The 144,179-nt window shown below is 36.3% G+C and overlaps 1 protein-coding gene and 1 non-coding gene across 6 annotated transcripts; one reads left to right on the top strand and one right to left on the bottom strand.

Annotated features, from left to right (window-relative positions):
- The first annotated feature begins 31,057 nt into the window (after nt 1-31,057).
- On the top strand, nt 31,058-131,045 carry LOC131042252 (mediator of RNA polymerase II transcription subunit 31). Of its 5 annotated transcripts, XM_059216949.1 has the most exons (8): nt 31,064-31,429; nt 31,736-31,821; nt 70,746-70,893; nt 71,260-71,357; nt 71,924-72,020; nt 72,219-72,297; nt 96,658-96,699; nt 130,026-131,045. In XM_059216949.1, exons 3-8 carry the CDS (start codon nt 70,847-70,849, stop codon nt 130,263-130,265), a joined length of 603 nt encoding a protein of 200 aa, XP_059072932.1. In that variant the 5' UTR covers nt 31,064-31,429; nt 31,736-31,821; nt 70,746-70,846; the 3' UTR covers nt 130,266-131,045. The 5 variants fall into 5 exon arrangements, with proteins under 5 accessions (XP_059072933.1, XP_057831564.2, XP_057831570.2 ...); XM_059216950.1 differs by lacking the exon at nt 31,736-31,821 and having other exon boundaries at nt 31,058-31,429; nt 71,924-72,002; XM_057975581.2 differs by lacking the exon at nt 31,736-31,821 and having other exon boundaries at nt 31,058-31,429.
- On the bottom strand, nt 130,801-130,902 carry LOC131042272 (U6 spliceosomal RNA). Its single transcript, XR_009105160.2, has one exon. It is a non-coding gene; the product is annotated as a U6 spliceosomal RNA (small nuclear RNA).
- Nucleotides 131,046-144,179: the final 13,134 nt, after the last annotated feature.

Here is a 144,179-nt window from a genome sequence, read left to right as displayed (position 1 = left end):
CGGACATTAATCAGAAAAATTATAGCATGTCATGATCAAATTTGAGAACATTGAGTGAACTGTGGTTTGTTCCAACATGTGTACAAATTCATTCAACATCTATACAAGTACAAAAATAGAGTTTGGAAGGGTAATACAATTGAGGCAGTGATAATCAATGGAATACATTTTATAATTGGTACTTGTGAAGGTCAAAGTTGTCTCCGCGTCTTCGGGTTTATGTAAAGCACCTATTAAAAACAAAAGAAATTGACATTAATATTAACATTTTAAAATACGTCAGTTTAGAGGTACAATTGTTTATAATTAATGGTTGGAAAAACTTGCAACCTTATTCTGTAATATGGAAGGGGAGTAATGTACATTTTCATTTGTACAGAGCGATATTGATGTCATAGAAATTTAATTGTTTTTTCCATGTCGTAACATTTATGTTAGGGCCCTGTGAGAAGAAAGCAAATTAAGATTAAGATTTTCATTTTTATTATTGAAAATATTGATTGTCATTAAGAGGAACCAATTTTCATAATATAGTAGTATTCAAGTAAGTGGAAAATAGATGTACTTCATGAAAGCAAAACTTACGTGAATTGTTCTCGATGGATTGAAGCCTTTCTTCTTCTCTTTTCCTGCTGATGACTTTTCTGCCTTTGTTCAATTTCTCATACCTATCATAGTTGAATGGTTGCATGATCCATAGTCCCTGTAAGCTTTTCACGTGAGAGATTGCCACGAACATCAAACTTGTTCTTTTTGTTGGCCCTATATCGATGGTAGCATTTTGAAGAGCGAGCCCTTGAGATTTGTGCATCATTAGTGCCCATGCCAATCGCAATGGTATTTGAGAAGAACTACCTCTTTCGATTGATGGAATTGGAATTGTGGATGGATGACGATCATCAAATGGCAATCCAGAGTAATTGTCAAATTCAACTAACACATATGATGGTGGTTGAGGTGGTGCACTTCCGGGTTTATAAACAATTTTTCTGATATTTCCTAAAGCTTCGTTGACAAGTCCTGCTTCTATCCATAGATTTGATGTCAACATTACTCTAGCATTTTTGGATAATAATAATTCTTCATCAATTTCATCATCCATTCCACTTTCATTCACAGTAACATTTTGTACTTTTGATGCAATGTTGCGTGCAACTGGATTTTTTAATGATTGTAATTTTTTCTTGTTGTGGTTGTGAATATTGTCGTTTGTTGAAAATAAATGCACACAACTATCAAATTCTTGGTTGTTGTTGTATCAATTGTCGTAGAAGACCTTGTCATTAGTAACATCCAATCATCCAATGTTGGTTTTGCATCTCTTGTGTTCATTAACAGTGGTTGAAAGCATTCTTGGTCATTGTCTTGTCCTTCTTGTCGATAGATATGATCCAAAGTAATAGTAGTTCTAAATTGTTCCCATAAAAGTTTTTCCCATCTTCTACTATCATATGGCGGCCTATCATTCACTGGAGGCAATTGTCCAAGATCGCCAACTAGAATCATAGATATTCCTGAACATTTTTTAGAACTATTAATTATCTTAATTTGTATCTATCATGATATTCATATTTAAATATTTCTATAGTACAATAGTTGAACTAGAATGGAATAATTATAATTTTTTAAACTTTAGTACAAGACATAATTGCGAAATTTTCATTCGCATTTGAAGGAAAAGATTGGCGTAGACGTGCATCTATGTTCTCCAATAACCTTTCGCCAATAAAACTCATTTCATCAATCAAGATATATCTAACATGTGCCATCTCCTCTTGGAAGGTTTTTAGTCTTGTTCCCTGAAGATCTGTAAAATCTCTTATGGGTAATCTTAATCTTGAATGAATGGTCGATGATCCTATATTGAAGGCAACAACTCTAGTTGGTGCAAGCACAAGTAGAGGAGATCGATTTGGCATGGAAGCATTTTTTAGTGCTTCATTTATAGCGCCTATCAAATGTGATTTCCCTGTTCCAGCCGTACCTTGAATTATTATGAATAAAGGAGGCTTTGTTCCATCTATGAGGTAGTGTGAAACGATAATATTGAGTGCCTCTTCCTGTTGATTGTTGAGGTTGTGATAGTTGACAATCTGTGGTATATCATCATGGATGAGAGAACCAATACTTTTGATGGTGGCAATGAAATTCATAGCCTTGTTAGTATTTTCTTCACCTTCATAATCAGTCGACCAATTTGTCTCTTTATTTAAGTCTCTCCTGCCAAGCATTTCTAACTCTGAAGTTTGTATTAATTGGCCATGGTGAAGCCTAGATATTATCTCCCACTTGTTTTTTGTAGTTTTTTCTTGCCTAGTATCATTTTATTCAGTTTCTAAGACTTCAATGTTTTCATCATTCTCGGTTTCTATTCTCTATTGCACATGCCATTGGTTGTAATTGAAGTTATCCCAATTTGTCTATATTGTATCATCGTTATTCCCAATGTCCCTTTCAATGTTGCGAAAAGGTTTGTATAGTAGCAATTCTGAAAAACAAAATGTGATCCATTTCTCTGAGCCATGTGTCGGAATGGACACGAACCTGGGGAATACTCTGACAATACTTGCTCTTTTACACGGATTCCTTTTGTTATCACTTTTTTCTTTTTGGATTGTATATCCATGATCTTGCTACATCAATCAATGATATAGCTTCCATAGAAAATGGCCTGTTACGATATGCATCTATGAATGAGACTGTGTGTTCTTCATCATTGTTTTCAACATCTTCTACCACACTCTTGAAAACTTCAGTGGAGACATTCAAATTAATAAATTTTCTGCTACTTTCTACCAATGGTAATTCCAATAGCATGTGGCTTGTTTCTTGTGCTCCAATGTCTCTCTCAATTATTGTTTCAGTTATTAGCTTTCGATAAGCCTTTGTTGCAGAATCATCTGGGTTTTCAATATTTGCCAACCATAGTAACATCTATTGGTATGTTTCTGAACTTTTCTCCGATTTGGCTGCATACTCTGCAATGTATTTAATTACTACATGTCTAGAGAGAACAAGTTTCCAGTCAATGTTTGCTCTCCAAAGTTGTAATATGTACTTGTTGTGTGTGTTTACTCTATCATCATTTCATGCGGGTTCAAACTTCTTCTCACCTGTCTCTCAATCATTGTACATTTTTTAACCATGCAAATTAATTGGCCACGAAGCGTCGTATCTGTTGGTTAAAATTATAAGATGATTGTATAATTTATCAGTTTAATCTATTATGAAAATTGTTGTTACATTACATTTCTTACAAAAAACATTACCTGCAAACCATTCTTCCTTTTTTCTTACGTAGACATGCTCCTTCTTTGCACATCATATGTCTTTCAACTATGTTGAGTATTTCTTCGTATTCATTGTCAAAATTAGCTTCTACAATCTACCTTGTGTTTTTCAAACATGGATGTAAGGAGAAATCTCTAAATGACTGCAAATAAAATTTGAATTGATTAATTTATGATTTTATAAGGATGTTGATAAGAAGCTTTTTGCAAAGATCAACGAATGGTTGAAAACATACCTGTACATTTCGTTGATGTCTATCTTCTCTAGGGTTCCATGCATGAACAATGTTGTCAAAATATTTTTCTGCTCTTTTTTCATTGTACATCATTCGACCAATCAATATTATCCATGTTTGGTGATCCATGTATCCAGAGAAATCTATGTACATGTGTAGATCCTCTATGTTTCCATTCATATTGATACCAATAATCTCTAACATCAAATCCTTTCTCAAGGATGTCTTTTCTAAAATTAGAGTTTCGTAGATGTATGTATTGTGCAACAATATGCAGGTAATCAATGACATTTTTTTTCACCATAGCTGAGCTTCACGTGGATTTGATGGTGTTGTACCTAGAATTAGTGCATGTAAGTCTGGCAAATACAAATCAGCTACACTTAAAGTGAAAAACATAGTCGGTGTTCTAATTTGATGTAGCATGTCTGTTAGTTCTGCTCAACATTTTGTCCAGTAAGATCTTGTACCTCTTCGACTTGTCCCAAATCGCATCAACCTATCAACCAAATGTGAGTTTGGAATATTCTCCATATGCTCACGTAGCTCCATTATAGTGATTGGCAATTCGCCTAGATTTCTTTTGATGAAAACCGCAATTGACATTTGTTCACGATGCCTCATAATCATATTTGTAATGCAATATTGGAACCTGGGATGCTTCCCAAAACAATCAGCTCTGTATTGAATTAGATGCTTTGCATATTCATGGAGATATACTTGTTTGATCCGAGGCTCCAACCAGTCACATTTCCCGTCGGGAAACAATGTCGAGAATGCCATATCGAGTAGTCCCAATGTAGTATATTCGTTGATTGGAGATCCACCAATTGTTGGCCACTCGATCAATGATGATGGATTTGTGTTTTTATTGTTAATCCATGCACGAATCAACTCCATCTCTCTTTGTGCATTTGGTGGTCTTGATGCCATCGATACCATGTGATCAATAATGTTATCTTCTTTAGTTTCCAAGACCGGTCCGATAAACACAATTTCATTTGTATCAGAATGCAATTCCATGCTCACAGTTTTCAGCTGTTCAGATATATTTTGATTAGCTTTTTTTGATAAATTTTCAAGAGAAAATGTATCAATCGTCGCGTCTGCATAAAACTTGTCATTTCGAATTTTGTACTGCAGTGCTCTATACGCATGCTCCATGTTTACTATAAAATTGTAACTCGTCCCGCGTTGATCTCTCCTTCGTACTATAATTATTGACAAGCTTGTAATACAGTGTGATAATTTGTTGGCTATTTTTTTGTTGTGTTGTGGAAAGCTAATTATGTGTCCTTTATATTTAAACTAACCACCTGTGGCATGCGTGACTTGTATTATTGGATTTACACGTGCGATAAGCATTTCTTCTACTTGCATCAAACATGCTAGTTTGGGTGGTTGGGTTCCTGGATCCATATTATTCATAGCTGAAAATCTGTTTATTCCTCTCTCTTGCTTGCATCTGTTACAAACAGGTCCTTCTAGATTTAGGAAAACTTTCATTCCAATATAAGATTCTTGGCAAATATGACACATTGATGGCGATTGGTAGGCATCTAAATGATTACGAAATGTCATTTGCACCTTTTTAAATTCAGTGCCAAGTAATCCATTCGGATTTGTTGTGTTATCTGTATTGAAATCGATTGGAGATTGGGATTCCCCTTCTCGTAAATTTCCAACGTTTTCTGTGTTATTTTCATTCAACGTTGTTCGAAGAGGTTCCTCCTGAAAACCGATTTCCTGTGGATGTACATCTTGAACTGGTTGTTGACATCTATTGAATTGTAAAATTTCAAATTCACTATGTTGTGTTGGTAATTCTTGTGTTTGTCATAACCCTCTTTTTGGACCTTGATATGACTTATTATTATTATTATTGTTTTGAATTTTGTGATTAATGTTAGTAAATGATAAATAGAATGGGGTTGAAGCTATTTTAAATAAAAATAATAATTAAATAGTGGTGACACACTCTTGAAGTCGTAAATCTATTTGGAAATTTATATTTTCTGATGGAAATTGAATAAGGGTGGAATTATTTTAAAAGAAGAATTAATAAGTGGTGACTCACTCATAAGGAAATAAATTTGAAAATTATTTATTTATTCAACATATTAATCAAGCACATTTCGTAGGAGAAAATGAGAAGATTCTAGAAGCAAATTTTGAATTCAAATTTTAAATGCATGGTCAAATGTAACCGCCACTATGACAAGTTATAAGGAATATATCTTGCATGAGATAATTTCAAATTCAAATTTAATATGCATATAACCCCCACTTTGTCAATAATTAATTTTGCATGGAGTTTATTTTGGAAAAAGAATCTCTAATCAATTAATTCCTTTAGTAGTGGGAAAGTGACTCCCTTTCTATATAATAAATTTCAGTTTTCGAAATAGTAGTTCATGGTTTTTTTGATGAAAAGTATTCTTGAATTCTTCATGTTAGTAATAGTAGGATTTTGTGAATACTTTGTAAGGTAGAAGATAGGATTTTCAAAGCCTGTTGGAGGAGATTTTATCAAGCCACAAGGAAGCGTTGAAAAAGATTAGCTGAGAGATTGAAGTCGATTCCTAAAACAAGTTCTTCATCCAATCCAGGTTTCCCCTTTTCCATTCACTTGTTGTATGTATGAATCTTGTAATTTTCAAAAGAAATTTCTTTTTAATCTCTTTTTTTTTTATTATTATTTGAAATCTTCCTTTTTAAAATAAATTATCTCTCAATTATTTTGATAGACTAATAAGAGAAACCTTTTTTTTCCTATCCTTCTCAATTTTTTTGATCTACATGAAGATTTAATAGTACTTTTTTATTCTAAATATGAAAATCTCATTTAAATCTATATTCTTTCTCAAAGAGAAAATAAATTATCTATTTTTTTTTCAATATAAGTAGATACCCTTGTTTTATTAAAAAAAAAAAATCAGGATAGAAAGAAAAATCATGTGTTTTTTCCTCTGTGTGAAATCTTTCCTCAAAATATACATAAATGCGTATTGTATAATTTATTTTATGAGAAATCTCCCTCTTGTGAAAACTCTACCTCAAAATATTAATTTGCCCCAAATATGTTGTACAATTTATTTCTCTAGAAATTTTTCTCTTTGTGAATCTTTACCTCTTTATTTCAAATGCATATCTATTCACCCCTGTAAATGCTATTGTTTTCCCTTCTGAGTCTCTTTTTCTCTTATGAGTTCATTTATCTCTCAGAATAAATTATCTCTCTGTGCATTTCATTTCTCATAATAAATTGTTTTCTTGTGTTTATTCACCTCCCATAATAATTTACTATAGTCTCTTGTGCTCTTATGAATTTACTTATCTCTTGGGATAAATTATTTCTCTGTGCATTTCATTTATTTGAATAATTTTTAATCCTCTATTTATTCTCCTCCCAGAATAATTTACTCCCTGTATTTTCTTAACTCTCGGCATATTTTATTCTCCTCTATTAAATTACCTCTCAGATTAATTTAAGCTTTGTATTTAAACAGGATGAATTACATAGTAAATTAATTTTATATATATATATATATATATATATATATATAGAGAGAGAGAGAGAGAGAGAGAGAGAGAGAGAGAGAGAGAGAGAGAGAGAGAGAGAGAGAGAGAGAGAGAGAAAGAGAGATGGGTTATTAATATTAATATTATGGGTACTATTAATGACATTTTTAATGAATTTTTTTTTTTTAAAGCAGTTGTTTTTGTTTAAAAATCTTTGCATGGTCCACTACCCCACTACCCCACTCCCCCTCTTAATTCCTCTAACTGCTACATGATGCAAAAGGAACCTTGTTTTTTTGAATTTTACTTTTTGTAATGTGATTTTATTCGATTAATAATTAAAATTTAATAATATAAATTTTTATTATAGTTTGTAATTTTTTTTGGGTTAATAATTGAAATTTAATATTATAAATTTTTATTATAGTGAGTATTGTTAGTTTATAATTTAATTTTGATAATATAAAAATTGATTATGGATTGATAACATTATTTTGTATTTGTTTTATCAAAAATTTTATGCTAATGGCAAACAATTTTAGAGAATTATTTTATCAATTAATTGGTTGTAAATGAGTTCTCTTTAATTTTGATAATCAAAGGGAATTCCATTTACAGTTTTTTTGCTATGCTAAACATTCAGTGACCTATTAACTAACTATTCTTAATTAGTTGATTTAAAGGGGGAATGAGAACTTACAAACTCTTGCAAGTCAAATAATTTTATTCCAAATAGCGATTCACCTAACACCCCCCTTGAATATTCGAAATCCTTACACCTTTTTGTATGCTTCACCTAGTTCTATCATCTCAAACATTTGGGTTCCTTCGCATAGTTCAAATTTTAAGAGGATTTATCTTCCATGTAAATATGTGTAGTCCCTTCTCAGAAATAATTTATATATTTCAAGCAATATGAAATAACTGTTTGTTAGACCTGTAGTTGAGTACTTGTCGATTTCAAAAAATAGGTTTAATAGACTTACTCTTTAAGTAATAATAATCCTCCTAAAAGTTGCCTTGATACTATCACTCTCAAGCAAGTGTTTCTTCCACGGAATTATAATCTTAGTTAAAGCATTAATTCCTTACACTTATTCCATAGTATTGGTTATTTTCAAGTATTATTAGTTAACTTCAAATAAATTTTGGTAGTAAATAGATCCCCTCATGCATTTCAAACAATTAAGTTATTTATTAGACATAAAATAGTTTTTGTATACTTGAAATTAGCATAAGTATTAAAAGTAAAAACGAATCTACCTCTCAAGTAAGATTGTGCTTAGATTCAGAGTTACCCTATTGTGTATTTCAATAAATATGAATTAATGTTAGTTAAGGATTTACTCAATTCTAGGAATTGAATATATTTGATTTCTCTATTTAAATTACTAGATATAGAGTATGTGAGGAATTTGAGGGTAATCGATCTCTAAATAGTCAAAGGCATATAAGACTATTAAAGGGTGAGGTTCCATTAACATTGCAAAGCAACTAGTATAGATGAATTAATTAACATCTAAATTAGAGATAAATTACATATAAGTTAATGATATGATCTATTTGTAAAAACATAATATTACTTAGGATTCAAAGAAGACTTTATTTGAAACCAAATAGTTTTACCAATTCTGAAAACCCTTTAACATAAGACTCGACTTATCTCGTAAATCTCAAATCAAGTAATCATATTCCTTGTATATGTCTAATGAACTTAGTTTTGAAGATGAAATAAAGTTAGAATCAATTGTCCTAGATTATTGGATCCTTATCCTTATCAAGCAAATGAGTTTCAAGAAAACTTATCCTATGACCACTTAGAGAATTAAAATGAAATAAGGAAATTGAAATTTATAAGCATATTATTTGTAGGAAATATCTAAGGATAAAGTTAGCGTTACTTCAAGTGGAAGGAATAGTTAGTTATCTCTTATAATCTTGCAAGGGAATTGATATTAGTTCTAAAGCAACTAGAAGTAGATTGATTGGAATTATTTAAGAGCTTTATTTATAATGGTTAATTGACAAACAATTAGACTCTCTTCTAATCTTATTTTCAAATTTGGTAATTAAAAGTAATGTGGTTATTTTGAAATTCGTTTCCAAAGTCTTGCTATTTAATCAAGAAATTTAATACTTTTCAAGTATTAGGATTCATATTTATGTAAGGTTATCATTTGTAGAAAATAATAAAAGATAAAATTTATGCTACTTCAAATGGAAGAATTGGTTGGTTTATCAATAATGTGGTTATTCTCAAGTTTATTATTAAATTGTTTTTCCCTTCAACGAGTAAATGTTAAATTATTTTCCAAAGTCTTCTATTTAGTCATTTAATTTTCTTTCAAGCAATTTTGTACCTTTCAAGTTTTAGGATTCATACTTAAAGTGTAATGGTCATTTTCATAAGCTATCTCCTATAAGTGTCATAGCTTTCAAGCAATAAGTACTTTCATGTATATAGTTTAAGTTTTAGAATTTTAATTACTATTACTATAGCTTTCTTTCAAGAAAATACTATTTCCAAATACTGGTTGAATCGTTTAGCATGTAATACTTATATCTTAGTTTTTAATTCCTTGCATAGTTTCCTTTTATGAATTCATAGTTAAATTCTTAGATAGACAACTAAACAAGAGGAGTTGAAACCAAAAGCTTAGCAGTGTTCAGTATCTATGGTGCCTCTGGGTCATGCTTACGGGTAATGTCGTTGTGTTGAACTACTGCACTTGTAGTACCCCTCCTTGATTAGACTCTTTTTGGATTTATGTTTGACTTCAGTTGACTATTCCGTGGATACATTATTGTATATTGATTCAGAATTTATGCGATGTTGTTTCATGCTTTTACTGGATATGCGATGTATGCTTTCTTGCAGTATTTCAATACTTACGATTAATGTTATTTTTATGGATTATTGTCATGGACTGACACTTTTACCTTACATATGCGATGTGTTATTTTTATGTTGCATGTTTACAAGTGTATGGGATGCGAGGGGATGATTTTTCTTCACTCACTCCGGTGAGACAGGGAACATCACGATTCTTCTTCATCGGTGTGTGTGCCATGTTTGATTATATATTCGTATATAAGCATGTGTGGTTTGTTGATGCAGGACATTGTAGGTACAAGTACTGGGTAGGTACGGGGTATTGACTCCACTTGGTTTCACAGGTCTGAGCATACCTTATTTGTCCGATGGGAGTGGAGGAGATAGTGGTTGGACCCTAACTTGACCCGTTGTCGCACTCATGTGAGTGTTGTCAGTTGGTCATCTTTCCCGTTTGACTGATATACGAGTCATAGTGTTTTAGTAATTTCGCTTTGTGAGTCATCTTTTGATCATTCCTCGGTTTGTGTGCTTTCGATTATTTAAATGGTTGTTATATTGAGTGAATGGTGCTATTTTTGTGTTGGCGTAATTAGCTATTTAAATATGCCTTAAGTAAATGATTTCAATTAAATAGATAAAGTTGCTAGAATTGAATGTTAAAATGGCTTAATATATATTGTGTTAAATAGTATTAATATATTGGGCAAATTAGTAAGTATATTCCTTTCTATCTAAATTCCAAAAATGTCATGTTGAGTTAAAATCTCTTAGAAATGGTAAATGAGAAAAATAAACAATAAAGCTTTTTCTTCTCTACCTTTCTTTTTGACTTTTGGTATTTAATGGTTAAAAGAAAAAAAAAAAAGATTAATTCATGAGAATAAAGTAAATCAGATTTCCTTATTTGTTTAATAGCTTTATTTTGATTCGTTGGGGAAAAAATTTCAACCTAAAAGTTTAGGTTGAAATATTTTTGTATTTATGCCTGTGAGTTCACGGGAAGGGGAGGATTGTTTTTGGAAGGCAAAATTTGAAATTTGTTTGGAAGAAGGAACTGGTTTGAGAATTTGGTTGTAGGGTTGAAGCTCTTCCACAAATTGCTTCCTAGATAGCTTCACGAGTTGGATAGTCTCTGCTTTTAGTTTCATTAAAAAAAAATCAATTTCTTCCTCTTCTTCCTGTGTGTTGTTTGAAATTTTTGAAAATGGTTGTGGTTGTTTTGGAGTACTTGCCATGAGATTTAATGGAAATTTCAATTCATTATTGATTTAGAATGCTTCTCCAATCTCCTTCTTTGGTTATTTCTTGTTTATATTATAGCTTGAAATAAATTCCTCCATTTATGTCTTATGGATGGAATTGATTTTCTATGTATGTTTTAGTTTTGATTTGTGAAATTTGGGGGGGGTTATGCTGGCAAAATTTTGCCAAAATTACCCTCGTGTTTCCAATTAAAATTTCTTCCTGGGTGTTTCAAAATTTAGAGGAATGAGGGATTTGAGTTAAATTTCATCTTTCTCCCCAAAATTTTATTTGGGATTTGTCAATCTCTTTGGTTTTCAGACAATGCTCTATGAAAGAAATTTTTAAAAAAATTGTGTTATAGTTATAGTTTTAGTTTCTGTTATGGTTATTTTTAATTTTTTTAATTTTTTTACCAGTAAATAATTTTTATGTGGGTTATAGTTTTAATTGAAATTTTTATAAATTAAAAATTGTATTAAAAAAAAGAGGTTTTAAGAAAATATATTTTATTTTATTGATTTGGGTCGCGTGGCGGGGAGCCTGGCTCAACCCGACCATGCTACCCAAGTAGCGAAGCTACTATCACAAGCATGTGATAACAGCATGAAGCTACTACCACATGCTTGTGGTAGCAGGCTTTGCCGGCCTGCTACCACAAGCATGTGATAGTAGCACGAAGCTGCTACCACATGCTTGTGGTAGCAAGCTTTGCTGCCCTGCTACCACAAGCATGTGATAGCAGTGCAGCGTGCTGCTATCACATGCTTGTGATAGTAGGCAACTGTCAGCGGTGGGCCTTGGACCCACCGCCTTACAAATTGATTTTTTTTTTTTTAAATAAATATTATTTTTAATTATTAATAAATTTTAAATTAAAGTTTAAAATACTATTTTAATACTATTTGGTATTAAGTATATTTTTAATTATTAATTTTTTTTAAATTAAAAAAAAAGTTAATTTAATATTATTAATACGTAGTTGTTGTATTAAGTAATATTTCAGACTTTGAGTGTTATTATTAAATTGGAAATTTATTAATTATTAATCGATTATAACGATTATTATATACATATATATGTATTTTGTTGTATATAATAATTGTTATTAATATTTTATTTTTTTTAATAAGTAAATAGCTGCAGAGGGGCAACACCCTTGTATTAATAAAAAATGGGTGAATACAAGGCCTGGTTTAGTGAGAGTGGTAGGGGTAAAGAACCAAGAAGAAAACCCCCTACCCTAGCTCTATTCCTTATACAAAAAGAACCAGCAAGGAGGTTGGATAAGCACAAAACACCAGTTGACAATTGTTGAAGATAGCAGAACCGACCAGAGGCCTTTAAACAAAAAACAATAACCAGAAAACAGAGAAACCAGAGAAAGGTGACAATCGGAATCAATGGGAGTTTTCTGAGTCATCATCCATAGGAGCACGAGCAGCATCCAGGATTATAGGGCATTCAGTGCCACAAGTCGAGTGAGCCGTCGATTCAGCCTTCTCCCTAGGGAGTCGGTAGTCATTAGGGAACCACTCCTCGCCAAGCCCAAACCCCCAGTCATTGGCATCAACCAAATCTCCATTCTCTAGAATACCAAAACCTTTTTCACCTGCTAACCCTTCATCTCGAAGATACTTTTCCCTCCATTCCGACGTGAAGCCATTTTGAATGCCTGCCACCTTATGCAAAAATTCAATATTCCTGGTAATGGCAGGCCAGGTTTCTTGAAGAGCATCAAAGTCCAGAGAGTTCACAATCACAAACTTTCTCACCTCTGCCCCATTGCCCAAGGACATATAATAATTTTGTGAAAGAGTTATTCTTAGGTTGCCATCAATATTGTCCAACGCAACATCAATCTCCCCCAGCAGGCGGTGTTTAAACACCATTTGAGTTAAAAGCTTCGCTCTCTGCTTGCTAGTCCCCATGTATATGACCATTGCAAGGAAAAGGGCCAGAATATCGATATTGGCTCTGTACCTATGATAAGACATAAGGAATTCCTTCCCTAGTATCCTTTTAAGGCTGTGAAGAATGACAGGGTGTCGAGAGTAGACGACCTCCTGCAAACGTTTGTTAGTGATTTTGCCCAGGAAGGCCATCTGTCGACAAGTAGCTTCAAGGAGAATTGGGGATTCCATGGCAGGTCACCGAGTGAAAAATGCAAATGTTTGATGGGAAAATGAGGGCATTCTAGTGTTAAGTAGCAAGTCATCAAACCATGGGATTGGGGCGCCAGGCAAGTAGCTCATGCCTATTGAATACACACACGCGTGAAATGACAGTGTGCAATCAACTTCTGATCCAAAGTTCGTCAACTTAATGTCGACCATCTTTATCCATCAAGTAATTATATGTTGTATCTAGATAGGATCTAGTCATAACTAAATATCAATTAAAAGTAAACACATGTCCAATTGCCACGGGGCGCAAACCAACACAAACCGATAATGACTGTAGAGAGCCACGACTCGGTGGCAAGAAGAAATCTTAACTGGTGAACAAATCAATCGGTCGATCTATCCACCAGAAGCCACGATCATTAGGTTAAGTAAAAAATATAGAGGCAAGCGGGGAGGCAATGCAATCGGTTTGTGCCCCAACCGGTAATTCAATCGGAGAAACTTCTCAACCAGAAGGAGAAATGGAGAATGAAACCGGCAAGTAACTCAACCGGTGAGCACCACCACTAGTGAGATAGTCGGGAGTCCATATTAACCGGTGGAGGAAATACTACAGTACCATCATTGACAGGTTAATCGAAGAAACATATCAGCTGGAAGGAGAAGACAATCAATTGAGACCACAACCGACAGACTCAACTGGAAAGCAGCATTACTTGGCAACATAATCGGACCATATCAATCGGTGGAAGCTCATCTAGGATAATCAAATAAGTCAGAATGACCCAATCAGAGTGCAAAGGGGGGATCACAATCGGCAATCGCCATTTTAGAGAGTCTATCAGCCTCTCTATTGCCTTCCTTATAGATGTGGCTAATCCAAAATTCATCAAAGGTGGCTAGCAACACTAGAATCAGTTGAAGCCACTGGTTAAGGCGCCAACTAGGGGTGTTGTTATAGCGGACCCCATTAACCACACTTAGTGAGTCTCCCTCCAGATGAATTCTCTGCACCCCAAGCTCCATCCCTAGCTGCAATCCTCTTAGAGCCGCTCTAAATTCAGCTTCGTTGTTAGTGGCAACTCCAATCTTTTCAGAGATTTCTTTTATACAGATACCATTAGAGTTCCTTAGTATACACCCAATACCACTTTGACCCGGGTTTCCAGTAGAAGCACCATCAAATTTTACCTTGAACAACCCAGGCTCTGGCACTTCCTACTTAACACCCAATCTTGGATTGACCTAATCCACCAGGGATCCCTTACCAAAAAGCGATGGAATGAGCAGTTTTGGAAGTGCCAGCTTAATCTTCTAATCCCAGTTTGTATATATAGTTTTGTTTAATGATTTGGATTGAGAAGCCTCATTTAGGAGCTCAATCAGATGGTTCTCAATTTTCCCACATAGAGTCATTAAGCTCATCTCTTTACCTTGGAAAATTCTGCGTTTTCTTTCTTTCCAAATTTCCCAAATCAGAAGAGATGGTAGAATATAAAATAAATCAACAAATATAGCCTTTCCTACTAGTTTAGGCCATTGCAGAAACCACTCTTCCAACCCTGATGGAAAGGGGCCAAAGATTCTTAATTTTCCCATGAAATGCCACCAATAGTGATTGGAGAACTTGCAGTGGAGAAGTAGGTGATCCACGGTCTCTTCTTGCTCTTGACATAAAATGCATCTACTGGGTCCATTGATGCCCATTGAAAAGAGTCTTTCTTTAGTTAGAATCTTCTTTTGACAAGCCAGCCGAGCAAATGAACCTGCTTTGGGTAGGAGATGTCGATGCCAAAAAAGATTACTAGGCCAATCTTTTTTGTCTATAGCCGTTTCTTTCAATTTGTAACCAAAACATACCTTGTATTTACCATTAGAGGAACCGCACCACCTGATAATGTCCTTTTCAGGGGAAGGGAAAATAACCCTTTTGCTGAGAATGTCGACAAACAAGTCTTTCTGGTGCTGGTCCAAGTCCAAGGGATCCAAGGAGTTCCATTTCCACTCAGCAATGCCATTTTCTTGGATAGGGTAACCATAATCACAAATATTGTGACCTCAAAGGTGACAAGTTTCTACCATAAAAGGTTGCAGAGAAGGGTTGAGACATAAGGCAGCTTCACCAGCCCAAGAATCAATCCAAAAGGAGGCATCCCTTTCGTTCCTGACATCCCAGGTAACCTGATCACTTATGATTTCCCTGCTTTCCATAATAAAATTCCAGATGGATGAACCTCTGGGGGGTTGTTTATAGTAAGAATCCTTTTTGGCTCCAGGGAGTCCAAATATTTATGTTTTAGAATCCTTGCCCATTTTTGTTTACCACCACTGCAAATTTCCCAAACCAATTTAGCACCCATAGCTAAATTCATAATCAAAATTTGTTGAATGCCAGCACCCCTGCCTTTTTGGGTTGGCAAATCTTTTTCCAAGCTACTAGAGGAAATTTCCCTTCGTCATCCGAGCCATTCCAAAGGAAGTTTCTCATTATAGAGATCAATTCATCTTCAATTGCCATCGGTAATCTCAAACATGCCATGGAAAAAACCGATAGCACAGAGGACCGATTTTATCATAGTGAGTTTCCCAGCAAAGGATAACCACTTGCCTTTCCAATTTGCAAGCTTGGATTTGCACTTATCAATAATATGCTTCCAATAGAAAGTTCTGTTACTGCCAATGAAGAGGGGGGTTCCAAGAAATTTCTCTGGGAAGTTTGCAACTCTGAGATTAAGAATCCTTGATAAGACACCTTGCATGTTAATCAGAGTGTTGACAAAAAACACTTCAAATTTATTCCAATTGATTTTCTGTCTGGAAGCTATACAGTAATCATCAAGACATGATTTAATTGTCCTTGCCTCTCTCCTACAAGCCAAGCCAAACAGAATGGTATCATCGACAAACTACAAGTGAGTCATTTTTTCAACCCCTATTACCACATTGACTCCAAGCCATCGATCATCTTGTTAAAGAGCTCTTATTGATCGACCTAAGGCTTTAGCCATTATGATAAACAAAAATGGTGACATTGGATCACCTTGTCGTATTCCTCTTGACGTGGAAAAGAAGCCATGAGATGAGCCATTAACCAAAATGGAGAATTTGGGGGATGATAAACAACTCGTGACCCATGTGATCCATTCCTTGCAAAAACCAATTTTTTTTAATACATCAATTAAGAAACCCCTGTCCACCATATCATAAGCTTTTAGAATATCCAATTTTAAAATCATGCAGGAATCCTTGGTTTTCCTAGCCGTGTGAAGTGTTTCATGGGCAATGATAATGCCTTCCACAATGGATCTTCTAGGGGCAAATCCACTTTGTTCATCCGATATGATGTGTTTAAGGAGGGGCTTCAATCTATTGGCTATGATCTTTATTACAATCTTATAGACCATGTTGCATAAAGCAATGGGCCTAAAATCACTCATCTGTTGAGGGTTTTTCTTTTTCGGGATTAAAGCCAAAAAGGTGTGATTAATAGCACCTAACATAGTCATTTTATTTCTTGATTCTTCTACTGCTAGGTGTAGATCTTGAGCAATGATATCCCAGAACTGTTGGAAGAAAGCTACAGGGAAGCCATCAGGGCCAGGAGTCTTATCAGGATTCAGCTGGAAGGTGATTTTCCTTACTTCATCAATTGAAATAGGATTAAAGAGAGCTGCATTTTGACTATCAAATATTATGGATGGGATTGAGTTAAGAAGTCTAACTCTTGCTTCATGATCATTTTGGTGACCACCATTTATTAAAGATTCAAAGAATATTACAGCTTCCTACGCAATGTCCTCATAGTTCCTGAATATGTATCCATCAGGTCTCTTAATCTCTGATATTTTGTTTCTATTGTGAATGGCAATGGCCGATCTATGGAAGAATTTGGTATTTATGTCACCTTCCTTAAGCCATAACTCCCTTGATTTTTGTCGTCAATGGATTTCCTCACACTAAAGGATTTCATTTAGATCAGATTTGAGGGATTTTTCTTTGTTAAATAAATCCTCATTCATTCCTGAAGTAATAACAGAATTGGTGATTTCTTCCAACTCAGCCTTAATTCTTAATTTCTCCATATGAATATTCTTGAAATGGTTCATATTCCATTCTTTGATCTTAACCTTAATATACTTGAGCTTCTTATTGAGTATAAATAATCTTGAATTAATTCCTAGAACCAGTTCATTCCACCAAACAGATATAAGATCATGTAGCTCAGGCACTCTGAACCACATTTTCTCAAATCGGAAACGGGTACCTCCCTCTGATTGTCCATTGGTGACCTACAGACAGATCGGGTAGTGATCTGATCCAATAAGTGGGAGAATCGATGACTCTAATACAAGACTATGTCCTAGCCAATCACCAGTAACAAGAAACCAATCTAGCCATTCTGCAATATTAGTAAAACCCGATCTCCTGTTCATCCATGTGAAAATTCCATTTTTAGGAAAAATGTCTATTAGGTGATTCTTCTCAACAAATTCCAAAAAATCCTTATAGGAGGTCCCAATCCTCTGAATGCCCCCACTTTTTTCATTGCCAGAAAGGATCGCATTGAAGTCCCTAGCAACCACGCAACTTCCTTCGATAATACTGCAAAGTCTGATGGCTAAAAGATCCCAGAGAGCACGTTTATCACCAGTAGAAGATGGTCCATAAACATTAAAAATATTGAAATTCTCATTTCGTCCAAGGATAGTTACCAGACAATGTTGCCAATACTTATCTTCCCCAACAAGAGAGATCCTAACATTCATGGGATTCTAGATGATTCCCAAGCCACCAAAGGCTCCATCCGATTGCCTAAACAGACCATTCCACTGTTTCCAAACTCTCATTTTTGCATCAAACTCAACCTTACTCCATTTAGTTTATTGTAAAAGACATATATCTCCTTTGGTGTCATCAATCTAGCACTTAATCAAGCGCCATTTGTTAGGGGCATTGATGCCCCTGACATTCCAAGATAAGAGTTTCATTGTTCCTGGGGAAGGGTGTTTCCCTTCCCTAAATTAAGTTTGGTTTGACCACTAGCTGCACCAGCAATGCTAGCGTTATTTTTTTTGACTTGCGCCCCACATTCCTTTTGGCTCGAAGTTTGGTTTGTCAATGGTTGAATTTGACTTCCCAAAACCTTCTGTGGATTCCTCCAATATAAGATCAGAGTCGGGTTCAAAGTCTTCTTCCCATTATGAGGAGGAAGACTCAATTTCACCATCTTCCAATTCAATACCAAGTGAAGAGAAAATCTTATCTCCCATCTCCCCCAGATTTCTAATAGCGTCCTTTTCCTGAGTGTAAATTTTGTAGTCTTCAATAACCAGTTGACTCCTAATCACAAGAGGAGAGGGTGGTAGCGACTCTGCCAATTTAGTTTCAATATCCGCCTGTAAGGTTTTAGTCTTTTCTAGAAGCATGAGAAGATTTTGCTGGATTTCACTTTGATCAGAGGAGGGAAGAGCTATGTTCAAAGGAGTTGCCTCAGTCAATGGAATATTCTCATTTTCATGAATTTCATTACAAAAATCCGCCCTAGTGTCAGTGGAGATAAGAGGTTCCGGTTGCAGATTTTCTTCAATAGGAAATTGCATGCAGGAATAACTTCGCTGTATCGTAGCCGAAACATCACAACCTAAGCCGGTGTGATCCAAAGAGAAGAATCTAGGGAAAATATGAAACTGATCTTCTTTATCAATCTTTTGGATCCAGAACTTCCCAGCCCCAATAATTTTAACTTCATCGGGGATCTTGGTGATTTGATCTGTGCAAATGCATATTTTGAGGAAGCTTCCCCATGTTTTGTCCTCCAAAATGTCATCAACCAATACAAATGTGCCAAGATCTTTGCATATATCCTTAATGACATCAATATGCCAGTAATATGAGGGACAGTTGTAGAGTCTTAACCATACCTTATTGTCTGGTAATACATGAGTCTGGGGATTGAAATTGGGCTGCCACTCAATGACGCGAACTTCAATTCCATCCAAGATATATGGACCTTTGTTTTTAGCTTGCCATTTCTCCTCGTTACTCATAAATTCGATCATATAGAAGTCATTTGGGAGAATATTGATGTTAATATCCTTTCCCCATTATGCTCTACACCAGGATTCAAAGTTACCCTTAACCCGTTTTCCACCACCCCACTTGATGAAAAAGCAAAATTCAAGCAGATTCAATCTAGAAAAAATTAATTTTGTTTTCATCCAAAAAGATAGTAGGTCTTGAAGTATTTCTTATCGGTTTATGATGACGGGGATGATGAGGGGGAAAGGTTCGTCCTCGGAAATCAGTATATCCCACTCGATCCGAACAAGGGTTCTGATTTTTAGGATGAAAGTTGGATCTCCAAAACTTGGCGTGGTCCGCCCTAGAGTTGTCTTGCCTGAAGTGCCCATTCCACAATTGGAAATTACCATGAGATTTCAAAAGGACCATATTGGGTTTAGATCGTGGATTGCCTTGCTCGATTGCCGCACCAGGGATGCTAGATTCAGGAGAAGGTTGCCAGTTTTGGGGGAACTCGGAAGCAGGATACTTGGCCTTGTGAAACCAACCTTTATTATTCCAGATGAAACCATTTTCCTTCCATTTAAGCGGGTCAATAGGGCACTGGTTACCACTTGAGTATGGATTTCCATAATTCATCCGTAGTCTGGAATATCTGTCTCCATGGAAAATGTCTTTTTGCCCAAAATTAGCCAGTTTCTGAGAGGGTTGAAACCTACCTGCTTCAATGGGAAAGGCAATATTTGCTTCATCGTTCCATGAACCAATCTTTGGGGTGACTTTTTTTTAATTAGGAATCTTCGCAGCCTGCATGCCCAAACTTCGCATATCGACATCCTTTCTCCTGCTGCCGCTATCGCTCCTGCTGCCTTCAAATGCCGCCATTTCGCTATATTTCTTATAATTGTTATTAATTCATTAATAATATAATAAAGTGGTTTTATTTGTTGGGAATAAACGAGTTTTAATTGGGAAATATTTGTCTATTATTTTCATCACAATTTTTACTATTTCAAATTAAACGAATTAAATAGATTATTTTGATTAGTTAGATCCTTAGTCCTATCAGTGCAATGATGACTTGATTTTCTCGTAGTTTCATGAGGTTGATGATTTGTTTAATTTGATCAATGAAAATTGCAAGTTTATATATGATTGTTGTTCTTTTAAAAGATCGACAGTGTTGGGTCTTAGTGATTTTAGCTTTTCTTGCAAGGGGGTTTAATTGGTTGTTATCCCTCGTTTATGTCAGTCATCTTGTTGTGATGTATTTTGGTATTCCTTGACCAAGTAATGTAGTGTGACCTCGTTGTCGTAACCACGTAGTGCTTGATCCTTATGGTTGGTCAGGGGTTAGTATGTCTTTGTTTTGGCCACTTGTATTTGGATAGTGGTGTTATGGCTTTTTGTTTCGCCATAAGGTCCTCATAGAGTGACCATGTTTGTTAGTGTCCTATGAGAGAGTGTCTTTCGAGTGGGGGCCACACCCAAAGTGGTTGGAAGGATAACCCCTCGAAAGTCATTTAATAAGTGATAACCTAATAATTGATTAGGGGGTGGGTAGTTGTAATATTAATTAAGATATTGTACCCCGCACATGGTTGAGTGCTTGAATAAGCTCAAGATGTAGTGGGAAGGCCTGGAATGGCAAACCTACCACCTTGTCTTCACGGAAGGTTGGTAGGGTTCGCATGAGACTTAGATGGAGTTGGGGGTTCAGGAAAGGTTACTAGGATAACCCAGGATGTGGGTTGGGACCTATGGAGACCTACCTAGGGTAACCATCTTAAGCCATGCGATGACACTCTCTCTTTAGGTCACTAGTGTATTGCGAGTTCGAGTCACATGAGTATTGTGGAGTCATTTCATTATGGCATCCTTGTCTTGTTTATGCTTGCTTGAGGGTCCTTTGCTATCTCCTAGCATAGTGGGGTGATTCCATTTTGGGATCACATGGTCAGGTGGTAGTGCCACTTCCCATCGAATATTCTTGTTTGTACCTTCATGCGAGGATTGGCTTCGCAGGTGTACCTGTGGTTCGTGATTCATGTTCTAGCTCATTTTGGAGTTTATTCTTATGAGACCTATGTGGTCATTTGTATCTTTAAATTTATGTAACCTTGTAATTGATATAGATGTTAACTTTAAAAGATATATTGGAAGTCATGTATTTTTATGGTCAATGTAATCCTAAGAGTTGGATGTTATTTATCAACTTTCATTATGATATGTATAAATGCTTTATTTTAAAGGAAAGAATATTGTTATTATTTCAGTCTTTTATTGATGTAATCTGTTATTGAATATGATTAGTATGTTAATTGAGTAATGTTGGATTAATTAGATTAATCGTAATTGTGTAATTTAACTTTTAGTTTTATTCTTCGTTGGTAACCCTTTAGGAATTTTGGAGTAAGTCTTCCGCTTGTGTTATTATTATGCAATGTAGTAATTAATGCACTTAATGTGTTTTATACTTAAAATTTTTTTATTTCACCCATTTGTTGCCTAGTTTTGTGGTATTCCTTTGGGGTTCCTAGTGGGGCATTACAACACTTAATGCCTAATAAAGTTGCAACAACGACGTCTATGGCATCGTCCCTATAAATCGCCGAGGAGAAATAAGGGTCACATGGAAGTTAAACTCCAAGGGGTGGGTAATCCCCCCTTGGATCGATGATATAAAAAGATAAATTAAAAAAATGAATTTACATCTGCTCAGTTAAACTTTAGAAAACCCCATTAGGGTTTGGTGGTGTGTGATATATTGGAATTTATTTATCTTGATGATTTTTTTTTTGAGGATGATAACGGATTAAGGGTGACGTATTTAATAGGAAATGGGACTTAGTTATTTTAGGCCACAAGCAGAAGGCCACCTTGAGCCTTTTTGCTATAGAGCTACCATTGTGGGTAGCAACCACAAATAAACTGTCTGGGACATTGACCCTAGAAAGGGTTGTGTGCCCACCAAACAGTTTACATTAAACCATAGTTAGAAACCATAACTACATACTTTACGCCTTGATCTCGTGCCGAAACGGGTATGTAGGCAGTCTAGGGATGGAGTTGTCCCTTGTACTCAGGCGTTTGGGGATGGGGATTAGGATTTGGTTATGGGTGAGTAGTTGGTTCTTGAAGCTCCTTGGTCTTTTAACCAAATGGTGCAAATACTAATTGAAAAGTTAAAATTAATTCAATGCACACTCAGAAGGAATCTCGTATGGATTCGCTTGACTTCCTGAGGTTGTAGGCTGAATTTCGAGGTGGAACTCAAGTTTGTTTATGCAATTATTTTTATGCTCCTAAGGACTGTGACCTTGATGCACTCCTAGTAGGGGAGTGTAGTCTTTAGAGAGTGGCTCAGGACCCGAATGGTCCCGATGAGTCTAAAGTCTTTGGCCAGAGCATATCCTATTCTTATGAATAGATGCCTACCCCATTCGGGTAGATGGTTATTCTAGATTGGATAGATGAAACCTCTTGTCCCGTATAGACAGATGCCTAACCCGTATGGTTAGATGCCTAGTCCTGTATGGATAGATGCCTAACCCGTATGGTTAGATGCCCATCCCAGTTGGATGGATGCCTATCTCGTTTGGATAGATGTACCTAAGTATGTGATTGAATCAAACATAATTAAGGATAAGTAAGAATAAGAAATCAATATTTATATATCAAAAAAAAAAAATAGTTTAAATTTTGGGTTAAGTTAAGTGGGTTATTACAGTGTTGATAGTTGTAATCTTCTATACACAGATCTAGCTCTTTCTGTTTCATTCCTTCGCCTCTTTTGCTCTTCCTTTTTTGCATCTGACATTTGTTCATTTTTTCTTTTCCTATATTGTCTCTAATATTCTATATGATATTCCTTTCTTTGTTCATCAGATTCAAATAATTTCTTCAATCGACCCATTTCTAAAAATTTGATAAACAAATAAGAAATAAATGAGTCATATACATTGATATAATTAAAATTAATAAAGCTATTTAAATTTTATCAAGTTATCAAATCATTATTAATATTGTTAACCTTTTTCAAGTTTGCAACTTTATTAATATTAATATCAATATATTCATGTTTATTGTAATTTATTTAATTATTGAAATATTATTTGACTATTTAAATTCATTATTTGTAAAATTATATTTAAATATTAGTTGATTATTAAATATAATTGAATTCAATATTTTTGTAATTAATGTTTAATTGAATTTTTCTAATTCAATTTATTTACTCATTGTATAAAAAATTGAATTCAAAATTTTGTAGTTGAATTGAACGAGTTAATGTAATATAGTATATTGTATTATTATATTATACGATTATATCATTATTTTTTTCTTTTTTAAATGTGAGAATTTATTAATTACTTACATTTAGTAATTCACTAAGTTTATTTCAAAATTATATATTTTCATTTTATTAATTTTTTATTAATATTGTATATTGTATATATATTTTTTAAAATAACATTATTTTATTATGTTGTGCAGTTAATGCTATTATTGTATATTGTATACTATATTTGAAAATTTAATATAATATTGTATATTGAAATTGAGTATTATATTATACTTGAATATATTATTCTATTATACTTTTATTTTATGTTGTAATATTGTATGTGGAAGTAATCATTGAAAAAAACGCAAGTACAAAAAGCGAAAGAAAGAAACATTGTGGAAAATTTATTATCCATGTATATCATAGTTCAAAAAAGCATGTACATTTTTTTAAAAAAATGTGGAATTACCTTTCCACATACACGTACATCAAGCCAAACTCAACACACTCAAAACATAAACTAAACTCTAAAGACTTAAAACGCTGAAGACACGCTATACATATCTTATGTACATATTTGTGAGATTTTGCTAAGATCAAGAGCTCAATGAAAAGTACAATAGAGAGACAAAATATAGGATAAGAATAAATTGTATTCTCATCAATAGATAAATGATCAATTGTTCCATTTTTATACAATGTAGATGAGCCTGCTTATATAGGCAAGGCTTATGGATATGTGAGCACACAAACATGACATGTGGCTCAATAAGAAACAAGGGTAGGTAGGAAATAGGTGTGGGTAGGTAGGAGAAACAATATAATAGTCCACATGAGGTGGATCACCCACTGAATGTGGAGTGTAACAACAAGATCAACACCATAAAAGATGAAAATTCTCCTACACACACTATCCCAATGTGGCACAAACACCCAAGTGTCCCGTACCCAAACTACTATGAAATGCATTTCCTAAGTAAACTTAAGTAAGGTGTAATAATATCCAAGATGAATAATTATTTACACCAACACCCCCCCTTAAGTGCAACTTAAGGGAATGCACTTAAGTCTACAATGCAACTAAGCAATGCAAGATGGGTCCCGGCTACGAGGCCATGTTAGGTACCCATGTACAAATGCAAATGCATGCAAACCAATGCAATGAAATCTCTCACAAAGTGGGGAAAGAGAGAAAAACCCAATGGGAAAAAACCCTCCCCCAAAAGAGAGATGAAAAACATACAAGAGAACTCTCGTAGAAGAATGTGAGGAACAAAACCCCATGTGCGGAAAAAGTCCCCCCCATATGAGAGAAGAAGAGAAGCTAGGAAGCCCCCCCTCAATGTGGATTCTACACCAATGATAGAAGCTCGATGTATGAAGAAACTGCTCCACGAATGATGAACAACATTCCTCCCCTTAGGAAGAAACAAAACCAAAGGTGTATCCATGAAGTCTCCCCAATCATGAAGGGAAGATGTATGAAGAAAACTCATGATGAGAGGAATCTCTGAAAACTGCTCAAGTGTCCCCATGTCGATGCTGAAAGATACCCCCTCCAAAGGTGGTAAACTATGCCACACTACTGAAAAAGGCACTCCAAGATCTAGTGGAGATGGATGTAGAACATGTCCCAAAGACTCACATGTCTCCTCAAAAGATAAAGAGACCTCCTCCAAATGTTGTACATAAGTATCCACAATCATGTCAACCTCGAAAGAATGATCATGTAGAGAATGAACAAGAGGGTCAGAGTGTTCCCTCACAACAACCGAAGAAGGATCACCTTCATCAAAGAGAAGATGAATGCCATCAATGATGTCCCCCAGATCTGCAATGTAGGATTCCACAAACAAACCTACAATGTCTGCCAAGTAATCATCCCATGAATTTGAAGCTGGAAGACAATGAACATCCTACTGCACTGAATCACGTGAAGGCAAAACTGTCGCACTATCTACATCATCAGGTGCAATAGGTGATGTGATATTAATACGAGGAGATGAAATACAAGGCTCAAGAATGGGGTCACATGTGAGAATCCCCATGTTCAAGTGTCCAAAGTTCTCCTAAAAAACTGAACCATCACAAGAAGTGTGATCATCATGTGTAGAATCATCAAATGTGAAATCATCATCATCAACAAAATCTGAAAAGGAGTATAACCGAGATGCATGATCAACCACCCTAGTCACAATGATAGCTCTAGTCTCCAAGTCTCTAATGAAAACTGACTCAGGTGTGAACTCCACAACTCTCTTAGTTGCGCCATGTGTGATTTGATAGATGGAAAGGAGATTGTTTGTCAAGTGGGGTACACACAACACATCATTGAAGGAGTTTTCCCTAATGTCAATAGATCCTTTCCCAATCACATCCATGTATGTATGATTGCCCATCAAAATTTGTGGCATGGTGCAAGGCTCAAATGTAGAGAACATAGACTGTGAAGATGCTATATGATGAGAAGTCCCTGAATCTAGAAGCCATCTCTCTGAATCATGACTGATAGTAGCACATAGAGCTTTTCCTTTTCTTGTCCCAAAAGAGTGAGTCTTCCCACTTGTAGAAGCCATGAATGCTTGCTCTTTTCCTTTTGAATGTGAGGAAGTGGAAGTTGATGAATCATCCTTCTTGTAGACATTAGGCAAATCAATGTTATGCTTTTTGATGATGTGTGTGAGCTCATCAATCTTCTTAGAATGGCAACGACGCTCCTCATGACCAAACTTTTTACAATAGGCACAAGTAGGTTTCTCCCTCTTTGGTGAATTATCCCTCTTGGAAGAAAATGTATCTCCTTGTTGTGGAGAGGATGATGCTTTGTCCTTAGGCTTTGATTGCCATTTCTTCTTGTTTGAGTTGTCCTTTCCTTGATTTCCTTTGTTCCATTGATTTACCACTAATGCTTGAGACTTAGAAGCCTTAAGAATGCCCATGCTTATCAACTTAGTTTGTTCCATCATCAACATTTCATTGAAAGCATCAAATGTAGGCATTGTGTAGCTTGAACCTATTGTCATCCTATGGGTTTGGAAACTAGAAACAAATGCTGCATATTCTTGTGGAAGCTTGCCTATCAAGTTGAATATCAATTGAGTATCCTTCTTATCAATGCCACAATCTTTGAGTTGTGCCCTTAACTCATTTGCCTTAGTGACATAATCTTGTATAGTATCAAAGTTCTTGGGATCTAACATGGTGAGATCACTATCAATTTGATATCCCCTAATCTCATCAACTTGATCATACAAGTCTTGAAACTTTTGCCAGGCATCCTTGATTAGAGTACACTTCTCAATATGAAAAATGAGATCCTTTGATACATACTTTCTTAAGGTACCAATTACCATGATATTTTTAGTGAGCCAATCCAAGTGACCAATTGGATCAACCTTAGGATCAGCGGGAGCAACAATAGTTCCATCAATGTAATGAGTGAGTCCTTTTTCCATAAGTTTATTCCATGCATCAATTTTCCAAGTAGCATAATTATGAGGAGTTAAGAGAGGAAACTTAGAAGAACTCATAGCAGCAAAAAGGAAGGAACACAAGAGCACAAAAGCACAAGAGACACCCCCCTAAATGCACTCAATCAAAGTACCCCCCCAAAAATGATGATTTTGGCACTTTATATGTAGTGCGTGTACAATAGGCCACTTGCAAATAATGGCAAGGTGGAATTCTGATTTTGTTTTACAATTACCCCAATAAGCTGAGAACTTCAAAGCAAAAGATCAGAAAGATAGATCTATGCAATACAAATGCCAAATTGGCCAAACAAGACCATATGACGAAAGTACAATTTCTACCCACAATTGCTGCAAACTGATAGCATATTCTGAGAGTAGACAAAAAATAATGCACTTAAAAAAAAAAACAACACCTGAAAAGGAGTTCGTATGAGCCCGAATGGAGACCTGGAAGTTGCAGAAACGGGGATTGGACAGGTACAGTCACCAAAAACTGAAAATTCTGAAACATCTGTCCATCAAAACTAGAAAATAATTCCACCACGTGAAAGTACACGAAATTCTAGCCCATTTCAAAAAAAATTGCACCAAAGGGAGCAAAAATGAGCAAGATATGGCCATTTGAAGTTGAATTGCAAAATAAAAAATCTCAATGAGAGGGGCCTGCAATTTTTTTGAAAAAATGATGATGTCAGCGGACTACAGGGTTAAATTTGATGGTCGTATGACCGTTGCCCAAACTTCATGGTTGACTGGGCGCTGACTTGGCACTGACCATGCAAGTGATTTGTCAGGTGATGTGGCAGCCAACTAGGTTGCTGACGTGGCAGGGTGATTTGGTAGCCAACTGGATTGCTGACATGGCGCTGACTGGGCAGAAGGCACGAATCCCAAAAAATAATTTCCAATTTTTTTTATTTTTATTTTTTTTCAAAAAAAATTTCAAACTGCAAAATAATTTTCAGAAAAAAAAATCCGAAAATTCCGTACCATACCGCCCAAATTGGGCAGAAAATTTCCTCCACACCTAAAAATCGATTTTCGCCAAAACAGGTCAAATTTATACTCAATTTTTATGGAAATGGCCTCCCAGACGCAATAGTGAGGTCGAAAACGCTCTAAGATGCCTCCAAAAAATGCAGTCCCTCAGATCCAAAAATAGAAGTCTTCCACAATGTCTCCAAAAACCAATCAATGAAGCCCCAATGGCTCTAATACCATGTGAGATTTTGCCAAGATCAAGAGCTCAATGAAAAGTACAATAGAGAGACAAAATATAGGATAAGAATAAACTGTATTCTCATCAATAGATAAATGATCAATTGTTCCATTTTTATACAATGTAGATGAGCCTGCTTATATAGGCAAGGCTTATGGATATGTGAGCACACAAACATGACATGTGGCTCAATAAGAAACAAGGGTAGGCAGGAAATAGGTGTGGGTAGGTAGGAGAAACAATATAATAGTCCACATGAGGTGGATCACCCACTGAATGTGGAGTGTAACAACAAGATCAACACCATAAAAGGTGGAAATTCTCCTACACACACTGTCCCAATGTGGCACAAACACCCAAGTGTCTCATACCCAAACTACTACGAAATGCATTTCCTAAGCAAACTTAAGTAAGGTGTAATAATATCCAAGATGAATAATTATTTACACCAACAATATTAACTGAGAGGTTTGAACTTTTTGTATTATCTATCGATTGAGGAAAAAAGCAGAGCCTTCTTTGATTTCCGTGCAATGTTCTCCTTGATATTGCAATTCGTCATGTGCGATTTCTTTGAAAAACTGGTCCAGTGGTTGAACTTTGAAATTAAAAAATTTCACCATTTCCTAAATGTCACGTACTTGCTACATGTCACGATCATTAATTGTTGATATCTCAACTACAATATTGTCTAAATCATCAAGAATGCCATGGATATGATGCTCGATGGACTGGAATGCTCTATGGGATGAATATGTTTGATGTAGTTGATTCAGTTGGGCTAGGAGGAGATTTCACAGATTTCTGAGATTCCGTTTTCTCATTACAAAATTCTTCATCGTAACAATATGCATCCATGTTCTATTAAAAACAGATAAATTCAATAAAAAATAAAACCATTAATTTGAAATATATTTGTAGTGTCAATAAAATTTATTTTGAGCAAATGATAACTATATATCAATTTCAAAGCTATCTATAGATATCCACTTTCAAAAAACAAAACCTTAAAAATAAAGAACAATACCATTATTTCTCTACAATCTAAAATACTAAACAAACATGTAGAAGAATGCAATGCAAATTGCATGTGAGTATTGTATATAGTGGAATCTCTTTTAGTCACCTTTGTGCAGGTACATCATATAATGCAATATTTTTATGGCCTTTTGAGGCTGAAAATTGTATGTGGGACATTACATGCTATCTAAATAGAAAACTGTCAAACATAACAAAGCAAGAAAATAGATTTGACAGAATGGCTAAAAACGATGCCATCTCATGGAATGCATGAGCTACAGGATACACATTATGCTTTGCGAATGTCCATCTATACAGTATTGCAAAGCTCCCATTTTATCATTGGTAGGGAAGATGGTAAAAGCATAAAGGATAAGGGTACCCAGGTTGTAATCAAAACTGCCCTAGTCGACATGTTAAGAAAATATAAGAAAACACAAACATGGTGTGTCCATAAAACCCAATGACTGCAAAATCTTCACAAAACTGAATTCTCTACACACTACAAAAAACTGTATGTGGGACATTACATGCTATCTAAATAGAAAACTGTCAAAACATTATAGAGCAAGAAAACAGATTTGACAGAATGGTTAAAAATGATGTCATCTCATGGAATGCATGAGCTGCAGGATACGCATTATGCTTTGTGAATGTCCATATATACATAATTGCAAAGCTCTCATTTTATCATCGGTAGGGAAGATGGTAAAAACATAAAGGATAAGGGTACTCAGGTTGTAATAAAATCTGCCCTAGTCGACATGTTGAGAAAATGAGAAAGCACAAACATGGCGTGTCCATAAAACCCAAAGACTGCAAAATCTTCACAAAACCAAATTCTCTACTAACTACAAATTGCATTCTACAAAAGACGTGTTTAAAAAACTACATTACATTGGAAGTGGTTGTAAAATATGAATCTTAATTTTTGCCCCACGTCACACAGAGATTAGCATTCACAAACTAAATGATATTGAGAAAAGAAACGACATAGACATGAGGTTTATAGTAATACGCAAAGGTAAGGGCATACCTTTTTAACAAATGTTGATATTCTTGAAATCTTCTTCGCAAGTAAGCTTCAATGACCAAAGTGTGCTTCAATAGTGAAACTGGAAAGAAAACATTATTTGCCGAAACGAAATTAGCTCATAAATCCGAAATAGAGGAAAGCCATTGCAGAACAGGTTTGAAATTCGCAACAAAACTTATAGAGAATAGAATGCAGAGAAATCTAAATTTCTAGCAAGACTAAAATGAACAAAATGCTAAGGAATGCAGTGATAGGAATTTAAGTTGACTAAAATTGCATCTAAAATACCTAGAGTGAAGAGATTCAGCCTCAAGTTCGCAGAGCTGCACACAGTATTGGATATGATGTTTTGAAACGTAAAGTGCAAAATTGTTTGAAACCAATATCATGCAAATTGGAAGCTGAGCATGCAAACTGGAAGCTTCCACCATTATCATAACTGTCTCTCTCTCGTTGCATTACAAAGAAGACACGTGCACAATCATATACAAATGACATCATTGTTGGCAAGAACGGTGGTGATTACAATCTTTGCCTAGATTTAAACAGAGGATGAATAAAACTTTACACGAAATGGCTGCCATTGTAGTCTACACCTCTCGGCGTAACTAGATTAGATTTATTTATTTTATTTAAATTAGATTTTAAAATATAATTTTTTTTTATCATATAATTTAATAAATAATTATAATGAAAAAAATTAATAAAAGTAATTATAAAATTAAATAATGATAGTGAATATTCTAGAAAAAAAACGATGAATCAGCTGACGATAAACTTTCCTTAACCTCTGGAATATGAGAAATCTGGATTTCAAATTTGCAACGGTCCTTGATTTGCAATGAATAGATAGATCAATTCACCAAATTATTCAGCCGACAGGTTTTAACCGGTAGATCTTGCCATTAAACCATCTTTAGGGCACCGGAAACCAACGATTTCGTACAAGGACGAAATAATATTGTATCGGACTCAAGAATCTATTTTCTCTTAGAGCTCGATATGTTTAGATCTAATTTGCATTTATTGTGACAAGATCGTATTAGTTTTCCCGCGAACTCTGCCCATTTTTTTCATCGACATTGCTGACAGCGCGGCACAATTTGTGAAGATTCTTGAGGTAAGTCTCGTGTCATGGTTTATTGATTTTTGTTTGTTTGTTTTGGAATCTATACATAGGCAGATCATTTTTGGTTGTTTTTTATTTATCCTATAACAATTCTGTTGCTATCTGTTAAATGAAGGCATTGGATTGTAGTTTTATCTACAGATGTTTTCACATATGGTAGTATTGTAATTCATAGGGTTAGATACCGTTTTAGTTCATTACGTTTATTTGACAGTTTTAAGTTTTGTTTATTTTGTTTTCCTTATTCTCGAGGTTACTTTTGTTTGATTTGGGGGTTTGGGTTTTTTTTTGGCTTAGTTCAAAAGGATTTTTCACAGCCGCGCGGTAGCATTTCTTTTCTGTTCTCATAGGGTTGGAGTTTCTCTTTGGGCAAAAAATAACAGGTTTGGTTATTGATTATTTTGAAATTTCTTTTTGTTTTAGATAAATTGTAGTTAGACTCTACATATTGCTATAACTTAGAAAGTTTAAAACATCTTGAATAACTTAGGCCAAGTTTGCATTTTATTCGGAGAATCGCCCCCTTGAAGTGGCACCGTGTACATAATATTCAAGCATTCTTTCTCTTTTTTTTGGCATATATTTGTGTATTGCCACTATTCTCTTTGTAGGTTTCTTGCAAGTGGTAGCAGAGCACTTTCCAAGGATGTGTTACCTACGGTAGTATCAAAATAGTGGCTTACTACAACTGCCCACCATATTATTTCACCTTGCTCTTAAGGGATATCGGTTATTAAAAAGTGGTGGAAGAACTGGGGCACTCTAATTTGTTTTGAAAAAAATATTTGCTGCAATAAATTGCCTAGTTTGGATTCCCTATAGCAAAGGTGTTTAGTTATCCTTAGAACAATTGTTAGTTTTGGTTAAACTAGATTCCCCATAAAGGGTCTAGTGAAGTGAGAATGGCTTAGATTCCAATACTGAGGCCTCGGACAATATTGTGTATAACTTTGAACTTCCATGTACCTTCAAGACTTCATGTGTATAGGAAAATTCCCCATCATAGGAAGCCATGAGCCACTTGCAGTTCATGGTGCACTAGTTATCAATCAATGCTATGAAGTTAGTCTTGTTTTATCTCACAGACGAGATCATGTAGTTACAGGATAGTGGAGTACTTCATAGTAAGAGCTTTGAAAAAATTGGAATGGTTTACTATTCAAGAATGAGACAAGTAAATCAAAGAGCCTATAGACAAACACATGCTAACATCATAGGGTCCCTTTTCTCCCTCAGTATGCACAGATTTGGGCATGGGCAGTCATAAATTGAGATATCTGAGCAAGTCAATAGAAATTTGAGCAGTTTTATTGCTGTACGTGAGTGGGTCAACATATAGCAATGTTAGAAACTAGACAACAGTCTCCAAATTGCTGGTTTTGTGTCAATCACATTAGCAATGTTTCTCTCCCATATAGTTTTTCATTTGTAATTCTTAAGCCAAATTTCTCCCTAACTGAAAAGAATTTGCTAGTTCTATTTGAAAAATCTACCCATAGGGTATTATCTTTAAAGGAAAAAAAATTGCACCTTTTATTTATCTTCTCTTCAATCTGACCATTTTCATACATAACTTTGAGAACCCATTTTGGTTGGCTTGAGAAATTTTCACGTCATCCAACCATTTACTCTATTGCGATCATTTCTTTGCTCTATGCATTTTGATATCTAACTTTAGCTAGCCCAAAATATCACATTCCATTATATCACAATGCCTCCTAAGGCAAATCCTAGATTGAAGCTAGCATACAAGACCACAAGTCTCAAGTGGGGTCCCTCCATGATCAATTCAATAGCCTTGCTAGTTGCTACTAACTTGCGCCAGGTAGACTTTCACCTAAAAGCTACCTCACTCACTCCAACAACCATTCATCTCCTCATCATCACCTTTTCTATTGCTAGGGCACCTTCAAGCTCCTAAAAAATAACATACCTAAATTTTGTAAAGGAGTGATGACATGGCCGGGCACAATGGAATGTTACCTTGATGTTCATCAAGTTCCTCCTAAGGAGCATTTAAGGACAACAAGATTTTCTTTATAGGGAGAGTAACAACTCAAGGGTGTCCATAGTGTACACTCTTTGCTATGTGTTTCAAGATGACATGAATTTTCCAAAGGCCTTCTCCCTTGCTTTCGTTAGGGCATCTACAAGGACCCAGATTGTAGACTCTTAAACTTGGTTCAAATAGGAAATATTATTGGCTACATAATTGAATTTGAGGTGTTGAATTTGACAGTAGGCTACTTAGATTCTTCTTGCAATTACTTTATTTATGCTAAGTTACCGGTTCCGGTTCGGATTCGGCAATTTTTTTTTTCTTGGGTACAGGTTCGGGTTCGTCCGTACACATATATATATATATTTTAATTTTTATATATATATATATATATATATTTTAATGGTAAGTGCTATCAGTGGGGGATAGCATATATATATATATGTTCAAACTTCAAACATCAAAATTATATATGTTCACAGTCAAACATACAAATATGAAACATACAATGTAACTTTCCCATACAATGATACATAAATGATAACAGATAAATCATAAATCATAAATTCATAATTGCCACAGCCAATAAATATTCTGATATTGATATATCATAAATCATAAATGTAATATCATATTCATAATTTGCAAAAAAGATAATATTCAAGTTTCAAGTTTCAAGTTTCAACTGATTCAAGTTTCAAAATGTGAAAATGTCATGACACAATAAAGTATAAAGTTAAACATTCAAATTACAAGCCATCTATGGGATTTAAATTCCATATTCATCTTCATCTGAAGCATCCAACCCAAGCCCAAGGTCATCAAGTGGTTCAAATTCAGCATCAATTGAACCAATATCAAATGGAATGCCACTCCCACTAGCTATGTCTCTCTCAAATTCCATAACTGCCTCATCTATAGAGACTTGGCAAAGTTGTGCAACTGTAGCATCTAAATCAGCACACTTAGGGGCTAGATCCCAATTCCTTGTTACACCCTCACTATATCCAGGGTCCTTATGAAGACCAAATCAGCACACTTAGGGGCTAGATCACAATTGAAGGTTGGAGTGTATGAAGACCAAATCCTCAGCTTTCTTTGCACCCAAACAATTACGTTTGACTGAGTGGATGAAGGAGTATGTACTCCAATTCCGCTCAGCTGAAGAAGAACTTGCAACCTGTTAAAAGTTAAAACATAATTAGAAATTTATAAATTAAAATTATAAAATAAAAATATGATAACATCAAATGGAATTGGAAAACTATAAAAATAAAAAATAAAAAGATACATACTTGGGAGTTAAGTTTAATTGCAAGAGGCTGCAAGTAAACGGAGCCTTGACCATGTACATACCACCACTCATCAGCATCCATCCCATATCTAGCATTAAGAGCTACAACATCATGATTTTTTGTAGATACAAATTGGCTAAACTCCCTCAAGACAATATTTCTTGTCTCCTCATCTTGATATATCTTTTTAAAGGCAGCCCTATAGCCAGAAGCAACCTTTGCATCTCTATATGGTGGCACACTCCTTGGTGTTGCAAGCATCTCTGCACTATAAAATTTTGGCGTCAAAGCAAATGCTAAGAGATGTAAGGGGGTGGTCATCTTGTTCCAACGGTCAACAACAATTTTCTGCACAACTTTGAAAAATGTTTCCGTTGGGTCATTTTTTTTTCTATTTATTACTTCTTTTATTTTTTCCACCATGCAATCCATGCCATCATAAATCTCACCCAAACATGGGCGATCAGTATCAGCATACCTGATCATGCTCATGATGGGCTCAGTGAAATTCAAAACATATTCCACATCATCCCACCATTTCTCACTAAGGATCAATGCTCTTACTTTTAGAGCTCTTTCTGTGTGGGACTGCTTCCATACACTCCACAAGCTGTTGATGACCATAGAACTCAAGGAGTCTCGCACCTTCAGAAGTCGTCTTAAGATGAGCGTGTGAGATGCAAATCGTGTTTCAGCAACCTAACATGACATAACAAAATACACAACATATATCAAATGTAAGTCTATAAAAAATACAAATTTAAAACTAAAAAATTAAAAAATAAAATTTAAAATTAGTAATTATAAATTACCTTCAACAACTCCAACTTGGAGAAGGTCCTGAAAATGGCTTGTGACATATGATGATTAGTCACAAACATTTGAATCTCCCCGCCCTCCGCATACAGTTTTTTCACCCAATCAATTTGTGTGCCAAGCTTTTGCATGATTAAATTGAGTGAGTGTATTGCGCATGGTGTCCAAAAGATGTGACCATATGTAGCCTCCACTATAGTCCCTGCTGCCCTACAATTTTTAGCATTGTCAGTTACAACTTGGACAACATTTTGAGGCCCCATCATGTCAATGCATTCCATCAAGATATTGACAATGAAACTTGCATCTTTCACTTGCCCCTCACAATCCACTGCTTTCAAAAACATTGCCCCTTTAGGACACACTGCTATAACATTGATCAATGGCCTATTTTTATAATATTTCCATCCATCAAAAACAATGGTCACACCTGTTTCCTGCCATGTATCTTTGATGACCTTCAATTGTGACTCTACGGATGCTTTCTCCTTTGTCAATTAGGTGGTTCTCACCTTTTCATACCCTGGACAAACATAATTAGAAGGTGTATTGCAAAGAGTATGCACCATGTCCCGAAAGTAAGGTGATCTAACAAGGTTGAAAGGAAGCCCATTGCCATAAAGGCAACGTCCAATTTTGGAATCTGCAATCTCTCTCAGTTCATTTTTGAAGGCAAAATCCAATGGGCCTCTTTTTTGTGAAGCCACAACATTTTGATTATCTACTGCATCAACTGGTGGGTTTTGCATGAAAGGATGTGAACCAGCTGGTCTTGTGGAGCCAATGCTACTAGAAGGCCTCTTAGACGTTGAGCTTGGATGGACAAGAGGATGATCAGTCTTTGCTTTGCTACTTCTCCTATCAGCTTCCTCTTGTTCTCTAATATATCCCAAAACTAGAGCTTTTGACAGCCCCCTGCCATCTGATCCCTTACAAAATTTTATTCCACGCCTAGGGATGAAACAAAGGTGGCCTTTCACTTGAAAGTATGAACTGGTATACTCAGTGCCACAATGGTTGCATTGCCAAACAAAACCCCCACCACCAGACACTGGCTTGATCATTGTTGTATAATGCCAAAGTGGTGAATCTTGATCAATTTTAAAGGGGTTATTTTCAGTTCGGACATTTGCTACTGAACTAGAGCTTGCACTTGCACTTCCAGTTCCAACCATTATGTATGATTATATGAATGATGCACCTAAAATGGAAAGAGAAAGCACAACATTATTGAAAAAAATTATTAAAGTTTCGGCATTATAACCCCATACTATGCATACAAAGCGTAAAAAAATATACAAGACTTCTTTAAAAAAAATTAAAAAAACTTAAAAAAACTTTAAAAATTTGAAAAACATTGGAAAAATTCTTGAAAACTTGAAAATTTTTTCAGATTCACTTACCTTTAGTGGCTAAATCTTCCTTCTCTGGTGATTCCTATGTCTTTGATGCGTGTCTCACACCTTCGTAGTCGTCACCTTCGAAGAAAAATTCAAAAACTAAGAAACCTGATTGTAGAGAAAAAATCTTCAAAAATGCAAGTAGAATGAGTTGAATGCATGTTTTGATGCATGAAATGCATGATAAAGGGGCGGATTAGGGTTTAGATGTTAAAATAAGATTAAAAAATTTGTTTTTTAATTGTTTTTCTTTGTTTTCTAATTCGTGGGCCTCGTTTTTGGGAACCCGCAGGCTTGGGTTCACCCAGGTTCTCCTTGGTTCGACCTGGGTCCCACCTGGGTCCTTCCCAGGTGGCTAGGTAGGACCCGGGTGGGACCCAGGTCGGACCAGGACCGGGCATGAACTAGGACCAGGACCCGGCCATTTTTGGCAAGAACCGGTAACTGAGTATTTATGGCTTGAAAACTAAGATTCAAGCGAAGTTTAAGATGAATGCCCCCAGTCAATGGCAAATGTTGTTTCCTTAACTTGATTGATTGAAGCAAGTTTTCACAAATGGAGGAAATAGGTCCAACACTATCCACAATTCATTGTAGTAAGAATTGGTTGAGAAAAGGACCAAGGGAATCCGTTTCAACTATGATAAAAAGAAGAGAAAGGGTGTAGATGTAAGGATAGCCATTGTATCTCAATGAATTTTTAGTGATGCCTAGTGATGATGGGGAGTCTTTAGACAAGGAAGTAGAGGTAGGTTTGCTAGATGATGAGTCATTAGAGGACGCACACGTCTTTATTTATGCTTTTGCAAATTCCTCTTCCCCCTGCAAACCTTCAAAATCTTACATTAAGTACCAACAAATTGTGGTCATAATTGGTGATGGCTACATCATTGCTGCATCATTCATTAGCAAGAAACTTGCCAACCAACTCTACAACAATTTCCAAATTACGGTGGCCAATGGGATTAACATGTCTTGTGGTGGCAAGTGTCATAATGTCAAACTCCCTATGGGGGAATATTAAATGACCTCACATGTATGCTCTCTTTGGGTGGTGTTGATGTGGTGTTTAGAGTGCAATTGATGCAAACACTAGTGTTACTCACTTATGATTGTTTCTACCTTTGGATGAAATTTAGTTAATATGGAAAGGACTATACTTTAAGGTATGAAAGCTCCTTATTCCCATCATTAATGATTTATTGGATGAGCTCTTAGGGGCAATTATTTTTTACCAAGTTAGATCTTTACTCTAGATATCATTAGATGTGGGCCAAGGAGCAGAATATTCTTAAAATAGCTTTCAAGGCACATGCAGGTCACTATGAATTCTTGGTGGTTCCCTTTGGCATTGACTAATGCTCCCTCTACCTTTTCAAGTTTGATGAATAAGGTGTTCAAGGATTGCCTATGCGAATTTTTTTATGACACTCTTTTATAATCATAGTTGCGCTAAGAATCTCTAGCATGTGGAGATTGCCCTCAAGATTTTAAAGGACCATTCTTTTTTTGCCAAGAACTGTAAGAGTGCCTTTAGGATGCAATGGATGGAGTATCTCAAAACCATATTGTTTTGCAAATGGGCGTGCAAGTCAATCCAAAAAAGATCAAGGCAATGTGAGAGTGATCTAAACCCAAACCCATTAAGATTTTGTGGTGTTTCTTAATTTTGACTAGGTACTATTTTTATTTTGTTCAAAATTATTGTAACATTGTAAGACCTTTGATAATGTTTCTTAAAAATAATTCTTTTGTGGTTTGTTGAAGTAGAACCAACTTTCCATGCCCTTAAAGCTACTATGTGTTCCTTGATTTGCACAAATCATTTGTCCTAGACTATGATGCCTTGATGATAGGTATGGATGTTGTTTTGATGCAAGAGGGCTAGCCACTCGCTTCCACCAACAAGAAACTATAAGAGCACAATTTAGCTAAATCCAACTAAGAATAAAAAATGGGCTATTCTACATGTTCCACAATGTCATCCTTACCTATTAGTTCACAAATTCTAAATCAGAATTGATCATTCTAGATTTATTACAGCAAAGGGTTTCCTTGCCTAAGAAACACAAATGGGTGATGAGGCTACAATTATGAGATTATTTATAAAAAATACAGAAAATATGGTGGCTAATCCTCTTTCAAATAAGTATGAAGAGAAAGATTCATCATTTTCTCTCTTAGTTCTAATGCGCACTTGGATTGAAGAGGTTTGTATAGAATAGGAGCCTAATTTGAAAAATTACTAGATTGTTAAATAGTTGGAATGAGATCCTCAATTGGTACTGAGGTTTATATGGTTGGGATAAGTATCCAAATATCGTCGGCAAATTTATTTATGTGACAACTCCCAACTCTAGCCTCAATTACTTCATTCATCACCTACATCAAGCCACTCTAGTTTCTTGAAGATGTATGAGCTCATCATGTGGAATTTCTTTGGGATTGACTTAAGCAAGATGTCAAAACTTTTATGGTCTAGTGTGATGCATGTTAGAACAACAAAGGGGAGATAGTTGAATTGATAGGATTTTTATAGATCCTACCTATTACAAACATTGCTTGGGTAAATACTTCTATGGATTTCATTGTGAGGATTCCTTAGTCGGGTGGTAAATAGTTCTTTTGGTAATCGATGACTAACTAGGTATGCTCATTTTTGTGCCATACCCCACCCCTAAACAACAATAATTGTGGCATAATTTTTTTTTGGACACAATCTTCAAGCTTCATGCCATGGCTTACTTCGTTGCTGGTGATTGTGATCTTTACTTCACAAGGATTTTTAGCAGGAATTATTTAAGTTGTAGGGTACTTAAATGAACTTGAGTTTTGCTTATCATTCTTAGACCAATGATCAAACGAAGGTTGTAAATAAATGCTTAGAAACTTACTTGAGATGTTTCCTATCCCAGCTATAGGGGCAATAGGCTGTGTGGTTGCCACTAGTATGTTGGAAGTATGATACCACTCATCATAGTATGTCCAATATGGTCCTATATGAGGCTTTCTATGGTCAGCCACCAATTTATTTGGCTACTTATGTTCAAGGTTCTTCTAGGGTACAAGTCATTGATAGCTCTCCTTTCTAATAAGAGAAAGTTCTCAACGTCCTTAAGGACAATTTGCAACAAGTGCAAAATCATTGGAAGCAACAAGTGGATAACACAAGTTTGAGCATAGCTTTGAAGTTTGTGATTGGGTTTAGCTATTTTTAAAGCCTTACTGGCGGTCCTCCTTGTGCAACAAGGTGGATGATAAGTTGAGTCCAAAATGTTATGGCCCTTATCAAGGAGTATAGTGAATAGAGGAGGTGGTGTACAAGTTCATGCTCCCCTCCTCTTCGTAGATTTTCTTGGTTTGTCATGTCTCTTGCCTCAAGTGAGTTATTGGGCAAGCTACCCAAGTACTGATAGAACTTCCCACATTGGATAAGGAGGCATCCATCTTATTGGAATTGGAGGCAATCTTAGATAAACAAGTGAAGCAACTTCATAATTGTGTTGTTGAAGTGGTTTTACTTTAATAGAAAGGAGCGCAACCTAAAGATGTAATATATGAGCCCGCCAAAGTTCTATATAAGTTTCTTTTTGTCAAGCTTTGAGGATAGAGCTTTTTTGAAAGTGGGGGTAATGTTAGTAACAGCCATTCTAATGTTATTATTGGTATTAGTTAGTATGAGCTTGGATTCAGATACCTTTTAAGTCACCTTTTTTACTAAACTAGAGTAAATGTAGCTATCCTACATGCATGGTATAGTAGTTGTTGTCTTTAGCTAGACTCTAAAAGTAATTACCCCACGTGATATAGCAGTGGGATATTTGTTGTTGTCTTCAACTGGATTCTATGTATCATAATAAAACTTAGCAAGTGTAAAATATCTTGAGCATTGTAATTTGAGTTTATGCTCTATTGGGAGGTTTGCTCCTTCAAATGGTGCTAAGAACATAAAATACAAACATTCTTCTGCTCTTATTTTCTGTGTATATTTGTGAATTGCCTTTGTTTTCTTTGTCGATTCCTTGCAAAACAAGATTACTTTAAAATAGAATATAAGATCAGGGATTCTAAACGTTTTGTAGTTATATATGTACCTGTGGCTCAGGAAACTACATTAAAATCCTCAAGAAGAGACCAGAAAAAACTTTACTATGAGCAGATTGTAAACTTGTCACCAGATATGATTAGTGCAAAAGTTTGGTGGACGTGGATGTTTGCATAATTTTCAATGATATGACTAACTAAATGTCTTCAGATGGAATATGATAACCAAATTGTATGGAAAGCTCAGGCTTCATTACTGTTTCACCAAATGCAATAAACTAGTTGTCCAATCCAATCTCTTCAACTTCTTTGCATTCTCCCCTGAATGTAAAATGTAGAACCATACATATGGTGCATGGACTGTTTGACAAAATACATCCTCTAAATGTGGTGAAGAGGAGCAAAATGTGAAATGTCACTGCAGCATTCTTTTTTTAGGAATGTAAATGTGAGCAATTGATGATGAACAAAGAATTAGAAAAGCAACATGATTAGGCTGATGAAACAATTAGGGGAAAATTTGTAAAATTGCAAAATGATGAATTTGTATGTGAAAATATTTCCATTTGATGTCGAGTGTACATCACGGAATATTTTTTCAATCAAAATTATTTCTAATGTGTGTGCAACGACTGGTTGCATTACACAAATACAACAATGCAAAATTAACTTCTATCATCTCAAGTGTCAAATCAAATTCAAGAATGTGCAAGTAATTTTCGCAAAACCATCACTATAAAATTAGTAAGTTATGAAGAACACTACTTGGCCTCAAAACTAAACCCCTTCCACATCAAAAACTCCAATTTTAGAAACATACCACAAAAACTTAAATGGCAGTAAACTCGAAGAAAATTAAATAGTGAAAGATGATTCAATTAAATTTTCAGTAATAGAAATGTAGCCACTATCTATTAAATATCTTTAAAATGCTGGGAAGGGTTCAATCAGTACCTGCAAACTTAAAATGTGGTGCCTGTGACACTCTTACATAGCAGGGCATCTGGTTTAACCCAAGACAAATTGTAGGAAATTTTCATTACTGTGAAATGCTTGATATAATTTGTAGAGAGGCAGAGGCAACTGAATGGTATTGGACGAACCCAGGAGTTTTCAAGTATTGGATTGCTTCATATGCCCCTGCCTCATTGCAGCTTATGTTTGTATAGGATCTGTAGCTTACAGAAAGCACATGCATTACCAAGAGCCATTGATGCCATGTCACTATATGAAATGAACAAGTTGTCCACTGAGTCACTTCACCTTCTCCATTTTTCGCCCTATATGAATGCTGTAAAAATGTATAAGCATACATAGGGTGCATGAATTGTTTGAAAAATTGCACCACCCAAAGGTAGCAAAGAAAATTTGAAACGTCATTGCAACAAGCTTTTCTTTAGGAATGTAAATGTGAGCAATTGGGGATGCACATTAATTAAAAAACGAGGCTGATGAAACAACTAGGGAAAAATTTGTAAAATCGTAACATGATGATTTTGCCTATGCAATTTTTTTTCATTTTTTGTGGAGTGTACATTGCAGAATATTTTCTCCACCAAAATTATTGTTAACTTGAGTGCAATGATTGGTTACATTACACAAGTGGAAGCAAAAGTTTATATCAATGCAATGTTTATTTGTATCAAGTATCAACTCAAACTCCAAATCAAATTCAAGAATGTGCCAGGAAACTTTCCAAAAACCATCACTATAAAATTTCTGTGTCATGAAGAACACCACTTTGCCCAAAAATCAAACCCCTTCTACATCAAAAACAATAGTTTCAAAAACATCCTACAAAAACTGAAATGGCAATAAACTCCAAGAAAATAAAATATATATATTTTTTCCATCAAAAGGCCGAGGCCTATAATATATTAGATATGAAGATAAAATGATTACAAAGTATGAGGAAGATTCTATATTCTTCCATATAAACCACCAAACATATACCCCCTAAACCTACTAAAGCATCCTTAACATAAAAGAGGAGACATATATATCAGGTTACAACAATAACATCTCAAAATATCCTTTTTCAGGATGCACAACTTTACACCATAAAAGCAAAAAATTTAACCCCAGTTATTCACTGTCGCATTCCACCAGCCATACTTACCATCTTCGTACCCAAAAAAGAAACTGGAACTCCACATTTGATCAACCGCCATCTGCTAATTCAAATTGATGCAATGGGCCCTGTAGGCTTAATCGGCAACTTCAGATTAAAATTAAATATTGAAAGATGATTCAATTAAATTTTCAGCAATAGAAGTGTAGCTACTACCCATTAAATAGAAATACAAGTGCTAAAAAAAATCTTCAAAATGATAGGAAGGGTTCAATCAATAGCTTCAAACATAAAATGTGGTGTTTGTGGCATTCATACATAGCAAGTCATCTGTTTTAACCCAAGACAAACTTGAAGAAATTTCATTATTGAGGAACGCCTGATATAATTTAAAGAAAGGCAGAGGCAACTCTATAATGGAGGAAGAACCTAGGAGCTTTCAAGTATCAGATGACTTCATATGCCACCACCTTGTCATGTCTTATGATTGTATAATTAGTGCAAAAGCTTATTACATTTGTACTTAAATGGTCTTTGCAAGAAGCATAGATAAGTTGTTTTGAGGATTAAAAGCTTTTTATGATTTGATGTGGAGATTTAAGCAACTTGCAGCAGACATTTAGAGAAGGTACAATATTAGCACTGGAAAAAATGATTGAGAATTTTTTGGAATTGATTAATATTTTACCGAATCAATTGAATTAGGCTGGTAATCTATATTTATAATATGAAAAAATTATATCATAAAATTAATAATTTAACTATATTGTTAGATTGTAAAAAATATGATTTGTATAAGATCAGGTGTTAAAGTTAAATTGGTAGATTAAAAAGCAAAAAACTACTACATGGCTTTTGAAAAATCATAAGTAGAAAACATATGGGATCTATATTTTAGAGAAGTAAAGTATTTAGTGAATCAGAAACTTAATTTAAATGAAAATTTCGGAAAATTGAAGGTACTAGAAAATACTTTGAAATATATGTTGTTGGAGTTGTTGGCTCCATTTCCCGTCAATAATGTGTTTGGTTTGATTTGACCCAATTAAATGCTGAATTGCTTATTTGGCCATGTCCATGTCCTCATATCGGTACCCCATGGAGTTTTTATCTCCATCTGCCAATTGTAGAATGCTAACCAATGATTCCAACACCGAAAACAATAGAGTGAACGAAAAGGAATTTAGAAAACTAAAGTGAATAATTAAAAAAAAATTATTAAAATTTCACAAATCAACTACTTGTAACATTTTTAATATTTTTTATAAAGGGAAATTTTGATTAAAAACTTACCTTGATGATCTTCCCTATGGTCTTGATAAATGTATCATAAAAAATAGGCTTGTTGGTTGAAAATTTTGTACACCTGAGGGATGTGCAAAATTGTGGTTTCAGCCACAGTGTGTGAGTATAATACTCTCCTAATTTAGGGAAGGCTCCCCCTATCTACAAACTAAACTAATCTAATATGGGTGAAACAACAGTCTTTCTTCTTTCAAGAAAAACTATACTCTTTTCTCTTCGCAGAAAAGTAATAGCAATTGAAAATAAATAACAACAAATACAGAAATGAGACTTTTTCGTAGGATTTTTGGAACATAAAGGGAAGCAAAGTTTCCATGAAAGCACAAAGACCTCCGTCACTTCCCTAGGACAGGAAAACAAAAGGAAAGCTCAAAGTCTTCAAATATCTATTCTCCTATCAACCTTTTTAGATGATTTTCCTAAGTTACCGGGTTTGACACTCACACACCCAAATACTGGTCTGGGTTCGAGTTCGGTTTGTGTCTGGTTTGGTTCAAAACAACAGTTAGTAAAGTCAAAACAGTTGCAGTTGCTGTAAGTGGACAAATGAGCTATTCCTCCCTATTGGGTAGCCCCAATCCGTCGCAGCATTTATCTATCCCTTAGTCGCAATATTTGTCTGGCTGGGTCAAGTCGTTCTTCTGCATCTCTGCTTTTGGGGGCTTACCCTTGGCTTTTGATCCCCGAAACCGCAATAGAGAAGGATTTCCCGCTTACAGGCTTTCAACAGTTCTTATTGAAAGGAAGGAGAGTCGGAAAGTAATCGATGAAAACACTTGTAATTATAATATAATATAATATATATAATTACTATAATATTATAATAATATATAATATTATATATTATGTTATATATTTCTATATAATATAATATAATATATATTATAATATATATATATATATATAATTTTTTACATTTTTGTACTAACGAACCCAAACCCCATTTCAAAATCTTGCCGTATCGGCGTACTATATATATATATATATAATTTTTTACATTTTTGTACTAACGAACCCAAACCCCATTTCAAAATCTTGCCGTATCGGCGTACTAGTTCTTCGAACCCGAACCGGTGCTTGAACCCGAACTGGCAACCTAGGGGTTTTCTTGTAACCAAACACAATTTGTAGCAGCTCAAAGTCTAACTACATGATGCACTACACCTTACATGCACAAGTCTTAAAAATAGAAGCAACGCAAAGTCTACAAGCTATCTTCCCACTTGAGCTTTCCACACTAGCTTCAGATATAATAAGTAGCTCAAAGTCTACAAGACCAAATCTGAAAACCAAACATATAACTCTAAATACAATTAGCAGCTCAAAGTCTGCAATATTGAATTTAAATCCCTCTTGAACAATAGAACAAAAATCAACTGCAGAAAATGTCGTCACATAACAACTTGAATTGGCACAAAGTCTCAGACTCTCAACACAACTTGCTTCTTTTATTGAAAGCAATCTGAGTTACATCTAAGCTCGAAGTCTTAGAGTGCACATACAAACTAGCAGAATTTTGTTGCATTGCCAAAAGATAAAAGTTACAATAGATCCCCTCAAGTATTTATAGGAGAGGAGTCTTGAGAAAAAGGTGGAAGGATCTCAACTAGAGAAATTCTCTCAACCACCATGACTTATTCCAACTACTAACTAAGACTTATTCAAAATTACAAGTCCTATCTTAAATTGACTTGTAATTAGCTTACTTGTAATTACAAAAGTGCAAGTGATAAACTTGCAATTACAAAATTGTTTCTACAAGTAAACTTGTCAAAACAAAATTACAAATACACAATTGAAACTGTTCTATGTGTCCGAAGACACGACTCTAACTACATCATCCTCTGTTTTGAAAATCTTCATGCTGCTTCAGGATGCTAGAACTTGAAGTATTCAGGATTGTTGAAGATATCTCGAGCCGGAACGGGAATTTGCATCCTTAATGATCTTTGGGTCCTTGGCCAACAAACTTCAATCTTATCTTCTTGCTTGGGGTAGTACTGGCTTTTCAGGAGAGAAGTTCTTTGCAAGGTTGAAGCAATAAGCCTATCTATGTCTTGAAAGCATTCTATGCTCTCAACCATTCACATCACTTATCCATCTCCTTGTGTGGCTTCATCATGTTGTTGTTCTTTCTTTGTATCATCCTCCAATCTTGGAATTTGCTTGCAAAATAAGGCCCATGCCTTAATTTATTGATTTGGTAGGTTGTGTGTGCAAACAAGACTGAGAAGGGAAGGGATAAATTGATGCAAAAATAGGCTCACAAGTGAATTTCGGGTTCTGGAAACTTCATTACATGCATGGAAAACCAAGAGCATTAACTTGCAATTGTGGAGAATAAACATGCAATTTCATATGTGTAATGGGTAACTACAAGTTTGGACTTGTAATTGGACCTTTCAGACTCATTTTCAAGTGTTTTTGAGTGCATTTTGGACCAATTTCGGGTTGTGGAAGGCTGTCTGCAAGTGAAGACACAATTGCAATCAGGTTTTAAAATTCCGACTGCAACTAGAGTTTAAATGGGAAAAAATGAATGAAGGTGTGAAATGAATAGATTAGATGAAATGGGGTTTTGACATGAGGGGAAAATGGAAAGAATGATTTTGACTGGTAATGGCAAACTTTATGTGACAAGGAAAGACACATTTTCAGCTTGACAACTTTGGAAGTGGGAAAAAACTTCAATTTGTAATCAGATTTGTAAAACCCAAAATCAAATGAATGGGAAAAATCTGAAAGAGTGGAAAATCATGCAAATTTACAAATTGCATTCAAAGAACTTATCCATTTGGGAAGATCACCTAGAAACCCAAATCCTTGCTTGGTCAAAGGCCCTAGACCAAAACAAATGAGCTTGGGAAGAATGAAATGCTCTATAAATAGATGAAAGAGCTACCACGTTGATATTCCTTGCAGCAAGTAAATCGGTTTTGCATTTAATCCTCTCCACAAAAAACAGCTTGGAAAGAGAGATACATTTGACTTCAAACACTCTTCAATGATTGAAGAATGCAAGACCTGTTTGAAATGTGGCAACAAGGGCGAACTTCAAGCTCCAAAACGTAGCAAAAACTCCAGCAAAAACTCATTCAAAAACGTCTCCATGAATGCAAGACGTGTTTGCCAAAACCGTTGAATCCCAAAAATGTGGCACCAACCATCGATCTCCAGCAGCATAGCAAGAATGTGGGATGGATTCAAGGGAATAATGCCACAAAAATCAGATTTGTGAGAGCAAGAATGCAGATCGGGTTTTTCCTCTCCAACTACAAGCAAATGTGCCCTCCAAAGATGCAATTGTTTTTTTAAAACCCCTTTACAAGTGTTAAATTGCATTACTTTTCCTTCAGTTGAGCAATTTCGGGTTTGAAAGGAAGAAGAGCAAAAAGAAATAACAAAACAACTTGTAATAGGGAATTAAAATCCCCATTACAAGTTTTAAAAACATAAAGGAACATGAAGACTTTTAACAGGGAAATAAAATCCCTATTACAACTAAAAGGAATAAAAACATAAAAACTTGTAATAGGGAAATAAAATTCCCATTACAAGTAAACATAAGACATATAAAACACTTTAAATATTCAAAAAAACTTGCAATAGGGAAATAAAACCTCTATTACAACTTAAAAGCACAAAGTAGGAACTTTTATGAGAACTTACAAGTTCTCATTAAACTTGTAATTTTAAATTCACTTGCAATTTGTCTAAAAAGTTCCTACAACAACTTAAAAGACAAAAAGGGAAAAGGGAAAATTAAAAACAAGTTACAAGTTACAAGTTTTAAATAAAGTGCACTTGTAATTGCTAGAAAAAACCTTTACAACACAAAAACATAAAGGAAACTCATAACTTGCAATAGAAAGAAAATTTCCCACATGTAGTCAGGAAGAAAAAACCCGAAATTGAAGGAAAGACATAGGAAACGAACTTGAAACGCGATGAAATTTGAAACGTGAATTGAGGATGGACCAAAGATCAGTCCAGTTCACCAAGGAGCAAATTTTTTGCATCGAGAAGCGTGCCTTAAGAGTAAAATCTCCAACTTGCAGTGGCTGCTCTGAAACCCGAAATTGAACAAAAAGCTAGGAAAATGAAAGACTAAAACTCACCAAAACTTGGACAATGATGGCAAAGACACCCCCAATGATTTGACACTAACAAATGTGAGTTTTGTACCTCGTAAAACTTGCCTTGGAGGCAAAAGTGACATTTTAAGCAAAAATTTGTACGGGTTGTCACGTTTTTGAAAATGAAAAAATGAGGACAACAAGGCTTCATGGCCATTGTTGCTTGAACCTTTCTACAATAAGCTATGTTACCTTGAGTTTTTGGGATGGGGATGACAGGGGATGGCGGGACAAGTTTTCGGGACGACAAATTTTTTGGCCAAATTTGGGAAGTGGGGGGGGGGACGACAAAGGGGACAGCTATATAAAATATAGGAAAAATTTAAAATATATAGGGAAATTTTTAATGTTCATATGAAAACATGGATAAAGCATGCATATATACATTATATTCATATGAAAAAATGGATATAGCAGGCGTATGATACTATGAAAACATTTTAGAATGTAAAGATTTTTAATGGTGAAAAATTAGGGTTTCCGCCACTAGATGTAGTAGAATCCCTTGATTTTGCTTAGGGACCACCACATTAAAGAGGGGTGAATCCAATAGATCTATCTTCAAATCAACAAGGATAGGGTTGAGAATTTTGATTGTATTCACTGGTTGGAGTTTGATTCCCTTTTTTTAAGTTGAATTGTTAAAATGTTGAAATAGGGTTAATGTATCGTAATTGAAGTAATTATGCATAAACGGTGAGCTGCAATCTGCAAACGGAGCAATGAACTTGGATCTGAATAATGTGTGAATGTTCAGACCTGTTCCCAGAACGTCGACTTGAATTGTCGGGACCAAAATATCCATCGCTTTGGTCCTCTGCACTTTTTGCTGTCCAAAGGGAACTTGTTCGTCATTGTGAATTATGTTGATCCTGAAAGTTACAATTGTGTACCTGTTCTTGCAAACAATAGAGAAGGAAAAATGGTTGGGAATAGGGATTTGTTTAAGTTAAACCCCGGTTTAGGAATTAACCTTGAATGAATAAATGCAAATACTGAAATAAATAATGGAAGGATATACCTCAGATTTGTAATTGTCGATAATGATGCTTTGCTTCTTGAATGTAATCACATGTTTTATGAAATGGCATGGACATGACAAGACCCTAATCACCCACACATGCTTGCATATGAATGATGTAATTTTGCTCCACAATGGTTGAATGAAGAATATGCAACCTTGAAGATCTCTGAAAATGCTTGATGATGAATGCTTTACAGATGCAAGGATACTTAATTGCTTGGAGATGGAGACTTATGATTCTTGGATGAAATCAGGTTGATTAAATGTCTATATATAGGGGACTCTAGGTCATTAACCGATTAGGTTGATCTCCAACGGTCATGCAGAGCCACAAAATTGAATTCCCGCCGGAGAACTAAGACCCTTGCCCCATTTTGAAATAGGCCCCAACTAAGAGAGACCAGGGTGTTGGTGCTCTGGTCCTAGGACGGCCTTGGTCCTCAGTTAGGGACCTTAATTTAGCCCCAGGGAGAAGGATACCACTCTGGGAAGTCAGCTAATGGATATACATGGCATCGGAATTGGAGAATCAACACAAATCGGACCTAGATAGGAGATGAGGGGGAGACATGTTAGAGTAGGGGCACTTACATGAGGTGTAAATTGGCCTGGTGACAATTTACGACACTACATGTTTGAACATACAACATTTGTTTTCAAAATTTATAATCAATACTCAATATGCATTCATAATTCATAATTCATTGTCAATATGCATGTGATACTAAAGTAATAACATACAAAATGCCCAAAGGCTACATTGCTGCCATATAGTTTCATTGTCAATTATGATATAAAAATACAAAAAAACAAAGTACATTGTTGCCTCTAATCTACATCTCCAAACGTTGCATAAAAAGTCAGAGTCCTCCGAGTCTTTGCCATTGTCATGGTCCATGTCCACCTCATCCAATGGAATCCCAACCCATTCCCTTGGTGCCTCCTCATCAATTTGGGCCACATCTTTCGGATCAACCTCCCATCGTAAAGCTGGAGTTTGTCGATACTCTTGAGTTTGATGATCTTGTAGTTGAAGAGCACTATGCATAGCCACTAACTTCTTCACTTGTCTAGACGTAAGTCTATTCCTCTTGATAGAGTGGATAAAGCCATATGTGGACCAATTCCTCTCTGCAGTAGAGGAACTAGCAACCTATGAAAGTACCACGAAGGATTGTGAAGTCAAGGAATTGTGCACAAAGCCTCCTCCTCTAGATTTATATTATCAATGACCCATGTGAACCTATCTAAAACCTCTTCGTCATCACATGGGGGCACCCTTCCATCCCTTGGTGCATACCACTTGAGATTCATAGCATAGGCTTCCATACGAAGTTGGGTGCTCATTATGTTCCATCTCCGTGTCACAATGGGCCTAATATGTTGCGCATACCACCCTAAGTAGGATCCTTAGCCAAAATTGTTCGCTTTATCTTCCCAAGCATACTGTCAAATGTCTCATATCTCTCTCCAAGCCTAGGATAGTCTGTATCAGCATATCTCATTACATCTACAATAGGTAAGATGATAGAGCAAAAATATTTGCAATTGCAAAGCTCAAAATATTAAAATTAGAATATGAAAATCAACAATCTAATATTTAATTTTAAAACAATTAGCAATTTAATAAAAATATCAGCAATGTCTTACTTCATAGTGGACCACCAATTGTCATCAAGGATCCTTTATTTGGCTGATTTTCCTTCAGTAAAGTTTGATTCTCGCCATCTAGTCCACTCAGGATTCACCACCATCAATTGCAGAGGATCATGCACCTCAAGCATCCTCTCCAACAAAAGATGAAGTAAGTGGCATACCTATATTCATTAAAATAATAAAATTTTAAAGTGGCATACCTATATTTAGTGTTCATTAAAATAAAAAATTGGAAGTTTGATACAAAATTAAGTGACATGCCTTGTGTCAACAGGTTTGAGGAACCCCTTTGAAAACGACCTAAAGAGAGCAAGTTACGTGTGGTGGTTGCAAGTGAAAATTTGAATGTTTCTAGCTTCTGCCACCACTTGCTTCACCCAAACTATTTTTTCTATGTCTTTCAATGCATGAACACAACAAGGGGTCCAAAAGATGTGCATGCAAGTACCCACCACCATCAAACCTGTTGATTTGCACGCACGTGCTGAATCAGTGATTACTTGTACAACATCAACAACCTCCACCTCCTCTATGGCATCTCTCAAAATGCTAAAATGGAACTTTTCATCCTTACACTTCTCTAGACAATCTACAACTTTCAGAAAATAAGAACCAGTAAGGCATGTGACAATGATATTGATCTGCGGTTGATGTCTAACATCAACCCACCCATCCATAACAATAGAGCAACCAAACCTTATCCAAGCTTGCCTCATCCTCTATTAACACATTAACCTTGTAATACTCTTTGTCTAGGAGAGTAGTCTATAGCTCATGATCTCCAGGGGTGTGAATGTGGGACCAATAGTGGCTATATCTTTGACCATTTGTTTGATGTACGAGAAACATGCCACATGAAATGGGATGGCATTAGAAAAGTAGAATCTAGCAATGGATGTCTTTGTAGCTTCACGTCCTTGAGCATTAAACAAAGCTTCTGTTGACCCTGCTTTCTCACTATTCATCTTCCTCTTTCCTCTCGTCTCAACTTGACTACTACTACCAATAGAGGATGTCATAGGCATAGATGTTTGTGAACATGCAAAAGAAGGTGCTGGCATTGCCCCACCTTGTTTCCCCATTTTTGCCTCCATATGCAATCTATGACAATCTATCCTCTCCTCATCTTTTAGTTTTGGACAAGCTTTGACCCCATGGCCTGGAACACCCAAAAAATGAGATTTTACCCTTGTGTAGCTGCCCCTAAAATCTGTCAAGCAAACATGACAGTCCCACACTCTACTCCCTCCTGAAGTTCTTTTTCTCTCACCCCTAAGTGTAACATATTGGAGGAGGTTTTTTTATTGAAAGGGCCCTTTGCATATGTTTCCATAATTTTTGAAGGGCACTTAAGTATATTAGGTTGCTGCCCACTACTTCTCTCAACACTTCTGTTGGCATGTTGGCATAACTGATGGAGATGATGGTGTACAGGTAAAGGACTGTTGGTGATGATATAACTATGATATGATGATCAGTTATTTGTGTTGTCATTGATGGCAACCATAGTTGTCCATGTTTGTTTATGCTTGGTATGTCATCTAGTCTACTAGTTAAGTCTAACCCGTAATGGATTGAATTGGATTGAGTTGGAAAGCAAAATTGTCAAGTGACAGTGAATCAGTAAGTAGGAATAGTGAAAGAGACGATTGTGGTAGACATCTGTGTTGAGTCAGGTGTTGCGGTTTGGAATGTGTGCTTATGACATCATAATGAGGTTGTGACATGAACCACATCATGTTTGGAGAACCGGAAGTCATGTTTGTTATTGACTGTTGTATAATCAGCTAGGTTTTGAGAATCGGTATCAAGATCGTTGACCGGTGATAATTTATGGTTTGGCGGTGATTCTTTTCATGTTCATAAGTTGATGAGACTTGTCAGAATCTGTGTGAAAAGGTAAGATTCTGTTTTGGCGTGTATAAGGATCAAATTTCTTGGGAAGCAACAAAGTGCTTAGCAGAATGTGATAAGGGTTTGACAACTTATCAGATTGATGTGTAGTGATGACTTATGATCATTCAATGGTTGTAATTGTCTTGTAATTTGTTGTAATGATTTGTAATGAGCTGATATGATCTATGATGTAGATTCATTGTAGGTTAGGGTTTTGTAACTGACCTAATTGTAAAATGTATTTAGGTCGAGTTTGAGAAGATTGAGTGTGTCGGCAATCAGAGAAGTGTATCTGTGCCAAACCAGATTGAGATGTCTGCATGAGAGAAGCAGATTGGAGCTGACAAGGATTTGTAATAGCAAGCTATGAAGTGCTGAGTCCAGATGATTTATCTGTTGTTTCCTAACAGTTGTAGCAGCATCAAAACCCCTTAACCGGGTAGGTCCTAACAGGCCTGATCTTGTTAAAATCCCTTAACCGGGTAGGTCCTAACAGGCCTGATCTTGTTAAAATCCCTTAACCGGGTAGCTCAACAACTTGAGTTTAAATCCTCCAGCGAGCTTACTCCTAACAGGGTAAAGTTTTTAATAGAGGTAAGTTGTAAAATTCCTTGACCAGGTGACTCCTAACCAGAGAAATGAAAAAAGCTAGAAATCGCCCAAACTCAGCGAGTCCGAGTCTGGGTCACCCCCCATGAGTCCAACAAACTCGGACTTGGACTCGGACTCGGTCGAGTTTGGGGTCCAAACTCGGCCAGACTCGGCGAGACATAGACTGGGGTCCAAAATCTTTAAATATCTCTAAATTTTTTGAGGTTTTCACTTTCCCGAGTCCACCTGAGTTTGAAGCCGAGTTTGATTCCGAGTCCCGAGTCCGAGTCCTGTTTCTTTGCTCCTAACAGGGTTTGCTCTTAACCGGGCATTGTTGTAAAGCTCCTAAGTGGGCTAGGCTCCTAATAGGGCGCATTCCGAAAGAGTGCAATATTTTGTTGGTACCAATTCCTACCGTGGTTTTTCCCATTTGGGTTTCCACGTGAAAAATCCTTGTGTTCATGTTGTGGATGGATTGTTAAGTTATGCATTTGATGTCTTTAATTAATGATGAACACTTAAGTTGCTACCGGTAATGTTTTGGTAAATCTGCATTAAGTGATTGTTAGATCAGCTACCAGTACTGGTTATGAACTGTTTTGTGAAGTATTGTTCAGATTGGTGAAAGTTTGCAGTTTTTTGTTATCACTGATTCACCCCCCCCTCTCAGTGTTAACCGGATCCTCACATTAACAATTGGTATTAGAGCATTAGGTCCTCTTTGTGCAGAAGCTTAACTGCTTGAGGAAAAAATCCGAGGAAGATGATGAAGAAGGAGGGTCCCAAATTCACCAAGGACAACTATCGGATATGGAGTGATAGAATGAAGATATATATCAAAGGTATGGGTGCTCAGTTTTGGCAGCATGTTATTACTCAATATGTACCTCCTACTGGTCCCGTGACTACAGATCAGTTGAAGGAGCAGCAAGAGAACATTCAAGCACTGGAAGCCATAGTAAGTACATTGGCTGATATTGAATATATTGATGTCCATGGTTTAGAGACTACTTTTGATGTTTGGGAGAAGTTAGAATTAATCTATGGTGGTGATAAGTATATTCAAAAGGCTAAAGAAGAGAGTCTTAGAGGAAATTTTGATGATATGAGAATGTTAGAAGGAGAAAATATTACTCAATATGGGTAGAGGATTAAAGAGGTTGTTGGTGGAATCAAAAGTGCTGGTGGTACTATAGAAGAAGACATTGTTGTGAGTAAGATGCGTAGAACCCTATTACCTGCCTATGCAATTAGAGTGTTTGCTATTCAAGAGTTGAGGTCAGTTACTAAGTATACGGTTGTTGTTGATTCTTTGATTGGTAAGCTCACTGCTTTTGAGTTAAATAGTTTTGATAACAGTGTACCTAAGACAAAATCTGCTTTTAAAGCATCTGTATCTAGTGTACCGGTGAGAAAAGGGAAAGATGTTTGTCAAAGTCATGAATGTAGGTCAAGTCATCTTGGCGGTAGTAAAGCTGATATGGATGATGAAGGTAATCTGATGGAGTTTGAGTCTCTATTGGCTAAAAGACTTCCTAGAGGCATTGGTAAGTACAAAGGTAAGTTGCCTCTCAAATGTTTCTCTTGTAACAAGATAGGGCATATTGCTGCACACTGTCCTAATAATGATCAAAAGGAAAAGTTTAGAAAATATAAGGGAAAAGGAAAGAAACAGTGTTATGATGCAGTTGATGAAGGTGTTACTGATGAGGAATCTAAGGATGAAGACAATGAGATTGTCTTTGTTGCTATTAAGGAAGATCTGTCTGATAAGAAGGCTTTAGTATCTCGCATTGACAACAGTGATGAATGGATTATTGATAGTGGTTGCTCACACCATATGATTGGTGATAAGAACAAGTTTATTTCTCTTAAAGAATTTGATGGCAGTGTAGTAAGATTTGGAAACAATTCACCTTGTATGGTTAAAGGTAAAGGTTCTATCTCTTTGAATGGTACGAGTAATGCTGATGATGTATTTTGGGTTGAAGGTTTAAAACATAACTTGTTGAGTGTTGGTCAGTTGAATGACAAAGGTTATCATCTTGAGTTTAAGAATGGAGTTTCCAGGATCTTAGGATGCAAAGGAGAACTGATTGCTACTGGTAAACAAACTAAAGGTAACTTATTCTATCTGAATGCTAATGTGAATAGTTGTTTGGTTGCTAAGGTTGAAGATAGCAGCTGGTCATGGCATAGAAGGTTTTGTCATGTGAACTTTGATAATATGGTTAAGGTCAGCAAATCTAGTATGGTTAGAGGTATGCAACAACTTGTTAAACCAGACAATGCGTTGTGTAAAGTATGTCAGTTGGGTAAGATGACTACATCTTCTTTTAAGAGCAAATCTTTTTCTTTTGAGTATATTCTAGATTTGGTGCACACTGACTTATGTGGTCCTATGAGGACTAGAAGTTTTTATGGTGACAAGTATTTCATGATATTTACCGATGATTTTTCTAGAATGATGTGGGTTACTTTTCTAAAGGAAAAGTCAGATGCTTTCAACAAGTTCAAGGTATTCAAGGCCTTCGTAGAAAAGGAAACCGGTAAGAATCTTAAGTGCCTGAGATCAGACCAGGGTGGAGAGTTTACATTTGATGAGTTTGTGAGATATTGTGATGGAAATGGAATAAAGAGGCAGTTATTTGCTCCAAGGACACCACAACAGAATGGAATTGCAGAAAGGAGAAACCGGACCATTGTTAAAGCAGCAAGGACTATGTTGATACAGGGAGATGTGCCTAAGATGTTCTGGAGAGAAGCAGTCAGTACTGCTGTATACACATTGAATCGGATACTGGTGAAGAAAGGTAATGATAAGACACCTTATGAGTTATGGTATGGTAGAGCTCCTAGTGTTATTTACTTCAAAATTTTTGGCAGTAGATGTTTTATAAAAAGAGATGATTATATTGGTAAATTTGATGCTAAGAGTGATGAAGGAACATTTCTTGGCTACTCCACTAAGAGTAAAGCTTTCAAGTGTTACAACAAAAGGACAAAGATGATTGTGGAGAGTGTGAATGTAAAGATTGATGAATTTCCTGATAAAACTGATGATACCAGCAAATCTGATCCAGCAGATGATGAACAAAAACTCGTGTTTATTGAACCGGATGTGCAGAAAGATGTTGAGCAGAACAATGCAGTGGAAGATGCTCAACCAGTAGAAGATGAAGAACAAGAAGAGGTTATTGAACCGGAGCAGGTAATTCCTAGATATGCAAGGTTAAATCATTCTGAAGACCAGATCATAGGTGACAAGAATGCTGGAGTACAGACTAGAAGGAAAATCAGAGAAAGCTTTTGTCTGATTTCTACAGTTGAACCGAAGACAGTTAGAGAAGCCCTTAAGGATGATGATTGGTTAAATTCAATGAATGAAGAACTTGATCGGATTGAGAAAAACAACACTTGGTCACTTGTTCCTAGACCTGATGATAAAAATGTGATTGGTACAAAGTGGGTATTTAGAAACAAGTTGAATAAAGATGGAGAAGTTGTAAGAAATAAGGCAAGACTAGTATGCAAAGTGTAATGGTACTTTTCCCCTATGATTAATTAAGTATTTGCAGCGGATTAAATAAATCAAATATTAAGTTAAACCTAATGTAATTAACCTTTTACCTAATATAAATAATTTAAAAGAAAGGTGTTTAATTTATTATTTACTATGAAGTGTTTACACAATATTTTAATAAAGTTTTAGAAGTAATTATTCAAGGTAATGATAAACTAATCACTCATAAATATTATATTATTTTATATTAAATGAACCTTATACTAAAGATGAACTTTTATAAATATGAATGTACATCAATAATCAGTAATAAAACATTGTGATAATAATTTGCAGCAGTGAAACATTAGGGCAATGATTATATGAAATTGATTAATACATATTTGTAAATCACGAAGATGATGCTTTCCTGCAGGCAGAGAATTAGGTATAGGTATAGGGTTTCTAGGCAAGGGAGCACTCCAAGAGGACACGGTTCTTACACAAAACCCCACATGCCTTCACGACATGAAATAAACACGGTTCTTACACAGAACCCCACATGCCTTCACGACATGAAATAAACATAGCCCTGGCCAGGACACTCCCGGGTGTACGCTGTACCCCGAGTTGGACACACACTGCATGCCCCTTCTCCAATGCCCAATGCCCAACCACCAGACCCTTAACTATCCCCTCTCTTGTGCTCCTTTAAATTAATCCTTCTCTGTATTATTCTTCGTGTATCCCCTCCATACTTCCAATCTCTATTAATTTAAATAATACCAACGGTGGTTACAAAAGTCACACCCTTTCATTATAATAATTTTTTTTAATTACTTTGATTTATATATTCCTTTATTAAAAATTCTTTCACGGGAAAAAGTCTCATAACACAAAGGGTATGCACAAGAAGAAGGTGAAGATTATGGAGAGACCTTTGCACTGGTTGCTAGGCTTGAAGGAGTTAGGATGCTACTTGCATTTACAACATTTAAAGGCTTCAAAGTCTATCAAATGGATGTTAAGTCAACATTTTTGAATGGTATTCTTAAAGGAGGTGTATATTGAACAGCCAGATGGGTTTGCATTGACAGAAGATAAGGATATGGTATGCAAACTGCATAAGGCACTATATGGATTGAAGCAAGCACCAAGGGCATGGTTTGAAAGACTTCATGCACATCTGATAAAGATAGGATTTCAGAGAACTAGTGAGGACAACAATATTTATTTGAAAACTGAAGGAGACAAGATGTTGATTGCAGAAGTATTTGTTGATGACATTATATTTGGAGGAAATTATGATATGAGTATGACTTTTGCAGATGAGATGAAGAAAAAAATTGAGATGTTTCTTATAGGTGAGATTAAATTTTTCATTGGATTGCAGGTCCAACAACTGAAAGGTGGTATTTTTATTTGTCAGCCCAAGTATGTGAAGGAAGTGTTAAAGACCTTTGGAATGGAAGACTGTAAACCGGTTGGAACCCCTATGGTTATTGGTTGCAGATTGTCAAAAGAGGATGATTCACCCTCTGTGGATGAGAAGGAATATAGGTCCACGATTGGAAAATTGCATTATGTTGTTCATAGTAGACCGGATATTGCCCATGCAGTTGGTTTAGTAGCAAGATTTCAGAAGAGCCCTAAGGAGACACATATGACAACAGTGAAGAGGATATTCAGATATCTTAGAGGGACTGTTGATTATGGATTATGGTATCCATACAGAGGCAATTTTTCTTTGCAGGTATTCACTGATGTTGATTGGGCAGGGAATGTAGATGACCAAAAGAGCACAACCGGTGGTGCATTCTTACTAGGTGGCAGACTGGTATCTTGGATGAGTAAGAAACATACTTGTATATCTCAGTCTATAGCTGAAGTAGAATATGTGGCTGCATCAATGAATTGTACACAAGCTATATTGATGAGACATGTCTTGGAAGGATTCAAGCAAGATATGACAGAATCGGTGATTATACATTGTGATAACACCAGTGCTATAAACATATCCAAGAACCCAGTACTGCATGCAAGGACCAAACATATTGAATTGAAGTATCACTTTCTGAGAGAAAGAGTACAGGAAAAGAAAGTGAGATTGGAGCATGTGTCTAGTAAAGAGCAATTGGTAGATATATTCACAAAACCATTGCCTAAGGCTACCTTTGAATATCTCAGAGGTAAGTTAGGGGTTATACCCCTACCCAAGATCAACTAGGATGCTAGTGAAGCATCAATCCAGTGGAATTCTTGAATAACTTTCACTGTGGATTGATGAGAAGTGGGTTACTCCTCAGGGGGAGCAATAGAGACGATGACTGAAGATGCCTTTGCACCTTTGGCATTGCTGTCAAAGGGGGAGAAGAAATGTAACAGTCATGGGGAGAAGAGCAATAAAGAGCAAAGGAGAAGAACTGATGACCAGACAGTGATATAATAGGTTTCATGATTAGATTTTGGTGTTGCATTTTTTTGTGTTGCCATCAATGCCAAAGGGGGAGATTGCTGGCATGTTGGAATAATTGATGGAGATGATGGTGTACTGGTAAAGGACTGTTGGTGATGATATAACTAGGATATGATGATCAGTTATTTGTGTTGTCATTGATGGCAACCATATTTGTACATGTTTGTTTATGCTTGGTATTTCATCTAAGTCTACTAGTTAAGTCTAACCGGTAATGGATTGAATTGGATTGAGTTGGAAAGCAAAACTGTCAAGTGACAGTGAACCAATAAGTAGGAATAGTGAAGGAGATGATTGCGGTAGATATCCATGTTGAGTTAGGTGTTGTGGTTTGGAATGTGTGCTTATGATATCATAATGAGTCTATGACATGAACCGCATCATGTTTGGAGAACCGGAAGTCATATTTGTTATTGACTGTTGTATAATCAGCTAGGGTTTGAGAACCGGTATCAAGATTGTTGACCGGTGATGATTTATGGTTTGGCGGTGATTCTTTTCATGTTCATAAATTGACGACGACGTGTCAAAATCCGTGTGAAAAGATAAGATGCTGTTTTGGCGCGTACAAGGATTGAATTTCTTGGGAAGCAGTGAAGTGCTTAGCAGAATGTGATAAGGGTTTGACATCTTATCAGATCAATGTGCAGTGATGAGTTTTGATCATTCAACGACTGTAATTGTCTTGTAATTTGTTGTAATGATCTGTATGATGATCTGTAATGATTTTTAATGATCTGATATGATCTATGATGTAGATTCATTGTAGGTTAGGGTTTTGTAACTGACCTAATTGTAAAATGTATTTAGGCCGAGTTTGAGAAGATTGAGTGTGTTGGTAATCAGAGAAGTGTGTGTGTGTTGAACCAGATTGATATGTCTGCATGAGAGAAGCAGATTGGAGCTGACAAGGATATGTAATAGCAAGCTATGAAATGCTGAGTCCAGATCAATTATCTGTTGTTTCCTAACAGTTGCAACAACATTTAAATCCCTTAACCGGGTAGGTCTTTATACGCTTGATCTTGTTAAAATCCCTTAATCGGGTTGCTCAACAACTTGAGTTTAAATCCTCTAGCGAGGTTACTCCTAACAGGGTAAAGCTTCTAACAGAGCTAAGCTATAAAACCCCTTGACCGGGTGACTCCTAACAGGGTCTGTTCTTAACCGAGCATTGTTGGGCTAGGCTCCTAACCGGGCTAGGCACCTAACATGACACATTCCGAAAGAGTGCAACATTTTGTGGGTACCAATTCCCACTGTTGTTTTTCCCATTTGGGTTTCTAAGTGAAAAATCCTTGTGTTCATGTTGTGGATGGATTGTTAAGTTATGCATTTGATGTCTTTACTTAATGATGAACACTTAAGTTACTACCAGTAATGTTTTGGTAAATCTGCGTTAAGTGATTGTTAGATTAGGTATCGGTAGTGGTTATGAATTGTTTTGTGAAGTATTGTTCAGATTGGTGAAAGTTTGCAGTCTATTGTTATCACTGATTCACCCCGCCTCTCAGTGTTAACTGGATCCTCACATTAACAATTCTCTTAACACTTCCACATGCATTTCCACCAACCACTTCCATTTCATTCTCACTACTACTATGACCCTCACTACTGCTCATTCTTTTTTTGAGTTTGAATGCAAGTTTAATTTGATCAAATACAAAAAATAAAAAAAGACATTTTTCTGATTTCATTATTCAATTTTTGAAAAAAAATGGAAAATTAGAAACTGGAAGAATGAAACTTGCCTCTTTCATGCTTGAAGGAAGATACTTGACCTAGTTTGAACCACTTTGCCTTCTATTACTTGCTGCATCTCCTCTTTCAATGGCTTCCTTCAAACCCTCTTGCTGCTCCAAGTTTTTTCTTCTCACACGAATGACCAAATGAGTCAAATTGTGTGATGCAATAGCTTTAGGGTGTTTTTGGAGGTAGGGGTCCACAATACAAAAAAAGAAATCGAAAATAATGTTAACTTTTTGATGTTTTAAACTTGCAAAAAATGCCCCAGCCATAGGGGATGTCCGGTCGTCCCCGAGAAGATTGAGGGACATCCCAGACGTCCCCCTCTATCCTCGAGACGATCAAACGTCCCCTGTGGCTGGGGCTGGTGTCCCCTTGTTCTTGAGGCGTTTCTTGGGAATTTTTGTAGATTGGGGATGGGGGTAAACATCCCTTGGCTGTCCTTGGAACATCCTTGGGATCGAGACGGGGGATTTTTAGGCCGAGGACGTGTCCCTAGGTTACGTAGACAATAAGGACTTTGCAAACACTATATTCACACAAACATGTGCTTTAGGTTGGGCAACGTAGCTGTTATGCTTCGCAAAGTGAGCAAATTAGTGTCAAAGCATGTGACTCTTCTATGCACAAACTCCTTACCATTAGTATATTAGTATGCTTTCTCATGAGATTTGGGACCCATGTATGGTTGTAGATGTATTTGGTAATATTCTTTGCATCTTCTATTGTATTCCTCACCCAACTTAATTTCTCTATGCCCTCAAGGAGAAGGGTAGAATAGTGGGTGGTAAGGCTCTAAAACAATATAGGGTTCCTCACCTTTAGTAGTCTACCGGCTATCACATATGTAGATACATTGTTTGTCACTATTTAATTAACATAATCTATTTCCACTTCCGTCACCATTTCATTCAACAAGATACACAAGTTCTCAACATTTTTAAATTTCATTGGAGGCATCAATTGATTTCAAAATTACTAACTAAATTTCTCGAGGCCACTAAAAAGTTAATGAGTGTTCTATTCCTAGCATCTATTCACTCATCAACTAAAATGTTGCAACATTTGTTTTGTTTCTCTACTAGTCTATTTGTGTTATTGGACATCATCCTCCAATAATTGGCCACTTAATTCATAACTGCTTAGGGTTTGAACTCCTTACAGGCACTATCAATGTGGTAACTAGTTGCTTCCAATAAGAATTTGAAGCGACATTAAAAGGAATACTATTGTAGTACCAAGATTTGGTGCATGCCAATTTTGCCTCATTATGCAATTCCCTATTCCATGTAGTACACTCCAACAAAGTTTGCACATGAAATGTGTTATGAGGAACAAACATTTAGAATTATGGTTGTCCAAACTATCTAATCTTCATACTTGTGGCCCAATGGAAGAAGGGCTCCCCATATCTCTCTTAGTGTTTGACCTTGTAGAGTAGGGAAATGTGGGTGAGGTTCCCATTGCCTTTATTGTCCATTTGTTCTTTATTTTTTTTCGCACATATGTTTAAAGGAGAGTTCTCGCCTCATTTTGAATTTCTAGAGTTGCTTCAGTACATGGTGTGATTTCTCAGCAAGGGACTTATACAAGGTGATATTTCCAATGATTTATACCTCCTCTTATATCCTTTGTATAACGGTTGCAAATACCATTCCCTTTTTGGACCTTTTGTTCTATGTTTCTAGCAAGGGTCCTTAGACTTGCCACTTTTTCCGCTTGTAGTCATGGATGCCACGTTTCTTTCAAAATATGGAAACCTAGTTTGGAAAAATGGAAATAACAGAAAACCAGCATTAATAAAGTACCTCAAAACTAAAATCATCATTAATGGGCTATCCTTGTTTAATTTGATTTTTTTTTAGTCATCGGGTTTTTAAGCAAGCAAGCTATATGAATGTCGACAATTCTTATATACTTCGTTGGTGAAAGGCTGAAATTTGCTTGAGATTAATTCACTTAGGAGGGACATGGTAAAACTAATAAATTGGTTGTCAAACAAATTATTTTCATTAATTGTATCAGATTGAAGAATTTTGATTTGTAACTTGTGCAATAGTTTTGGAGTTTGAATCTCTTTTGATGTGGCTATACCATGCTATTGATTTGTGGTATAATCTCTCAAACTTTTACTGTTTTATTACTCATGTAAGTGCGGTTGATGAACAAATTGTTACACATTTCGATGTCATTGATGTCAAAACCTTTGCAGATCTCATATTGCCCCATTTGTTATTGGTGATCTAGATATTGGATATGATTAGTCGGTGGTTTGGATGTTTTGTTCTCTCGAGTCTCGACATTATTCTGATAAGAAGATATGGAATGATGTGTCAGTTTGTTTTGGGAGGTTTGGTGTTTTTCACTTGGTTTGGAAATACTTCTAGTGATTGCTTTGGAGGAACCTATCGTGGACCGGAATAAATATTTGTTCCGGATATATCTCAGAAAATTATGTTTGGTTAAGATAGATGTTATGGCTCCCTTGGGTGAACTGCTTTATTTGTTTTTGGTTCAGGGTAAGCAATGCGTTGCATAATACAAATTTTTGGTGGTACCGGTTTGTGGTTTTTGGTTTGAGCGGTTGGATGCAAAATGTTTTTGGTATTAGTTGGAAGGAGTGCCGACTTGGTATATATTGTTTTACCTTTCGGATAATATATTTTTTGGGTCAATGCTATATACACATCACATACATGCTTGGCCAATCTAGTGATAATTGTTCTTGATCCGATTGGTATATACTGGTTGTAATAGATGTGGATCATGAATGTAGATGAGAAATAGGTATATGAGAGAAGCAGAAGTAATGTGAATGTAGGATGGATAGATGATTGGTGTGCGAAGTGAGTAAGAGCAGTGATTTGGAGGTATGCAGAGCAGTCAGATGAGTATATTCATGGAACTGTTATTTGCATTCTAACATATGCATTTTGTGTACAATTCAATTTATCATTCTTATTGCTTTATTAGATCAGTTTGTATCTTGCTTTGAAGAAGTGATATTCAACAGAGCAAGTCTCTATTTTGTATCTTGCCTGAGTCTGTGCGTCTTAGTCTGCAAGTCTGGAGTAGTAAGCTCTTTTTGGCAAGAAGCCTTGTTGACTTTAAAACAATTATTATATATTGTGAGTTTAATTCTCAGCATGGTTTTTCCCAGTTTGGGTTTTCCACGTAAAAAATTGGTGTCATGGTGTTACTGCAATTTATGTTTTGCTCATTAATGTTGATGAATGGTGAAGTTAGAAACTCTTTAATTTGATGATATTTCATGAATACTGATTCATGCCCCCTTTCAGCATTCGGTAGTGTTCAACACAAACATTGTCACAAACAACATGAAAGTCATTTGCATATTTGCTATATTACTCGGGGATACATACACAACCAAAATCAAGCTGTCCCGGGTTGGAAACGCATGGGGGATGCAAGGACACCTTGGAAATGTCCCCTGCTGTTTCATGCCGTCCCCAAAAATCAGAAAAAAATTGGAAATGTTTCTAGTATGTGGGCAAAAAAAGTGGAAATAGTTAGGGATGGCTAGTTGTCCCCTATACCAAAGGCGACTTTAAGTTGGGGGCCCACAAGGGCCCTCGCATACCTTTGCAAAATCCCTAAACCTAAAAACAACAATAAAACATGCAAAACAAAAATGTGTCAATATGCAAATTCTGAAGAACTGAAGGAAAAAGAGCACAATTGGATGAGATACCTCTCATGGTGGTAGCAAAGTTTTAAAGCTCGAACTCGCCAGAAACTTGGCAAACCAAAAAATTGGACTCGGACTCGGACTCGCAAAAGACTCGACATAAACAAAAACCGTAGTTTTACAAAAAAAACATAAAGAAATTAATAAATTTAGAAAACATAAGAGCCATAATTGAAACATTACACATGCCATATGATCTCCAAACACCCAATATTTGAAATTTCATCATTCATGCTTAGTTTCAAACTTTAAAATCTATAATAGCAGCATAAGTTTATAAATGTTTACAAAATTACATATAATGATTGTTCTAGATCTTGGGGGAGAGGAGAGACTGAGATAGAGAGTGGTAGAGAGAGGGGATAGAGGAAGAGTGATAGGGAGATAGATAGGTCTAAAATTCGGGGTAGATAAAGTGAGTGAGATAGATAGGGCAAGAGAATGCTAATAGGAGCCTATTGATTACTGAAATTTGACTGTCTGAAAATTTAAAAGATCTTCTAAAACCTAGAATTTGCATTATAATTCCTAGAGATCTGAAACCACTCTCAAACATCCTACCAATATATACATGAAATATAACTTAAAGTATAAGAAAGGAAAAAGACATATTGAAATGCCACTTATACTTAAATGTTATATTTCATGTAGATTTTCTAATGAAGAGAATGAGATTGACTTGAAAAAAAAGATTAAGATAATTTTGTGATGTGTTTTCTGGGTTGCACGACGTGGTAGTGACTTAGAGTCCGATTTTGATGCAGTGTTAGGAGAGGCTAATTAAGGACAAACAACAGTCTGCACATTGATATTTCTATATATTTCACATTTGTCATTTTGTAGTTGAAACTTGTAACCTTCGGGCATTTTGATGCAATTTTTATATAATATGTCATGTGTTTTGACAATGAATGCAATTAAATTTTGTTAAAACTTCATTTGTTTGTCACTTTCTATGAAATAAAAATATAAAATGAACTCCAATATTATGTGTTAAGGTTCTGTTGACGTGTTTTTTAGGACTACACCGAACATAGAATAAAGTTTCCAATGGTCACTTCACTCTCTCTTGTTTAAAATTAGGCCGTATGCTAAGATTGCAATGAAAGATCAAACAGCTAATCTCAAGGTTCCTTTGCGCGTGGACGTGACTCAGCTAGTTGATGGGTTTGCTGTTAACCCAAGGGGCCTTACGTATGCTCATAGAAGATGTTAACCAACTTGCGGGTTCAAGGATTTCTATGCGAATGATTTGCAATGAAAGCTTTGTTTGTTGGATTTTTTTGGGTTAAGATATGCAGAAAAGTAAAATGAGTAAAGGGTTTAGAAAACTAGGCTAAGACTAATCTAATCCTACGAACAAGGAGACATGATCACTCATGCAAAGTCAAACCACGCTTCGTTTTGCCAACAGAGCAGAACTATGCAAAGGCAGTGCAATCTTCAGAGGATGTGCAGAGGTTTTTCAAATCACCAACAAAGACCATCAAGTCGAACAATCTTCATTGGTAATCGAAGTTAAGCGTACTCATATAATAGGCTCAGGCTAATTTTGCAAAGTGTGCAACAACCAGCTGCACACAAAAAGTATGAGCTCGGACTCTGCAACAAATAATCCTATCAAATCCAGTTCTTCTAACAACATAAATCAACATCTATTCTAACTGAAGAGAGCAAGACCATGCAGATTGCTAAAATAGAACAAGAATACACCATCAAATTGAACAATGTATTAAGTTGGCTACTTCAACAATCTTAATGCAACAATCTCATAAAACAATCTCTCCTCTTTGCAAATGAGGGGGGTCACCCCTTTATATAGGCCTCGAGCCATGATTACATGCAAAACCCTAATTCCTAAAAGATTCTACACACATGATGCAACAAGGTGGGAACCGACAATTAATAACCCATCATGCCTTATACAAATAATTCAAAAGTACCCAAAATAACATCCATTTGTTCATTAAATGCACCATCTTTACCAAATTCACCCACATGCGCTGAATGTTCTACATGCAAAATTGCCATATTGTCATAAGTGTCCACCTTTCTCGCATGCGACGACAACATGCAAAAGATGCTCCACCACCCCACCATGCATTTGACTTAGCCGTCCTTTGGTCAAATATTCTAGCAATGAATGTGGCACCATGAAACCATAAATGCACCATCATCTCCTGGACGTGACGAGCGTGTGCAAAAGGAATCTGCCATTAATTCAATATGTGCTGACTTGGCTGCCACTTGGTGAGAAACCCTTGGAGAGTGAAAACTTCAGGAGAGAATCTTTGACTTTGGATGCATTTTCTTGAAGTTTTTTCAACTTTCCTTGCTTTGGAAGAGAGTTTCAACAATTTTCCACCATCTCCTATTTTTTAGGAATTTTCCTAAAATTTAGGACCTGGGTCTAGGAGAGAGATTTCTCTCATGAGTCCAAATCTACAAAAACTTTCGGATTCCGACAAGATTTGGTGCCTAAAAATGGAAATTTAAAAAATTTTCTTGAGGGGATTTCTTGCTTTTCCTTTCCTTTCTTGACCTTCAAATTTCCTCCTTGCCTTATAAAAAAAAAACCTTTATTCTCGACCTTGGACTTGGAATTTTCTTTGATAAAGGAACTTGATCATTTTCATGCCGTCAAGGAATCCATCACCTTCTAGTTTTCCTTCAGATCTTTCATTTTGGTGCTCATGGTCAAGCTTGGGTGGAATTTGTATGCAGGGAAGGAATTCATTTCGTTCATTCATTCCATGACAACATTTGTTTGGCGCCCTTCTCACACCTTGGGTGCTATTTTGTTTGTGGTGTGGAATCCCTTCGTTTCGCATTTTTCCATGCCTCCATGGATTTGGCGCCCTATGACTTCCTTGGGCGGATTTTTGCATGAGGCATGGAATTTGAGGTTTTTTGGCACTTTCCTTGTCAACACAAAATTAGCGCCTCACCTTCCTCTAGGGCGCTATTATACTGTTGGAGAGGGAATTTGGAGTATTGAGTGTTTTCCATGACCCTCAGGGCTTTAGCGCCTATTCTTCTTTTAGGGTGCAGTTTCATGTTGGTGAAGGATTTTACCTGGCTTCGGGAGTTCTCCATGACAATGATTTTGACACCTTCATCCTTAGCTAGGCGCTATTTTCTCCTTCACATGGAATTTTGTATTTTCGAAGCTTTCCATGGCATATCTCCTTTAGCGCCCTAGACACACTTTGGGCGCTAATTCCACATAGAGTGGAATTTCACTCTTTTCCATCATTCCTTGCATAGGTGATTTTAGTGCCCTATCTCTCTCATGGGCGCTATTTTGCCCTGTGGAAGGAATTTCAACATTTTATCCTTCTTTGATTCCAGACTCCTCCACTTGGGTGAATTTAGAGTTCGATGAAGGATTCTACCAGACTTAGAATATTTTGATCACTTTCCACTTTAGGAATGGATGCCTACACTTAGCCACTTTTGATCGATCTTGTTTGCTTTTTGACCTTCCGGATTTAGATAGATTCTTCAGGAATGCTCAGTCTTCATTGTCTGCCTGTGGGAACCTATCACAAATGAACTTTCCAAAAATAGAAACTTTTCAAAATGTCAGAGTTAGAGCCCAAAACAGGACGTAGGAGGACTTACTATAAATATAAACTTACTAAAAATAGAAATTACTAAAAATAGTAAGTTTGATTTTTGGCAAAATGAAGACATTTTGGGACACAGTGAAATCCCTAAAAAATAGGAACTTTCTAAAAATAGAAAGTTAATCATAATTCATTCAAATTTCACTGGGAGGTTCCTTGAAAGGTCCTGATTCCAATTCTACGTTCAATTTTTGAAAACCCTAAAAGGAAACCCCTAAAATCTAGGATTGAAGGCAGAAACCCTAAAATGGATAAAATGAGCCCTAGACTTAATTGAATTCATTCAAACGAAAAGCAGACTTGATCACAATGACCCCACGCACTCACAAACCTGAAGGAGACTAACGAGACTGCCGCGAAAAGACCCAAAGAACAAAAGCCAAAAGACCAAGAGGGCCTAAAAATAGGGGGTCCCCATTTGCAATGGGGCGATGTGTGAAAACGTCACAAGAGGTTCTATGATGTATATGCTGATTGCCTTATCATTGCTATCATATGAATATTTGAAATTTTCGATATTTTTAAAGTTTCCCTATTTTTATAATAGCTGTCCTTGCCGTCCCCTAAAAAATGTCTCCCTCCTGTCCTCAAAACACGTACAACCGTCCCCGCTCTACCCTGTTCCCGAAACGTTTTGTAAATTGATATTTGTTAAAGTGAAACATATTTCAGTTGACATCCACTAACAGCGGAAGAATGCTGCTAATATTGATTGCTCTGGGCTTTAATTTCAAATTGATATTTGGCATCTGCCTTTTCGCATTTGTAGAATTATTTTTATGTGATTGTATTTTGTAAAATGTCACGTCCCCAAAATAACTACCTTCATCAGCATTATTGCAGCAGGAGATGAAATTGTCTTACTTGGTAAGACATCACAATTTCATGAATCGGATCCTAGAACTGATTATAGCGGGCTTGCTTAACATTTAAGGGATAAAAGAAATGAGTTGTTCATGAGAAATCGAACTAATTTGCCCAGATTAGTCAACTGATTAATTAGTTAATTAACCTAATGAAGGGGCAGTGATAAATTGAAGAAAGGTGTCTCTCACAAATGACACAAACCCTTGGGAAGGAGCATGACCCCTCAGAGAAAGAATATAAAGACACCATTCCAGCACTCAAGGAAGAACCATCAGACGGAGATTTTTGCAGCAGCATTGGGTTAAGCCCAGTATTATCGCTTTCTGTGCACCATACATCAATAGATAGGGGTATCTGTACATTTCTGTTCATTATGCTGATATACTGTAAATTCTAATCGGATACCACTGTTCTGGACTGTACATTTCTGTTTTAATGGTGATATTTCATTGGGCATTACTATTCTGAATATTATATGCATACTTGCTATAATGATAAATCTGAAACATGAAATTTTATCATTAATTACTGATTATGATAGAGGAAGAGAAGTTAAAGTTTGAGGAAAACGGTGACGGGGTTACCTTCTAGGCATGCCACCTCATGGTTTAAGACCGGGGAGTCCCATGAGGCCAAAGGGGCACAGAGGGTGCTGCCTTTGGGCCTAGGAAGGATGGACTTCCAGGGCACCCGGCTGTGACAACTCTCCTGCCCTCTATTATATTGAATTGATGCATGAATCATGGAGTTTAGAACAAGGATGACATGTTTAGGGAAAATGGTGATAGGATACCTCACTGGGTAGTCCACCTCATTTGGTATGGACCACATGAGGCCAAGGGAGACTGAGAGCTGCCCTTCTCTCCCTTGGCCTCGGATAGAGGATCTCTAGGGCACCCTATCCAGTCACCTTCTTCTATGCTCTCTATAACTGCTTTCTCAACATTATATAGTGCTGTAAATAGATGCATATCTTTGCGTTCTCAACATTACATAGTGCTGTAACTAGATGTATATCTTACACATGCATGAATGATATCTTACACATGTATGAATGGCGTTTCCAAATTAATGGATCATAGCTTGGCTTGGGACTAATTGTGTTGTGCTGACTGCATTCTTGTTTTCCTTTTGTTTTATCTCAGAGGTATTCTCTACATAAAGGCACTTGTATGGTTGAAGAAATTTCAGAGTACTAGAGCAGGATAGTAAAGAGGTGCACAGCATTGATCTTCAAGCAAAGGACATGGATCCTAAGCAAGGGGGTGCAGATCTATCTCCAGATTCATCTCTGTATGATCCCTTTCATCTGTAAAAATTTCCAACTCCATTATTTAGAAAACAGAAATGACCGAGAAGCATCCATGTTTCTAGTTTGTTTTGGCAATATCTGTTTACACTCTCTTGTTCCATGCGTCAAATGCAAACTTGATTGAATTTGCACAACTTGTCTGAAATGTATCCACCGTTAGTAACAAAATTGTGTGTTTTCATTTTTGTTTCAATGTTTGTGTACATCTTAAATGCTAAACTGGAGTTAACTTAAATAATTCATGTTTTTATGACAATTTATTCTGTTCAGTTGGCTTCCAACAATTTTTTATGCAAGGCTATGGCAATTGCATTCTATGGGGTTGATTTCTGAACATTGTTGTGCAGTCCTAAGGAGGCTTACAAAGATCCTGATGATGGTAGGCAACGGCTTTTGCTGGAATTGGAATTTATACAGTGCCTTGCCAATCCAACTTACATACATTGTAAGTAGTAGCCATGGAGTTGTGCATAAAATATATGGATTTCATGGCAGGATAGAAAACCAGACATTTTCTCGGGCGATATATATTAAAATAAGGAAATAACTTTACATTTGTGGCAACAATCATTGAGACATTAATATGCATGTTCATTTTAATTTTCAGCTGTCATGGTGGTTCTGTATGGAATGTAGGGAAGATTGTCATCAATCAGCATCCATTGTGGCCAATTTTATATGTGCATTTTCATCCTTTGTGTATGTTGAATTCAACTTGAAGGTAGTTCTTGATATTGTTTAATGTCAAAAAATATCACTATAGGGTGTTGTGTCCTTGTGTGAGTGATTTTCTTTCTATTTGCCTCCTTGCTGAAGTGCAATGAAATTTTTTGGATGAATTTTTCTTCCATTTTTTTATAGTCCCTTTTCAACATTTGAAAGAGTTTTGTTCGGAAGCAAGAGTTTACTGTTTTTCTCCTTCTCTTTTCTTTTTTCCTTTGAAGCATCTGTTAAAGTTTGTTATTGTTGCAATTATTTCTGACTGAGTGAGAATGTCTTTTGTCCTCCTAGATCTGGCTCAGAATCGTTACTTTGATGACGAGGCATTCATTGGTTACTTAAAATATCTGCAGTATTGGCAGCGTCCGGAGTATGTAAAATTCATTATGTAATTTCTCCTTCCTTATCCGATGCAATTAGTACCAGGCGTGATAATTAGTGTGCAAGAGCTACTTGTTTTAAACACTAAAAGCTTTGATAGCTGATTGGCATCTTTGATTCATTCATGTGATGTATTTTTCTATTGTCTTTGACCATTGGAATAAGCTAATAGTAGAAATTGTAAATAATATTATTGTTTTTACAGGTACCCTCATTGTCTATTTTTCCTTGAACTTCTGCAAAACGCTAATTTCCGAAATGCAATGGCACATCCACAAAACAAGGTACTTTTTATAATCTCAACAAGCATGTAATGCATAAACTGCATCAAATTTGAAAAACTTATTGGAAGAGCTGAATTGAGTGTATTTCAGTTTCATAAGGCTTTCATTCAAGTATATGAAAAACTTATTGAAAAAGACATATTTGAAGTAGTATAGTGCTTTGATTTCAATGGAGAATGTAATGGTGTTTGATCAATTTCCATGGTTCATACTTTTTGCATCTTGCTGATTGTAAGTTGCAGTGTAAAGTTAGCCTGAACCCCCTAAATTTGTGCTAAGTTCGATTGTGGATGGTCGTTTGGATTGCACCGTTTTTGGGTATTCAAATGTACTTTCTCAATTTGAAAATCCTCTAGCATCCCCAGAAGATTGTACCGGTTCTTGCAGAGTTGTAGTTTATCTTGGCGAAGCAGAGCTTGGTTTATTTGGAATTTGTCCACCAAAGCATTAACTGTTTATATCATTGCCCTTAGGACTAGATTTAGATCCTTCTAAACCCTTTCCCGTTTACTTTCAGTTCATTTTAGTCCATTCGAAGCAGCAGCATCGCAAAATTGCCATATCCGATGATGGAGTTCCAGCCACAACAAAAAAGTGAAATAATGATGCAAATGTAAGGCCCCTTGGATTACCGGCAATCACATCAGCCAACTGAGTCACGTCCGTAGCATAAAGGAACCTTGGAGTCGATTGTTTGAACTTCTTGCAATCTTAGCATACAATCACACTTTGATCAAGAGAGAGTGAAGTGACCCTTAGGCAACTTTATTCTGTGTTTGACGCTGTCATAAAAAACACGTCAACAGGTCTCCTGAGTGGAGTGAAGTAAGTCATCAAGCATGTTGCAAGAATGATTCATGGGTGAAAGACTTGAGGATTGAACAAACTGAGCAAAGTCAGGTGAAAGGCCTAAGTCAAGAGTCTTTCCTAAGGATGAGTACCTTGCTCCCTCGCTAGAGCGAAATTTGCCTAAGTACCTTGATCTTGTACCTTCCGGAGGTCCTAGAACAAATTTTGAGATCTTGTACCTTCCAAAGGTCCTAGAGCAAATTTTGAGATCCTGTACCTTGCCCTCCAATCAGAGCGAATTTGGTTAGATCGTGTACCTTGCGTCAAGATTAGAGCGAGTTTGTTTTGAATCTGTCCCTTGCATCATTTTTGGAGTAAATTCTTCCACCAAGACAATGTACCCTGCTCCTTAATTTGAGTAAAATTGGTAAAAGCCCATCCCTTACCACACATTTGGGGTGAAATTTTCACTAGAACCATACCTTGCAGCCTGTTTGAAGTGAAATACTCATTTGCATGTACCTTGCAGCCCGTTTGAAGCGAAATACTCATTTGCATGTACCTTGCTCCAACTTTAAAGCGAAATACATTAAGGCAGCGTACTTTGCCAAGGACATGGAGCAAATTTCTCACTTGGATCCTGTACCTTGCTAAGGACTGAGAGCGAACTTTTTCATGAAGGCATGTACCTTGTCCAAGCCTTAGAGGGGAAATTTCACCAAGGGCATGTACCTTGCTAAGGTCCTAGAGTGAATTTTGCTTCAAGTCATGTACCTTGCTAAGGTCCTGTTGTGACGTTTTTACACATGACTCCATCCCAGATGGGGACCCCTTACTTTTTAGGCCCTCTCGTTTGGTTTGGTTTTGTTTTTCATGGTTTGTTCAGGGGTTAAATTGATTAAGTCTGCTTTTCATTCGAGTGAATTTGATGAAGTCTAGGGTCTGTTTTGTCAATTTTAGGGTTTTTGCCTTTAGTCCTATATTTTAGGGGTTTTTATTAGGGTTTTGGAAAAATTGAACATATAACTAGAATCGGGACCCTTCAAAGAACTTCCTAGTAAAATTTGAGCGAAAACGGAACAACTTTTTATTTTTAGAAAGTTCCTATTTTTTAGGGATTTTACTGAGTCCTGAAATGTCATCATTTTGCCAAAAATCAAATTTACTATTTTTTAGTAATTTCTATTTTTAGTAAGTTTCTATTTTTAGTAAGTGCTTTCCTGACCTATTGTGTCCAAACCCTAACATTTTGAAACACTTACTATTTGCGAAAATCTAGTTTTGGTAGGTTCTTCACAGGAAAACACTGAAAACTGAACATCCCTGAAGACGTTGAAGATTGAACGTTTCTGAAGTTCATTTCTAAATCCGGAAGAGTCAAAAGGTAGACAAGTGTGATCAAAATTTGGCTAAGTATGGGAACCAGTCCAAGAATGGAAAGCTCGAAAAATCATCAAAGTCTAGAAATTCACATCTGTCCACAAATTTCATCTTGATCCGGAAATGGCTTGAAATTTGACTGTCAGAAAATTTAAAAGATCTCCTAAAACCTAGAATTTGCATTATAATTCGTAGAGATCTGAAACCACTCTCAAACATCCTGCCAATATATATGAAATATAACTTTAAGTATACTTATACTTAAATGTTATATTTCATATATATATATGTCCTGAATTGGTAGTAAACATCAAATTCCTCCACAAGCATGGAAATCTGCCCAGGTAGGGGCGAAGGGCGCCAAAATGAAGGTTCCTTGGAAATCAAGAAATGGAGGGAATTCCATCTCCAACCCAAAATGCCGCCCTAGGAAGTCAAAGGGTGCCAAAGCATGGTCAACAGGGAGAATGGAAAAAAAGTTGTGAATTCCTTGACCTTAGTCAAACTTCGCCCTACTCCTTAGGAGGGTGCTAAATAGGAGAGAGGTAATGGAAAGAAGGACAAATAGAGAATTCCATGACAAGGTCAAAAATCCACCCAAGAAGGTCATAGGGCGCCAAATCCAAGGGATGATGGATAATTCAAACAAAGAATGAATTCCTCCTTCAATGTGAAATTCCACCCATGTACATGAAAGGGCGCCAAAATGCCTAGGCTTTGGAAAATGTGTAAAGGATGAATTCCTTCATCAAGACAGTTCAATGCCCAAGTTCAAAGACAAGAAAGGAAGGTTTAAATGATGATGAAATTTCTACTCCAAGATGATTCCACGCTCAAAAGATATCGGAAGACTCCCATGACCAAGGATGAAATGATGAATTCCACCATGCAAAATGAATTCCTTGCTCAAGCCGAAAAACTAAGGAAATTTGTCTATGACATGAAAATCCAAGGGTCGAGGAGGAATGAAAAGCAAAATTCCCCTCGGGAAATTTTTTGAAATTCCATTTTTAGGCACCAAACTTTATCAGAATCAGGAAAGTTTTGCATATTTTGACTCGTGAGATAATCCTCTCTCCTGAGACCCGGGTCCTAAATTTTAGGAAAATTCTTAAAAAATAGGAAATGTGGCAAATGGGTCGAAAAGCTCCCCGCGGATGTGATGAATTCAAAGAGCACAAAAAATTCCTTCCTCGAGAAAGAGATGCGCCCAAGGTGAAGAATTCCAGGAAAGTAGAAAAGTTAACTAAGTGTTGAAAATTCCTTCCGTCATGAAATAATTCTTGGAAAAGGTGAAAATTTGGTTAAGTGTTGGAAATTCCTTCCTTCAAGACAAAATTCTAGGAAAGGTGAAAAGTTGACAAAGTGTTGGAAATTCCTTCCTTCAAGACGAAATTCCAAGCGAGGAAGAAATCACACCCAAGGATGAATTGAAGATAAAATTTCTAAGGCAAGGAAGGAATCAAGGATGAACGGAACAAGACATTCCCCCCATAGGAAAAAAAATTGAAAAATCCATTTTTCGCGCATCAGGAATCATCCGAATTTCAAAATGATGGTAGATTTGGATTCGTGAGAGAATTCTCTCCCTCTTGGACCTGAAATCCTATTTTGTGGAAAATCCCTAAAAAATTGGAGATGGTGAAAATTGATGGAAAACCTTCTTCAAGCAAGGAAAGTTGAAGAAACTTCAAAAAAATTCTTCTTGAATTGAATTTTCTCTCTCCAACAATTCCAGATATGCAAGAGTGGATATATGACGGCGGGGTCCACTTGCATGGCGAGGATCTATTGAACGCATGGTAGTAGGGTGGCACATTCATTACCGGAATATCTTCTGTTTCTTCTTCTTCACCTCCTTAATCTTCTTCCCTCTGGCTCTGACTTCTCCTGGTGTGTTCTTCCTTCTCTTGGGATCTTGACTCTCTTCGTTTGCATGAATCCTGACATCATTGATAGTACTCTGATCATCCTCGGATATAGACTCTTCCGGCTTCATCCTTCATAAGTGAAGGGAACACCCATATCAACTAACTTATTCATTTGTATATCTACCCATGCACGGGAGAAACTCAAAACCTCTCTCATCAATACACTTAGGTCAATCTCTTCTGACTCCGACCAATCTGGCAATAAGATTGCCTTCTTCATTTCATTCTCATACTGTGGATGCGTATGATCTTTGTCATCTAACACTTGATCGGGAATGAGGAAAAGTCCACACTTCCTCATGAAATCCAAGGACACTCTGGACCACATTTGTCTCTTCATTGCTTGCTCGTCCATCAGGTTGGCCCAATAATCTTCTTTGGCAACTTTGTGAATGAACTTCTCTCCCCTGATCCTTCCTACTTTCTTATCTGGATCAAATCTTTCTCTTTTCTTATATGTTGCAAATCGATAGAATGCAAGCTCCTCACTCGCAGTGCTGGCGGCTGAGGCGGACTAACAAACCTCTGACGTCTTCCCAACTGAAATAGGGAATGTCATTCATATCCTATGCTTCTCTCTCTGAATGACATCAAACTCTAGAAGCTGTCTCACCACTTCCAACAAGATCATTCTGTCGGTCGGATACCTAGGAAGCCTGTAGGGTTCGGATTGAAACCCATGAATCCTAAGGTATGTGAAAATGGGAAATGGAATATACCACGATCCATATTTCTCTGTTAACTCTATTGCCTCCTTGGGCAATCTTCTGTGGATTCCACCCTGCAGCATCCGCATGATGTACATAGTGAATGCATCATTCACTCTCTTGTAATCTTCAATTCTATGCATGCTCAGCTGGGGGTAGCACTCATGACTCTTGAATTGTCCTTGCCCATTCCCGACTTCACCTTTGCATATTAATCCTCTGTATGAAACAAACCATGCAAGCAAGTATACCAGGTAGGAAGTCATGGCAAATGACTTGGACCGCTCTACATTCCTCAGCTGAAAGTCCAGATTGTCACTTATAATCTTAGACCAATTTACCAATGTTCGTCTAAGACAATCCTGGATGAAGTAGAACATCCATCCATTGAATATTGCACCTTGTGGCATTCCCATCACTCTATTGAGTAGGAATATCAAGTCACTATACTCCTCTTTGAAGTTTATGCACATGAGTGTCTTGGGAGCCTTGGAATGATGAGACCTAGGCTCAATCATCCACTCTTTGTTTATCATATTCTTGCATGCACCCATCTTTTTTTCGTGTATCTTTCTATATATTCATCCTCAGTCGCATCCTTCATTTTTGTTCCGCATGGAATCTCGATCACCTCAGCAATAGCATCCTTAGCAAGGTAGGCAATAACAACGCCTTTAGGAGTTTTGATCATTCGCGTGAGAGGATCATAACACCGTGCACACTCCAGGATGAGCTCACTGCACTATATGGACTGTGGAAATCCAGCAACATGAAAAATACCACTTTTCATAATGTTCGCATAGGCTGGGGAAGGAACTTGATTTCCGACTCCGAACATCCGTTGTCGCATCTAGTTTAGGTCTAGGAAATGCATGTTTGTATCGGTCATCTCCTTCCATCTGGATGAAATCTTGAGCTTTGGATAGAATCCAGTCTCCAGCATCTTCTGTAGTTCTTTCCTTTCCTTAAATCCGGACTTTGACATCGCACCTGTACGAAGCTTGTAGTTAGAACTTAGGAAAATAGATAATGTTCTTGATAAAATTCCAGACTTTCTAAATATTTTAGCTAATTAGAGCATGAAGTCAGGAAAATAGTTCACACTCTTGGTAGATCTTGACAATTAGATTCAAAATGCGACAATGTTTGGGCATGAAAACCCTCTATGAAATTCATTAATACCTCCTTATACTTGGAAATTATGCAAACTAAAGTGCAAAGGAGTATACCGGATCAACGATGACTAAGGAAAGGTGTGAAAGGTTGTGTTTTCACACAAAGCGTGTCTGAGGACACCTTCCGCAGTCAACAATGGAGGTCATAAATCTGAAGACAACTTGCAGCTAATAAATTAATTTCAAAAAACATGTTGCATTCCTTAAAAAATATGCACAAACTTGATAAAAATCAGTCTTAATGATGAAAATAGTTAATCCTGGAAACATAATTATGGCTGGTAAAAGATAAATTTTTGAGGACAAGCAGCCATTAACGCAGTTGCAGACCTTAAGACAGCCTTCTAATGGTTTGAAAATGATCCCAAAATGCCTCCAAAATGTCTCCAAATGCAAATCGCTAAAGTTACAGCTGGCTGGGCAATAAAAGTTAAGTCTGAAAATTGAAGTACAGCCAACAATGGAGGTCTAAATCTGAAGCAAACTCAGATCTGAAGCAAGTAGGGAGGCAAAGGTGGCATCAAACATGCATGAAATTTACCAAAGTGTGCTCCAAGCAAAAATCGAACTTTTCCAGCCATGGTGCCATTTCTAAAATTCTGAAAATGTCTTCAATGTAGCTCGAATCTGCAACAATGGAGATCTGGAACAGCAAGTAACGATGGAGAATAAAATCGCCAAAGCTCTTAAACACCAAAAATCGCCATCCTCAACAAAATCGCCAACTTCTACCAAAAATCGCCAAACTTGGGAAAAATCGAAAAATCTAAAAATCTGGAAATGATCTTCAATGGCAGCAATGGAAAGGATAGCTAAGCTGGAAAAAATGGAGGAGAAAAGAATCCTCAACCCAACACTTCACTTCAACACTTTGCCAAAATTCGCCAATAAGAGAGAAAAATCGCCTTTCATGGAGACACTTGGCAGATTTAATAATAAAATATTGCTAGAGACTCCTCTCTTATACTTGCTTTTGCCTCTCACTTTCACCACATAAGCAATGTGGGATAAAACACTTGCTTATATACTTGTTTGGCGAAACCAACTTGCTTCTAGAAGGCTAAAATATTAAATGCTTATTGCAAGTTATTTAATTTTTTGCTTTTAAAACTTTAAATAATCATTAATCATCGTTTAAAAACAATTAAATGGGCTCACTTATTAAATATTTCAATTTTAAATAAAAATTGAGCTTCCAGGGGAAAATCGACTTGGGTTGGGATTAAAAAATCCCATTAAAAATCACTTAAAATGTCAAAAATTCCCCACAAGGGAAAATCAACCTTAGCTTGGATAAAAATCCATGCAAAATTTCATCAAAATGCATACAAAACAGGCCAGGGGAAAATTGATGGGGGTATGGACAAGGAATCCACACTCCAAACTTACTTTATTTGGAAAAAACACTCCCTGGTGGAATTTCGACCTCAATCTGGACTCAAAACTCATCAAATTGCTCTCAGTGGAAAATCGACTTTGGTATGGATTGAGAGTCTGCACAAAAATGCGCACTAACTTGTCACAAAACAGCTTGGTGGAAAATCGACCCAGGCATGGAATCATCCTTAACTTCCTCTGCACTATAGTCCGCACCCTTGGTGGAAAATCGATGGCAGTCTGGAAAAATCCTGACACTTAACCAAATTTCAAGGCTTCGAGGGGAAAAACGACCCAGACATGGATAAATAGTGGTGGAAAATCATAGCCAGTATGGGTTTCAGGGGAAACCCATGTGTAGTGTGGATTTTGAGTGGGGGAAAAGGGTGGGTAGTCTGGAAAATGAGGGGAAAAACACCTCTAGCATGGAATTTGACCTTTTAACCCTTGCAATATGGATTTCCCTTAGGAATTTGACATTTTAACAAGTCAAATCACTTAGAAACTTCAAAATTAGACTGGACTTAGGCTAATTTTCCAAAAAATTGAGCGAAATACTAGGAAATTATCGGGATAAAGTGCGAAATCAACTTAAATAATACCGTAGGAGCGAGAAAACAACTCCAAAAGGTGTGGGGATACCTTGGCACTTTAAAATCACCGATGCGCGTGTTCAAAAACACCTTAACGCTCAAGAAGGTCAACACTTAGACAAAAATAGGATCATTAAAATTCCAACGTTTGCAACTTGATCCTATAACTTCAAAAACCCTAAACGACACTAGGCATGATCAAAAACTTCGAGACTCGAGCGTTGGAAACGCAAAATTGCCCACTAAGCAGCCAAAACCCTAACCTAAGAACGCAAAAAGCAGGAAAAGAGGGTGTGCCCGTTAGCAATGGGGTGATGTGTGAAAAGGTCACGACAGGTCCTAGAGCAAATTTCTTCACAAGGACATGTACCTTCCTAGGGGTCCAAAGCGAAATTTGGCCAAGTTGTGTACCTTGCAAGGGATCAAGAGCAAATTTCTCCAAGTGAGATCCTGGAACAAATCCTGAAGTAACGTACCTTGGAGAGGTCTTAGAGCGAATTTTGTCCAAAATGAAGTTTGTACCTTGCTAAGGGTCCAAAGTGAATCCTTCACCAAATGATGTACTTTGCTGAGGTCATAGAGCAAATTTTATCATGTTGACCTTGTCAAGGACATTGAGCGAATTTTTTATTTAAACCCCGTATCTTGCCAAGGGTCAAGAGCGAATTTGGAGAGATCATGTCCCTTGCAGCCTATTTAGAGCGAATTTGTCTCAATTATGTACCTCGGCTACCAGTTGAAGCAAAATTTGGAGTGTACCTTGTCAAGGATCCAGAGCGAATTTCTTCCTAAAGTCATGTACCTTGTCAAGGATCCAGAGCGAATTTTACCAAATCATGTACCTTACTCTCCATCTTTAGCGAATTCCTCAAAATCAATTCAAAATTAGAATTTGAATGCAAGAAGGTAAAGTCAGCCAGTATGAGAAAGGTAGTTTTTTACTTTATTTATTTCAAAATCAGGTCGGCCAGTATGAGAAAGGTAGTTTATTACTTTATTTATTTCAAAATCAGGTCGGCCCTTACCCCAAAAGACACATCCTGCACCCTAAAGCGCATATATAAGGAAGGTAAATTAATCATTTTAATCCTCAATTCGAAACATTTTCTTTCCTCCATCAGCAGCAGGTCAGCGAATTCCATCAGAATATTGGTGAACTTCATTAAGCAACAGCGGACTTCATCAGCATAAGGACGAATTTCAATATTAGAGATGCAGGTCTGATCTTTTGAAAAGGCAAAAATCATCATTTGAGCATCAGGGAGAAGCAAATTTGCCCAATTAAGAGACCTATCAACCAGCAGATTTCATCATTAAGACAGCCCAGATTTGCCCTAGGACATTCAAATTACCTTCTACACATTGAATTCAATTATTGCATTTAGAAAGAAATCATAAAAAATCAAAGATTAGATCAAGCTGTATGCCATGTGTGTTTTATGTTCAATTGTTCATTTTGCAGGAGGTAAGGAAAGAGATCAAATGGGCCAGATTGAAGGAAAATCGGAACAAGGATCTCAAGGAGAGAATTTCAGCATCAAGGTCAAGATATAAGGAAGACCTCTTCAAGAAGCTTCATCAGCAAACACAAGGAAATCAAGCAAGGGAAGATCTCAAGATCTTTGAAGGCTCTCATCACATCATGGAAGCATGAGGATATCACAGACTGCAAAGAAGAAATCACTCAAATGCCTCAAGGCACTAGAGCATGAAGGAAGGACAACCTACATGGTGAGAGAATATTTTACAATCTTGAATTCCCTTCGGAAATCCAATAATCGAAGTCAATACATTAAAGAGTTACATTCGACCAGGTGCACCATTCATCAAATGTATCACGAACAAGGGAGTAACAATCAAGGTCATCACACAATATCAAACATGATCAAAGAAGCTGATAGTTTCAGAAGAGTTACTCAAAGTCCGCTTCTCATCAATCATCACATTGAGCAACTGAATAATGTTGAGTATCAAGAGATATCTCTCAACATCTCTTCATGATGGTGAATCAAATCAAGTCTACAAAGTGCAAGATTGAGATGGCATCCCTGTTGCTACTCCACCAATCAATGAAGCCCACATCGACACGTCTAAGTTCAATGAATCAAGCTCATACATGAAGGCACAAACTCCGATGTAACTACCCTCAATATCTATTGGTCCACATTCTCTGAATGTAATTTTCTCATTGGCTAAGGAGAGTTTGTTGTAACAAACCCTAATTAGGGTTTTATTGTAAAATCTGGGCCATTGATGGAGAATCAATCCTGGCCGTTCATTGTAAATGAGCTCTCTATATAAAGCTCAAACTCTTCATTTGTAAAGGTTAATAGCTAATAGTGAATAGAGAAATATATAGTTAGCAAATAGAATAGCATAGAATAGAAATTAGATTAGGAGAAGGCAAAGATTGTTGCCAAACCTTGTTGTAGAGAATAATTGATGTCATTGAAGTTATGGTGAATTTGATTTGTTGCTTCAACAACTTGCATGGTCTTTACTTCTCAATTTGCTTTCATGTTGATTAATTTGAATGGAGGAAATTTTTGAATGCATTTATGTGGAATCCATTTAGTCCATACCACTGGCCTCTTGCTGCTTGTAAGTGCGCCTTGTGTGGTCAACTGGAATGATATGAACTTAACTTCGAATCGTTTTATATTCGTTGCTTATGCATTAACTTGAATGGTGATCAATGTTTGATGGTATTGATTCGAACATCTTTGGAATGCCCTTAGAAGATTGCACCGAGCTTGTGTCAAATTGTTCAAGTTTGATGGTGAGACCTCACCCACTAGGATTCCTCCTAATCATTCATCCATCTTTTCACATTCTAGGTCTTAGAATAGACTCTCTTAACCCTTCATCTTTTGCCATTTTTTCAAACTCAAGCTAGTTTAGGATCAAAAAGCATCACTAGATTGTAATATCAGATGCTCTAAGTTCCAGCAAATCAAGGATTACATTCAAACGTAAGTCCCCTTGTGATTCCAGCATAATCACATCAAACCAATGAGCTTATCCACACATAGTGACCCTACATTCATGAACTTTGGAGTCTTCTCAAGTGATCCTTAAGTTAATCTTCAGCATTTGAGAGACTTTGTTCAAGAGAGGATAAGATACTTAGGTATTTTATTCTATGTTCGTATGTGCGTAAAAAACACATCAACAGTATCTATCGTGTGATGCTAGAGCAAATAAGAGAGATGTCTAGCTTCTAGAAAAAATTATATGTCAGGCTGGGGTACAATTTCTCTTGATTTGCCAAGCTCTAAACTTGTGTAGCTTCTGGTTCAGGTTACTCCCACAGATCATCACCCAATCACATTTTTGGTTTAGTAGTGGAATTGATGATGTGGTCCAATTTTCATAGAGGAAAGTGATATATGTCTGGCTTCCAAATGGATCAATGCTAGCAGAATTTTATGCAGTTGTTTTTGATTTCTTAGTCTCCAAATCCATGTAGTTTATGATTGGGGCCACTCTCCCAGGCCATCGGGCAATCAAATTCTTGGTTGTATAGGGAACTGATAACCTTTTTAGTCTGGTAATGTAGGTTCTCTTTAACATTTTGCACTTGAACAACTTTTATTATTTCTGAAATAATTTCATTTTGTGAACATTCTATTTTCACTATTTTCATAGAGGTTATGGCAAATAAGTCATGAGTATTGGTAGGAGCGTTGAGAGGTCCATGTATAGAGAAATAGAGCAAGTTGATAAGTTGCTATAGAACTGTCCTTATGTTGATGAATCCTATAAATGGATGTTAAGTGTAGACACCTGGTTAAGGTGTCCAAAGTTTTGTTCGCACACTGTCACAAAAATTCTGCAAAACCTTATTGACCAAATAAACATCCAAGCACATCAAGACCATTTAAGTTGAAGATCTCTTCACTATATAGCTGCATTGTTTTGTTATTTGGGGAACTGAAAAGCTATGTATCCTAATAACATAGTTTCTCCTTAAAACATTTTGCTCCTGAATAATCTATTTTTATTTAAAATATCAAAAGGATCTAGAAATAGATTCCAAACCACAAAATTATTAGGCAGATATAATGGTAGGAGTGATGCCATTGCATGAAGAACCTCTTTTCTTAGAGGTTATTTTTATCACTTGAAATTGCACCCTTTGTTGAAGCTAGTTCAACAATCCAATGACACAATGAGAATGATCTCAAGGTGTGGGAGCTTGTAGTGGAAATCAAATCTCTAGAGAAGGCTAGTTCCTTTCTAAACCTAGATGCATGTGTTGATACAACTCATCACAAGTTAAACCTAAAGTCTAGTCCTATTGTACCGATTTGCCAAGATTTAAATAAGTTTCTTCTTGCCAACAACAACACAAATGACCAACAAAATCACCCAACTCACATAGGTCTCCATTTAACAACTCCTATAGGTAGGTATGGAGTTAACAGATTTGGCAGATATTAGGAGGGATGAAATGCACAACTAATTCTTGCAAATCATTCATACACAACATACATGTGTAGAAAGTAGTAAAATCATTCACGTACGAGGGTAAAAGAAATTACACAACATATAAGAATTGAGAAAAGGTAAAACAAGGTAATTTTATTGATTCAAAGCTATGGAGCCTCTTTTACAATAACAAAGTTTTAGAGCATACAACTCTTTGGAAAGAAATTGAAGGAAGAACCTTTTAAAAATGAGTTTGGTAGGCCTTTTATTCTAGAAGAGGCGTCAAAATTGAAGAAAACATGCTAGGTGAGAGAGAAACCCTAGCTGCCACCTTAGCCAATGAAATGCAAACATTTGTGGACTTGATTTGATTGATTGAAGCATGGAGAAACATTATTCCATTAATGACTTCTCAATAGATCAAATCCGCCCTAGTAATTTGTTGAAGTTGTGACTTGGGGAATGGTATTTTAGAGAAGGGATGTTTGCAACATTAAATGAGGTATGGGCACTGTGTCAAAATGTATTTAAAGTCTTTCATAGTCGCCATTAGATTGAAATCTAGTAGTTGCAGGTGTTGCAGAGTATTAATGACGTTGCTCCATGGTGTTGTGACCTTTTCATACATCGCCCCATTGCTAATAGGGACCCCCTCTTTTCCTGCTTTCTGTGTTGTTAAGTTAGGGTTTTTGGTTGCTTAGTGGGCAATTTTGCGTTTCCCGTGCCCGAGTCTCAGAGTTTTGATCATGCCTAGTGCTGTTTAGGGTTTTTGAAGTGCTAGGATCAAGTTGCAAACGTTGATATTTTAATGATCCTAATTTTTGTCGAAGTGTTGACCTTTTGAGCGTTAACGTGTTTTTAAACACGCGCATCGGTGATTTTAAAGTGCCAAGGTATCCCCAGACCTTTTGGAATTGTTTTCTCGCTCCTAAGGTATTATTTAAGTTGATTTTGCACTTTATCCCGATAATTTCCTAGTGTTTCGCTCAATTTTTTGGAAAATTTGCCTAAGTCCAGTCTAATTTTGAATGGTTAAAATGTCAAATTCCTAAGGGAATTCCATATTCTAAGGGTTAAAAGGTCAAATTCCATGCTAGAGGTGCTTTTCCCCTCATATTCTAGACTACCCACCCTTTTCCCCCACTCAAAATCCACACTACACATGGGTTTCCCCTGAAATCCATACTGGCTATGATTTTCCACCACTATTTATCCATGCCTGGGTCGTTTTTCCCCTGGAAGCATTAAAATTTGGCTAAGTGTCAGGATTTTTCTAGATTGCCATCGATTTTCCACCAGGAGTGCGGACTATAGTGCGGATGAAGTTAAGGATGATTCCATGCCTGAGTCGATTTTCCACCAGGCTGTTTTGTGACAAGTTAGTGCGCATTTTTGTGCAGACTCTCAGTCCATACCCAAGTCGATTTTCCACTGAGAGCATTTTGATGAGTTTTAAGTCCGGATTTTCATCCAAACTAAGGTCGAAACTCCACCAGGGAGTATTTTGTTTTGCAAATGAAGTGAATTTGGAGTTTGGATTTCTTATCCATACCCCCATCGATTTTGGATTGTGGATTTCTTATCCATACCCCCATCGATTTTCCCCTGGCCTGTTTTGTATGCATTTTGATGAAATTTTGCATAGATTTTTATCCAAGCTAAGGTCGATTTTCCCTTGTGGGGAATTTTTGACATTTTAAGTGATTTTTAATGGGATTTTTTAATCCCAACCCAAGTCGATTTTCCCCTGGAGGCTCAATTTTGATTTAAAATTGAAATATTTAATAAGTGAGCCCCATTTAATTGTTTTTAAATGATGATTAATGATTATTTAAAATTTAAAAAAAATAAAATTAAATAACTTGCAATAAGCATTTAATATTTTTAAACTTTTAGAAGCAAGTTGGTTTTGCCAAGCAAGTATATAAGCAAGTGTTTTATCCCACATTGCTTGTGTGGTGAAAGTGAGAGGCAAAAGCAAGTATAAGAGAGGAGTCTCTAGCAATATTTTATTATTAAATTTGCCAGGTGTCTCCATGAAAGGCGATTTTTCTCTCTTATTGGTAAATTTTGGCAAAGTGTTGAAGTGAAGTGTTGGATTGAGGATTCTTTTCTCGTCCATTTTTTTCTAGCTTAGCTATCCATTCCATTGCTGCCATTGAAGACCATTTCCAGATTTTTCAATTTTTCCAAGTTTGGCGATTTTTTTGGTAGAAGATGGCGATTTTTGGTGTTTTGTGGCTTTGTCGATTTTATTATCCATTGTTGCTTGCTGTCCCAGACCTCCATTGTTGCAGATTCGAGCTACATTGAAGACATTTTCAGAATTTTAAAAATGGCGCCATGGCTGGAAAAGTTCGATTTTTGCTTGGAGCACACTTTGGTGAGTTCCATGCATGTTTGACGCCATCTTTGCCTCCCTACTTGCTGTCATTTGCTTCAGATTTTGACCTCCATTGTTGGCAACACACTCAATTTTCAGACAACATTTTGTGCCCAGCTAGTTGTGACTTTAGCGATTTACATTTGGAGAGTATTTGGAGGCATTTTGGGAACATTTTCAGGCCATTAGAAGGCAGTCTCAAGGTCTGCAACTGTGTTAATAGCTGCTTGTCCTCAGAAATTTATCTTTTACCAGCCATAACTATGTTTCCAAGATTGATTATTTTCATCATCAAAACTGATTTTTATCGAGTTTGTGCGTATTTTTGAAGGATTGCAACATGTTTTTTGAAGTTAATTTATTAGTTGTAGGTTTTCTTCAGATTTGTGACCTCCATTGTTGAAAGTAGGAAGGTGTCCTCAGACATACTTTGTGTGAAAACACAACCTTTCACACCTTTCCTTAGTCATCATTGATCCGGTATACTCCTTTGCACTTTAGTTTGCATAATTTCCAAGTATAAGGAGGTGTTAATGAATTTCATAGAGGGTTTCCATTCCCTAACGTTGTCACATTTTGAATCTAATTGTCAAGATCTACCAAGAGTGTGGATTATTCTCTTGACTTTACGCTCTAATTAAGCTAAAATCTTTAGAAAGTCAGGAATTTTATCAAGAACATTATTTATTTTCCTAAGTCTAACTTCAAACTTCATACAGGTGCGATGTTAAAGTCCGAATTTAAGGAAAGGAAAGAACTACAGAAGATGTTGGAGACTAGATTTTATCTAGAGCTCAAGATTTCATCCAGATGGAGGGAGATCATAGATACAAACATGGATTTCTTAGACCTGAACCGGATGCGACAGTGGATGTTCGGAGTCGGAAATCAGGTTCCTTCCCCAGCCTATGCGAACATTATGCAGAGTGGTATTTTTCATGCCGTTGGATTTCCACAGTCCATATAGTGCAGTGAGCTCATCCTGGAGTGTGCACGGTGTTATGATCCTCTCACGTGAATGATCAAAACTCCTAAGGGCGTCGTTATTGCCTACCTTGCTGAGGATGCTATTGCTGAGGTGTTTGGGATTCCACGTGGAACAGACATGAAAGATGCAACCAAGGATGAATATACAGATAGATACACGAAGAAGATGGGTGCATGCAAGAATATGATAAACAAAGAGTGGATGATAGAACCTAGGTCCCATCATTCCAAGGCTCCCAAGACACTCATGTGCATAGACTTCAAAGAGGAGTATATCAACTTGATATTTCTACTCAACAGAGTGATGGGAATGCCGCAAGGTGCAATATTCGATGGATGGATGTTCTATTTCATCCAGGATTGTCTTAGAGGAAAATTAGTAAAATGGTCTAAGATTATAAGTGACAATCTTGATTTTCAGCTGAGGAATGTAGAGCGGTCCAAGTCATTCGCCATGACTTCCTACTTGGTATACTTGCTTGCACGGTTCGTTTCATACAAAGGATTGATATGCAAAGGTGAAGTCGGGAATGGGCAAGGACAATTCCAGAGTCATGAGTGCTACCCCTAACCGAGCATGCATAGAATTGAAGACTATAAGAGAGTGAATGGTGCATTCACTATGTACATCACGTGGATGCTGCAGGGCGGAATCCACAGAAGATTGTCCAAGGATGCAATAGAGTTAATAGAGAAATATGGATCTTGGTACATTCAGTTTCCCACTTTCACATGCCTCAAGATTCATGGGTTTCAATCCGAACCCTATAGGCTTCCTAGGTATCCGACCGACAAAATGATCTTATTGGAAGTGGTGAGACAGCTTTGAGACTTTGAGGTCATTCAGAGAGAGAAGCACAGGATAGGCATGACATTCCCTATTTCAGTTGGGAAGACGTTAGAAGTTTGCCAGTCCGCCTCAGCCGCCAGCACTGTGAGTGAGGAGCTTGCATTCTATCGATTTGCAACATATAAGAAAAGAGAAAGATTTGATCCAAATAAGAAAGTAGGAAGGATCAGGGGAGAGAAGTTCATTTACAAAGTTGACATAGAAGATTATTGGGCCAACCTGATGGACGGGCAAGCAGTGAAGAGACGAATGTGGTCCAAAATGTCAGTGGATTTCATGAGGAAGTGTGGACTTTTCCTCATTCCTGATCAAGTGTTAGATGACAGAGATCACACGCATCCACAGTATGAGAGTGAAATGAAGAAGACAATCTTATTGCCTAATTGGTCAGAGGCAGAAGAGATTGACCTGAATGTATTGATGAGAGAGGTTTTGAGTTTCTCCTGTGCATGGGTAGATATACAGATGAATAAGTTAGTTGATATGGGTGTTTACTTCACTTTTGAAAGGACAAAGCTGGAAGAGTCTACTTTCGAGGATGATCGGAGGACTATCAGTGATGTTAGGAATCATGCAAATGAAGAGAGTCAAGCTCCGAAGAGAAAGAACACGCCAGGAGAAGTCAGAGCTAGAGGGAAGAAGATTGAGGTGAAGAAGAAGAAACAAAAGACTATCATTCCTCCACTTATCACTCCTTCACCACCTCTCAGTGTCTCATCAATTAAAGTGATTGAAGTAATAGAACAGAACAAGGAAACCCAGCAGTGTTCCAATACAGTAATACTACCAGAAAATATTCAGGAGTTACATGCCACAACGACATCTGCACCTCCAAATGAGAATGATGATCAGCTAGGATCCCCTACTCTCCTTTTGGAAGATAGTTTGGGAAATGAGATATACGATTTGACTAGGAATAATCCTGATGATGATGATGTTATCTCGGCATTGAGAGGACTTGATCGAGAAATGTGTCTCGATGATGGTATGGAGATGGCCGCTATTCCTGATTGGCTGATGAGAAGTATGAAGAAAAGTAAGAAGAGGATATAGGTACAGCCTATTGATAACATTGATGACTACCTAGCTAGTAGTGCTAAGGAGAAGGAATCCAAGAGAGCTAAATTTTGTCGCTCATAGCTAGAGATGAGACAGGAATGCGGATTGCTGTTCCTATTGCAGGTGTGACAACAGACATTGCTATTCCTATGGATTTCCAGATCACTTCCGTTGCCCTTGGTCGTACATCTGGAGAGCAAGAGTTTCAGGAGGTTGGTGATAACCTCAAGGCGATCAACGCAAGGTTAGACAGAGAAATTGCAGAGAAAGAAAGGTATAGAGAAGAGAATATCAAACTTAGAGAGTATATTGCAGGGATAAGGCGTGAAAATCCACCCTTATTTCCCCTATTGCAGTTGACCATGGAATACATTCACACTGTGAGGCAACGAGAGATACACTCTTGGAGGTGGAAAAGTGGATTGAGAGTGCAAGAAAGCAGGCAGATGATTTCCTTACAGAGTTTGTCCATGCATATGGTAGGACAACCGAGCTCGTGTTTAGAATCCAGTATTTGGAGGGAGTTTGGGAAGAAGTTCGACCTATTCAAGAGAAGACTATTCCATGCCTCGAGGCTTTGAAGAAGATTCCTCATTCCACCTTGGTCAGCGAGAACATTGTGCATAGTAGAGACAAATACAATTTCCATGGCTGGTATTGTTCATTAGCCGTAAAGAAATCAACGTATGAGAACGCCCAGTCGAGTTGTATGGAGATGGAGGGATTGATTCAAGACATTCAGATGAAGATCCTTGCCTCGATTGAGGAATTATTGGGTGTTGATGTTAGTGATGCTAGTGGTTTACACTTAGCCGAATTAAGAGACAAGCTGAAGTTTATGTATTTCTGCTAGTTAGACTCTTTGAAGAAGAGTCAGATGGATGACTTGGTCTCTTTGTTGATTCATGTTCATAGTTCGCAAAAGCTTATGCTAGATTGGGAGAACACTTTGGATGCTTGCTCGGATTCACTGGACACGATTGATTTACAACAGGATACCTTGCCTAGCATTTCCATGGAGGAGTTAGATTTAGTATTGGCTAGATTCTTGGAGTATGCTAGAAGAGAGAGAGATGCATGGAAGAATCTTCTAGAAGATTCTCTATTTGATGATTAGGTATCTTTTCATTGGGCCATATGTTGGTGGCACCATTTTTGATGTAAACCCTAATTAGGGCAATTATAGGGTTTTGTTGGCATGATCTTGGCCATTGATCTTGTATCAATCTTGTCCATCCATTTTGTAAGAGACTCTATATATCTTCCTTGTCTCTAATTTGTAAGGGAGAGTTTTTGTAGAATTGCTGGTATATGCTGCAGCTATTTGAATCATAATCATTGTTCAATTGTTGGTGATTTTTCTCTTCAAGTGTTGTATTTGCATTCATGGTTCTCAATTCCTCCAAGTTAGATTAGAATTTATTTTTCATGTATGTTAGATTGAGTGAAAGATTTGTTGAATATATTTTGTGTGGAATCCTTAATCCATACCACTAGCCTCTCGCTGCTGGTAAGTGGGCCTTGTGTGGTCAACTGGAAATTTGAGAAAGCTTAACTTCAACTATTTACGCGTCCCTTGACAAGCATCAACTTGGATGGTGTCAACGTTTGATGGTGATAGTCTAAAAATCCTTAAGTTTACCTTAGACGATTGCACTAAGCTTGTGTCAATACCTGTTTGTGAGACCTCGCCTAGTTTGATTCCACTAGATCTGTTCATCATTTCCTACCTTCCTAGGCTTAGAATAGATTTCGTGAACCCTATTCCTTTTGCTCATTTTTTTTAGTAAGAAGTAAATCCAGAGCCATATTGATAAATCTTAAGTTGTCAGTACACCTATTCCACATCTTCATAATTGAAGAAGATAATCCAAACATTTGCGTAAGTCCCCAAGTGAACACAACAATTCACACCGACCATTGAGTTACCCACCCACTTGTCAAGACCTGACATGTAGAAACCTTGGAATCATCTTAGTTGATCTCATTCTTAGCATCTGAGGTGATTTTGTTCAAGAGAGGGTAAATTACCTTGGTATTTTATTCTGAGATGTTATGTGCATAAAACACACATCAACACATGGTAGATGGTAAAAATGCATCGTTCAGAGTATTGGTGCATCACATATCTTCAAGTTTATTAGACTTAGGAGAGAAGAAATAAAATCTCCGTTTTGATAAAACCTTTATTGTTCTTGCCTTGTTGGATCATCAGGCCGTTGGGGATCCTTTGAATTGCATGTCTGTCGGGCCAAGGATGTGGGCATGTCGACCTTCGACATCTTGACATCACTTAGCTATTGAATATTGGGCCATCAGGCCACCATTAAACCATTTGCCATGTAAAGGGGGATGGGACACTTTGAAACTTCGAAAGGACGACAATGTCAACAATGGTTGATGTGAGCATGGAGGAGGATTGCTTGGGATGGATGATGACATAGGGGCGATGACATTAGTAGACGAAAGGCAGGGTCTTGGACTTTTGAGGATGGATTGAAAGGCATGTCATGAAGGGAATGGCCGAAAACCAAAAAGAGTTAGAAGAAATTTTGAATGGACCAAGGGAAATATTTGGGAATTAGTCTTTCGGGGAAAGCATGATTGGGGTGACAAGTCCGATGGTGGTTAAGGGATGGAGAAGTCTAAAAAGCTGATTGTTCAAAGCGTTGGAGAATTGAGGAGCTAAAGGAACAAGTACAAAGGGATGGATGGATGAGGAAGCTTGAAAGTTTGATAGATAAAGGACTTAGTCTTATGTAGACTTTCAGGGTTGGGGGATCAAGGATGTCAAGGAACGATAGGAAGGTAAGAGGAACATCAACACCGCGAAGGTTTGACAAACTTGACACTTCGGTAGAATTAACTTTCGAACTTTGGAGATCGGGAAGACCAAGAAACAATATGAGGGGATGTGAATATTCAAAAGTCCAAAAGATCAACATCTAGGCTCTATTTAACATTGGACTTAAAGGATCAAGAATGCGAATGAATGGTAGTAAAGCAAGAGAAACTCCAAAAGTCCGACAAATCAAGACTTAGCCACTTTTAGGTTTCATGTGTTGGAGATCGAAGATATGGTCGTATGAGAGCAAGGAATCCTCCACAGTTTGGAAAGCCAAAAAATACACAGCGAAGATCACATTTGGACTTCAAGGATTGAGGATGCTTATACAACATTTTGGATACATGTCCTACATTGAATGTGGACCAATGAAAAAATAGGAGTTGTTACATCGAAGTTTGTGCCTGTCATGGTTGTCATCTTGGGATGAGTTAGGTTCAATGCATTTAGATGCCTTGACTTGGAATCATTTGATTGGTGGATGAAGGTGGGTTGTTGCCACCTCAGCTTCTTGCATTTGTCATGTTGTTTTCTTTGATCTTGTTGAAATGTTCTATAATCTTGCTAACATTGTGAATCTCTCCCTTTGTTGTTGTTGGTGGCTGTTCTTTCATGCATCTCATCATTCATGCTTGTGAATCGTGACCTCTTCATCACATTGTCGAGTCTTGCATCTGAGCATGAGTTGCATTTCTTCATTTGCAATGTTGATATCTTTCCATGAGGCGTAGTCCTCCTTTCTTCACCATCTTCCTTGAGTATCACTTGAGAGAGAAGGAAACACAATGAATTATAGTGACAAATAAATCCTAAGTAAGCAATGATAATTTAAGAGAGATTTATGATAATCAAGAAAAGCTTTACTCTCTTCCCCATGCCTTGAACAATGAAAAATTAATTGCTCCAATAATCGATGCGTTCTTTATTCAACCAAAGATCCGTTTAAATAGGCGATTACAAACAATTGCTTCTAAAAATAAAGCCAAAAATAGAAAACTAAATAAAGCAAAACTTACACTAATGACCATTAAAATACTAATTAAATATTCTAATACCCTCCCTTAATGGTCATTCTATCTACTAACTACCCTACAGAAGGCACTGCAGGTCTTTTGAACACAAATGGAAAGAACATTCTGTTGCGGAGACCCTCCTTGGATCTGCAACATGTTAATGACCAAGAATACCAAAATCCATCCAACCTGATGTTGGGTAACCAAACTGAAACTTGAAACCACGATTTTGAGGAAAAATCGACAAACCCTCCAAAATTGAAGATACAAATCATCATTTTTGTGGAAAAAATGGTAAAAAACCCTGAAACATATTTTGAGGAAAAAATCGAACAAAACCTTGAAACTTTGCATGGCAAGACCCAAAACATAACGTGGTAAGACACCAAACATCTCACGTTAAAACATCAGACATCATGCGGGAAAACACCAAACAACATCACGTGATGAAATACCAGACATCACGTGGTAAAACCCTGATTTTTGAGGAAAAAATCAAACAAAACCCTCCCATGATTTTTTATGGTGAAAAATCAAAAAACCCAAACAATAACAAAATCAAAAAGCATAGAAGGCTGACTCCTCTTCAGAACTCTCTGCAACATGAGCCTGTACATGCTCCTAAGACCCTCCTGGGTTGGACTTCTGATCAACCAACCTCTTTCTGCAAAACTTTTGGATATGCCCAAGTCCACCACGATAGTGACATGTGAATCTCTGCTTGACAGCAAAAGCTTGTTCTGTACTCACCTTTGCCCTTGTCCTTGACAGTAAAAGCTTGTTCTGCACTGACACTGTAACTACCAAACTGCTGCTTCCATCTGTCTTGTTGTAGAAGCTTGGTGCAAAGATTAGGAAACTTCAGATCAACACTAGTAGATGAGATATTGAGCGTGTCAATGAAATGCTTGTTGGAGGGAGGAAGGCTTTTCAGCGTGATCACTACCATATCCTCTTCCACCATGGTTCAACCAATAGCTTCCAATTAGTCATGGATCTCCTTGATCTTCGTAAGATGTGCCTCTGGATAGATGTCTTTTCATCCATCATGATAGAAAATAGCATATTCTTCAGAAAGAAAGCTTGGCTCTTGTCGGACGTTTCATGAAGATCCTTCAAGAGATCCTAGATCTCTTTAGCTATTTTACTTGAAGGCACTTGAGTGAGTTGATCATCTATGATTGATAGTTTGATAAGCATGATAGCCTTTCGATTCTTCACATCATGTTTGTCTTGATCATCACATGCTGTTGTAGGACGAGATTCCTTGCCCAAAACAATTTGATCAAGGCAACGATACTCAAAATTGAGAGCATCTTCTGCTTCCAAGTATTAAAGTTTTGTCCGTTAAACTTCGGACTGCTTTCCAACATTGCATTCGTCAATGAGGCCATCCCTCTTGTTTTCTTATGCACGAAAAACGAGGCCAAACTGCAATTTTAAAAAATCAGATTTTTTTATCAAAAAAAAAATCTGTAGCAGCTGCTGGTACAAATTTCAAAAAATCTGGAAAAGAGATGTGAACTCCTGACACGGAACCCGAGGCACCGAATTTGGAAGACCCAGAAATTTTTTCAAAAGACCCCAAAAATAAACGCTGAAAACCAGATGATTTTTGTTAAGAAACCCTAGGTCGGAGCGCACAGGCTCGTCACCCGCTCTGATACCATGAAAAATTAATTGCTCCAATAATCGATGTGTTCTTTATTCAATCAAAGAGCTGTTTAAATAGGCGATTACAAGCGGTGATGTTTCTAAAAAGAAACAACTGCTTCTAAAAATAGAAGCCAAGAATAGAAAACTAAATAAAGCAAAACTTACACTAATGACCATTAAAATACTAATTAAATATTCTAATAAACAACACACCATACTATTGGATTGAACTTTCGCATGCCTTTGCAATATTTGGCGGAACTTTCGAGTTCTTACGTATAGATTGATGGACATTTGACATGCTTATTTTCACCTTCCTGTGTATTGCCTTGCAGGACTTTGGAGTGATTGCGCATTATAGTGGAGTTTGGAGAGAGTTATGCACTACACTCGCACTCCTTGTGTCATGGAATCCTTAGCACATTAAACCCATCCCTTATTCAACTTCAGATCTGTCTTCTCTTATGCTGTAGGGGGTTCTAATATCTGCTCCTGACCAGATTCAATTGCTATCGAATTGTAGTTGAATTGGTACACATGAATGATTCTATCCTTGCATATATATGAATTGCACACATCCACAAGGAGGTTGGCCTTATGTTTTCCACCCCATGTTTTAGTCAACAGTACACCACACATTTTAATTCCTTTGCAAGTCGACTCTACATTACACATATTTAAGTGAATTAAATGCTTGTTACCTAGGTCAGCCTTGCGAAAATTATCACGATTTGATTTCATCACCCTTCAACTCATCCTAGCACAGCCGACTTGGATGAACAAGCAAACAACTTCTCTTATTTGGCAATTTTATCATTTGTACAATTTTGGCTTTCACCACTAGTCATGTGTGATTGCGGAATTACACGCCCTCATGCAATTTTGCGGATTTTACACCATGTCATGTATTTTTTTGGGTTTCTCAGCATGCTATGCAATTTTACGGGTTTTAGAGATGCTCATGTAATACATTTTACCTGTCTTCCAAAACATCTCTAACTCTGTCTGCTGCGAATTTAACTTCTACTTCTGATTTTCCAAGTCATTGCATATGGACAACTTCAATTTCGAATCTGATTTTCTCCTAGTCTGGTCTGAAATGCATAAAAAATTCTGATGTGCAAGATTTGTTTTAAATCCATTTGCTGACTTCACTTAGCTCTGATCTGAATTCGTTTCTTCAGGTCCAATTTTGTCCTCCTCAAGTCAGATTTGTCCTCTTTCAGGTTTGATATCACCTTTTCCAGGTCTGATACAAAATCTGCCCTACTTCTCGCTTCAATGCTATTGCAATTTACTTTATCTCTTTTGTATCTCGCATTTGGAGTCTTCTCTGCTCCTTAAACTCAGAATTTCAGAAATCTGACCCTGCTGTGTCTAATCTTGTGATTTTTAGCAGCTTATGTATAAGATTGGGATTGTGATGAAGTCATGTATAAGCTCGTCTTTCACTCAAAGTTGCCCCCTCTTTGTAATTTTGCAATCAACTCTTACCTCCTTCACTGAATGGCTGACCACTTCTTGCTGAAAATTTGCCTCTGAAATCCTCCAGAGTCTGCTATAGGTCACATGAAAAACTGCTACTCAGGTTGGCTCCTCTGGTATTTGCATTACATTTGAGTGTTCCTTGGGAATGAGAGATTCTATCTCTTCTTTATAAGTTTCAAACACCTTTGAGAGTTGCAATTTTCATTCTAGCCAACTTGACCTTTATCATTTGCATCTTTGAATAAAGGGGGAGAAGCTGACTTGTTACTAATGATTTGAAATTTTGAATTTTATTTTTACCTCCAAAATGCTGACTTCTTCAATCTCCTAGCTAGGCAGGATCTCATGATAGTCATGTATAAACCAAAGACAAGGTTGGATTTTGCCTATAACCATGCATTGATCCCAAAGGTCAGACTTTTCAAGACCTTGTGTATTAAGACAAAGGGTGGAAATCCTCTATATATGCGCATTTGAGAACTAGAACAAGGTCGGCCCATGCATAGATTCAATGGTCAGAATTTCTCATAAGTCATGCATTCATTGCAAGATAAAGTTGAGTTTGAGTCATATCCATGTAGAAAATCCAAGGTTGGAATTTCATGCAATTCATGCATTACAAGGGCAGACTCTAAGGATGCTTGTGCATTGATCACCAAGGATGGGATTTAGGAATGCTTATGCATTGATTTAGCAAAGGGGGAGATCCACCATTCTTGTGCAACAAAGGAAAGCCGAAGTCTCATGTACTTCATGTATGAAATAGGGGTTTTGACCACTTAATGCACAAAAGAGGGATTTTGAGCACTTAATGCACGAAAGAGGGGTTTTGAGCACTTCATGCATAGATGACGAGTTTGTGTAGTGCTCACACACAACCTTCATCACTTAACCACTTTTGATATTCGCATTTCAAGTTGATTTTGTAGTGAAACTCAAGTATACAAAGGTTATTATTTGGGCGAAATTTCAAGGGGATCTTGCGATTCCACCCTTGTAATAATTAAAGCAAGATTACAACCTCACCCCTCAAGACTTCTTCAATCCTAGACTCACTCTTGGACTCATCAAACAAAACCTTCTCATTCTAAGGCCAAAGATCACAAAAATGTTGCCAAGCGAACACTAAACTAACAAAACACCTAACCTAGCCAGCGAAAAAGAGGCGACCCCATTTGCTATGTGGTGATGTGTTAAAACGTCACAACATGTAGTTGTAGGTTTGAGTGTTAAAAGTTGTAGATAGGAGAGTCATGTAAGAGGTGTGAAGAATATTGTGTTTGGTATCTGTTGTGACCTTTTCACACATCGCCCTATTGCAAACGAGGACCTAGTGTTTCTTGCCTTTTGCTCTATTAGTTTAGGGTTTTTGGCAGTCAGGTGGCAATTTTGAGCTTTTAGTGCTCGAGTCTCGTTTTTGATATGATCATGCCCAGAGGTCTTCAATGTATAGGCAATGTTTAAATTTTTGAGTTTTGAAGTCAATAGGATTAAAGTGTTTAAAAAATGTCAAAATGTCAAGGTGATCCTAAGTTGTTCTAAGCATTAAGGTTGCAACTTGCCTTAGAATGTGAGCATAATGTGTTTTAAATGTTGCAAATTGGTATGAATTTTGTGCTAGAGCATCAAAAGTCCATATAGGAGTCGTTTTTCCACTCCTAGGAGGTAGAATAAGTTAAACATGCACAAAGTCCCGATGGACTCTTTTTTTTCCACTCCTCAAATCAAGCTAAAATGTTAAAAGTCTCGATTAGAATAGAAGTTCCACTGTGCTAAATGATGAAATATGATAAGTTTGGGCTTTTACGGTGTGAAAATCATCACATTCCCGATGGAAGACATTTTTCCCTCGTGAAATTAAGGCATGAAAGGTGAAAATGGAGTTTGTCTCGATGGAGCATGATTTCCACTCCATTTTTGAGCAAAAGAAGTTGATTTAATGAATTAAATGGTCTCAGTCTCGATGAGGTTCGTTTTTCCCCTCATGGACTGAATTTGCAAGTGTTTTTTTGGGAAAATTCCAATGCATTTGGAATCTCCATTGAGGTTGTCTCGGTGGAGGTTGTTTTCCCACCAGGCCTATAGGAGCTATCTCGATGACACACGTTTTTCCACTAGGTGGTAATTGACTAAGTTTTAATGCAAATTGAGTGTCTAGAAGTTTGAATTTCCAGTGGAAGAAAAAATGAGTGAATTGAAGTGAAATGTGGACGAATTTATGTGTCTCGATGGAGGTCAATTCTCCACTGGGGACGAAATGATGGAAAATGACAAGTTTACTTGTCCAAATGGGGTTCGATTTTTGCCTAGAGGATATAATGATAGATTTGACAAGTTTTGATGGGAATTTGAGTCCCAATTTTGGGCGAATTTCCACCAGGGGATATTTTTACATGAAATGATCAAATTTATTTGTCCAGATGGCTATCGATTTTCCCCTAGGGTGGATTTGTGAGTGAAAATGAGCTAACTAATGAAATTTGTTTGTCCAGATGAGGGTCGATTTTCCCCTCAAGGTTATAATTTGCAAACTGGGGTGAGTTTGATTGAAAATTATGTGTCCCAATGAGGTTTGAATTTCTCTAAGTGGCTGGAGATTAAATTCAAGTGAAATTTTAAAGGTTAATGTGTCCCAATTGGCATCAATTTTATCTTACCACAAGGTAAAATTATGCGTAGTGTTGGAATCCAAATGTATATTGATTTCCCTATGTGCTGGTAAAGGCAATTTTTTATCCCACATTGGCTGTGTGGTGACTTTACAAGGTGAAAACATGAATTAAAGACACATTCCAGCACCTAATATTTTATTATTTTGTGATTGATGTGATGTGTGAAGGGCTGGAAGAGGCTGATTCAAAGTGCGCCATTTCTAAGGGATGTGCGATTTTATTAAGTCATCAAAGGGCACCATTATTGGAAGAGATCACAACATCATTTGTGGTGCCATTGCTGGTCCAAGCTTCATTACCGGATCTGAGACGTATTTTATCCAGACAAAGTGTTGCTCCCAGCCACCATTTACTTGCATTGCATTGTTTCCAGCCCTTGTTTGCAGACTTGAGCGATTATTCTAGCCATTGTGTATGCCCAGGCACATTAATTTTTAGCTGGTTGGGGCAAAGTCACACCAAGCATATGTATTGCGCCATGTTTGTGAGTGATCCCAGCCATTAAAATTATAGTTGCAGAGGTGTTTCAGACCTCCAAACTCAGGAAATCAGACCTGGAACTACATTTTGACATCAAAAACCTTCATTTTCTGAGCTTGCTGGGGTGTCTACAGACTTTTACATTTCAATCAGACTTGTTTTATGTCTGAAAGTCAGGTTTATAAAGAGGTGATAAAACCATAGTTTAAAAACTTGTGGACTCGCCACGGACTCACGAGTTCACTTGCGAGGCGAGTAAAAAGACTCGCGCGAGTCTTTCGCTTGGATCCACGAGTCTTTTGACTAGACTCGTGCAACCCATAAAACACGTCAAAATTATCTAAATCTTTTTTTTTAAGTCAGTCTCATTCTCTTCATTAGAATATCTTCATGAAATATAACATTTAAGTATAAGTGGCATTTGAATATGTCTTTTTCTTTTCTTATACTTTAAGTTATACTTCATTTATATATTGGTAGGATGTTTGAGAGTGGTTTAAGATCATAGGAATTATAATGCAAATTCTAGGTTTTAGAAGATCTTTGAAATTTTCAGACTTAGTCAAATTTCAGTAATCAGTAGGCTCCTATTAGCATTCTCTCGCCCTCTCTATCTCACTTACTTTATCTACCCCAAATTTTAGACCTATCTATCTCCCTATCACTCTTCCTCTATCCCCTCTCTCTACCACTCTCTATCTCAGTCTCTCCTCTCTCCCCCAAGATCTAGAACAATCATTATATGTAATTTTGTAAACATTTATAAACTTATGCTGCTATTATACATTTTAAAGTTTGAAACTATGAGTATAAATGATGAAATTTCAAATATTGAGTGTTTGGAGATCATTAGACATGTGTAATGTTTCAATTATGGCTCTTATGTTCTCTAAATGCATTAATTTCTTTATGTTTTTTTGTAAAACTACGTTTTTTTTTTGCCAAGTCCTTGCCGAGTCTTTCATGAGTCTGAGTCTAAGTCCAATTTTTTGGTTTGCCGAGTCCGAGTTTTAAACTTTGAGTTATATACCTTATAATGATTGGAATTCACACATTTTTCAGAATTCGTATCACTTATTGTTTAAATTTCTGATTTTGAGCTCACAAATTTGAAAATTTTGAAAAATTGGAAGTTAGGGTACTTCTGAAAATGAATCATTAGAATTATTTTGTCATGATATTGACTTCCAACCTCGTACAGGTGCCATGTCTAAAATAGGGATATCAGTGAGGAAGACTTAGTTGAAGGTTGTGCAAGAAGGTTACTATCTAGAGTCACAGATAACATCTCGATGGAAGAAGATGGGTAATAGAGGTCTCAGGTGCAAGATGATGGGGATCACATCCATGACAAGCCTTTCATGTTGCATAGTTGGTTACAACCTGAATTGGTAGATTTGAATATTTTGATGAGAAATGTAAATGATTACTCCAAGGAATGGCTAGACAAATACATTAATGAGTTGAGAAAACTAAATGTCACTCTAACCTATGATAAGATGAGAAACGAGGAGTCCTATCTTAATGATGATGAAAGGACAATAAGCAATGTTAGAACACACAATGATGAGGAGAGTCAGGCTCCCAAAAGAAGGAACGGTATGCCTGGAGGATCACAAACAAAAGGCAAGGAGATTGTTAGCCAGAAGTCAAAGCACAAGAAACATAAGTCTAACACTCCTCAATCTACCATGAGTTCCTCATCCGTGAAGGAAATTGATATGACAAAGAAGGACAATGGGTCTGAATAGGGTTGCGACATGGAAATCCTATCAGAGAATGATCCAGATCTACATGCTACAACACAATCGACACCACATGAAGATGACGAAGAGAAGCTAGGATCTCCCACAATTCAACTTGAGGTCAATTGGGCAATAGCATGGTGGATTTGACCAAGGATAAAGATGAAGATGAGGTTATTTCAGCCTTGAGAGGACTTGATGAAGATCAACACCTTGAAGATGGGATGGAGTTCTCAAGTTCTCTACAATCCCCGATTGGTTGTTGAGTAGCATGGAGAAGAAGAAAGTGATAGAGGCGCAACCCACTGAAGATATTGATTACTTCCTTGAAAAACAACTTAGAAATATTGAGAGGGGAGGAGGGTGAATCAATATTTCACAAAAAATACAAAATGATAGACAGAAAATTCGTAGTGAAGACACAAGACTTATCTTGTGGAAAACCCTTTCGGGTAAAATACCAAGGCAAACTAGAAATATTATTATTAAAGTGTGGGCACCAACCCAATGGGCACCAACCTAGATTACAACTGTGGGCACCAACCCACTTAGAGAGCTCCAACTTTCTTTGAATCACAAACAATACCTAGTTAAGGCACCAACCTCACATGTAAAATGAATTACACTTTTCAGAATAGTCTCAGCAAGCAGCACATTGAATTTAGATGTAACAAAAATTTCCACAATCTTCAAAAGAGATTTCAATGGCAACATACTTAATATTTAACTAGGATTGGCAAGGAAAAAGAGAAGAAGAAAGCCAAGATGTTCCCTAGGATTACTAGAGATGATACAAGAGCACACATTGCACAAGATGCTGTCCTGATAGGTGATAAGACCAGAGATGTGGTCACACCAATGGATTATCAAGTTACCACAATTGACCTTGGACCTACTACAAAGAAGCGGGAATTTTAGGAGCTAGATGATATTGTCAAGGCAATTGAGTCACGGTTAGACAAGACTCTTGAAAAGAAAGAGATGCTTGAGAGTGAGAACAGGAGACTCAAGGAGTATATTGAAGGGATGGATTCCCTAAGGCGTGAGGATCCTACCTTTGTCTCACCCATTGCTATTGCTCATGGATCCCCCTTTGATCATGAGGCAATTAGGAATACATACCAAGAAGTTGGAAAATGGACAAAAGATGTTTTGAAGTAATCGAATGATTTCCTAGCTAGTTTGTCCAAGCATTTGATAAGACAACGATGCTTATATTCAGGATGCAGTACTTGGAAGGAGTTTGGGATGATTTCCAATTAGTGTAGGAGAAGACTATTCTTCGCTTCATGGTGTTGAAGCAAATTCCTATGTCCACATTGATCCAGGAAGGAGTTGTTCAGGAGGGTAATGTTTATGATTTCCATGGCTGGTATTGTTCTTTGGCCATGTTGAAGTCAGTGTATGATCATGCAAAGCAAGAGTGCATGGAGATGGTAGGATCTATTCAAGAGATAGAATCCAAGATCCTTACATCTATTGAAGAGTTATTGGGACAAGATGTTCACGCCTCCAACAGCTTGAACTTGGAAGAGTTGAAAGAGAAGATGAAGTTTATTTACATCAAACATGTTAGAATCTATAAGGAATAATCAGCTAGATGACTTGGTTTCTCTCATGATTCACACCAGCAACTTACAAAAGCTGATGCTGGATTGGGAAATCATTTTCGATGCTTGTTCCGATGCCCTGGATGTGATTGATTTGCAGCAAGAAGGTCTACCCAGTGTTACGATGGAGGAACTCAACCTAGTCCTAGTTAGATTCATTGAGTATGCAACTAGACAGAGGGATGCAGGCCGAAATCTTCTAGAAGATTCCATACTTGATGGCTAGGTGTCATCCCATTGGACCTTTTTAATTCCACTTATTGATGTAAATCCTAATTAGGGCAATATTGGCATCATCTTGGCCCTTGATTCTAAATGAATCTCTACCATTCATTTTAGTTGGAGACACTATATTTTGCCTCTCATTTATAAGAGAGATATTTTTGAGAATTGTTGTTGCAAGTTTGAATTCAATCATTAAAGTTTGGTGATTTTATGAGATTTTGAAGCGTTGCGTTGTTCTCATTGCCTCCAAATTTTATATTAGAATTTATTTTCAAGTATTTTAGATTGAATGAATGAAATTGTTGAATGCATTTGAATGAAATTCGTTTATCCATACCACTAGCTTCTTGCTGATTTGAGTTTGCCTTGTGTGGTCAACTGGAATTCAAATCGAATTTAACTTCAATTTGTGCTTGCTCATTGATATACATCCAATTGATGGTGTTGATGTTACTTAGTATGAATTTGACCATCTATTAAATTACCTTAGATGATTTCACTAAGCTTGTGTAAAGTTGTTCTTTGATGGCCATACCTAGCCTAGTTGAGTTTCATTGAGTCATTCACTATCTCTTGCATTCTAGGATTAGATTAGAGTTTCTAAACCCTCATCCTTTTGCATTTTATTTGAAAATCTTTGTGAGAAGTAAATTGAGAGCTCAATTGCAAATTCATAAGTCATTTGAAATCATTGGCAAGCCTACTCTATTCATGATAAGTTTGAAGTCATGAGAACAATTGTGTAAGTCCCCAAGTGAAAACAACAATTCACATCAAAACATTGAGTTACCTACATGTGAAGAACTGACAGTAGAAACCTTGGAATTGTCTTAGTTGATTAGATATTTAGCATTTGAGGTGATTTTGTTCAAGAGAGGGTAAAATACTTTGGTATTTTATTCTGTGTTGGAAGTGCCTAAAAAACACATTCATAGTATCTCATGAGATATAGTGTGGAGTGACTTCCATTAATAAGGAGCATTGCATGGCGTTTCTCTACCTCTAGGGTTTGATTTATTTCTATTATTTTAACATTGTTTATGTTATGAACCGATATAAATAATTGAAATGCTCCTATGTTTTCAAAAGTGGAATGCTCCTTGAGGCCTTTCTACATTATATCTCCATATGAGATCCATCACATACAATCCTGAAATACTCTTTAGTCATCACATACTACTCTTGCCTACGATATATAGCACTCAACTACTTACAACTACCACTTACCCACACATGTTGGATAAATACTTTTAATCTGATTAACAAGTGGGATGACTTACAAAGCATATGCACCGATACCTTTATTTATTAATACTTAATGCACCATAGTATCATACCCCTCAATACATAGCTTTCTTTCCCCCCTTGACATGTTTCATTCTTGAAACATGAGAAGAAGCCAAACAATAATACTGTTCCAAATCAATACGAATATGATGCCTCTATCATCCAATCATCCATGTGCAATCTTCACATAGTGTTTTGCTTGATTGTGCCTATATCCAAACCTTGGTTCGTATACACACTAATTCCATGAACCACCATAATAATTCTTCATTTGCTTCTCTGAATATCCATTGCTTGTTTGATGCCATTGATTCCTATAGTTACTCATTCAATTACATGGTTAATGCTTTGGAGATGTGTAGTCTCTTGCCATGTCACCATGATTGTTGTCTCTCACAATGATGTGGATATAGGTATGGTGTCACCCATTTACTAACTTTGGAACTTCCCTTGGTTACACAACCTTTTTGGCTGTTGGCTTTTGAATGAAAATAGTTTGTTCCTCTCTTTTACTCTTCACGTTAATATAATAAATCAATGCATACTTCATTAGATTCTTGAACTTTATTTATCTCTCCATTATGTGTAATATCCTACAATGTGATTTTTTTTTAGTTTATATCAAAGCTTTATGAATATATTTTGAACATAAATGTTTATTGTTCTCAAGGTTTCTAATCAAAGATATCTAAGAACAATATCCAATTCGCTCACATGCAAAGCATACAAATTTGAATACAAAACATATTTGTCCATGCTGTGCTTCAAGTTTTCAATTTTCTTTTTTGGTAAATTTACCATTTATGTTAGACTATTTGTTCTTCTTTTCTTGAACTTGTAGTTGCTTTGCCAAGTCAATACTAATGAAGTTATACCTCTTGCTAGGGTTTATGTGTACACTGGTTTTATTCTTCCAAATGCATCAATGAAATTGAAAGATGGAATCTTCCTTCTTTGGAGCTAAATTGCACATACTCTCATCCTTATTTTCTTTGTTTTCAGTCTCTTCCTTGTCATTCTCCTTACTTTCTGATTCTCATTCATGGTCATCCTTTTCTTCCTCCCCCTTATCCTTATCAACTATTGTTTCTTTTGGCACCCATCTACTATGAGAACTTGTTCTATTATATAAAAAAGAAAATTGCATGTAAAGTTGTAAACGATGACCAAAACCTTTTACAAGTTGCACTTCTCAAGTGTCTATCATGTATTTTTTTTCATGAATCACAATGATAATAAGCCCTTTCGAATTGGAACCACCACCACCATTCTATAGCAATTGTATCTCCCTCAAACCTAGGAACCTCCATGACAACTAGGTTCTCTGTAATGTACCCAAAATTTTGGTGAAATGAATTAATTAAATTCATTATTCTAAAGTTGTCCAAATAGATAAAATATTAAAAGGATGACTTTATTTTAATTAATTTAATTGAAAGTGACTTAAATAAAATAGAAATTATAAAAGTCACTTTATTTAATAAAGTTCTCCAACCTATTCTAGAAGCTACATCATGAGGTTGAAAATGGAAAATTCTAGAAGGCTCACCAAATTGTTATAAAAGGAAGGGTTTGCAATGTATTTGAGATGCTTATGGATTTTGGATTTGATGAACTGTCTCATGCATTTCATTAGTTGAACCTCTAAGGACACAAACCTTCAGCAGATTGATAGAAGGGCTGGACGAAACCCTAGTTCTTCTTCTTGGGAGTGAATTCGCGACCTGCACCAAATTTGTGAAGTCTTCTTTCGAAGACAAATTTGCGGAAATAAGATATTCTTTGGTTGAGGTATTTTATATCTTTACATGGAGTGGAGAAATAAGATTATACTGTTCTTATTATTATTCCAATTGAATTGTGGCTTTGATGAATATCGCTGATATGAATATAACTGGCCAATTCAAATAAAATTATTAAAGTCTAAGTATTATGTCTGCCGTAATCTTCTGTGGGTCCGATTCTTATTGGGCTTTCTACTTTCGGGAGTGATAAGGTTATTAGTGGTCTCTGGATTTATATTGCAAATATTTTGAGCACGATATTTGCTGGTTTTGGTATTGCTGGAGGTGAGATCGATTTTCAATTTCAAAGGCATGAGTCTACAGCTAGGTGCCAAGATAGACAAAAAGACAAACTCAGTCTTGCGTGAGGGAAAGAATGTTTTCTGGAGGAGCTTTGGGTTTGTTTAGTGCCGCGGAGTTATTGTCGGGTGCCTTTGTTTGCTTGGTGTCACTTAATTCATTCTAGCGATTAAGTCACTGAGATATTGGTTCATTGTCTCTTATCGAAAAAGACAAAGAACTAAGGACAAATTCTGCTGGAACATTAATCTAGGGAGATCGCAGCATTATATGAAAGAAATAAAGTATCCGCAGCCTTTAAGGAAGAGTTTAATTCTCATTAGGACTCTATAATACTATATATATGATTGACCTGTCTTTTTGGGAAAGTTTGAGGAGTTCGAACAATTAGGACTCTATATTTGTTTGATCTGTCTTTAGTGAAGTTTGGTGAATGTTTTAATTGTAAATGTCTTCAGCTGCTAACCCGTATCACTGCATGTGATTAATTACAAAATAGTTCTTTGGGAGACAAGGACTGACATGCTTGCAGCTGGTCTGACATATAAGACAAAAAAAACAGTTTCTTATTAGTCTCCTTTATCAACTTTGTGGAGTTTGTTTAATACCAACTCTACCGAACCTCCTCTTCACACTTAATTTGGAACTATTCAACTACAACAGCTGTTCGGTCAAGGATTAAAATGATATGGAGCAGATTTAGCATTATTTCAGATTGCAGAGGTCATAACAGCAGTTCTAAAAGTGACTGTATGCAGCAGTATGAACACACTTCCTATCTTGGCATGGGGAAAATAAAAGCAATACGTTTCTGAGCACAAGTCTGTTGCATCTTTTGTGGATTGAATGCTTTATAAAATGTAATGTTTTTTCTTTGAAGACTCAGATTACTCTTGTGAAGAGGTTAGAAATAAATCTATTCACTTCTGTTAGCTTTTGTGGAGATTTTATTTAGGCATAATTCTGTCACAGCGACCTTGTTCATTATATCTTGTCACAGTTCATTTATCTTTAATGCAATATCAAATGCAATGAAGCTTTTGCAAACTGAATAAATAATCTGCAAACACAAAACTCTGTCGTGCTCAGGAACACATGAACTCTTTTCCTATTTTGGGATCTTACAGTTTCAAAAAAATTCTTTTTGATTGATCACTATTATCACAAATTTGAAAATATAATTATGTAGATTTAAATATTTCTTTCCACTCGCAAAAGAAAAACTAATTTTCTCACCTTGTTTGCAAGATATCAAAATTGGCTTAAAATCACATGTCAAAAATTCATAAGAATCACATGGTCAACTTCAAATTGTCTGATCTCCTTTGATACTTTTCCAAATCCTTAACGTGACCACTTTTTGAAAAGCTCTTGAAGTCTTTTTTCAATGAATCCAAAATCTCTTTTTTTGAAGACCTATGTGAGAGACATGGTCCTATGCAAGAAGTTCAATTGAAGCTTTGAACCTACTAAAAGAATATAAATAATCCGATGTCAAAAATAGATCAAAGCCTTGAGGTACGACATCATCATATAATGCTCCATATTGGAAGAAGTCACTCCAAACTATAACTCCAAAGTGCTCTAAACACAGGCAATACTCTTCACATATCACATGACTCACGTGCCTACAATAAATAAGATTAAACTACCTACCACTACCACTTATCCACATATGTAGGATCACCCCAATCTGTTATTTATTGATAACCAGTGTTACAAGGCTTGAACTTGCCTTAGACTCGAACTCGATGCCTAGACTCGACAAATTGTAAAAACCATTAAAAATAGAGATTTCTAAGGATTCAAAACTTGTTTCATACACTCTTTAATAGATAAACTTCAATGACACAATAATTTAATAAATAGAAGCTACTTGTTCATATACACAAGTATACATCCATCTCATTGAGTACACAAATGAATTTTGATTTTTAGTCGAAGGAAACTGTAAAGTTATTTCAATTTTTAATTAAAGAACAAGTTATGAACTATGTATGCTATAAATGGATATGAGGAATTATGTCAATGTCTGATAATTCTGATTTTATCTGCAGGTCTGAAGGAGAGAGATCATTTTATATTTTCTATGTCTACTCCAAATGAATTCAATTGGCATATATATCATTTAGGCAACCGGTCAATTGGTGTATTGACCGGTCATGCCTTTTAGGCATGACCGATCAATGCACCCATTGATCGGTGCCTTTGTAATTATACCATTAACACAATGCTGATTATCGATTCAAAACACCCGATAGCATATATGTATCGGCTAATAACCCGATGACTTATAGCATTTAATATGCTATCGGGTTAATACCCCGATAGCATAATGATAAGTGATGTTTGTACAATCCGATAATCATATGCAATATAAATCTGACATGAAGCATGTAAATAACAGAACAAGGAAGGTTTAGGAAGATCTTATCTTGCATAAGCTACCATGCATTAACACTCCCTCTTAGCTTTGGAAGATAGATAAGGCAACCTGCATCACATTTCCTTTTCATAACTAAGATAATGTCAGTCAGCAAAAAATCATTTATACATGAGAAGTACCATCAAGACATATGATACAAAATAGAAGAACATCACCTGAGCATGTGACATAAAGTATTATTTTAACATGTGATAAAAGTAAGAGAATCATCACCTGATCATGTGAGAAATCATCTAAACATGTGATCTGTAAGATTCATCAAGATATCACCTAACACGTGACATTAGTATTGCCTAACACGCAATACTTAAGGATAAGTCTATGAGAAAGGTTAGTTTCTCATCATATCCAAGTTGTGATAAGTGCAATAACATTTATAAATGTTTATCACAACATAGTCATGGCAGATCCATGACTTACCAGAGATCCAATCATGATCAATGGTTGAGATATCACCTACACGTGATATCAGTATTGCTTAACACGCAATACAAGGATAACCATATGAGAAGTGTTTAAGTTCTCATTATATCCAAATTGTGATAATGCAATAACATTTGTACAAATGTTGTATCACAACATAGTCATGACACATCCATGACTTACCAGTGATCCAACATGATTACTGGTTTGACTATCATAAGATCGTCACCTTATGATGTCTATATACAAGTGTTCAGTGTCTAAGAGATCGTCACCTCTTAGATATGAACACAGGTGGCAAGAAGCCAAGAGATAGTCCAGACATGACAAAGAAGTTTACACATTAAACATCTTAAATATATGTAAGTATAGATTACAAAGCAGATTACCTTTCTATCATACCTAAATCCTTTCTGAAGTGATCAACCTTCACTCTGGAAAGTGGTTTGGTTAGAATATCTGCAGTCTGATCTCCTGTACACACATATTCTAACTTTATCACATTCCTGTCAACCATATCTCGTACATAGTGATATGGGATCTCAATATGTTTGGACCTGTCATGAAATACTGGATTTATACAAAGTTTTATACAGCTTTGATTATCACACTGAATGACTGTAGGTTTCATAGGTTCTCCAAATAATCCCACAAGCAATTTCCTTAGCCATACTGCTTCTCGGGCAGCCATTGAAGCTGCAATATATTCAGCCTCTGTGGAACTCTGAGCTACTGAAGATTGTTTTCTGCTGATCCAGGATATCATGGCTGACCCTAAACTGAAGCAGCACCTTGAAGTGCTCTTTCTGTCAGTCACACTGCTAGCCCAATCTGAATCTGTAAATCCATGTAGATCTATGTCAACCTTTTCATATTTAAGACCAAGCTTTAGGGTACCTTGTAGATATCTCATTATATGTTTTACTGCAACCAGGTGTATCTCCTTAGGTTCACACATGAACTGACTTAAGGCATTAACAGCATAGCAGATATCTGGCCTTGTATTTACTAGATACATCAGGGACCCAATCATCTGCCTGTATTGAGTGGGGTCAGTAGGTCTTGATTCTGCTGTTGCTTCTTTAAGTTTATGGAAGTTGGTTTCCATAGGAGAGGTCATGGGTCTGCAGTTTAGCATTCTAAATCTTGTCAATATGTCCAAGGTGTACTTCCCTTGGTTCAGTACAATATTATCAGAATTCTGCCATACTTCCAATCCTAGGAAGTAATGAAGAAGCCCCAAGTCTTTCATATCAAATTCTGTGGATAGATCTTTCTTGCATTGATCTATTAGGTGATTATCTCCTGTAATTAATAAGTCATCAACATATAAAATTAATATTAACATATCACCTTTATTTCTTTTGAGATAGAGATTAGGATCTGCATCATTCTTAGAGAAACCCAACTTTGAGAGATAGGTGTCAATTCTTTCATACCAAACTCTGGGAGCCTGTTTGAGCCCATAAAGAGCTTTCTTGAGTCTACACACATGAGACTTTGCATCATGAATTTCAAACCCTTCAGGTTGCTCTAAGTAGACTTCTTCCACGATCTCGCCATTTAGGAATGTTGTCTTAACATCCATTTGATGTACCTTCCACCCCTTTGCTGCTGCAATGGCTAGGACAACTCTTACTGATGTGTACCTGGCAACAGGTGCAAATGTTTCTTCGTAATCTATTCCTTCCTTCTGTGAGAACCCTCTAGCTACAAATCTGGCCTTGTGTTTTTCAATACTGCCATCTGCAGCATGCTTGATTTTAAACAACCATTTAGAAGACACGACAAACTTCTTGGTTGGCCTAGGAACAATCTCCCAAACATCATTCTTCATAATGGACTGATATTCTTCAGTCATGGCATCTATCCATACTTGATGTTTGAGTGCATCTGAAACATTGTTAGGTTCAGCTTTAGATAGATCATTCATAAGTGCAACATAGTTGATGAATTTATTAGGCCTCTTGCTTTCCCTGAAGGTTCCTGAAGGAGCAGCGAACTTCTGAGCTTCTACTATAGTTTTGGTGGCCCATAGTGTTCTTTTCTTGCGATTATCTATAGGTGGGTCTTGTGTTTCACTTATAGTTTCCTCAAGATACTCCCTCTGAAGCTCAGGAGTAGGTTCTTCTTCTAGGTTAGGAGTAGGATTATGAATTTCAGGTTCTATTGTATTTTGGGCCCTTTTGAAGGCTAAACCTTCTTCGAAGATTACATCCCTACTGAGTTCAATATTTCTCTGTCCTTGTACATAGATTCTGTAGGCTTTAGAAGGTTCACTGTATCCTACAAGTATTCCCCTTTTTCCAGAGGGTTCTAGTTTTAGTCTTTTCTCTTTAGGTACATGAATATAGACCGGACACCCAAATATCCTAAGATGGCTGATATCTGGTTTTGTCTTGGTAAAGACTTCCTCAGGAGTTTTATCTTCAAGGTGTGAATGAGGACATCTATTTTGTACGTACACAGCAGTGTTAGTTGCTTCTGCCCAAAGGTTCAAGTTTAGATTTTGATCTAGTATCATGGCTTTGGCAGCTTCTACTATGGTCCTATTTTTCCTTTCAGCTACTCCATTTTGTTGTGGATTATAAGGTATTGTCAACTCCCTCTTAATCCCAGAATTTTTACAAAAGTCTTTAAATAGTTCTGATGTGTATTCCCCCCCATTGTCAGTTCTTAAGGTTTTAATTTTGTTTTCAGAGAGATTTTCTGTTAATGTTTTAAACTCTTTGAACCTACTTAGGATCTCTTCTGATTCTTTATATTTCAGAAAGTAGATCCATGTCTTCCTAGAGTAGTCGTCAACAAAAATTACATAGTACAAAAATCCCCTAGCGAGGGTACAGACATAGGTCCACATACATCAGAATGAATTAACTCCAAAACTTTGCTAGTTTTCCTAGTACTATTCTGAAATGCATTTTTGGTATTTTTACCTAAGGCACACCCTTTGCATGCCTCTGAATGATATTGCTTCAACTTAGGTAGACCTGTGACAAGGTTTCCCATGGTTGACAAAGCTCTATAATTCAGATGACCTAATCTCCTGTGCCATACTTCATTTGCATTAGTTGCTTCATGGATCAATGCTAGATTGGGCTCTATACATAGCTCATACAAATAACCTTGTCTTCGACCAATGACCTTAGCCTCTTTGATGGAGGATCTCTTTGGCCAAGCCAACACCTTGTTTTCCATGAAGGTCACTCTGTATCCTTGATCTTCTAGTGCTGATATGGAGATTAGATTTCTTTTGATGCCTGGAACATATGGTACTTCTTCAAGTTGTAGTGACATGTCTGACTTCAGTTTGATGGTGCAGGTTCCAATTCCTCTGATTGGATGTGAAGAATCGTCTTCGATGGTTACTTCCTCATCATCTTTCTCTATCATGGAGTCTAGTATTTCTCTAAAGCCGGTGATGTGTCTGGATGAACCACTGTCGATCACCCATGAGTTAGATTTGTTTGAAGTATGGCTTGTAAGTGCTGAGTAGAGGACATAGTTCTCGGAGTCATTTTCTTTTCTAGATTTCTTCACTTTTGCAAATGTGGCTTGCTTCCCTTTCTCCGGACAGTTTGCAACATAGTGTCCGAATTTGTCACACCTATAACATTGAACATGTGATAGGTCTTTCTTAGAAGTGTTCTTGCCTTGTTTAGCTTTTCTTTTCCTGAATTGCTTCTTTTTGTATTTTTTATTGATGTTTGTATTTAGGACTTGCAAGTCTTCATCTATATTCTTCTGTTTTATTCCTACCTTGTTCAATCGGGATTCTTCTTGTAGACAGTCATCTCTTAGTCTCTCAAACTTAGGATATTTAGACCTTGCACTGATGCCTTGGACGAATGTGCTCCATCCACTAGGCAACCCATCTAAAGCAATGAGTGTTAGTTCTTTGCCTCGGATCTCGTAGTCCAAAGTTGCAAGTTCATCTTTTAGAACCGATATCCGCATGAAGTAGGCGTTGATTGTCTCCCCTTTGTTCATGGTGATATGATTTATTTCTCGTTTTAGTGCTAGAGTACGACTTGCATTTGATATCTCAAATGTCTTTTCAAGTGCCTTGAACATTTTATAAGCCGTCTCCTGCTTTCTAATGATGGGCATTATATTATTTCTTACCCCATCCACTATTATTTTAATGGCCTTATCATTTCCCTCGATCCATGTGGATTTCTCGGTTTCATCTTCTGGTTGTGCACTTTCAGTTTGGACATATGAATCAACTTTGTTTTCTCTTAAAATCATTTTGATTCTAAACTTCCAAGCTGAAAAATCTTCGCTACCTCCGAGTCTATCTTCGAATCTGATAGCGTTGGCCATTATGGAAATGTGATGTAGTTTGTAACTTAGTCCTTGAATTTTATCAAAATTGAATAGCCTTAGGTTCGATTACCTTGGCTCTGATACCATGTAAAGTTATTTCAATTTTTAATTAAAGAACAAGTTATGAACTATGTATGCTATAAATGGATATGAGGAATTATGTCAATGTCTGATAATTCTGATTTTATCTGCAGGTCTGAAGGAGAGAGATCATTTTATATTTTCTATGTCTACTCCAAATGAATTCAATTGGCATATATATCATTTAGGCAACCGGTCAATTGGTGTATTGACCAGTCATGCCTTTTAGGCATGACCGATCAATGCACCCATTGATCGGTGCCTTTGTAATTATACCATTAACACAATGCTGATTATCGATTCAAAACACCCGATAGCATATATGTATCGGCTAATAACCCGATGACTTATAGCATTTAATATGCTATCGGGTTAATACCCCGATAGCATAATGATAAGTGATGTTTGTACAATCCGATAATCATATGCAATATAAATCTGACATGAAGCATGTAAATAACAGAACAAGGAAGGTTTAGGAAGATCTTATCTTGCATAAGCTACCATGCATTAACAGAAACAACATTGTTAGAACTTAGATATATAAAATTATAAATATTGTCAAATGCATACAAATCTCATGGATTATGGAATAAATGGCATTAAAACAAAAATGAAATCGAAAGTATAATTCTATGGCTCAAAGAAGCTTGCGTCACTCATCCCAATGTCATGGCAAGTCCTGCGTAAGCTTCTAAGATTGGCCCTGGATGATGATGCAGCTATGATATCTGCCCGTGTCTCAGTAACGCCAACATCCAAGGTGTTTCCTTGTGCTCTATTTGCTCTTGCTCTATCCTCCTCCTTTGCCATGGCTATTGCCTTTCTCTCTTGGTCCACCTCATCAAGCCATGCAAGGTCCTTATCGTTGAAGATAGGATCATCAACTTTGGGGATCCAATCTGACCTTTGGATCAACCTCCTTTACAGTGATAGGAGATAAGTCAATGGCCAAGATATGTTTTTATGGAGGCAAAGGTTGTAATGAACATACACAAGATTGTTCAACCTTTGCACTAACAATCTCCTGGGCTTCTTGGAGTGTCTATGCATAAATATACTCCAATTGTGCTCATAGCGTGAAGCACTACATGGTTGGCTCAAGACAAACTGCAGTCCTCTAAAGAATCAGCACCTTAGCATCAAACCTTTCCCACCATGCATCTGAAATGTGAAGAAATAACAATCAATCCTATTCTGTAACATAAAAGAGAAAAGTTTTAATTTTGAAATTTAAATTATGCCTTTAGATGATTTTTACCTAGTTGTAATGTCATTTGAGTTGCCTTGCATATGTCTTGTACAAAGAGGTTTCCTTGTACAAGTTTGAAGATTTCTATCTCAATGATTATCTTCACTCCAACCAAAGAATCAAGTGCCATTCGTTCCACGACTGTCTAGAGACAACTCAACACCTCCTCATCGGCCTTGAAATTTGTGCGAAATTGGAATGCTGGATTAAGGAAATTGGCAGCTGCATTTAAAGGCTTGTGAAGTTGAAGGTGCCTTTATCAATTGCTGATCTCCCATACGCGATGAATATTTATTTTCAACCTCTAAATAAGTAAATAAATCTAACTGCCTCCTTTGCCTTATCTATTGCCGTCATATATGTAGCCTATTGCAGGCTTCTCTCCATCAGCAACTTGTAGGAGAACAACTTACGGCTCTGTGAACTGCAATCATTGTGAAACATTAACATAGAAATATGAACGAAAATATAATGGAAATTTACCTCTACAATTTCCTTGGCTGGTTGTCAAAAACTATGCTCATCAAAGATTCAATCAACCACGTCAACCTTTGCATTGGTCTTTGCATAGGATGATGTACACCACTCCTCACTATCAAACGTATGGGTGAAAGCAGCCTTTGATTAAACCGAAGATTGCAATATGATAAAATTGTTTGCAAAGCAGGTTATTCTAGGTAGAGCCAATGCTTTCTTATTTGTGAATTTTCTCATTATGTTGAGGATTTGAGTATGATTATATATATATTTACAAATATTTTTTGCACACTCTATACAAGTTTTGATCCATGGAAGTTTGCCAAGCAGGGAGTCCAAAACAAAGATTGGTGCCTATCCATGAGTAGCGTAGCTATAATAACATAATTTGTTGCATTATTTGTGCTACATTCTTTTTGCTCACCTCGGCCAAGACTTACTCCAAAGCCTCACAAAGGAATTTGACATTTTTGTGTTTTCTGAAGCATCATTTGACTTTAAGAACACTATGCCACCTGAAAAAACCAAAATCAACAATTTAGTATATTAGAAATTAGAAATATTAATCACTAAATCAATGGATTTCATGAAATACATTTATTTGAGAAAGAAACAAAAAAATTCAACAATCTTCTATCTCTTCTATCAGTTCAAGCATCAGTCATGATGGTGCAACTTGTTGTGATGTTTTCACACATTGCCTCATTGCCAATGGGGACCCCCACTTTTTTTCTGCTCTCTAGAATAGTGTTAGTCTCTTTTGCTATTAACCTTTGTCCGATGAAGCGGTGATCATGGATCGTTGAAATTTTCTTGAAGAATGTGTACAGATTGCTATGTGAATCCAACGGTCACACTTGAACCGATTTGTTTGTAATCTTTATGAGAGAATTAGGTTTTTGTTGTGTTACTGACCTAATTGATTTGTATTTAAGGTCGATGAAGTTGTTTTGTAAAAGGTGTTGGCAGAAATCAGTTGAGTGTGTGGTTGCTTAACCGGATAATGAATTTGTAGTTTGTGTAAGGCAGATTGAAGCTTAAAAGGATATGATCAAGCAAATGTAGTGCTATTTAGACAGATCAAGAAAAACCTGTTGTCTTCTAACAATTACAACATAATTAAAATCCCCTAACTGGGTAAGCTCTAACAAGCTTGGTTACTTCTTAAATCGTCTAACAAGGTGTTCCATTAACTTGGATTCTCAAATCCTCTATCGAGGTTACTCCTAACAGGGTAGTTGCTTTTTATCAAGGCATTTGTAAATCCCTTAACCGGGTGATTCCTAATAGGATCAGTTCTTAATAGGACTTATTGTAAAAGCTTTAACAAGCTTGGCTCCTAACAGGGCGAACTTCAGAAGAGTTCAGATAGCTATCTTGTGAGTCTCATCTCACCGTGGTTTTTACCTATTTGGGTTTTCCACGTATAAACATTTGTGTCATGTGGTGAATGTTTTTGTGGTTATGATCTTATTTGTTGATTTGATTAACTTTTGATATGGCATGATAACTAGAAGCATTGAGAGATGAAGTGTGTTGATATATGATTAAGCATTTGGATGTTTACAAGATTAAAGTTGTTTACTGTTAAACTGGTATAACAGTTAACCGGTTGATGTTGAGTATTCTTATGAGTATTGATCTTGACAGTGATATTTTTACTTTGTGTGATTGAGTTTGAGTTTGGGAAGTTTGTATCAGTTTTTCTGTTTACTGATTCACCCCCCCCTTAGTAATCGACCAGATACTTATTCTTTCATCATACCATCAGATTAAGTATGAGGTCATTTCCTTTGCTTCCTCTTAGGAGCGAACTTGACTTCCTTTGCTCCCCTTTAGGAGCAACCTTGACTTCCATTGCTCCCTCTTAGGGGCAAAGCTACCTTCCTTTTCTCTTTCATGAGAGTGAACTACCGTCCAAGGCCTTTCTTGAGGGTGATTTGATGCATTGAAGTGGATGAAACAAGGGCAAAGTGATGAAATCTAGCTAAGTGGTGAATTTGAAGCCATTTCCTTTGCTTCCTCTTAGGAGCAATATTCACTTCCATTTCTCCTCATTTGGAGCAAACTTCTCTTCCTTTGCTCCTTCATGAGAGCGAAATGGCTTCTAAGACATGTTTTGAAGATCATTTGAAGCATTTCCGCGCAAGGGGGATGAGAAACTTAAGGTATGAATTGGTGACAAGAGACAAATTGACAAGAAAGATGACAAGAAGCAAGCTAGATGGCAAGAGAAATTCATTTCCATTGCTCTCTTCTAGGAGCGAAATTCATTTCCATTGCTCCCTTTTAGGAGTGAATTGCTTAACTACCATGCCCGACAATATATACAAACACTTGGTGCCAAAAGTTGAATTTGAAAAAGGAAAATGTTTAAAAAACTAATCAAGTCGACTACCTTGAGGAGGAGATGATTTTAATTTTATTTGACTAAATCAGGTTGGCCTATGATCTAAAAGACACATTCTTCAAGCACATATAAATGTCAAATTGAATCACTCATTTGATTATCATTTCAAAGAATTTTCCTTCTCTAAATAGCGAATTTAAAAGCAGAGCAGCGATTTCAATCAGCAAGACAGCGAACTTAATCTTCAGTAAGGGCGAATTTCATCAAAGGAACAGCAAATTCAGTCATCCGAAAGGGCAAATTTCATCAGGTGTAAGGCAAATCCATTCACCTGTCTTCAATATCAGCGAAGCTCATAAGCATTATCAGACACATCCCTGGGTCAGGAGCATCAAATCAAGGTTAAAATCGTCCAAATCAGACAAAATTAGAACACATAAGGAATAAAAGATGGATGAAATTAGATATATGCTATGTGCTTTTGATACCTATTTGTTTGTTTTGCAGGTGGTAAAAGAGGAGATCAAAGGGGGAAGATTGTAGGAAGATTGACACAATACTCCAAGGAGGAAATTTCTACATCAAGGTCAAGGTCTAGGACACAAGGCAAGCATAACATTCAAGAGGAAAGATTTCATCGGCAAGTACAAGGGTATCAAGGAAGGTGACTACACAAGAAGGATTCACTTATACAAGAACATGATCCACACATCCAAGGAAGTGGAAGAAAGAATCAACAACATGAAGGGAACACAAAGAAAGAATTCCAAAGGAGTGAAGAAGCAGTTGTGACATCAAGGTTCATTCCAAGGCAATAGGAAGATTCAAAACTAAGAGGAAGTCAACATCTACACCTTGCACCTTCATGGCATTCAGCATTGAGACATTCACGAGGATAGTTTCAAAAGAGTTAATCAAAGTTAGAGGATCAACTTGAACAACATGATATAATTTGGAAACACACCTTCATCATCATCATTGCTGAAGCTTGAGATTTTGATTATCAAGAGATATTACCCAAGACATCAATATTCATTCATAATGACATATCAAGTACAAGCAAATTGAGGTAGCATCCTAGTCATCATTCCACCAATCAGAGGGTTCTGCATCAGCATGTCCAGATAAAAAGTACCCGACTCATCCATGGAGGCACAAACTCTAATGTACCTACCCTCACTATCTATTGGTAAATATTCAAGCGAAGACATGTGTCCAAATAATGTAATTTTCTCATTGGCCAAAAGAGTTTGTTGTAACAAACCCTAATTAGGATTTCCATTTCGTAATCTCGACCATTGATTGTGAATCAATCCTGGCCACTCATTGTAATGAGCTCGCTATATAAGCCTGAAGCTTCTCATTTTTAAAGGTTAATAGAGAATAGTTAATAGTTAATAGAGAAATAGGAGGTTAATAGTAGTTAGAAGTTAGATTAGAATAGGAGGAGGAAGTGTTGCTAAGACTTGTACATGGAGACACTCTTTTCATTGAAGTCATGGTGAAATGTATTTATTCAACAAGTCACATGATTTCTACTTCTCATTTGCCTTCATTTTGATTAGATGAATGAAAGGAATTGTGAATGATTAATGATGAAATTTGTTTATCCATACCACTAGCAATTTGCTGGTTGTAAGTTTGCCTTGTGTGGTCAACTGGAACTCTCAATGAGCTTAACTTCAATTGCTACTTGCCTCATTGATATGCATCGTCTTGATGGTGTCCATGCTATTGGTGGTGATTTGAACATCATTTTGCTCTCCTTAGAAGATCGCACTAGCTTTGTGGAGTTGTTCTTTGATGGCGAAACAGAGCTTAGTTGAATTTCATTCAATTGTTCATTGTCTCTTGCATTCTTAGGAGTAGTGTAGTCTTCCTAAACCCATCTCTTTTGCTCCTTTTTTCAATTTTCCAAGCAAGTAGTTAGGAATCTAAGTATTCAAGCATTCAACATAACTCCCCTTGGATTAATAACAATCACATCAACCACTGTGCTTATCCACAAGTCGAGACCCGACAATAGGAACCTTGGAGTTGTCTTATTTGATCGCGAAGCATAGCATTTGAGAGACTTTGCTCAAGAGAGGATAAGATACCTTGGTATTTTATTTTGTGTTCGGTTGTGCTAAAAAACACATCAACACAACCCTTCTTCCATATGTCGTTGCTCTTCAATTTTTCCTTTCACCTCAGCCACTTTTTGACTCAAAATGGAGCCCTTTATGTCTGTCATCAGGGGCTTTGAACATTGTCGCACAAACAGTAATGACATCATCATATTTTGCCAATAAGGAAATCTAGAACAAATAAAATAAATGAATTAAGTATTTTAATTCACAATGTAATTCCAAAAATTTCAAGGCTACACATACCGCTAAATACAAAAAATTCAATACACAGAAATCAGAATATGTATTTTAAAACAAAAGTAATAATAATTACTTGGTTGCGAGAAATAGAATGGTGCAAAAGTCTCCAATTGCACTTCTTGTAGCCTCATGATTGTCTTTGTTCCAACTGATCTTCTAAAGTAATGCCTGGGAACTTAAAGTAGTGCATGGGACAAAATATGAATCTAAATTGAATGAAGATCCATGAATTCTAGGTCTAATACTTACACTGCCATTGCCACTGGCACTACTCAAAGATTCAGGAAATGGAGGAATTGAAGAGCTCTCATACTAATGGTTGCCATCTCTTCTTGTTGCCTCCTTTTTAATTCTTTTTGCTGCTCAAAAGTCTTTAGTTGGCTTTGCACTTCACATACAATTTCAGGAGGTGTGCTGGGCATGGTTTAGCATCATAGTGCGGTATGTGTGTGTTGTGATGTTTTCACATATTGCCCCATTGCAAACAGGGACACCCACTTTTGGTTGCTTCTAGGTTAGTTTTTGAGTCTTTTAGCCATTAGCCTTGCATCTTGGAAGAAGTTTAGTATCCTAGGTGGCTAAGATGTAATCAAGACAAGTCTCTCTTCAGGATGAAGTCAAGCACAACACCTTGTTGTGACGTTTTCACACATCGCCCCATCATAAATGGGGACCCCCACTTTTTGCTTGTATTAGATGTCTTAGTTTGCTTAGCTTAGCAATTGTTTCTTTAGTTGTTAACCTCTACTAATGAGTAAGAGATGTTAGGTTGAGGTCACATTGCAAAATTGCTTGAGGTTGTAAGAAGTTGTCAAAAATGTCAATATGTTTCAAGGATCAACCTAGGTTGTCAAGAAGAGTCGATTTTGAAAGGGCTATGTTTTCCATGCAAATTAAAAGATAGGTCTTCAAACTAAGGTTGATCAAATATAGAGTGCGAATCAACTTAGGTTGATAAGAAGTTCTAGAGGAGACCTTGTAGATTGAATCAAGTTGATAATGAGTAAATTTTTTTTAAGTATGGGAACTTGCACATCAACTTAGGCTGATAGAAAGCCAAAATTGTCCAAGTGTAAGACCTTGTGGATCAACCTAGGTTGGTAAGAAAGTGAAATTGCTTAAATGAATGTTAACCTTCAATGATAAGAAGTAATCTTTGCAAGACCATGAGAGGATGGCGAATCTACCTAGGTTGGCAAGAAGAGCCAATTTCAAAAAGGCTTCATCTTAGCAAATTAAATTAATTCTTCCCAAACTAAGAAATTGATCAAATCTAAAGGGCGAAGTCACTAAGTTCGAAGGATTAATGAAGAACATTTTAACCTTTGGCACACCAACTTAAGTTGGAGGGAAGTAAGCAAGTACTACAATGTTACCTGCGGATCAACTTAGGTTGGTCAGAAACTAAATGTCTATTCAAATTTAACTCTCAATGATGGGAAAGAGGATACACATCAAGGGATAGGAAGTCGATCTTCCTAAGAAGAGAAATATATGTTGGAACTTGGAAGGAGAGAAGTTGATTTGCATCCAACTCAAGCAAATTTCAAAAGGTAAAGACAAGTCGATTCTTTAGGAAGATAAAAGATGAATCTCTTGAGTTGTAAAAATGAAGGTTGAAAATAATTAAGAATCAAATTCGAACTTCCAAGGGTGTAAGTTTGCAAAATGGTCAGAAGTTGATCCTTCAAAGATAATAAAACTTGCGCATCAACTTAAGATGGTAAGAAGGGTAAACAATAAGAAAGAAGACAATCATTAAGGGTGATCCGATTATACTTTAAGAGAAAGAGAACTACATGTTGGAGAAGAAGAAGTTGAGTTGCAAACGAATTTCAAGAGACATCGGTCTTCTAAGGAAATGAAGGGCAAAACCTCCAAGTGGTAACAATGAAGGGTTTTAAAATCATTGAGTATCAAAGTTGAACTTCTAAAGATGTAGGTTGGCGAAATACAAAGTAGAGGAAAGTCGCACTACCTACCCTCATTTTCTATTGGTTCACATTCAATATTAAATCTGTGTAATTTCCTCATTGGTTAGAGGGAGTTGTTTTAACAAACCCTAATTAGGGTTTCCATCTTGTAATCCTGGCCATTGATTTGTGAATCAATCTAAACCATTCATTGTAAAGAGCTATCTATATGAGGCTCAATTTTCTCATTTGTAAAAGGCTAATAGCAAGTTAATGTTAGAATAATTGAAGAATAGATAGATTAGAAGTTAGAAGTTAGAATATAAGCTATATTAGGAGAAGGCAAAGATTGTTGCCTAGACTTTGTTGTAAAGAGCATATGATTTCATTGAAGCTATGGTGAATTTGATGTGTTATTTCAACAAGTTGTATGGTCTCTACTTCTCAATTTGCTTTCATGTTGTTTAGTTGAATGAAAGAAATTATGAATGACTAATGTTGAAATTCATTTATGCATACCACTAGCAATTTGCTAATTGTAAGTTTGCCTTGTGTGGTCAACTGGAATCCTTAAATGAGCTTAACTTCAATTGCTATTCCTACCTTGATATGCATCACCTTGATGGTATCCTTGTTGTTGATAGTGATTTGAATATTATTTTTGCTCTCCTTAAAAGATTGCACTAAGCTTTGTAGAGTAGTTGCTTTGCATGTCAAAGCAAGGCTTAGTTGAGTTTCACCAAAGGTTACTCATTGTCTCCTGCATTCGTAGGAGTAGTATGGTTTCCTCAAACCCTATCTCTTTTGCTATTTTATTTTCCAATCAAATAGTTAGAATCTAAGTTCTAACAACATCCAAACGTTCAACGTTATTCAAAGTCCGTCCCCTTTGATTACCAACAATGACATCAACCATTGAGCTTATCCACGAGTCAAGACTTGACAATAAAAACCTTGGAGTCTTCCAATTGATCACACTGTTTAGCATTTGGGAAGATTTTATTCAAGAGAGGATAAGATACCTTGGTATTTTACTCTGTGTTCGATTGTGCTAAAAAACACATCAACACACCTCCTTTGCCAACCAAGTGGTTGACTTGCCTCTCCTAGTATTGCCTGTGGATGCCCAAGCCCGACCACTTCCCATTGCCATCTCGACACCCCCTGTCATTCCTCTCGGTACCCCTATCTTTGACCACGATGAAGTATGAATGAAAGCAGATTTAATCAAGTTCGAACAACATGAGGTAGGGGCTAACTCTTGAACTCCCAATGATGTGAGACATTCAATAGGTGCGATGAACGTAGAGACAAATGGCGACCTTGATTGAACAAAGTGCAAATATTTAATGAAGCTATCTCCACAATTGGCATTCATATGATGCAATTCATGCGACCCATGTAATACAAATTCTAAGTTCGATGAAGGATTCAAATTATAAATGAAAGAGCATTTGACAAAGGGAGATCGCACAAATGGAAGCATTTAAAATTGATACCTATGATCTTGTAAAGTTCGATAAATTCAAGGTGGCTAGCTTGATCACAATCAAAGAAGATCAAAAGTCTATAAGTTCAAAGCTGGACTATTAATGATAATGCCAAATTGGGGATACAAAATTTGAAGTTGTTTGATAAGATTAATTGAGCCACATTTAATGAATGGGGTTCACTCCATGAATAATAACAATGCATTTTGGATCCACAATGCAATTAATTTGATCAGCGCAATATATTGCATTTTATGATGCAAAGGCGATGCATCAAGTTACCAAACTGGGGGTTTTCATTACAAACATTCAATATTTGATGCCTTTTATTCATTCCAATGCATTTAATTTGGGTATGCGATCCATTAAAAAATATCGATATTGTAAGGTGGCGCCTTCATTAAACTATGTGACATTGAATGTTATGATCTGATTGTCTTCTAATTGCAAATCATATTAAATGAAAGTTATCTAGTGGCCTGTGATGAGGTATTACAAGTGATTTTATATTGATCATTTCATTTGATCAATATTTCCTTTGCAAAAAAGAGCAGTGATTCAACTCTCAAACATAAATCAGCAAGTGTGACAGTGGATTCATTCATTACTGCCCACAATTTTGATCAAGGGCAAGCATTGATTCTATTTAGGCAGATTGGAGACAATGAAGCCAGTCATCTTATGGCAAATCGATTTGGAGACAATGGCATTGTGTTTATTTCACATCAGCGATTAAGTCCCAGCAATTTCCATTTTGTCAAGCTAATCCACCCAGCTACAGCGATCCACATATGATTTGAAAGAAAGGTGACTTCAAGATCCTACATGATTTTGACAAGCAGCAAATATATTTCCAAGCACAGCGATTGTATCTAGAGATGGTGATTTCAATCTTCCGATCAGCCACTCTCCATTTGAAAGACAAAATCAAGGTGGCGACTTTGATGATTGTCATAGTGAATAAGGCTTATTGACAGAGAATAAACTCCTGAGAACTGCAATATAAATTTCAGTCCTATATTGTCACATTTGCCATTAAACATGATAGCAAATCACCATATGAAGGAACCGATTAAGGGTCAGCAATATAGACAAATGTATTGATGACAAGAGTTCAGCGATTGGTCAGTGATATATCCGTTCAAGCGATATTAGATTGGATCAAAGGATCATCAAATTTGAGTTTAAGTTTGTGAAAAAACAAATCACTGAGCAGAAGGTGAACCTTATTTGGTGATTTCCTTATAAAATCGGAATATGTCCAATACTGGTCCAGCATCTTGTCATTATTTTATATGAGTATGAGGGTCTTCTTTATTACAGTTTGGTCATTTTAGAGCTTTTGTAGGCAGGTATCATTGAGATAAGATGATCATATCACATTCAATCAAGGATTGAAGTGCATCCTAGGGTTTCCAGGTTATCATTCTAGGTTAAAGACTCGACCTAGGTGATCGATTTTTTTTATTTTGCAAGCAAATGCCACTTCATGGGACTAACTTAGCCAATTCTCACAGGTGCAAGATGGCTAGAACACGACAAATTCACATCAAGGAGGATATCGCACTTCAAGTCTCTATAAGGCAGTTGTTGGGATTGTCAAGTTACAAGCTCACACAAGAAGTAGGATCAATGCATTCCAAGGCACAATAAGGATCAAGCATAGGGAAGACAAGGTCTACATCGAATACAAAGTAGCTGATAGCAGTCAACATCAAGCATTCCAGGTGGAAATTTTCACAATTGGAAATCCAAGAATCATTGCCAGTATAGCCAATAGACAGAAGAATGCAAGTGATCAAGACGAGATAGTTTTAGAAGAGTTAATCAAAGTTAGAGGATCGACTTGAGCAAAGCCATCAACACATCAGGAGCTTCAAAATGTTGAGTATCAAGAGATGCCTCATTCATCTACAACTTGTGATGAGTTACTAAGATCAAGTTGGTTGAGGTGGGGCCCAATCATCACTTATCCAATCATATCATTTTAAGCTAAGGCGTCCAGATTCAATGAACTTGACTCATCCTACAAAGAAGATAACTACTACACGTGGGCACAAAGTTCGAAGTACAGATCCTTGCCATCTATTGGTTGAATTTTCAAAGGAGGACATGCATCCCATCAATTGTAATTTATCATTGGTCAAGCATTAAATGCTTTGCAATGGGTGTAAAAAAGTCTAATTAGGGTTTCTATCTTTCGATCTTGGCCATTTATTGTAAATCAATCTGAGCCACTGAATTGTAATGAGAGCACTATATAAGGCTCCACTTTTTCATTTGTAAAGGTTAATAGTAATAGACAAAGTTCAAGAAAGTAGTAGAGTAGAAAATAATTAGAGTAGAGTAGAAAGAGAAGGCAAAGATTGTTGCCAAAACATTGTTGTAAGAAGCATATAAACTTCATTGGAGATATGGTGAATTCTATGTGTTGATTCAACAATTTGCATGGTCTCTACTTCTCAATTTGTTTTCATGTTGTTAAATGAATGGAAGACTGTATGATCAATCGTGAAATTTGTATATCCATACTACTAACACCTTGCTGATGGTAAAGTGCCTTGCGTAGTCAATTGGATCTATTTAGCCAAGCCTAAATTCAATTATCGCTTCTTCATTGATATGCATCAACATGATGGTTTCTATGCTTGTAGTGGTGATTTGAAAATCATAAAGCTATCCTTAGCAGATTGCACTAGCTTTGTGGAGATGTTCGCAACATATTGAAGCAAGATTTAGTTGAATTTCATCAAAGATTGTCCATTGCTCTTACATTCCTAGTTTAGGATAGCATTCCTATACCCTATTATCTTTTTCACCTTTTTTATCAGCAATCAGTAGAAGTAGAAAGGAGTGATATTGCAACATCATTTGAAGAACGTCATAACTTTTGAGATTGAATCAAGATAAGTATGTAAGTCCCCTCGCAAGTACAACAGATCACATCATACCATTGAAGTTATCCAACACGTTAAGACCTAACATCGAGAACCTTGAAGTCATCTCAAGTGATCCTTTGCAAATCTTCAGCATTTGAGAGTCTTTATTCAAGAGAGGATAGAGTGCCATTGGTATTTTATTCTGCGTTGCATAGTGCATGAAAATGCCATCAGCAGTGTGCAAGGTGATACCGACTGATTAGTACCTCCCCCAAGCATTTTCCCTTTGCAATGGTTACATGTTATTTCCCATTTTCTTGCCCTAGGGATGGCATGTTTCCAACAAGGTTCCCTTCTAACTAGGGTTGACATTGTGCGTGAAAATTTGGATCAATTTATAAATGATAGTAGGCTGCAATAAACTATAAATAGAATTTCTTTTTTTACATTCTAATTAAATTAAAATAAAAAAGGAAAAAACTAAGATCAATTAGGGTTTGCAGGTAAAGAATTAAGATAAAATAAAAAAAAGTTAGGGGTTTTAATTAACCTAAAATAAAACAAAAAAAGCCTAATGTAGAACACAATGGAAATTTAACAAAAAAAAAAGCTTCAAAATACAAACTTATTTCTTCATATTTGCTGAAAAATGAAAGTAGGCAGCTCAAATCAATGGTGGACTCTTCTAACTTAAGCTCCTTTGGATATGTCAAATCACTGTTTTGTCCTCAACCAATGTTCTGGTTTTGTCTCCAATGACCTATATTTTTGCTCAAAAAGTAGTTTTTCTCTCCTCGTGTTTGAAAACAAAATGAATGTCTTTTTAGGGTGAAGGAGGTGATTTTAAGTCCTTGTTTTAAGACTTTATGTTCTTTTTTTGTTTAACTTAAATTTATGCCTGCTGCAGCCGATCCTACCCTGCAGGACTCACTGGGTGTGGCAAGTTTGGTAGATTCGGCAAGTCTCTAAGACTTGTTGGGTTTCTGGGTCATGAGTCCCTAGGACCTGGTTGGACCCACTTGACCTGGGACTCACTGAGTCCGTGTGAATGCAGCTGAGTTTTGTAACTATGTTAATAACTAATACACCACAATACCATATCCCTAGAGGTGCATGATGGTGCAGTTAGAATTATTTAAAAACATTAAAGACAATATTAGGTTGCTGAGCCTCAATATATTTCACACAATTGTCTTGAGAGGACTAATAGACGTGAGTCAGTGAGTGACATGCTTCTCAGCAACATTTAAGAGTGTGTTTAGAGTCCAGACTTTGTATACACCATCTTTGGCTATGTTCTAGACACACCTTTATATTAATACTTGATATCCTTGATCAAACACTTTGCCATGATAGAGATCATCTTCAACTTCTTTTACATCAACAGAAGTTTTGCAAGAAAATATATCTATTGATGTCATAGAATGACATAATAGAAGACTATACATGTATTTACACATTTTCAATTTGGAATATGGCCTTTGCCCTTGGACCTTAGCAGATTGACATGACAAAGCTTCTGTCCGAAAACCACGTTCAACCACAAGAAGGCAACTCATTGCAGTAAGGGAAGCACCACTCTTAAAGTGCTATACATTTCTGTTAACTATTTACACATTTTCAATTTGGATTTTGGCTATTGTCCTTGGCAGATTGACTTGACAAAAATTCTATCTGAAAATCATGTGTCCAGTAGGTGATTCACTTGTAGTAGGACCCTCAAAGTTTCCTGAATGGCCTCTCTACACTTAAGAACAGTTTTGGCGAGTAGGGGAGACCTTAGAGCTATCCACCATGTCCTTGGCAAATTGACTCAACAGAACTTCTATCTGAAAATCACGTGTGCCCACAAGATGGTAGCTCAAGTACCGAAGAGAAGGACTCTCAAAGTTCCTGATTGGCCACTCTAGGCCACATGGAATAGGGGAGACCTTCAAGCTATCACAGTACTCCAAGATAGGGGCCGAGTAACAGGTGGTCCCTACCACCTTGGAACAAAAATGTTCAACAAACTGTCGGGCTATTTTATAGGGTCATAGAGAACATGCAAAAGATAATAGCTGGGATGTTAATATGCCAACATCAGGGCTGCTACATGCATTTGGTAGAAATAGTATTATCTTCCATGGTCTGATGGATTGCCTTGTGAGGTTGATTGGATGCTAATGCTTGCAATGGGGTTTATCACAGTGGCCATTTGGTTGATTCTGAGCCCTCTATCAAGGAAGCAGATATTGCTAACTACTGTGCCTTTTTTTATTGAATATTTTGGGGTGTGTTCGTTGCTGGGTTTGTAACCTTTTTATAACAACAATTAAGGTAGTAAATATGTCATTTTGTTTATGGTCATAAAAAATATGTATTATACATCAATAATTTATTTATTTATTTTGAGCTGGTGAAGCTCAGGCCAGATCTGTACCCATCTGTACGCACACGTTCCTTATGTAACATGCTCACCTGTGCCTCATGTGTGCAATGGTTACATCCCTTCAATCCTGTCAGCCACAAGGTTTTGCACAGTTGTGAACTTGCTCAAATGTACATGCAATACAGCTTCCAGTCTATTGCACAGCGTGTTTTTTATGGTTTCCAGTTTGTTGTATCAGAGATTGCTTGGAAATTTGACACCCTGTGATTTAAGTTTTTGAAGTTTGAGGGTGTCTTTCTCATGAAATATGCTGATTGGTACCTTTCTTTTATATGTGCATTGTTTCTCAGAAATAAAGTCAATTTGATTTTTAACTGCAGTGAAAGAGGGAACCATTATATTTTTATGTCGATTAGCATGTTTGTACCTTAATTGGAGGGAAAAGGATGCTGCTTAATGTTTCATGAAACAGCTGTCATTAAGGGTTGTATATATATAGAGAGAAGTTCCTACTACAGTATAAAGCAGATGCATTTACTCTAAAATTCATAGTTATTTTTTTGTATGGCTATGTTCAGGAATTGGCCCATCGACAACAATTTTACTTCTGGAAAAATTATAGAAATAACAGGCTAAAGCACATCCTACCTCGGCCACTTCCTGAGGCAGCACCCCCTCCCCCCACTTCTGAAGCAGCTGCTGCACCAGCTCCTGCACAGACAATGCCACCTGCAGCACCAGCTGTTTCTGGCCTCCCAAAGGTTGAAAACACGCGGGGTAGTGGTGGAGATCGAAGGAAGAGAAAGCATGGTAACTAATGTTGAAGACTTACATTGTTGCGTGTTGTACATCAAACCATTATGTCTGGAAGTTATCTATAAAATGCACCAGCTCCTGCACAGACAATGCCGCTTTTAGCAACAGCTGTATCTGGTTCCCCAAAGGCTGAAAGCACACAGGTTAGTGGTGGAGAACGGAGGAAGAGAAGGCACATTAACTGACGTTGAAAGCTTACATTGTTGCATGTTGTACACATCAAACCATTATGTATTAGAATATGCAATAAATTTTGTATTAGAAATTATTACATTTGGAAAGGTTCAGAAACGTGCAGGAATTAAATGAAAAAGCAGACATGAATTGTGCCTCTTTGAATCTCAATCCATCTTTATAGTTTCTTTCATAAAGATGAATGGCATTTGTTTACAGAATCAGGCTGAAGATATTCAGTATTTACATCTGAAAAGTTAGAACTATACTAGTAAGTAGAAGATTCGTGTTAGTATCAAGGGATCCTAAAAACTGCTTACATGATCTATTGAAAAATTAAATTGGAACTCTGCAGAAGTGAAAGCAAGATTCATCAAACACAAATGTTGATTATTCATCCTTGCACAGGGGACATGCTAATCTTCTCTGTATCGTTCCAATTTTATTGGATGTCTCCAAAGAGACAACACAAACGTTGATTATTACCCGAAAACTCACTACATCAACATCTGTTTACTGAGTATAACATATCATGAGAAGCATGTGTATGGATTTCATAGATTAATATTTATGTTTATGAAGATGAATTGAGTGACATTTCTTTTGTATTATATCCTGCATAAACAGTTATAATCTTCTTCGACTATATCTTCACAAAAATGCAATGCTTTTGAGCTTGGAATGTTATAGCAATTAAATGAGAAATGTAGTACACACACTTCTCCCACTAGAGACTGAAAATGAAGTAGCCCAAATTCATTTTCATATAGTGTTCAAGGGACTTGGAAATATATTTTCCTAGCTGTATCAAATTAAGAGGCTGGAAACTGTATTATATATAGATTTAAGTGGAAAATGTACTGTGTTAATGAGGAGACTCAATTGGGGATAGTAATTTTCCTAGCCACAAAAATGGGCTGTGAATGTTGGACTGTGGGGCATAGGCCCGACAAATAGGCCCTGATTTTTAGGGAAGCAAGATAATAGGAGAGGCGAGAAACTGCAATGCACATGGATTTAAGCTGAAAATATAGTTTGAATAAGGATATTCATTTTGGGAATGATATACTTCAGATGGATAACTATAATCAATATTAGCTTTCTATCGTTTTTTGTGTATATGTCAATCGACAATTACATCACATATCAATGTTGCTGGTTTGAATAATCATTATACTTATTATTTAATTAATATAAAAATGACACGTGCAAGTGATCTGTATCAAGGTGGGTTTTTCACAGCTTGAGCCCCTAACACAGATCCTTTTCTTCCGTAAACATAATTTGATTGCATGAGTTGCTTTTCCTGGTAGAAAATAATTAAATATGGTTACTACTCTCGAGGCTTAAAGGAAATGAAGATATATTGACATTGGAAATACATGCAAAGAATCAGAAAACGAATGATTTGACCTACTTTCAATTATCTCACACTTCCCAAAACTATACTACATTAGACTTAGGCTATCAACGCTATAGGCCTTTACAACCAATTTTCTACAACAAAATGAGAAAAAATGTTTTGGAATGATAGAAGGGTTTTAGTGTAGACATTATCTTGTTAATGTGTATTGTTCATTAAAATAACTCATCTTACATTAATTAATTAAATTTATCAAAATTAAATTGATTAAATATTTTCTATTATATGATAATCTAAAAAATATTTTTTTTTTCACAAATATTCAAAATAATAAAATAGTTAACAATTTTTTGAAAAAAAAATCAATTAATAAATCAAAATCAAATCAATTAACTCTTTTAGTTAAATACTTATATAAAGCTATTAAATAAATAAATGAGCTAATTAATTAATTAATAATACCTATCACTTCATCTTTATTCTCTCCACCTTTAATGTGATAAGCTCTTGATTTGTAATCAAATTTTAGACTTTTATTCATATTTGCTAATTCTCATAATTTGATATCATTTTTTAACAAATATTTGAAATAATAAAATATGTCCATTTAGATCTTTTATCTACATGAGTTAATAAAAATATGATTGATAAATAAATCAAATTATTTAATTCATTGATCAAAATACTCTACAATTTTTTGAAAAGTAAAGATACAATTAACAAAAAAATTTATATAATGCTATTAAATAACAAATGAGCTAATTAATTAGTAATATTTGTCACTTCATTTTACTTCTTTCCACTTCAATGGGATATGCTTTGTTTTTGAGATCAAATTGTAGTATTTCATTTGCACCCTTTAATTCTCATAACTTATTATCAAATCCTTCACATCAAATCATCACGATTTCAATTTGAGCAAATAGATAATGTTCAAATGAACAACAATGAACAATATACAATGAACAATATATATTTTGATGTTTTTGAATTTTATTGAAGCATAAATTTATCGATGGTTCTTTCACTGGTGTGGAAGAAGTCGTAAGCAACTAGATCAGGAGGAGGGTTTTCATATTGGACTTGTGTCAACTTGAATTTCATCATCAGAATACTACTCGCAACATGTTAGTTTCTCAAAACACAAAGGAAATGCTATAGGAAATCCAAATTCAACCAATGAAACTACATGAAATGAATATTAAAATAAAAACATTATTTTTACCTTCATGATTTAAGTCTCATTGTGTCCTAACTTCACTGTTTCTGGTTGCAGATGTTGTGCTCTCAAACAAGCACTTGTAGCTTCCAAGATGACATATGAAGAATGGACTGATAACTGATAGTTAACTGATACTATGATATGCAATGCAAATGATTATGCTAAATGAGAAATGCTAATTGTTTCAAGATTAAAACTCACAGATGCATAAGTTTTCTCAAACTGTAACTTGAAAACTCACTTGAAGACTAACTTGAAGACTAACTCTTTCTCAACTCAAACTCTCACATTTATAGACTTTGAGAGGATAAGATGATGAGTCTTAGATCAACGGTCATGATCAGATCTTCATATTTGGATGACTGTGAGCAAAGGTGAAGGTTGAGAGAAAGGGGGAAGGAGAAGACAAGTGTCACTCATCTCACCTTGACTAAGTTGCTAACTGAGGGAATCTAGGGATGGTTGGAGAAGATTTAGGCATGAGAGGGCAAGTGGACGTAGGTCCTTCCTAAGATATAGGGATGTTGGAGAGAATATAGAAAAAGGTTAAGAAATATATGTACGTACACAATATTTCATTTATTTTGTAAGTTGAAGATAAGTGGCTGATAAATGTTTTATTTATTTTAATTTTGTTGAATTATTTTAGCCACATGATGAATGAGTTGACAAATGAAAGATGAAGTGGAGATGGAAGATGAGTTGGAAAATGGATTAAATAATTAAGAAATTATTTAATATATGAGACTATAAGATAGAGGAATAACCATTAAATATTAGATATTTAATTGATTGAAGGAATAATTAAATATTAGATATTTAATTAATTGATTTGAAAAATAATTAAATATTAGATATTTAATTAATTGATTAGAAGAAAATGATAGATGAATTAATTAATAAAATATTTCAATTAAATTAATTAATAGAAATATATGAAATGAATTAAATAAATAAATTTTTTCAAATTAACTATTTAATAGAAGAATAATTATTAAATAAATATAAAATATTTATTTAATCACTCATAGCCATTTTTATGTGTATAGATTTTGTCCCTCTTTGAAAGGATGCCGAGACAATATTGTTTCAAAGATTAAATCAATTCTCAATAATGTTCCTGATGGAGAATGAAAATCCTGATTGTGTGCCCCCTCGGGAGATTGATCGTGAAATTATTGATTTTTTTTGGATAAGTGATTGATCTCACTATAATTGATTGAAATTTATACAACTTTGGTTGATGAAAATGTCTTCTATTTGATTACTTTGATGTTTTACTTGATTTGATGATTAATAGAGAGTTTGATTGACCTCATGATCGATGAGGGTCAATGATATAAACTCGAAGCTTTGATGATCTGATAGGATAGAGTTTGATTGACTTCATGATTGATGAACGTCAATGACGTAAACTCAAGATTGGATAGACTAGATGCATAACCTCATGATGAATGAGCGTCACTAAAATGTGGTCAAAGAGATTGATAGAAATCTCAAGTGAGCGGATAGGATAATTGATTGATTGATTAAAGCGATTGATTGGATCAAGAACTGACATTTTGTTGATATCATGTTGCAAGAAGATCTAGATGTATTGATTCATCCAAGGGGAAACATCTTAAAAGAGTGGTGCTCTTCGTCCTAGTTGACATATTGATATGAGACATTGATTTGTATCATGGGACATTGAATTTTATTGATTATTTATTTGATACCATTGTATACTTGGACTTTTTATTGTTTAATGATGATCTATATATGCAGACATGAACTCTATATGATGATGTGAACTCTATATGATGATGATCTATATGCATTGATTACATGGATGATGTTGTTGATCTTTTCTTTCCTTATTATATTTTTTTATGATGATGATGCTCTATATGATGCAATGATGATAAAATGAAAAATGCTTTTGATTTTTTATTTTGATGATCATGGATGCAAATGAAAAATGATTACTAACTTAAATGATGCAAATGCAATGATCTATATGGGAATGCAAATGAATGTTGATTTTTTTGATGCATATGCATATAATGATTTTGAAATGCAAATGATCAATATGATGTGTTTTTGATTTCTTATATGTAATGCTTATAATGACTATGAATCTAAATACAAAGATGCAACTAAATGACTTTAATGGATAAAAAGAATTACAATGATAATGATTCTAATGCAAATAATAATGATGATATACTACATGATTAATGAAATGCACTTAATTGAATGCAAGCTAATGTAATGATTGAAATGCAACTAAATGATTTGAATTGAAATGATTCTAAAGATGAATGCACCTACAATGATCAAATGCAAATTATTTTTTCTTGTCCAAGTATACTCAATCTTTATTTATGATTGTTGATCTATAAACAAAATGATATGCTTATAATGCAACTGACAATGAATGCTTATAATGCAGATGGATAATGAGCTAATCTAAACCTTTAGCAAAAGGAATTAGGATTTTGCCCCCAACGGAAACAAAAATTTATTATGGATGTACAAAGTGATCAAGATCCAAACCATGGCGAGATACAAATGCAAATATGATTGATTCTAACAAAATCTAAGACAGTGACTACGATAAGTATGTCAAAAATTGATAACTGTTGGTAAGCTGCATATTTCCAGCTAATAGTTCGAAGCAAAGGATGCGAAAGATGAAATGGATGAACTAGGATAGATGGAAGTGATAGATGCGATAGGATGGAGTGAATAGGTGCGCAAAGCGATCTCATAGATGGAAGAACTCACTTTTTAGATAGCACCTGTTTGCCAAGTTTTCACTATCTAAATTTATTACATTTTTTCCATATTTTGATTTTTTTTTTTGCTTTCACTGTTTTATGCTTTTTAGGGATTTTCTGCTTTTTTGATTTTTACTGATTTCTTAAGGACTTTATATGCTTTTTATTGATTTTTTCCAGGACTTCATATGCTTTTTATTGATTTTTTCCATGACTTCACATCTCAAGCATAGAATTGCTTGAGATGGATAGAATTGATAGGTTCATCAAACCAATCACCTTCAGGATTAGATAGTGTGTATGCTCCCGAGCCATATGCTCCTAGTATGACAAAAGGACCTAACAATTTGTTTTAAATTTACCCTTCTTCTCTCGGTCTTGCTGATTTCTCAGATTCTCCCTTAGAACTATATCTCCAATCTGAAAAATGTGTGGCTTGACTCTGTGATTATAACTTCTTGCCATTCTTTGTTGATATACCTTCAAATGATCTGTTGCATTTTGGCATCAATCCTGAATTAGCTCAAGTTCTTGAAGCCTAGAGACTCGTTCTTCTTCTTCTTCTGGTATAAGACCTTTCAAGGAAACTCATAGAGAAGGTATCTCTACTTCTATTGGTAATATGGCTTCTGATCTATAGACTAAGCAATATGGAGTTGCCCTTGTTGGTGTGTGGATGCTGGTTCGGTATGCCCAAAGAGTAGGATTTAGCTGAATGTGCCAATCTTTCCCAGCTTCATTGACTATTTTCTTCAAGATTTTCAAGATAGTCTTGTTTGATGCCTCAACTTGACCATTTCCTTGTCGATAATATGGAGTAGAAAACCTATGCTAGATATGGAATTGCTCACATAGTTCCTTCACATCTTGATTCTTAAATGATCGTCCATTATCAATGCTAATGGTCATAGGAACTCCATAGCGACATATTATATAATTCAAGATGAATGATGATATTTTTTTTCTTGTCACTTTTGTCAAAGGTACTACTTTAATCCATTTAGTGAAATATTCAGTAGTAGTCAGAATGAACTTATGTCCATTAGAGGATGAAGGATTTATCTTACCTACCAAATCAAGGCCCCATTGAGAAAATGACCATGATCATGCCATAGGATGTAATTCTTGTGTTGGTGCATGAATGAGATTCCTATGGATCTAGCATTGTTTGCATTTCTTGGCATATGTAAATGAATCTCTCTCAATAGCAGGCCAATAGTAACCCATACGAAGAAGTTTCTTAGCCAGTGTTAATCCACTTGAGTGTGTGCAACAAATACCTGCATGAACTTCATTAAGAACTATCTTAGATTCTTCTTGTTCGAGACATCTCAATAAAGTGCTATCTAGACCTCGCCTATATAAGGTATCAACAATAATAGTATAGCGGGATGAGTGACAGATAAAATTTCTTCTCTGATTGCGAGATAGGTCAGGAGGAAGGATATTCTCTTTTAAGTATCGATAGGTTTGATCGTATAAGGATTGATCGGTTATTGATATATGGCAAATCATGTAGGTATGCTGAGATTGAATGGTAGGGGTTAAGATATCTTCCACCAGGAATTCATAACGTTGTTGATTCTCTCGATTCTGCAAGAGAGATGCTATTGTAGCCATTGCATCTACTGCTTTATTCTCATTTCTTGGGATTTGGGTGAATGATATTTCTTCAAAGTGTTCTTTAAACTCTTCTACCAACTATTTGTAGGGCATGAGCTTGTCATCCTTAGTCCGAAAATCATCATTTATTTGGTTGATGATAAGCTATGAATCACCATCTACATGTAATTCCTTGATATTCCATTCAATAGCCAATTTGAGCCCAATAGTCAATGCTTCATATTTTGTAGTATTGTTTGTGCATGGAAACCTTAGTCTATATGATTTTGGAATTGTGTGTCTTTAAAGTGTGATGAACAAAATTCCCGTGCCTGATCCATATTGTGTATAAGAACCATCAAAGTACAACTCCCAAAATTTTGTACTTATTGTCAGAATGTCTGCATCAGGAAATTCAATGCGCAATGGTATGTTATCTTGTAAAAATGCTTAAGCTAATTGATCAGCAATGACCTGTCCTTTGATATCTTTTTGATCAACATATTCTATATCAAACTCACTTAGTACCATAACCCACTTTGCTAGTCTGCATGTCAAAGTTGACTTGTTTAGCAAATACTTTAGTGGACCGATTTTTGCTATCAGTTTCACAGAATGAGTCAGCATATAATGTTGCAGCTTCTGAGTTGCAAATACAACTGCTAGGCATGTCTTCTCTATTGATGTATAATTCAATTCATAGCCGACAAGTGTTCTACTGATGTAATACATTTCTCTTTCTTTTCCTTCTTCATCATGTTGTGCTAGGAGAGCTCCTAATGATACATTTGTCGCTGCGATATAAAGCAACAATGGTTTCCCCTTGATTGGTGATACAAGCACTGAAGGATTCATGAGATATTCTTTGATTTGCATAAAAGCCTTTTCACACTTCTGATCCCATTTGAATGGGACGTTATTATGTAAAAGATGAGTGAATGGATGACATCTATCTGCTAATTGAGAGACAAATCTTCTGATTGATTGCAATCTTCCTTGGAAAGAAAACAATTGACTTATGTTCCTAGGTGACTCCATTTCCATGATGGCTTTGACCTTTTCTGGTTCCAAGAAGTTTTCCAGAGGTTACTCCAAATGCACATTTCTTTGGATTTAATCTTAACTAATATCTTTCAAGCCTATCAAAGATCTTGCCCAAGATGTTCAAATGTTTCTTTTCTTGTATGAGATTTTGGAAGTATATCATCTACATAATCTTCCATAAATGTATGCATCATATCATGAAAAATTGTTGTCATAGCTTTTTGATAAGTTGCTCCTGCATTCTTAAGCCCAAATGACATAACATTCCAGCAGTAAGTACCCCATGCATAGGTGAATGATGTCTTTTCTTGATCTTTAGGGGTGATTCTTATTTGATTGTATCTTGAGAATCCATCCATTAATGAAAACATCTCATGTCTTGCTGATAAGTCCACAATTATATCAATGTTGGGTAGTGGAGAATCATCTTTGGGACATGCCATGTTCAAATCTCTGAAATCGGTGCAAACTCTTATGCTTTTATCTGGATTTGACACTGGCATAATGCTTGAAACCCATTCTAGATAGGCAACAGGTCTTATGAAACCCACATCTAATAGTTTCTTTAGCTCAACTTTTACAAGGAGAGCGATGTGTGGATGCATCTTCCTTAGCTAACTGGTTTTGCTTTTAGATCCACATTGAGATGATGCATGATAAGATCTGGATTAAGTCCTGATATGTCTGCATAGGACCAAGCAAAATGTATCTGTCTTTGTCTGAAAAATTCTATGTATTCTTTCCTCTCTTCATCTAATAAAGATGCAGTAGAATGAAGTATCTTGGGATCCTTTGGTGTGCCAATGTTTATTGCTTCTATTGGTTCTATTAGAATAGAAGATCTTTCCTAAAAAATATGTAGGGAGGATGTCAAACTTTCCATCTTCTGGTGCCTTAAAGAGGTTTTCACCGTTAGATACGTCCTTTATTTTTCCTCTTGATTGATCTAGTGTTTCCATGAAATGGTTTTCAACTTTAGGTCTTTTTCCTTGTTTTATTTCAATTTTGTGACTGGAAAGTTTGGCATTCTCCTGACTACAAGAAATGTTACTTGATTCTGCGATGGAAGATATCTCAGGTGTTATGGGTTCGATGACATTAAGATACACAACTTAGTCATGGTCATTGGAAAAGACATCTAATTCAGGGTTTTCTAGGTTATCCCAATCAATTAGTTCTAGATGAAGAAGTGGTAAGTCATAGTCATCGTCAGTGTTAGGTGCTTCAAGGTTCATGACATAATAGTCATAATTTGGTGTAGAGTAGGTAATGTCATAGATAGAATGATCTTGAGGATAATCTCTCCTAAGTGTTCTCCAATCAGTTCTAACAAAATCAGTATAGTCAATCCTACTTGACTATCTCTTAGTTCTTCTATGGTTCTTCCATACCTTAGTATATCTTGCTCCTCATTTGATAGAAATCTGATATTTCCTGATGTTTGATCAATATCTGTTTGTGCTTCTTGTGGCATTACTTCTTTGTCTTTTTCATCCTCTTTCTTTTGTTGTCTTATATATGCCTATTTTCTTTGGATTTTGAGTTCTTCTTGTCTCCTTTCTAATTCTATCATTTTTTTTGTAAAAGACAAGTCTTCATTTGTGATAGCTTCTTGCTCTTCATTCTTTTTTTCACTTGATACACTAGATGATAGATCTGGACCCCATTCATATTCGTTTGAATCTGTCTCTGAACCATTGTCTAGGATTACACCAATGTACCATACATGAATATTGTATGGTGCAAATAGTTCTCTGATATCTACCATCTATGCTTTTATTGCTTTTGGAATATCTTGTTCAGATTTAGCATTTGCTCGTATTCCTTGAACTTGTTTACAAGATTCTTCTTCTCTTTTGATTGCAAGTTCTTCTTGTTGTTTCTCACATTCTTCTTGTTTCTGCTTATTGGCTACTATTTTTGCTGCTTGATGTAGCTTTTTTTGCCATTGTTCTTCTTTAGGGACTGATTTCTTTCTCCACTTTGGCTGTTGATAATTACATTGCTTTTGATTTGATTTTGGATATCCAAGTCCTGATTTATCTTCTTTAGATTGCGAGTGAGGACAAAGATTTTGAAATACCTTGATATCGCTTACCAATTGGTCCTTTTCCTTCATATCCCATTTTTTTCATGATCTTATAACCATTACCATATTGCTCTATGGGAATATTGACTTCTACAACTGTTGCTATAGTTTCATTTTCATCTTTGTACAACCAACCAAGAATGTCCTTGTCTTCAGTTTCTTCTGCAAGTGTTCCAACTCTAACAAATGCTCCATTAAACATTTCTTTTGATTTTTCTGAGATCCGTGGTTGGATATTTGTAGGCTTTCCATATGATTTAGGTGAAAGTGGAAAATTATGCAAAGAATATTTTCCCATTCCTTCATCATTTAATTTGAGCTTTTTCCTGAAGGTTTCCCATAACTTTTCTTTAATTTCTTTGGTAGGATATACTGATTCTCTGTTATGTGGAACTCTTGTATCTTGTGTTGGATTCAAATTATTGCAATATTGGCTAGAGTATGCAATTATAGTGACCTCTTGTCCCTCATGAGGAAACTTTACACATTGGTGATATGTAGAAGGAACTGCTTGCATGTTGTGAATCCATGGCCTTCCCAGAAGAATGTTATAAGAGAGATTTAAATCTAAAACCCGACATAATGTATTACTTTCCACAGGTCCTATTTTGATTGGTAACACCACAGTTCATTTAGAAGAACACTCCTCTTCATCATAAGCCTTAATGGTTATTTTCTTCTTTGGATCCACTGCATTTTCTGAATATCCCAAAGCCTTTATTAAACTTAATGCACAAATGTTTAATCCAGCTCCACCATCTATGAGTACGCGTTTGACACGAGTTTTATTAATGGTGACTTTAACATGTAAGGGAGCATTGTGAGGATGTTGCAAGGACGCGTCATCACTTTCAGAAAATGATAAGCAATGAGGGGCTATAAGGTGTCCCACCATATTTTGGAACTGATCTACATCCAAGTCTTTTGAAATTGTTGTTTCTATTAGAGATTTTTCCAAAACTTCCTTATGCATAGGTGAAACATTGAGAAGCTCTAAAATTGATATTTGAGCGGGTATTATTTGTAATTGCTCCAATAAGTTATATTGTCATGAAGTGAAGGTTGATTCATTTGTTATACCTGGAAATGTGACCTTCACTTTGCTTCTCGTAATAATGTTGATTGGTTCTGAAGGTGTGCTATCTTTAAGGATGATGACATTTACCACATCATCATATGTATAAGTGTAGTTCACTTTGGATTTGCCTTTGTCATCTTTTGATTTGGATTGTTCGCCTTTTTCATAGTTTGGAAGCGAAGTTTTAAAGGCTAGGTGGGATTCATTTGTCTTATGACTATCCACTATGATAGTTCCATTATCGATTAAATCTTGGATAAGGTGTTTCAATATTTGACAATCATTAGTTTGGTGTCCTTTATTTCGATGATAATTGCAAAAATGATTGTCATTCCACCAATTAGGTTTGACTTGTGGTTCATAACTTCTTTCTTCTGGTAAAATAATCAGTTTGTTTGCAAGAAGAGTTTTCAAAGCTGATTCCAAGGGTTCTCCAATATTTGTGAATTTCCTGTGAGGATTGGAGAAGAAAGACTTGGATTTATTATTTTCTTGATTGTTATTGTTTGGGATTTGACTCGATAGATTAAAGATTGTTATTGTTTCGTAGCATTAATGTCGTCATTTCCTTCATTGATGACATTCCTATTCTTTGACCAAAACTTGGGTTTGTCATTGTTGTTATTGTTGTTGTGGTTGTTGTTGTAAGAATTATTATAAAGTTTTAGCTCTCCTTTCTTTACCATTGCATCTTCTATTTTTAGACCATTCTCAATCATCTTGGTGAAAGAAGGGGGACATTACATTTTTAGATGATAACTCATTTCATTGATAAGATTATCAATGAATATGTCCATCTTTTCTTGATTGGGTACATCTCTTGGATACCTATTAAACATTCGTTTCCATCGCTACAAGAAGATCATGAAAGATTCACCATTCTTTTGTTTAATATTGCATAAATATAGCATTGTTATCTCATTCATTACATCGTAGGAGTATTGTGAAATAAACCTATTCACGAGTTCTTCAAAAGATTTGATTCCAGATGGTAATCTTGAAAACCATTCCATTGATTGTCCATTTAAACTCCTAGAGAATAGACGCATTAGGTAAGTTTTGTTGTGTGCAAATTCCATACCCATAGTACAAAACTCCCTAATGTGATCTTGAGGATCAGATTTCCCATCGTATTTATCATATTTAGGGATCTCACTATGCTATGGAAATGGTATCATATTCAAACTTTTATCAAAAGGCTATAAGCAGATATCTTCCAATGAATACTTCTTGGAGCTTGTTCCATTCTGCATATCTTGTATTTGTTGTTGTAGAGTTTGCATTTGCTGAGTGAGGTTTAACAATGGATTATCCATACGGTTTCTCCTTGTCTCTTAATAAGTTCTTCTATCACTACGCTCTCTTCTTGTGTCATCACGTTCTTTTCTTGTTTCTTCATGGCTTTCTTTAATTATATCTTCGTTATTTGGATCATCTGTGTTTTGAGTGTTACTTGTCTTTGCATCTTGTTTCAAGCTTTCTATGTTAAAGTCTTGTGGCAATTTAGCTCCTGATTTTGCCAAAATCAAAAGATATTTTTCCTTTTGCTTTGCTAATAATTTTTCCATTAGTCTATCAAATTTGAAATCTTTCTCAAGGTCTATAATGGTGTTAAATATATGTGCAACTACTTTAAAGAAGTCACTCAAAATGCAAGTTGCATGCTGTCAATTTATCCCCTTAGTTAAGCTAAATGAGAAAGATATGATGTGTTACTTTTCAAAACAAAACTCTTAATTAACTACGTGAGGAAATGCATGAAATTTGCTTAAAAACAATCCTGCACATAGATATGTCAGTAGTTTGAAAATTTTAGTTCTTGGACATTCAGACCTACAGGAAAAGTTTGTTAGTTGCAAATAAAAGCGCTATCCTAACAAATGCACTGTCTTTCACCTCAAAAGCGCTAACCTAAAGGACAAAAGTGTGAACCTGAGACACAAAAGCATTGCTCTACGGACTAAAAAGCGAGAATTCACTGACAAAAGCGCTAACCAAAATGACACATGCGTTAACCTATGAGACAAAAGCGCTGCTCTAAGGATTAAATGCGTTGATTTGCAGACAAAAGCGCTAACCTAAATGTCAAATGAGCTAACCTGCAAGACAAAAGCACTAATCTATTAAATAAAAGCGCTGTCCAAACTCACACAAGCATGAATCTGGATTACAAAAGCGTTAAACTTGTTTTTGCGAGAACTAGACAAGATATTATAAATATATATACGAGGCTCCAGCCCCACGGTGGGTGCCAAAAATGTGTCAACTTGAATTCCATCATCAGAATACTACCTGCAACATGTTAGTTTCACAAAACACAAAGGAAATGCTACAAGAAATCCAAATTCAACCAATGAAACTACGTGAAATGAATATTAAAATAAAAACATTATTTTTACCTTCATGATTTAAGTCTCATTGTGTCCTAACTCCACTATTCCTGGTTGCAGATGATGTGCTCTTAGACAAGCACTTGTAGCTTCCAAGATGACATATGAAGAATGGAGTGATAACTGATAGTTAACTGATACTATGATATGCAATACAAATGATTATGCTAATTGCTTCAAGATTAAAACTCA

This window comes from Cryptomeria japonica, chromosome 1 (assembly GCF_030272615.1).
Source record: "Cryptomeria japonica chromosome 1, Sugi_1.0, whole genome shotgun sequence".
Classification (NCBI taxonomy): Eukaryota; Viridiplantae; Streptophyta; class Pinopsida; order Cupressales; family Cupressaceae; genus Cryptomeria; species Cryptomeria japonica.
Note: the sequence above shows the minus strand (reverse complement) of the source record. Positions and strands in the feature narration are given on the sequence as shown.

Coding starts and splice junctions, on each gene's coding strand:
- LOC131042252 (XM_057975581.2), top strand. CDS start 70,847: ATGGATCCTAAGCAAGGGGGTGCAGATCTATCTCCAGATTCATCTCT. Junction 70,894..71,259: donor CTATCTCCAGATTCATCTCT/GTATGATCCCTT, acceptor ATTGTTGTGCAG/TCCTAAGGAGGCTTACAAAG. Junction 96,700..130,025: donor TCAGATTTGTCCTCTTTCAG/GTTTGATATCAC, acceptor GGCTATGTTCAG/GAATTGGCCCATCGACAACA.